General features: G+C 42.4%; 2 protein-coding genes, 1 long non-coding RNA gene and 1 other non-coding gene across 8 annotated transcripts; 1 reads left to right on the top strand and 3 right to left on the bottom strand.

Moving 5' to 3' along the window:
• Nucleotides 1-470: 470 nt before the first annotated feature.
• LOC123574522 (uncharacterized) lies at nucleotides 471-3133 on the bottom strand. Its single transcript, XR_012415789.1, has 3 exons — nucleotides 3044-3133; nucleotides 706-747; nucleotides 471-603 (listed from the first exon to the last, which is right to left on the bottom strand). It is a non-coding gene; the product is annotated as an uncharacterized lncRNA (long non-coding RNA).
• A 5717-nt stretch (nucleotides 3134-8850) lies between these two features.
• On the top strand, nucleotides 8851-50653 carry PYGL (glycogen phosphorylase L). Its single transcript, XM_005561235.4, has 20 exons — nucleotides 8851-9161; nucleotides 16487-16588; nucleotides 19166-19244; nucleotides 22550-22653; nucleotides 29694-29825; nucleotides 32436-32547; nucleotides 32881-32963; nucleotides 38921-39064; nucleotides 39296-39388; nucleotides 40062-40208; nucleotides 40536-40699; nucleotides 41235-41349; nucleotides 42783-42884; nucleotides 43617-43764; nucleotides 43884-43942; nucleotides 44048-44189; nucleotides 45784-45991; nucleotides 46927-47061; nucleotides 47549-47615; nucleotides 50317-50653. The coding sequence occupies exons 1-20, from the start codon at nucleotides 8919-8921 to the stop codon at nucleotides 50479-50481; spliced, it is 2544 nt and encodes an 847-aa protein (XP_005561292.1). The 5' UTR covers nucleotides 8851-8918; the 3' UTR covers nucleotides 50482-50653.
• Nucleotides 50654-50901: 248 nt separating this feature from the next.
• Nucleotides 50902-81529, bottom strand: ABHD12B (abhydrolase domain containing 12B). Of its 5 annotated transcripts, XM_005561233.4 has the most exons (13): nucleotides 81244-81529; nucleotides 75414-75541; nucleotides 74444-74546; nucleotides 72722-72841; nucleotides 69427-69457; nucleotides 65762-65807; nucleotides 65526-65655; nucleotides 64744-64781; nucleotides 62382-62461; nucleotides 54031-54113; nucleotides 52410-52488; nucleotides 51682-51800; nucleotides 50902-51531 (listed from the first exon to the last, which is right to left on the bottom strand). In XM_005561233.4, exons 1-13 carry the CDS (start codon nucleotides 81345-81347, stop codon nucleotides 51504-51506), a joined length of 1089 nt encoding a protein of 362 aa, XP_005561290.3. In that variant the 5' UTR covers nucleotides 81348-81529; the 3' UTR covers nucleotides 50902-51503. The 5 variants fall into 5 exon arrangements, 3 of the variants coding, with proteins under 3 accessions (XP_005561290.3, XP_005561291.3, XP_073853481.1); XR_012415787.1 differs by lacking the exon at nucleotides 62382-62461; XR_012415788.1 differs by lacking the exon at nucleotides 64744-64781.
• A 27023-nt stretch (nucleotides 81530-108552) lies between these two features.
• On the bottom strand, nucleotides 108553-108634 carry LOC123575001 (small nucleolar RNA U83B). Its single transcript, XR_006700172.1, has one exon. It is a non-coding gene; the product is annotated as a small nucleolar RNA U83B (small nucleolar RNA).
• Nucleotides 108635-109164: the final 530 nt, after the last annotated feature.

The following is a 109164-nucleotide window of genomic DNA, read 5'->3' as shown; positions in this document are numbered from 1 at the left end:
CTAATCCTGTAAGCTCGTGGTTCACTGGGAGGCCCAAGTCTCTAGCACATCAAACTTTGAGTGTTCTTTTTTTGTTTGTTTGTTTTGAGATGGAGTCTCGCTCTGTCGCCCAGGCTGGAGTGCAGTGGCCGGATCTCAGCTCACTGCAAGCTCCGCCTCCCGGGTTTACGCCATTCTCCTGCCTCAGCCTCCCGAGTAGCTGGGACTACAGGCGCCCACCACCTTGCCCGGCTATTTTTTTGTATTTTTTAGTAGAGACTGGGTTTCACCGTGTTAGCCAGGATGGTCTCGATCTCCTGACCTCGTGATCCCCCCGTCTTGGCCTCCCAAAGTGCTGGGATTACAGGCTTGAGCCACCGCGCCTGGCTGAGTGTTCTTTAAATCTAAGAATGTTGAAACTCCATACTTCTTTATAATTTTTAAATTTCTCCAATTTATCAGAATAATTTTTTATTTAGATTTCAATGTATGTACATCTGAGATTTTAAAACGGAGAAAATGCCATCTCTTTATGCTCTGTCTAGAGTGATAAAAATAATCCATTTTTATTTATCTTCTTCAGATTATGGCTCATCTTCTCACAGGGTTTTGCTGCATAAATATCTGGAACAAAGAAAGGGAAATGAAGCAGTGATTAAAATTGTAGTCACATCCTGCTGAACCATTCACTAGCCTGTGATGTGTTCAAATGGTGAATTCCTCCACCTGCTGGTATCAGTCCGTCTCTGCAGTTCACACATCGACTCCCTAAAAAACACAAAATGAAAATTCTGAGTGGGGAGAAACTTTACATTTTCATCTTAAGCTGGAAACGTATGATGACTCCAAGACTGAGAAACTATCATTCAATAAGGTGGAGAAGGAAATGGAACTTCTAGGAAGATAGAGAAATGGCTGTTATCATTTGGCTTCTAGACAAATGCAAGACATTCTTTTCTTCCTGTGACCTCAGCTACCATCTAAGATCTGGGCTACTTGTTTTTTCTTTAGCATAGTCTGCCTTGTAACTTCATGCAAATATGATGCCTTGAGCTAGTTTAAAGGTTCTGGGTAAGGCAGATGCCATGAACTGAATTTTTTATACCATTAGCAGCGAGCACAGTACCTTGTATACAGTGAGTACCCATTCAATGATCGCATTGTTGATATTCCAAGTTGGCTAATACCCAGTTCTTCTTTCATGACGCCACAGAAGTCCTATAGTCATGGTTGTAAAAACTGGGTCAGGGTGTAAAACAGCCATTCCCACAGTAAGTATATGGGCTTGTACTTAAAGGTAAGACCAGAAGCAGGAAGATAAAGAGAAGAGGGTGGTTCTCAGAAGATAGGATCCTGGGAAGACAAGGTGTTTTGTTATTCTACAGTCAATTTAGTTCACTGTAAGTGTCCAGCACAATGCTGGACTCATAGTAGGTACTTAACAAATATTTTCCTAATAAATCAATAAATTAGAAACATTGAATTTGAAAAACAGAGGTAGGTTATGCTATGCAAAGCTATGCTCAATGAACTATAATCTATTTAATACAACAAGAACTGCAAAAAGAAAAGCCCTCATTTGTATATGAGATCAGCCTTCAGTATATCATCAGACTCCCAGCGTCCATCCTAGGAAATATTAAGTGAAAGGGAAGTTATTTTCTTCCTGTATTTTTGTATGTTTTAAGCTAACACATGTTATCTTTCACTATCTAAGCACCTTACTAGTTAGAACTTTAACGATGGATAAACAGCTTAGAGAAGTTAAAGTATTTGGCATCTGAGAACTTGGGGTCTGTGATTCCTTAGGTTTACCCCCAAAAGGGAACAAAACTCTAAAAATCAATAATATTTTTATAGAAGTCTATATGTTTTATATACTTAACGCCTGCAATTAATCAATCATGTACAAAGGGCAAGTCAAAATGTGGGCTCAGTGGAGGGTTTGCATGACAAAGGCCCTGAGACAAGGCAGCAAAGAGGCTGTCCGTTGTGCACATCGCATCACGGTTATCTGCTGAAACCCTGTGCTTAGCACACTTTGCACTTCCTTTCCTTGGTCAGGATTTGTTCATATCGCTTTGCAAAATTGTGCAGAATCACTCTCCTCATTTGTTCCCATACAGAGGTGAAAGCTTGGCCAGGCACGGTGGCTCACACCTGTAATCCCAGCACTTTGGGAGGCTGAGTTGGTGGATAATCTGAGGTCAGGACTTCAAGACCAGCCTGGCCAACATGGTGAAACCCCATCTCTACTAAAAATACCAAAATTAGCTGGGTGTGATGGCATGTGCCTGTAATCCCAGCTACTCAGGAGGCTGAGGCAGGAGAATCACTTGAACCCGGGAGGCAGAGGTTGTAGTGAGCGGAGATCGTGCCATTGCACTACAGCCTGGGTGACAACAGCAAAACTCCATCTCAAAAAAAAAAAAAAAAAAAAAAAAAAAAAAAGGTGAAAACTTTTTCTGGAACATGTCTTATTGCATTAGTAATAACTCCAGTGGACAAAGCAAATACAAACAGTGTATAAGCTCAGATGTGCAAGGAATGCAGCTTTATATTTTTTGTATTAGTTTAACTTCTTTTTTGTTTTGTTTTGTTTTGTTTTGAGGCAGAGTCTTGTTCTGTTACCAGGCTAGAGTGACTGCAGTGGCACCATCTCAGCTCACTACAATCTCTGCCTCCCAGATTCAAGCGATTCTCATGCCTCAGCTTCCCAAATAGCTAGGACTACAGGCGTGCACCATAACACCTGGCTAATTTTTGTATTTTTAGTAGAGTTGGGGTTTTGCCATGTTGCCGAGGGTGGTCTCAAACTCCTGGCCTCAAGCAATCCTCCGGCCTCAGCCTCCCAAAGTGCTGGGACTATAGCTGTGAGCCACCTCGCCCTGGCCTGTATCAGTTTCAGTTTAACTTCTAATGTAGGGTCTCATTCCTCCAGGGAAGAAATTTGATCTCAAATTCAGTCAACCAGTCTATTCAACTGAGGACCCCTCAACAGGGGTTCCCTGTGCTAAGGCCCTGGTGGCAGGAGCTGGTGGAGGGAAGCCTCTAGCCTTGATACCTCTCCCTTGGGTGTTCTCTGAATCAGTCTTCTCTGAATCAGTCTTCAGCTCTGGGGATTCGGCCAATAGCTGCCCTGCGCCTCCCTGGGGATGAGGAGCCTTTGTGCACCTTGTCCAAGACCTGACTACCGAGGACCTCCAGGCAGTCACTTCCTCGTTGGGCTCTTCTCAGGAAGCAGAGCAAAGTCCTGCGCACTTCTCGGATACTCAGCCTGCCTGGGATTTCTGCTACCTGATCGAGGAAGCCAGCTCCAGGATCCTGACTCCAAGACCAGTGACGTCTCTACTCCCCACACCTCCGTGTCATCTTCCCATTACTGCTTAATGTGTCTCCTGAATGTTAACTTGGAGTTCAAAACCAGGAAGGCTCACATCTTCCTCAGAGATTATAAGCACCTCAAGTGGGAGGGAGATAGTGAAAAAGTAAACCATCAGGAGAAAATCAAAACACTGGTTAATATGTCAAAACATAATCCTAACCCAGAAGTTTCCATCTTAATAATGCTTTTTCCATTTCCTGGCACTTCTCCACCTTCTCCACTCATATCTTTTTGAGCTTAACCATCTTTTTTTTTTTTTTTTTTTTTTTTGAGACGGAGTCTTACTCTATTGCCTGGGCTGGAGTACAGTGGTGCGATCTCGGCTCACTGCAATCTCCGCCTCCAGGGTTCAAGCGATTCTCCAGCCCCCCGAGTAGCTGGGATTACAGGCACCCACCACTATGCCCAGTGAATTTTTTGTATTTTTAGTAGAGATGGGGTTTCACCATGTTGGCCAGGCTGGTCTCGAACTCCTGACCTCATGATTCGCCTGCTTTGGCCTCCCAAAGTGCTGGGATTACAGGCATGTGCCACAGCACCCAGCCAAGCTTAGCCATTTTACAGAGTGAGAAGGACAGAGAGCTTTGTCCTTACTTTGCAGAAGTTGAAATCAAGGCAGTAAGTGATTCTCCAATCTCAGCATATTCTACAATAGGCATATGAAGGCTGTCAGTGATTTGAGGGAGAAGAAGAAGATAGGCTGGAAGTATTTCAGTTTTCCTGTTCAGGAACTCCCACTGGACTATGCCTAAGAATTCAAACTACTATATCAATGAGCAGATCAAATATGACAGGACCTGAAAGTGTCAGGAACATCCTCTTGTTTTGAGACAAGCCAAATATACTCAGGTAATGAGTAAATGGTCACTGTCATAGCCAATTATAGAGATGGCAATGCAGTCAGCTGCATTTTCTGCAGACACTAAGGGAATTCAAAAGTAAAATAAATCTGGGTTCTCAGTCATCTTTCTAAATATTTGAAACAGTGGAGCCTAGATAACAACCTTGGTTAACAGATTCATACATTAAATATGCTGAGTGCAGTGTACTCAAATTCCCTCGCTGAGCGTAAAGTTCAGCCCATTTTTTACACCACCCCTCTCCAGAGTGTAAGTGACCTCTCCATGGGGCCACTGTGGACCTCTGGCATTTCCCTGGATTGCAGAATGATTAGAAGGTCAAAAACCAATAAACAGTACAAAACAGGCCAGGCACGGTGGCTCACGCCTATAATCCCAGTACTTTGGGAGGCCGAGGCGGGTGAATTACCTGAGGTCAGGAGTTTCAGACCAGCCTGACCAACATGGTGAAACCCCATCTCTACTAAAAATACAAAAAATTAGCCAGACATGGTGGCACATGCCTGTAATCCCAGCTAATCGAGAGGTTGGGGCAGGAGAATCACTTGAACCTGGGAGGCAGAGGTTTACTTAACAGATCACAAATCCTGTTTCAGGGGAGGAGAAACAACATTAAGGGACTTGAAAACCTCTTCCATCACTTACTGAGGTGATCTTGAGCAAGCTACTCACCTTCTCTAAGCCTCGATTTCCTCATCTGTGAAATGGAAAGAAAAACAGAACTTGTCCCACAGAGCTGACGAGAAGATTAAATGAGGTAATGCACATTATGAGCTTTGCCTGAGCCCTTGGAAAATGCTAGTAGCCACTTTGATGAATCTGAAAGTGGTATGCCACCACAATAGGCCCTGCTTTGAAACACAGTGGATATTAACCTATATTTGTTTATCTCATCTCTTTCTGTGGTGGTCACTAGAAAAGACCTCACAGACGCCCCAAGCTTCAGGAAGCATAACCGACCCGGGGCTCCAGATAGCCCTGCAAAGGCCATGCCTCCTGGGGAATGCTCCCACCAGTGACTGAGCAGAGTACCGTGGTCTCCTGACAGCAGATGTGCTCCAGAACTGCCCAGTGACGCTGCTGGATCTTCCTGGGACTACAGGGCTGTCTGAAATATGCCCTTCTACCCTTCCATCTCTCTCCCCTTCACTCTGGGTCACACTTGCATCACAGTCTGATGCTGTCTCTGGCTAGCACTCTCTATTTTTCCCTCCCACAAGCATTTACCCCAATAAAAACTCTAACATGTTTAATCCTGCCTTAGCCTCTGCTTCTCTGAAGACCCAAACTAACACACTACTTTCTCATGTTCTTTTGTATTTCCAACAGTGGGAAACTTACACTTGTCTGTGAGTTCTGGACAGTTTGTTCAGCTATCTACAAATACCACTTTGTTACAGCAGCCATGGGGAAGCAGTGGATGAGAAGCAGGAATAATATAGGCCATTGTGAGTAAGGCTGCTATAAACATGTGAGCCACTGAAATCTGATACGTTTTCAGGGATCCATAGTTTCTGGTTCTTTCTGGTCAAGAGAGGCTAAAGGAAAGGTTTTTAAAGATAGTAATTTTCTTAGTCAAGTAACTTACCCTCTCAAGGCCTCAGTGTCCTAGACTAGCACAGAACAAGCAGATGAAACAAAATTTATATCAGAATGTCAACTGAAAAAGTATCATTTACCATAAATGGAAGATAATTGTATTAAATTCTAGTTAGATGCTAAAACTTTAAGAACGTTTAGAGTCTGGACCTGCATTCTGTTAAAAATATAGATTAAAAAATGCTAACATGTTGACACAAAAGACTTTCCAGAAAGACTTAAAGAAAAGTGAAAGGGGAATAACTGTCTTGCAATGTTATTTATTTATTTATTTATTTATTTATTTATTTGTTTGTTTGTTTGTTTTGAGACGGAGTCTTGCTCAGACGCCCAGGCTGGGGTGCGGTGGCGGGATCTCGGCTCACTGCAAGCTCCGCCTGCCGGGTTCACGCCATTCTCCTGCCTCAGCCTCCCGAGTAGCTGGGACTACAGGGGCCTGCCACCTCGCCTGGCTAATTTTTTTGTATTTTTAGTAGAGACGGGGTTTCACCATGTTCGCCAGGATGGTCTCGATCTCCTGACCTCGTGATTCGCCCCTCTGGGCCTCCCAACGTGCTGGGATTACAGGCGTGAGCCACTGCGCCCGGCCTTGCAATGTAATTTATTGTCATTTAATACCGGGTCTATGGAGCACCCTAAATCACCTGGTTCCATCATGTTCTTTTTAACATGGAGATGTATGGTTCTTCCCCATATTCTATATATTGAGCATTCTACAGTTCATGATTTTTCTGCTTAGAGAAATGTTCAAGTTGGGGGCGCAGGCTCATCGACTGGATAGCGAATCAAGAAAATAATGTGTTCATTAGTTCATCATTACCCTGAGTTTCCAACAAGAATTTAGTACAGGAAAGTAGGCAGTGGAGCTGGGAGCCATCTATTTGAAACTGTCTTAAGCAAAACTATGAAACCGAGTGAGCTTGCTTTTGGTGTCTTTCATCCCTTCTTGTGTGCCCCCTAATTATTCACTCCCCAGTGCACAGACATTATGATGCCTTCTCCTGCTCAGAGACCTTTTTGGGAGGAAGACCTACTCAGACCTGGCATTCTCTCATCCCAGGCGCTACCCTATTTTTTCATCCAGCTGTTAAAGCTGAGTGACTAATTTCACAGCTATGTCCGAATGACCCATAACTGGCTTAATGCTGTGACCTTCTTGGGGGTATTCAAAGCTGATAAACACTTTTTAAAGTTATATAATTATCAAAAAAAACTTATCTTTCTGCTTTATTTCAAATTTTACCCCACAGGCCTTACTTATTTTTAAGATCAATGATTTTGATGGGCCCCCCTTCCCACTCTTAATTCAGGGTATTTCTGGCCCCATCCAGATCCAAACTCTCATGCTCATCTCTTCTATAAATACTTTCCTTTGCAGGTCATCGGTATTGCAAGAGTTGCGCAAGGCCCAATTCAGTCTCTGCCCCAAAGGCTCAAGTCCAAACTTCAGAATCTGGGAAGACAAGGATTCAGGAAATTTTGTCAGACCTATGAGATTTGAACTTTCACTTGTATGGTGAGGGTCACATTTGGTCTGAATCAATTAATCCATCACCCCCTCCCCACCACCATGTATGAATTCAAAATAATCAACTTTGGTTCAATATAAAAAAGCAAAACATATTAATATCGGTATACTAAGATTTTTCTAGAAAACTTGGCCGGGCGCGGTGGCTCACGCCTGTAATCCCAGCGCTTTGGGAGACCGAGACGGGCAGATCACGAGGTCAGGAGATCGAGACCATCCTGGCTAACACGGTGAAACCCCGTTTGTACTAAAAATACAAAAAATTAGCTGGGCGAGGGGGCGGGCGCCTGTGGTCCCAACTACTCGAGAGGCTGAGGCAGGAGAATGGCGTGAACCCGGGAGGCGGAGCTTGCAGTGAGCAGAGATCGATCGCGCCACAGCACTCCAGACTGGGAGAGAGAGGGAGACTCCATCTCAAAAAAAAAAAAAAAAAAAAAAAAAAAAAAAAAAAAAAGAAGAAGAAGAAGAAAAGAAAAGGAAAAGAAAAAAGAAAACTTCATTCTGGCAATGGACTCTTTCTAAAATAATATATTAATACTACTTAATGAGGAAGAAAAAACCTCTGACATCCTAAAATGCCAAGTGTTTGCCTTTGCCAAGGTTTAAACATACATAAACATGCATATTCAAACAAATACCACCCAAACTGGAGGTGCAAAGATCAGCCTGTACAGCACAGTAACACAGACTAGGTTGTTTTTTGTAAACAAGGCAACTAGTCCAGTGAGTAATCCCTTCATTTTCCACACACATACCCTTCTGTTTTCCCCTCCACACCCTCCACTGCGGTTAAAAGATGATTAGAAGAAGCCTAAGGTAAAAGCCCCTGCCGCATAATGAGCCTAGAGCTTCATCTCACCTGCTCTGATTCTTACTAACCTACCTCTAAGGAAGAGCGACAGGGTGCCTACCCGCAGGGTGAACTTGGGTCCAGGAGTCAAGAAACCTGAACCCTGGAGTCCTCAAAAAAATGAATGAAAACAACAGAGGCGCCCTGAGGATCCAAGCTGGGGCGGTGCCAAGGGCTGGCAAGGGAGGTTGGGACAACAGAAGTCAAACGTGCCGTCCTTCTAGATCCCGGCGCTTATGGCGGAAGCCACTCCAGGTGAGAAATCCTAACAGTCATAATGGCATAACAAATAAACATCTGCAAAACAGCAGTCTGCCAACGACGTGCTTCCCTACACAGACGTCTTCCTGTGTCTCCACACTCTAGAAGGGAGAGGCGGGACAAACGCTGCCTCCGCAGATTTTGGAGATCCAGAAGGGAGCCCCCGAACCCAGGTCCCGGGCTGGCAGGGGTCTCGCCGGCGCTTGGACCTCGGCTCCCACCCCCGAGCCCACCCGCGGCGCCAAAGCCCCAGGAGGGGCCGGGCACTTCCTCTGCCCTCCGGCCTGGATCGGGAGCCAGGACGCCAAGGGAGTGCAGCACCGCCCGAGGGGGCGGGCCCCAAACTTTCGTGCGCCTTGAAAGCGGCAGGCGCTGCAGGGCCGACTCCACCCCTGCCCGGCAGTCCCGCGCCTCCGGCCGCACATCCAGCTTTCTGCGCTGCCCGCCGCCCCAGCCATGGCGAAGCCCCTGACTGACCAGGAGAAGCGGCGGCAGATCAGCATCCGCGGCATCGTGGGCGTGGAGAACGTGGCAGAGCTGAAGAAGGGCTTCAACCGGCACCTGCACTTCACGCTGGTCAAGGACCGCAACGTGGCCACCCCCCGCGACTACTACTTCGCGCTGGCGCACACGGTGCGCGACCACCTGGTGGGGCGCTGGATCCGCACGCAGCAGCACTACTACGACAAGTGTCCCAAGGTACCCGGGGGCGGGCGGACGGGCCGGGATCCAGCCCGGACTCGGAGTCTGCGGTCGCGGTCGGGAGCGACGAGGTGGAGGACCCCTCAGAGCGGTCCCTTGCACCCGGTCCTTGCCCGAAAGTCCAGAGGAGACGTGTCTAGGCTGTGGGCGGGCAGCCTGGGGGACAGATTCGGCCTCCCCACCGACGCCGCACTCATGTCCCCGAGGTGCCACCGCCAGCGCCCCGCCCAAACACTGTGCGGTCCGCCCCTAGAAACCGCCAGGTGGGCAGAAGCCCAGGCCCCTCTTGCCTGTCCCTTCACAAACTTTTGGAAGTTTGACTCTCAGCATTTAATCAAGAGGTGACGGGCGCCTCTTGTCCTGTGTGCGGGACACTGTTCTCTGCCCTGCACACTCAGCCCTAAACAAAAGGGACAAAAGTCCTGCCTTGCTGGAGCTTGGTGTTTAGGGAGGGGAGACAAATACCGAACTGGGAAAAGGTCGTAAGTTTCAGGCCTCTCGGAGTGGCTGCTTAAGTGTGGGGCAGAGGAGGGGCAGGGTCCCGCTCCAAGCGCAGAGCTCCGCCCACCCATTCTTGTGAGTCGGGTTCCGAGCTCCCGCACTTCCGTGAGTACTGCGCGAAGAAAGCCCAGGGCCAGGCAGTGCCCTGGACTCGTACTCCCCGAAGACACACACTCCCCCCACCCTTAGCCCCTCCACCCCCGAGGCCTGCCCCCAGAGCTGCTGAGGAAGGCTGGTCAGGGACCACTTCCATCCACGGCGTGGGGACGGGAGCAGAGACCTCCCTAGGGTGATTTTGGACCTACAGAGGGACAAACTCTCTGCCTGACAGTTTGCGAAGAGGGCGAGAGGCAGTTGGGAAGGACTGGGGAGGACATGGCAGGGAAAGGGATTGTGTGCAGGCTGGAGTGAGGGCGGGTGTGAGTCTGTATTGGGAGAGGAAACTGGAGAAGCCAGGTGGAGACATATTGGAAAGAATAAAATATTGGGATACATCCCAGGGGCAGTGAGAAATATATATAAACGTTTATTAGAACTTTTTAAATATGTAAAGGTGTGAAAAAAAATGGACTATAATCCCAATGCCCAAGAAACCCCGTAAGAATTTTTAAGAAAGGAAATGAATGTAAATTCTCATAGTAAGAAATCGCAGCTGTAACAGCTTTCAAATGGAAAGTAACTCTTCTTCACCCCAAAGACCTAGGCCTCCACCAAGGTAGAAACTGCTAAAATGTATCCTTAAAAATTTAAATGCACCTTAGAAAACACTTTATGTATACATATATTTACTGTTTTGTTGTTTTGTTTTGTTTTGTCTTGTTTGAGACAGAGTCTCGCTCTGTCGCTCAGGCTGGAGGGCAGTGACGCCATCTTGGCTCACTGCATCCTTAGCCTCCAGGGTTGAAGCGATTCTCCTGCCTCAGCCTCTTGAGTAGATGGGATTACAGGCCCCTGCCACTACACCTGGCTAAGTTTGTATTTTTAGTAGAGAGGAGGTTTCACCATGTTGGCCAAGCTGCTCTCAAACTCCTGGCTTCAAGTGATCCTCCAGCCTTGGCCTCCCAAAGTGCTGAGATTACAGGTGTGAGCCACCGCACCCAGCCACTATCTTTTAAAAATTTATTTACACAGGCCGGGCGCGGTGGCTCAAGCCTGTAATCTCAGCACTTTGGGAGGCCGAGACGGGCGGATCACGAGGTCAGGAGATTGAGACCATCCTGGCTAACACAGTGAAACTCCGTCTCTACTAAAATATACAAAAAACTAGCCAGGCGCGGTGGCGGGCGCCTGTAGTCCCAGCTACTCGGGAGGCTGAGGCAGGAGAATGGCGTGAACCCGGGAGGCGGAGCTTGCAGTGAGCTGAGATCCGGCCACTGCACTCCAGCCCTGGCGACAGAGCGAGATTCCGTCTCAAAAAAAAAAAAAAATTATTTACACAAAGGGAATGCTACTAAGTACACTATACTGTGCCTCTCATTAAAAATTATTTTTAACAATTTTAAGCGGAAGGGTGGGACACTGAGCATATATTAGAAACACACACTCACGCCTCTGTAGCATTTAGCATCGTAGAGCACCAGAGAGTCTTGTATGTTTTTCCTTCACTGGCTTATGCTGTGCTTTATGGTTTTCCTGGTTCTCTGGCTAGTTTCTTCACTGGGCTCTCCTTTTCTACGTGAGTGCAGATATAAGCCAGGAATTCTGATGTGTATAAACCAGGTATTCTGATAGTGATACACTGGGGATACAACAATGAACATGTTTCATTCCACACGTGTTCATCAAATATCTACTCCATCACAGTCGTCTGTCTAAACAGGATGGTTCCTCCCCTCATAAATTAGAGCCAGTAGGTGTGGGCTCCTTTCCCACCTCCCTTGCACTCTAATAACTGTGCAGATGAATCCCAAATATGGATCCCAAGTTTGAATTCCTTTTCAAACTCTATGCGTACATTTCTAAGTGTTTAGTGAACATACTTAGATATCTTCCTATTTCCTCAAACTCAGCATGTTAAAAACTCAAACCATTATTTCTCCCAATCCTGCCCCATCTTCTGTGTTTTGTTTTGTTTTGTTTTGTTTTGTTTTGTTTTCAGGTGGAGTCTCTCTCTGTCACCGAGGCTGGAGTGCAATGGTGCAATCTCAGCTCACTGCAACCTCCGCCTCTCGGGTTCGAGCGATTCTCGGGCCTCAGCCTCCGAGTAGCTGGGATTACAGGTGTGCGCCACCATGCCCAGCTAATTTTTGTATTTTTAGTAGAGACAGGATTCCAGCATGTTGGCCAGGCTGGTCTCGAATTCCTGACCTCGTGATCTGGCCACCTCGACCTCCCAAAGTGCTGGGATTACAGGCGTGAGCCACCACGCCTGGCCTCTGTGTTTTTTATTTTAATGCCATTGCCATCTTGACAATCCAGACACGAACTTTAGTCTCACTTTTTGGCGTTCAACTGTTTGCCAATTTCTGTTGATTTCTGTAGGTTCCCCTGAATGACCTGCTCTCCTCCCTTCTCTCTTCCTGCCTTGGTGAGGCTCTAGCTACCCATTTGTTGTAGCAGACTTCTACGTGGTTATTTTCCTTTCTAGAAGAGGTAAAACTGGCAGCCTGAGGCTGAATAAGGATAGCAGACATATTTTGTTGGCCAAGACGTTTTTCAGGAGTTTAATTTTTAGCACCTATGGGCAGGACTTGCACACTCCTTTCCTTAGCCCGGTACTCTTCTTTGCTTTATGTGACCTCAGTTACACATTTATTTTCTCTGCCTAGTTCCTGAAGGCATTGGAGTATACCATCCCATCTCATTTTGTGCGTTGTAGTTTGCTTAAGCTTCCTGAAGCAACACATCTTGCCCCCTGCTCAGTTCTCATTGGCTCCTCTTGCCTGCCATAGTCCTTAAGCAAGTATTCAAAAGCCCTTCTCCGTCCAGGTGGGCCTGTTCTTCCCTTGTTATCTTCCATTACCCTCTGTACCCACCTTGCTCTCGCAACAAACCAATCCCCACTGCGGGGCCCCCAACTCACTTGCAGTGTCTTTCCTACCACATTTCTATGTCAACTCTTGCCTGACCTGCAAGTCTCAAGTTTATTGACCGGTGTTCCAGAGGTCTTCCCAGAAGTACCCAGGCCCTCTGACTAATGCTGGGGATAAAAATAAAACATATTTTAAAAATATTTGTTATATCTTCTTTATTTTATTTTACAAGGCTTTTGAAAATACCCACTTTTACATAAAATACTAGTAATCATAGTACATGCTTGTAATTTATAAGGTATATTGGAGATGCTCATATATTTTACTATTAGGCATATGTAACAAATGTTTAGAGACCATTAATTAAGAGGATGGCAAAGATCTATTTTTTAAGGTCTTATGTATTCCCAAATATAAGGAGAGATTACCTCCAAAAAGTTATTTATGAGAAAACAGGGAATCACCGTACATTCCTTCCTTATAAAGCCTGTCATGCAAGGAAGTATTTTCTCATTTGCCTTATTTTGAGCAACCACATATTTCTCAAGAAAGACTTTGAAGTATTTTTAAGAAGACTTAACTTGGTACTAATGTGGAATCATTAAAAGGGAGGCAAAGAAACTTAATACAGATGTAGTCCTTATTCCTGGGGGTATGACCTCACAGTTGCAAGTGTGGAACATATACTATATAAACAAGCTTTTTATAGATTATTTAAAAGAAAAAGGCAAAACATCATGGTTATAGAGATAATGAAAATACACACAGGGAAGGATTTTTTTTAACTGGGTAATATTATGCAAATGGGTATTTGTGGCTTAAAATACTATTTCCTGTGACAGCAGTCATCATGTACTAGAGCACCAGCCATTGCCTATGTCTGCCCCAGAAATGTACTTTCATCCAATCATTTGAAGGCATCTAATAGCTGGTGAGGGTTCTAGTAACAGCATTATAGACATTCAAACAGCTTGGATGAAAACGAAGATGATGTGTTCTGGAAAGCAGTGTTAGATGGCCCGTTAGGACATGGATGTTGACTATTTGTTGTGAAATTTAGAATTCAATTGTTCATAAAAGGAAAATGGGAAAGAATGAAATTTCCAAGTAGACATTTTCAAATAATATTTTGTTTTAAATATTTATGTGTAACTAGTGTGTTAAATATGATAATAGGCCTTTATTATACTGAATTCCGTTCACAATTTTTTTTAATGGGTCAAATTCTTTTTTTTTCTTTTTTTACTTCTTATCTTACAGAAATGGGGCAATCCCTAAAATTTGAGGTAACTATATTGGTGCATTTACAGATTTTTGCCATTTTGTTTTGTGTCTAGTAGAGAAGCAGAGGATAAATGATATGGAGAGTAAGATATTGTAAAAGGAGACGATGAAGTTACTCACTGGTTCTATTTTATTTTTTTAATTAGTAAACTGTGCTTGTATATAAAGAAAGTTTTCAGCAGGTCTGGCCGTTGTACCTCTCACCTTCAAATCTGATGGTATTTGCCTGACTTTTACCATGTCAAAAGCAAATAATGTCTAAGTCAATAGAGAAATTTCCAATTTCAATAAGAACAAACACCAGTAAACCTTAGGGATCTTCTTGTACATAAGGAATTTGCCAGTAAATAGATCTTATAGAAAAATTTGATTCTAAAATTAATTGTAGGCCGGGCGCTTGACTTTCGCCTGTAATCCCAGCACTTTGGGAGGCCGAGGCAGGCAGATTACCTGAGGTCGGGAGTTCAAGACCAGCCTGGCCAGCATGACAAAATCCCATTTCTACTAAAAATACAAAAATTAGCTGGGCATGGTGGCAGCTGCCTGTAGTCCCAGCTACTCAGGAGGCTGAGGCAGGGAGAATTGCTTGAACCTGGGAGAGAGAGGTTGCAGTGAGCCAAGATCATGCCACTGCACTCCAGCCTGGGCAACAGAGGGAGACTCTGTCTAAATAAATAAATAAATAAATAAATAAATAAATAAATAAAATTGTAAAATTTCTTGCAGTAATCAGTCAAGGAGGAATATTTTCTAGCCATGGGGTGTGTGGGAGTTAATCTTTGTGTTTCTTGGATGACTTGAGGTAGTCATGGCCAACCCACCTTACCAGAACCCACTGAGGTGCCCAATAAATATTTTATTAATGAATGGTGAGCTGTGGCAGTCTGACTTCTGTTTGTCCAAAACCTATGCTTTATTCATGAGGCTCATGAACAGGAGGGGGAAAACACAAAACGTTGAATCTAGTTAGTTAGATGAGTTTGCTTTTTTTCTCCCTGAGGGTAAAAGATACTGAATTACTTTGCCAAAAATAGTGCTTTGTCAAAACCTGGTGTCAGTAACACTTTTATTTAGACCTTCATATATCTTTATAGGAGTGTTACCGGAAAGGAGTCACCATCCCAGACCCCAAGAGAGGGTTCTTGTATCTCACACAAGAATTTGAGGCAAATCCATAGAGTAAACTGAAAGCAAGTTTATTAAGAAAGTAAAGGGGCCAGGCACAGTGGCTCACGCCTGTAATCTCAGCACTTAGGGAGGCTGAGGTGGGCGGATCACCTGAGGTAACGAGTTCGAGACCAGCCTGACCAACAGGGAGAAACCCCCATCTCTACTAAAAATATAAAAAATTAGCCGGGCGTGGTGGCACATGCCTGTAATCCTGGCTATTTGGGAGGCTGAGGCAGGAGAATCACTTGAACCTGGGAGGCAGAGGTTGCGGTGAGCTGAGATAGTGCCATTGCACTCCAGCCTGGGTGACAAGAGTGAAACCCTGTCTCAAAAAAAAAAAAAAAATTAAGTAAAGGAATAAAGAATGCCTCTTCCTTAGGCAGGGTAGCCCTGAGGGCTGCTGATTGGCTATTTTTATGGTTATTTATTGTTTATATGCTAAACAAGGGGTGGATTAGTCATAAATTTTCTGGGAAAAGGGTGGGCAATTCCCGGAACTGAGGGTTTCTCCCCCTTTTAGATTGCGTGGGGTAACTTCCTGACGTTGCCTTGGCATTTGTAAACTGTCATGGCACTGGTAGGAGTGTTTTTTTAAGCATGCTAATGCATTATAATTAGTGTATAATGAGTAGTGAGGATAATCAGAGGTCACTATCGTTGCCATCTTGGTTTTGGTGGGTTTTGGCTGTCTTCTTTACCAAGAAAGAAGTCTTTAAGAAAGACTTTGAGGCCGAGTGCTGTGGCTCACGCCTATAATCCCAGCACTTTGGGAGGCCAAGGTGGGCAGATCACGAGGTCAAAGATGGAGACCATCCTGGCCTTAGTAGAAATTCCATCTCTACTAAAAATACAAAAATTAGCCGGGCATGGTGGCGCATGCCTGTAGTCCCAGCTCCTCCGGAGGCTGAGGCAGGAGAATCGCTTGAACCCAGGAGGTGGACGTTGCAGTGAGCCGATATTGGACCATTGAACTTTAGCCTGGTGACAGAGCAAGACTTTGTCTTTAAAAAAGAAAAGAAAATATTTTGAAATATTTTTAAATATCTTAAGTCCATGCTAATTTGGAATCATTAAAAAGGAGGCAAAGAAAACCTTTTATCAGCAAGGTTTTTGTGACCTGTATCTTGTGCGGACCTCCTATTTCATCCTGTGACTTAGAATGTCAGACCTTCTGAGAATGCAGCCCAGTAGGTCTCAGCCTTATTTTACCCAGCTCCTATTCAAAATGGAGTCGCTTTGGCTCAAACACCTCTGACAGGAGTCTCATTTGAACCTGTGGTGACATAGTCCTGCCTATTTGTTTATTATTGGTGACCTAACACATGACCTTGTGTTTTTATGTTAAGTAAGGTTGATCTCTTAGAAGAAACATTATCTTTCTTTTCTTTATTTCAGAGGGTTTATTACCTCTCTCTGGAATTTTACATGGGCCGAACATTACAGAACACCATGATCAACCTCGGTCTGCAAAATGCCTGTGATGAAGCCATTTACCAGGTACATTGTTCCTAGATTTCTCTCATCCTGTCTCTTTAAATTTCATGTGCACTTCAGGAAACTTGGGGACATGAAACAGAAAAATAAAGTGAAATAAGAGTGAAAAATCACCTCTATAGATGTGGCTATTACAAACTTTTAGAAATATACATCACTGGTCATCTCTCATTTAAGAGGAACAACCAGAAAAAGAAGTTAGAGAACTCATTATGACTCATGAGAATTTTCTTTTGCAATCAAAGTCTTTGACAGCATTCCCCACAAATTACATTTCAGAAATTAATGTCTGAACAAGCCTTTTAAAAGTACTTGAGTCTTCTGCTATCAGAATCACAAGCTTTACTTTGGGCTTCTATCTCATTTTTAAGAAATGATCAAACTTTGTTATTCATGTATCAAGGCAATTTGTGAAAATGATCAGCTTTAAAAATTCTGTTGTCATACTTTCTCTGTTGCTTAATGAGAGGTAAAATACACTTCCTCCTTAAAGGAGGAGCTTGAAGTATTAACCCTAGTGTACTAAGTTGTTTTCATGAATATATTTAACTTTTTCTTTCCTGAGCTTCAGGCACCGTCACACCCAAAACAGGTAGTCCTTAACCTTTTTAATGTGGTTGAAAGGAGAAATGTGTATTTGCAAAGACAAATTCTAAATGAGAGACTGTTCAACCTGTTCCTTTCCTTTGCCATAGGATTGTCCCCTCATGTGTCCTTCGCTCAAGAACAAACACATCTAAAACCAGGTCATACCTAACCCACACGTATGTGGTTAGGTGGAGTATTTCCTGGGAAGGAACCCCTGCAGGTCCTCTCCATGTCCCTTCCCTCTCCTTCCCCTAATATCAGCTGAAAATAACATCCCTCCCTTGGAGTAGCCTATAGCCAGGCGGGGTGACGTGATCCATGTCTACTTGCTCAAAATTTGTATCATACTTTTTTTTTTTTTTTTGAGACAGAGTCTCATTCTGTTACGCAGGCTGGAGTGCAGTGGCACAATCTCGGCTTCCTGCAACCTCCACCTCCCAGCCTCAGCCTCCTGAGTAGCTGGGATTACAGGCATGCACAACCATGCCCAGCTCATTTTTGTATTTTTAGTAAAGATGGGGTTTCGCCATTTTGGCCAAGCTGGTCTCGAACTCCTGACCTCAGGTGATCCACCTGCCTTGGCCTCCCAAAATGCTGGAATTACAAGCGTGAGCCACCGTGCCGGCCTGTATCACACTGTAGACTTACATTTTTAGAATTTAAAAATGCTGAGTGTTAGCACCAGCAGTTGGCTTACATGAGGAACCTAGTAAGCTCTAATCTGCAGAGAGCAAATTTGAAAGCCCCTTTAACACTGAACAGAAGCATAACCATGGTTGAACTCGTAAGATACAGTTGTCAAGACCTATGTGAGAAAGTAACTTTTGGTATAAAGGTAGGGATCCAAATAGGTGGCTCCATGGAAACTGGGGCACAACTTCAAGCGTTGGTACATATTCCACATATGTTTTTAAATGTGCAAATTATTTTTCCATTTAAAAAAATAGCCGGTTTCATGGGTTGCCTAACTTTCAGATAAGAACCCAGTTGTTTCACAACAGACCGCCTTTAGCCATGCCTGGGCTAGATTTGCATCTAGTAAGCATAGAACAAGTCATTTGCCTGACCAACAATTCTTTCATTGTAAAATGAGCAATGCAGTGTGATCTCCAGGGCTGCAGAGCTCTGTCCCGAGTGCACAGTGGCGCTGTGGACTCTGCTGTGTGATCCCCAGCACTTTGGGGCAGGGAGCTGGCTGGCAATCAGTCCCATCCATGTCCAAATTCACAGATGCTGCTTGACTTCCCACAGCCTGTTATCTACCCCAGGGAAAAGTAAAGGATTTTACCCCATCCAGCTGGATTGCAGGACTGCAGTTTCCCTGCCTGCTGTCAGGCCCCAGGTCTCCGGGGCAGTGACTCAATAGCTGGTTTTGAGTTAACAACTTTTGACCCTACTGAGTAAATATGCTGTGGTCATGAAAAGATGAACTTTAGTCCATTCAGGAACGTCTGACCTCAGGCCTTTTGGTCATTTTCAAAACCCCTCAGTCCAACTAATATCAGCTTGGTACTGGACTGTTTCTGAGGTTTTAACCCTACTGTACACACACAGAAAAAAAATGTTTTCAATGATAATAGCTAACATTTATTGAGGGATATCTGCCCAAGAATAGTTCCAAATGCTTTGTTTGTATAATGTTATTTAATTCACAGCAATCATCAATGAGGTAGGTACTGTTAGCCTCCACTTTTTTTAAATAGGAAAATTGAGGCATAGAGTTAGTAGCTTGCCCGGGGTCATATAGGAAGTAACAGAGTCAATAATGGACTTTTAGAGCCTACACTCTCCTCCATGCTGCAGCTGCACCGTCTCATACAGTTTGCCTCTGCAGTCAGTATCTGATGCCAGAACAACCTTCAAGGGAGCTGACGCTAGTTTAAGTACACAGCTAAACCTGAAAACCTTTACCCAGAGCTGTAGGAAATGGCTGTCCCTCTGAATGGCCTGAATTTGTATCTGCTTCCAATACTGTTTTCCCTGCATTACCAGCTTGGACTGGATATAGAAGAGTTAGAAGAAATTGAAGAAGATGCTGGACTTGGCAATGGTGGTCTTGGGAGACTTGCTGGTAAGTGACATTGTGAGTGTGTTATATTGTCTGGCCGATTGAAGACATCTAAGATGCCATGCATCACCATGCCTGGAAGAACCAGACAGGCTTCCTAGAAGAAGTGCAAGGTATGACCTGGTTGTAGATGTATTTGTTCTTGAGTTCGCACTTTGGTTTGATCAATTCTACACAAATAGTAGAGACGGGAACTTGAACAAAAGAGACACTGCTTAAAACTCAGTTAACCAGATCCTTCCTATGCACTTAAGGGTATGTTAAATGTTGACAGACTAAAAAATTTATTATGCTAGCATCCACTTTGATCACTACCCCAGTTCTGCACTCCTCCCTATAGGGGGTCCTAGGGAACAGTTTAGTATTTAGAATTCCAGACCTTTTTTTCTACATATTCATGCACATTATATACATTTGTACACACACACACACAAGCATAAACGTCTGGAATATATATCTTCCAGACCTTTTTTCTACATATTTACACACACACACACACACACATATATATATATATTCACAGAAAACATTTAATTTTTAAGAAACATAATCACACTGTATGGCTTTAATACAACGTGATTTCTTTTTTAATTTGGAGATCTATCCAGGAAAGTACATCTAGGTCAAAAGTAGCGCCTTTACTTCACTGTTATTTGTTCAAAGATTCTCAACTCACATCCTTGTGTGGCATGAGCTGAGTTAAGTTGCCGTTGTTTTATTTTATTTTATTTTTTCAGTGGTAGACTCCAGGTCAGAGGCATGACCCCGGTTGGTCAACCATTGTCTTGCCTTGTGCACTTGACTGCTTGATTGACTAGTGGGCAATGATACACTAATATTATTGGTATGGTTTTTAATTAATGTCCTTTTTGAGTATAGATACAATTTGAGTTCTTTGCTTTTTTCAGGGAATAATTTTTCAGCAAATATATAGGAAAGCACTAAAAATATAATACCAGCTCCATTAATTTAGAAAATACCCATCTCTATAACCTAGTACTTCTACTTGATATCTACCCTAAAGAAGAACACATGTAAGAAGACATGTGGGGAAAATAATTGTTACAGTATAGTTTATAAAAGTACTACACCGATTGTCGAAGAACAAAATTGACCTAGATGTACTTTCCTAGATAGATATCCAAATTAAAAGAGAAATCAAATTGCATTAAAGCCATACAGTGTGATACCATTTATGTTTTTTAAAAATTAAATATTTTCTGTGAATGTGTGTGTGTGTGTGTGTGTGTGTGTAAATATGTAGGAAAAATATCTGGAAGATATATATTCCAGACATATATGTGTGTGCATGGGTGTGTATATGTGTGTGTGCACATAGGTATATAATGTGAATATGTAGAATAAAAGGTCTGGAATTCTAAATACTAAACTGTTCCCTATGACCTCCTGTAGGGAGGAGTGCAGAACTGGGATAGGGATCAAAGGGGATGCTGGCATAATAAATTTTTTTGTCTGTAACTTAATATTTTTAAGAAGATGCATTAATGTATTATCTGTGAAATTTAAATGTAATAATAAAAATGTACTACCACACATGTATCAGATTGTATTCTATGAAAAATAATTATCTCCTCTCTTTTAGAAATTGTTCAAAAATCTTCTGATTTTGCATACACTCAAATTACTAGAAATCCATTTGCATCTGTTTCATTTTTTTTCATCCTTAGTACATTAGTCACAGTGTGCTTTAACATTGCCATTAATAATGTGCAAAACAAAATAAAACAATGCCTGTGGGATACTTGCCACCTTCCCGTGAAGTGAATTATCTGACAATTTAGTAGGCTTTCTATGGGGCTGCAGGAAGGCCAGCAGTGCTGATGAAATGCACATCTAAGAATAAGAACCAGCCTGCCTACCTTTTATGTGAAGCCCGAGCCCTCAGTCTTCGTTGGCTAGGTTAACTCTGTGCCCGACATTCATGGCATCGCTCCTTAAGTTGACTGATAAAGTCAGAGTGAAGAGGCTGATGAAGCTGAGAATTCTCATTAGATGATCTCATCTAAGTTGGGACCCCTCTAAGGATAATCTGATCACGACTCAGGAAAAGCTGAAGAGCCACAGCTCAAAGAGAACAGGAATGGGAGCAGAGCCAGGCCGTATGTGAGCATAGGGACTGGCAATGTTAGAAAAAGTTGAAAGCCTAGACCATTTGTGTTTGTGGATCTCTGTTTTAAGGGCTGTACCACCAACCTCATTCAGTCCCTTTCTGTTTGATCTACAGCTTTCAATATTCTTGTCAGTTTTGATTCCTACTGTACACTTCCTCATTCTCTGTACATTTCTCAGCTTAAATTCCTGGGAGGGACAATCTGATTAGTGTAACGCCTTAGTTCTCACCCAACCACAAGACAGATCCTTACCCAGCCTGTTGGTTCACTGTTCTGGATCAGATGCCCTGTCATCAAATAACAGAAAATCCAGCAAAAATGGTTCAGTCAACAAGGACATGTGTTATCACATAACAAGAACTCCAGAGGTTAGGCCATGCCAAGACTGGTTTGTTCAGCAGCAGGAGTACGGCAGGACTCCACATCTCTGGTCCTTTTGTTTTTCCCCTCATGGAAAAAAGATAATGGCAGCAGGGAAAATATTTCCCAGAATTCTATACCCAACAGACTTTCTAGCACCTCTCATCTGATTGAATGTCGTTGTATGCTCATGGAGAAGGAAATACAATTGCTATGATTGGCTTAGTAGATTAGAACAATCGAGCAAGATTCACTTCCTGGTTCAGCCTCCCTGAAGCATATGATTACCTAATATCTGAACAACAGTAGAATTCCATGAGCCCGGAAGAAACAGAGCTGGCCACAGAATATCTTGTCAGTCAGGTGCTGGAAGGGAATGGGACATATGTAAGTTATACTCTCCTGGGACTGTCTTTTCCAATGGGGTGAGTCTTAGGGGAGGATAGAGAGAGCTTCCCTTAGAAAAGGCAGTGTGGGAACAATAATCGACATTATCTCATGCAGGCTGGCTTCCTTATCTGTTCTCAAACAAAATGTACACAGTGATTATTTCTAGATGGTGAGGTTATAGATGACATTTTCTTCTTTATACATTTTTTACATTTTCTAACTTTTGTATGGTATTAATTTTATAATTAGAAATGAGTTATTTTTAAAAAAATCAATACCCATTGTGCAGTAGTATCTCTGCTTTAGAATACAAATGTGGTTCTTCATATAGCAATGTTTTGTGGCTACCATGTGTTTTAGGGAAAGACTGGAAATTTTGACTCAGCTTAGTGACTCTATCTTTTGCCTGTGCTCTGTTGAATGTAGCCTGCTTCTTGGATTCCATGGCAACCCTGGGACTTGCAGCCTATGGATATGGCATTCGGTATGAATACGGGATTTTCAATCAGAAGATCCGAGATGGATGGCAGGTGTGTGAGCTATCTTTTTAAATTTTGTTATTAAGGTACTTCTCTTTCATGGTGTTCTGGATGATTTATAATAAATGGACCTTTAACATAGAGCTGTACTAATTTCTCTGGCATTTGGTTGGTATCAGTGAGTTCTATCTATCCATCTTCCCGCTTCAGGATGTAAGTTTCCCAAGAACAGAGAACCTTCCAGTATCACTCATCACCAGATCCATGGCACCGAGTGCAGTGGCTGACTCACAGGGTGCTCTGAAATATTTATCACTGACTGCCTGAATGTGGACCACTAAAATGTGTGAACTTATGGAGGGCACATCTTTGACTCATGATCTCAGCCAAGAACCCTTGATGGTAGGAAGCACGATGCCATTTTGTAGGTGACAACACTGAGTCTCTGAGGAAGTAAAGTTACTCAGATCACACTGCTGGCAGATACATGTCCATATCCCCAGATTCCCAGGACCACATTCAGTATTCTCTTCTACACTCAGAGTCTTGCCTTCCTTAACATGCCAAGGTTACAAGATACAAGCCAAGTGTCCTGATTTTTTTATAAGATGAAATCAGACAGTGTTGTTAACTGTTATAGCAAATAAATCTGGCACGCATTTAAGATGTATAATTACATTGCTCCATAGAAATTTGTACAAATCTATCCAAATGACACTACTTTTACTTTATATAAGAAAACCAGATTGTTAGGTACTTTTTTTTTTTTTTAATCTCTAGTAATTGTTTGAGTCTACAATTGCCCTAGTGTGGACAGTTTTTGCTGATACTAAGTGTAATTTAGGCTTTCTCTCTCCCTATTTTTGTCTCATATATACACCATTGACAGAAATATATATCTTCAGTTTCCAAAAACCCTGAGCTCTCTGAGCCTTTCCCACACTTATGAGATGAGTCCAACAAGAGAACGCTCAGGGACTGGATGCAGAGACCTAGGCTGATGCCAGGAGAAAGGAAGATGGCCCAATGAGGATGAGTTTAGTGTCACCACTGCCCTCTTTCCCTCCCTCAGTATTTGGATTCTTTGTGAGCCAAGGAAGGGAAGAACTAAAAAATTTGGTTTGATGAGAGAATATGCCAAGGAAAAAGGCTCAGGAGAATACTGGGGATAGAGTAGAAGACAAACTTCCACATTTTGCTAAGGACCATTGCTGTTTATCTTTAGCTACCCGCAAACAAATAAAAGCTGAGAGGCAGCATCTTATAGAAGAGAAGCCTGGGTCCCAATTTCTCATTTGAGACCTAATATCAACTTAGAAGACCTGATTACTTTTATAAGGTATGCTGCCTCAATTAGGTTACCAAACTTCCCTGAACCTCAGTTTTCTCAATGACAAAATGGAGATACAAACTCTACAGAATTATTATAAAAACATGTAAAATATCTGGCACACAATAAAATGCTAATATTAGTAAGCACACAATAAAATGCTAATTTTGCCTAAGAAAAGGAGGACACTTTAATAAATTGTGGTATTCTATAATAAAATATTAGTGAAGCCATTCATATTATAGTTTTGATTAATTTTAACAAAATAGGAAATCATTTGTGTTAGCTATAAGTAGAGGATATAGAGTTGTAAGGGTGATATAACCTCAGCTATCCAGAAGAGGCCAGAAAGATAAAGGAAAAGTGCTAGAAAAAAATACATCAAAGCTTCAACAGAAGTTATCTCTGGAAGACGGGCAACTTCTACTGTCTTCTATGTACTCTTCTACATATCCATTTTCTGTAAGAAATATATGTACTATCTTCTATTTACTCTTCTACATGTTTTATATTCTATAAGTAATGTGTATTTTGTAATCATTAAAAGTTATAAAAATGAAATAAGTTGTTCCTCTCCCCAATGGAGTAACCTAGAGTTCCATGCTGAGAGCCTAGTTTAGCAGGCATTTCCAGGACAACCAAAACTTTGACACAATCTAACCAAACAACACATGGTATCTAATTTTAGCCTTTGAAAAGGATACTGAGTGCTACTCACTATACTCCAGAATCTCCAAGGATCTCATTTCTTATCTCTTAACTACTGTCAGATGGAAGATTTAAAAGAAGCTCAGGAAAGAAATCTCAATATTTTTTTGTCTCAGGTATATTTTCCCCTTACATTTTATGAAGGACCACTATTATCACACCTACCTTTGCTCTTTTTAAATGATCTTTATTCCAGGAAACTATCTTTCTCTCCTATCAGACCAAGAAAGCGTGTATTCCAGTGTTCTTTAAAAAGAAAAATAAAGAAAGACCAAATAGGTTTTGCTCATTCAAAATATTGCAAAGCTGGCCAGGTGCAGTGGCTCACGCCTGTAATCCCAACATTTTGGGAGGCTGAGGTGGGTGGATCATTTGAAGTCAGGAGTTCAAGACCAGCCTGGTCAACATGGTGAAACTCCCGTCTCTACTAAAAATACAAAAATTAACCATGAGATAGTGGCGCACGCCTGTAATCCCAGCTACTTGGGGGCTGAGGCAGGAGACTCGCTTGAGCCTGGGAGGCGGAGGTTGCAGTGAGCTGAGATAGTGCCACTGCACTCCTGTCTGGGCGAGTGAGTGAGACCCTATCTCAAAAAAATAAACAAATAAAATAACATAAAATAAAATCCAAAGCTAATCTTATCAACCATCATTTCTTCTTTCATTATGACTTGAAATTGAATCAGGAGAGTATGTGATTTTACTTAGCACCTCCATTGTTTACTGGAATGGGATTTTAACTGTCAAACATAAAATATATCATACCATAAAAAAGAAATTATTTCCATAAAAAACAAAAAGCATCTGTCAAGAAAGCAGCAGGCCTCTTCAGAGTACAGTCATGCCCCCACTCGTACGTAACACTGTTCTTACAAAGGCAGATTTGAAGAAGACTAATGAAAATTCCACATGCTGGGAAGATTTTTAAAGGTTGATGGGCTTTTAATTTTTGAGTCTCTTCAAGGAAGATTTGCAGTCGTAGAGTGTTCATCATGAACCCCCTGAGGAAAATAATTGTATTGCTAAAATTCTATATTTACCATCTACTCTCATGGGGAGTGCAGTAATAGTCCTCTATGAAAATTGCTGGCCCTGAGGAGGAAGTGGGGAGAAAGACGATTGTAACAACCTCACAGAAGTTTCACAATCACACCAAAGCCCTAGGTGGAAAGGCGCTCACAGTATGTATCTCGGAGCTGGATCCAGGTGGCTTCTGCAGCCCTTCTCTTGCCTCTTAGAACCCACACCTAGTTCGTGATAGCCAGTCATGCACGATTCACGTTACTCAGCAAAGCTTCTAATTATCATTGTGGAATTCTTGGTGTGCCACAGAAACATTTATCAGCTATTTATAACATCAGAAAGCCAAGTTCATGGGCTTTCCTGATGTCTGTTCACTGGTTCTTTGTGGACTCTATATCCCACAGGTGAAGAGCATTTCTTAGAATTCGGTCAACAGAGTCTCCTGGGCTGACCTCTCCATCCCTGCTGGCTGGGACAGGTTCCACTGAGTCATTCCTCTAAAAAAATGCCTAGTCCATCTGCCACCTGCACCCAGGTTGGCTCTTTTACTCCACAGATCCGCACTTGCTTTCTTCAGCCCTGTGCAGCCTCTGCGATGAAACAGCTCTGACAGCTCACTTGGATGTAGATGAAAGTTCTCCCATCTTGGCCCCCCACCTCTACCCCTTCATATGATTAGCATGTTAGTGCATTTTGGGGATCACTGGCTACATGGAAACCTAAATTTACAGATCAATTTGTCAATTCATTGGAAGAAAGCAAGGTAGAGAGAAGGTTTATCACCATATGGCAGCTTCTGTGGATTTAGTGGAGGCAGCAAGGGATAGTTCTCTCCTTCTCCTCAGATCTCCTCAGATCAACTTATTGTTATGAAACATTTGTTTCGCAATCTACCTTATATACAAATCTTATAAAATTGATATAATTATTCACCGATTCTTTACTGAATCAGTGAGAGATTCACAATAAAGAACAGCAAGAAAATAAAGTCTCCAAGTTGTTAGCCCCATAAAGCTAAAACCAATCATTATTTGGCAGGAAAAAAATTCAACCAATATTTGATGGCATTAAGAATGTCATGTGGCCGGGCGCAGTGTCTCACGCCTGCAATCCCAGCACTTTGGGAGGCCGAGACAGGCGGATCACTTGAGGTCAGGAGTTCAAGATCAGCCTGGCCAACATGGTGAAACCCCATCTCTACTAAAAATACAAAAATTAGCTGTGTGTGGTGGTGGGCACCTGTAATCCCAGCTACTTGGGAGGATGAGGCAGGAGAATCACTTGAATCTGGGAGGCAGAGGTTGCAGCGAGCCAAGATTGTGCCACTGGACTCCAGCCTGGGTGACAGAGCAAAACTGTGTCTCAAAAAAATAAAAATAAAAATAAAAATAAAAAGAGTAAATGCAACCTCTGACTTCCACAGGAGTCAAGGAGTGAACCCACAGGAGGAAGTTCAGAGCCCATCCTCTCTTATCTGAGCACTTCAGGCTTCTTGGGGGCAGGACGGTATATGATCCTGCTGCATTTCTCAGCAAAAAAAAAAATGTCATCAGTTCTCCCACGGTCATGAGTTTTCAGAGGAAAGCTGTTTCTGCCTCATCGTCCTCCTATTTCATATAATGCTTTCAGATGGGTTTTACAACAGCCCTGTGTGCTGAAACAAGGTTCTTTCCTGTTACAGGAAGCAGTGTTCACATTGCTCAGTATTTTAAAACCCAAAATTGGCCCTTGCCTAAGTGCAGAACAAAGTATTTTGTAAGTCAGGGTGTTTTGATTCTTTGTTGATGTTATCATTTTACTTATTATAGCGTTTCTAGTTATGAAGCTTGTGCTAATGGACTTTTTTTTTTTTTTGAGATGGAATCTCGCTCTGTAGCCCAGGCTGGAGTGCGGTGGCACAATCTCTGCTCACTGCAACCTCTGCCTCCCGGGTTCAAGTGATTCTCCTGCCTCAGCCTCCTGAGTAGCTAGGATTACAGGTGCCTGCCACCATGTCCAGCTAATTTTTGAATTTTTAGTAGAGACAGGGTTTCACCATGTTGGCCAGGCTGGTCTCAAACTCCTGACCTCATGATGCGCCCACCTTGGCCTCCCAAAGTGCTGCGATTACAGGAGTTGCCACCACACCTGGCCAAGTTAATGGACTCTTTAACAAGCTTCTTGTCAATTGGCAAACCTCAATTGTTTCTTTATTAAAATTTTAAGAAGATGTGACTTTCTGATGAGCTCAGGTCTCTCTCCAGCCTTCCCTAGGCTTCATCTTGCATCTGATACCTCCTCCTTCCTCCAGTGGCTAACTCCTAGCTCTCCTAACTAAAGATGTTGTTGCTATGAGTCCCATTTCCATTCATCATGACGCTGGTAGTTAATATTAGTGGGAAGCTTACCAGCTTTCTTGATAAAAAGTCATTATCAAAGTTTGAATAAGTGAACGTGTATTCATTTGTCTAGCTGTTGACAATAATCTTTAGTGTTTATTTTTGTCTCTTCACACTGTTCCTGAAACAGGCATTACACTCATGTTTAGGTGATCATGAGATGTCCAACATTGTGTTTAATTCTTAAGCAATATCTTTTAAAACTACAGCTGAGTTTTCTAAGAGGTGGATATGAGGAATCAAATAGGTAAAATAACCATCTTGGAGATGATCTCATTGACAAAGCTGCTTTTTTTTTACCCCCTTCTGGCCAGAACACAATTCCATTTTTTAACGTATAGTCATGCACCACATAACGACATTTCAGTCAACAATAGAGCACATATGCAATGGTGGTCCCGTAAGATGGTAATGGAGCTGTCTCCTACAGGTGTACCATTTCTTATGTCTTATACTGAATTTTTACTGTACCATTTCTATGTTTGGATGTGTTTAGATACACAAACACTTACCATCGTGTTACCATTGCCTACAGTATTCAGTACAGTAACGTGCTGTATAGGTTTGTAGTCTAGGAGCAGGAGGCCATACCATATAGCTCAGGTGTGTAGTAGGCAACACCATCTGCGTTTGTATAAGTGCACTCTGTGATGTTTGCACAATGACAACATTGCCTAACAACACATTTTTCAGAATGTATCCCTGTCGTTAAGCAATCCACAACTGTATGTGTAATATTTTAAAGGTTAATAATTTACTTTAAAAATACATCCCCCTCCAATGTGTTTGGTGGTGGTGGTGTTCTTATTTTGATGTGTTTGTTTGTTTGTTGCAAATGAAAATGTATTTGATATCCAGGATATCCTAAATAGAAACCATAGTTTAAAATTGTATATAAGAAATATTTTGTTATACATTGACATAAATACCTAGGAAAATATTGAAATTGTCAATAAAATAAGTTCATTACTTCTTAGAATATGTTATTTTCAAAATAAACTATAATCTATAGTTCATTATCAAATCAAAATTACATAAGGATTAATATAAGCAAAGACTACATAATGCAATAATGTTCTGTACCTGTATCAATAAGCTTGATTAAAAGAGTGTTCTGTAAGTAGCATTTTCTAACTGATTCTGTATATTCGAGCCACAAGAATCTTGACTGAACCCATTGTGTAGGACTCGACAGGCCCAGGTATCCAATGGTAAACATCCCCGGAAGGCCTCTGTCTTTAGCTGAAGCTGGACAATTGGATTCACAGATGTTCAGACACAGGCTGTGGAACACAGAGACCTAAGCGCAGATCTTATCTCTGTCATTTACTGTTTGACCTTGAGATCTTATCTGTACCGTTTACTGTTTGACCTTGAGCAGTTACAATTCCTCATCTTTAAAAGAGGAATCATAGTTCCCTCCTATATGGTTGATATAATGTGAGGATTAAATGCAGTCATACATATAAAATATTTAGAGCTGTATTAACAAGTATTATTATTGTTAATTGTAGGCTGTAAAACAATTATAAAAGAGTACTCAGTATTCATAAGTTGTTTCAGTTAAAGATGTTTTAAACTTAATATAATTGAAGGGCTAGGTTCACATTTCCTCACAAATAAATTCTAAGCAATACTGTATCCTTTTGCAGGTAGAAGAAGCAGATGATTGGCTCAGATATGGAAACCCTTGGGAGAAGTCCCGCCCAGAATTCATGCTGCCTGTGCACTTCTATGGAAAAGTAGAACACACCAATACTGGGACCAAGTGGATTGACACTCAGGTATTCAGAGTGCTCGCATAGCCAGCATTTTGTATAGTATTTAGTTCAGCAGATAATACATTGACTATGTAGCATACAGTGTGATATTGAGTATAGGGCATGTTGTGTATTGAGTAATAGAATATGTTTTTGTAAATAAATCTTCTACTTCTCTTAGTGCAACCCACTCATTTTCGAGACAAGGGAGCTGAGACCAAGAGAGGAGTGACTTTTACAAGGGTCATTTTGCAATCAACTTTGTCAGAAAATCATTGTTTGTTTGTTTGTTTTTTGTTTTTTGGTGGTTTTTTTTTTGGCACCAGAAAATTGTCAGTTCTATAGTAACCAGCGTGCTTACCTCTTTGGTTTTATATTAAGGTGTTGATAGCAAAATTGAATAATTTTAAATGTCATTCCTGGCTGGGCGCAGTGGATCACACCTGTAATCCCAGCACTTCGGGAGGCCGAGGCGGGCAGGTCACCTGAGGTCAGGAGTTCAAGACCAGCCTGGCCAACATGGTGAAACTCTATCTCTACTAAAAATACAAAAATTAGCCAGGCGTGGTGGCCTATGCCTGTAGTCCCAGCTACTTGGGAGGCTGAGGCAGGAGAATCGCTTGAACCCAGGAGGCGGAGGTTGCAGTGAGCCAAGATCATGTCACTGCACTCCAGCCTGGGCGACAAAATGAGACTCCATCTCAAAAAAATAAAATAAAATAAAAATAAAAGTATGCAGTTTACACAATCAATCCTGGAAGCATTTTATTTACACTATGGGTCCCACTGCTGAGCTAACGTGTATTTACAAAGCACCTCTAGATATTTTCATAAAGTATCGAGAAATTCAATTAGAGAGAGTGTGTGTTTCTGGGCCCACAGAGGCAAGGTTAGGGGGCAGAGGTAATATAAGTGAGCTGGCCCAAGTCATGCAACTTAGCTTCATAGATTGAAGTAATCACATGAATTAATCCCAAACTGGTACCCAGTGAGCTCAGAGCATGAGGCCACATGTGCTCTGTGCATGCATGGGATGGCTTCCAATAAAGTCAAATGACACAGTCATGTGTCAGTTTAGGTCCTCTAGGAAACAGACACCAGAGAGAAGAAGTGCAAGTGACATACTGGGGGGAAGGCTATGAAAGATAAAGAGGAGACGGAGCAGGACGAGGAAGTCTTCAGACTGTGACACGGGTGTGCCACCTGTGAAAAGTGAAGTGCAAAGAAAGAGGATTCTCATGGAGAGCCTCAGACCACAGTGCCACTCTGAGCAAGTGGCCAGGCTGATGGAGCCTGAGACTAAAGATTGCCCATTAGAGAAGTCCCGGCCCTAGTGTCCCAGCCACATGGAGCATCCCAGAGAGCACAGCCTTGGTGTGAGCTCTGAGGGAGCAAGTTCTCTTTGAGGTTCTCTGAAAGAAGATCTAAGCTGTGCACTTCCTGGGCTGCCTTAATTATGCTTCAAGGGTCAGAAGGGTCAAACTCTTGTTTGAACCGAGACTCAATCTCAGCCTGCAAATGACTTTCCCTGATTGATTACAACTTGCTTTAAAAGTCCAGAGACTTTATATATTAATGAAAGATATTTAAATGGGGGTAATTTATTACTTTGAGGTCACGGTGATCATGAAAGCATGACTGAATATATGTGATTGATATGGACTAGAATGCTTCATTCATTCACAATTTGGCAGACCAAATTAAAGAGATGTGTGTTTAGGTTTCAATGCTGCCATGACTGTGACCTTGGACAAGTCACTTCTCTCTCAGCTTCAGCTCCCTCATGTCCAAAATAAGTGGGTTGCACTAAATAAGATCCAGCATCCTCCAGTTCAATTATTCTGTCATTCTCCTTCCTTCAAGCTTGACTCTGATGAGGCAGGGAATAAAAATGAATCATTTCTCACATGAATTTTCGATGCACTGTGAAACATACTTCATCTTCCTCTTCTCTATTTCGGTGACTGTCACAAAGATCAAGCTAGATTTTCCAAAACTTACCTCTTAGACTCAACTCAGCTAATTATCAGTTGATTTGGCAGATCACTATAGGAATCACTAAAATAACTCCTTATGCAACTTTAAAAATCTAGCACAGCATTTTAAATATTATATGAGATGTTATAGCTTCATAAATTTCCTATTCCATTGATTTTCATCATATTTGAAATCAGATCACTGAAAAACCTATGCAAAATGTATTCTAAGTGCTATTTTTTGGTGGGTACAGATTCACATTGTCACTTTGTTTGCATATCATATTTTATTATTATTAGAGCAATGGCTTGATATGAAACATGAAAGATAAACTTTTTTGAATACCAATACCATATCATTCCATTCCACTGCATTTATATCAGGGCAAGGACACATGGAGAGTCAACATAGAAACATTATAAAGGACCGTCAGTGTGGATAGTTCCAGTCACTAGATTGTACCAGCTGGGGGAGGAACGACATGTTCCTCTAATACCCTTTGCAGCCCTGGGACCCTCTTCTCCATTTAGGCCTCACACAATTTGAGTTGGTGATGGAGCCAGGAATAGAATTCCATTGCAGTCTCTCAGCCCCATGTTCAACCTATGTCATCACACTTGGGAAACAATGAGCAGCTGTTTCTGTTTAATCCTACAGGTGGTCCTGGCTCTGCCATATGACACCCCGGTGCCCGGCTACATGAACAACACTGTCAACACCATGCGCCTCTGGTCTGCTCGGGCACCGAATGACTTTAACCTCAGGGACTGTGAGTACAGCACAGATCTTGGTTTCTTTATGCGTGTGCTTAATCTTTTTGATTGCTAGTTAGAACCAAATTGAGCTTGAAACAAACAAACAAAAAAGCCTTGAGTTTCTGATCTGAACTTCAGTGACTAAGCAGGTGTTGTATGGAGGAAGTAGGGAGGGCATTTTTCAAGCAATTCTCATGTGAAGTCCAGCATGATGGTGTGTTGAAATCCTTTGGGATTTTTAGGAATTTTAGGAATCCCACATGACACACAGCACAGAGCCAGTGAGATCAAGAGGTTTCCAACAATGGCTGGTTTCTCTATTTATTGTTTCTCTAACTTTCCCCTAGTTAATGTTGGAGACTACATTCAGGCTGTGCTGGACCGAAACCTGGCCGAGAACATCTCCCGGGTCCTCTATCCCAATGACAATGTGAGTGATCAAGGTTGCTTTCTTAGTGGCAACAGGAGCAGCTTATTTCACAAGAGCCTGTTCAGTAACCTATAAAACACATTTAATATCAATGTTTTTCCATGTGCAGAAGAAGCTCCATATTTCTTCCTGAATTGTCTAGATTTCCCCTCCCAACCAAGTAAGGAAAGCAAATCTGTATGGTTCATGAAATCAGAATTTATATTTTGCCCTTGATTAGTGACCCTATCACTAACGGGGAAGTTCTAGAGATGTATTTTGAAACAAAACCTGGATATAAGAGATGAAGTAAATCACTGGTGAAGCACTACTTCCTTTCCAGATAGAAAGTTTATCTGCAAAGTCAGAAGACAGTGAAGATTTCCTGCCTCGCCTCTTCTCTCACTGACTAGGCCCTTTCTGGTCCTCTGCCCTGATGCTGGATGGAGTCAGATACCCTGGGGTAGTCCCATGAACAAACACCTGTTTCTCCTGCCACTGACTTGTATCTTTTTCTTTTGTATCTTTTTCTTGTCGTCAATTCAATTATTCTAATTTTATTATAAATATAGCTTGGTTAAGAAAAAACACTTGGGGCTGGGTGCAATGGCTCATGCCTGTAATCCCAGCACTTTGGGAGACTGAGGCGGGCAGATCATTTGAGGTCAGAAGTTCAAGACCAGCCTGGCCAACATGCAGGAAAATCGCTTGAGCCTAGGAGACAGAGATTGTAGTGAGCCAAGACTGCACCACTGCACTCCGGCCTGGGTGACAGAGTGAAACTCCGTTTCAACACACACACACACACACACACACACACACACACACACACACAACTTGGAACTGGATCTCAGGTAACTGCTATTGATTCTTAGTTGTTTTAAATATACGTAACTCTAAACTTCTCTATGGGTAAAATCCTTTTCAGGAAGCTGTAATGATTTTTTTAAAGTTTTCTCAGAAGCAATAAAATTAGCACTCTGCTTTACAAAGATGGCAGAAAACAAGGATCCTGGGGGGACTAGGACATGAATAGTCCTTAATACCAGATGTCCACCTGCTGTTACATCATAATCCCTCAGAAGGGAAGATGATTACATGGATTTTGCTGAAGCATTTTTAGGAACCTAATGGTATATGTTATTATTCCTTTGTGGAAAACATTGTGGCCTCAGTACATTTCAGAGAAATCTCTAACCCAAAAGCAAAAAGTTATTCTATGTCAGGGTCAAAGTAAGAATTCTTCCAAGTCTGGGACCATACTGCCAACCTAAACCCAGGCTGCAGGGGCTTGAAATTCGTCTTCCTGTCTTCAGTAAGGACCAAAGCTAATTGTACTGGGAAATAATCATCTGCAGTAACTGACAATATATACGAAGTTAGCACGGGGCAAAAAGTTGACTAGATTTGTTGGGTAAAAGGGAGCTCTCAGGATCATGTTTTTGTTTGTTTGTTTTTAAGAGTGAGCTGATAAATCCTTTTGTATTGTGATTACAATAACAAACTCATTCTTCTCAACTTGGCCATAGCCCTAGTCCAAACATTAGTTTCTCTTCCAGGAAGCCTGCACCTTTCTTCACTCTGCAGCTTTGAGATATCTGTTCCCTGCTTAAAACTCTTGAAAGACTTTGGATCACCTATAAGAGAAGGACAGAATCTTAGTCATGTTACCTAAGTTCTTCATTGATGTGGTTACCAGTCCCCTGATGCATCTTCCATGATTTTGCCCCAACCAAAGGCCCTAGCTGTGCAGGACTATTGACCCTGTTCCTTCCCACCTCCATGCCTTGCACGGCATCCGTTGCTTGCAGGGAATATTCTGACCCTGTGTGTCAATTCTGACACATTCCTACTCATCTTTTAGGGCTTAGGTTAAGAATTACCTGATCACCCAGGTTCTCAAAATACTGTATATTTAGCTTAAGTTAATTTTTTTAAAAAAATCATCACATTGTATTTATAGCCTTGTTTATACCCCCCCTTTGCCTACTAATTTGAACTTCTTCAAGTCAAGGACTGTGCATAATTAATCATTTTATTTCTAGGACCTTAAAACTTTCCTGGCTCAATAAATGTTACAGTTTATTAGAGGTGGATTCCATAGTGCTATTTATTATGTTTTAGAATAATGACTTCATAACTTTTACAATGATACATGTCATTAGAAAAAATATACGAGTAACATAAAAAGTACCAAGAATAAAATAAAAGCTGGTTCCTAATTCTACCACCTATAAATTTCCGTTGGTACAGGTTGAGTATGCCTTATCCAAAATGCTTGGGACCAGTAGTGTTTCAGAATTCAGATGTTTTCAGATTTTGGAATATTTGCATATATAATGAGATATCTTGAGGATGAGACCCAAGGATAAACACAAAATCCATTTATGTTTCATATACACATTATACACATTATGCACACAGTCTGAAGCAATTTTGTACAATATTTTTAGTAATTTTGTGCATGAAACAAAGTTTTGACTCTGTGTTGATTATGACCTGTCACATGAGGTCAGGGGTAGAATTTTCCACTTGGCTGTGTCACATGAGTACTCAAAAAGTTTCAGATTTTGGATTTCCAGATTAGAGATGCTCAACCTGTACTATCAATCCAGACAGTTTTCTATTAATGACTTTTAATTTTTAATCCAGACTTCTAATTTTTATCAAAGTTGTATATACACATAATTGATTTTCTGGGTACTTACTTCCATATTTCTGAATAACATGCAGTTATTGCTACTTGTTGATTTTTTTTCTTTTTTACAATTGTTTGTGGACTCCCCACCATTGAAGATGGGAATCTAGCTCACATCCTCACATGTACTCCCACCCTCACCACATGAACACATACTTCCCATCCCCAATTCTCTCAACATGCTTGCATCATAATTTCCACTAACTCCTTAATCAGCATTTACATTATTATGACTATGTAATGCTACAGACAGCTGATCTGTGCATATGTATGTCCTCATATAATGATTACTTTTCCTTTTCTTAAAATGTTTAACTTATCCTGGAATTAATAATTTTAATTTCTTTGCTTGCTTGGTTTTCTGATGAATTTTCCCTAATTTAGCCCATACTATGCCCAGTTATATACATTGCCTCTCAATATGTTCACTTTACTTATTCTATTAACTTAGTCTTTTTTTCTGATAAATACTTTTTAGTTCATTTAAATATCCCCTTTTAATAGCTAAATCCCAGAGGAAAATGCTAATTCTAGGAATGTGTTTAACTGAAAAAGACTCATATTTCCATTTAAGTTTAGGCAATTATTCTTGACAGGAGGTACACTAACTAATGTTGCAATAAAGCCTCCATCAAGTATCTCATACTTAAGCAAAGACCTCAAATCATAGTTTGTAGCTTATTGCAGCCTTCATTCAAAATATGCTTTATGGCCTGGTGCAGTGGCTCACGCCTGTAATCCCAACACTTTAGGAGGCTGACATGGGCAGATTGCTTGAACTCAGGAGTTCGAGGCCAGTCTGGGCAATATGGTGAAACCCCGTCTCTACAAAAAGTACAAAAATTAGCCAGGCATGGTAGCGCATGCCTGTAATCCCAGCTACTTGGGAGGCTGAGGCAGGAGAATCGCTTGAACCCGAGAGGCAGAGGCTGCCGTGAGCTGGAATCAGATCACGCCACTGCACTCCAGCCTGGGCGACAGAGTGAGACTCCATCTCAAAAAAAAAAAAAAAAAAAAATAGCCAGGCATGGTGGTGCATGCCTGTAGTCCCAGCTACTCAGGAAGCTGAAGTAAGAGGATTGCTGGAGACTGGGAGGCAGAGGTTGCAGTGAGCCAACATCACGTCACTGCACTCTAGCTTGGGCAACAGAGCCAGACCCTGTCTCAAAAATATAAATATAAATATAAATATTATATTAATATATATGTTTAATATATTTTAATATAATATTTTTATTATATATACACATATATTTGTTTTATATTATCTGTGATCAAGGAAATCACTGATATATTCCTATCAGACTAAAAAAAGGAAACTGTGACATAGGTCAGTGACATAGAATCACTGGCCTAGGTCAGTGATTATACTTTTAAGTATTAGGGAGTTTAGAGCCCCAGATATTCTATATGCAGACCTCTATGCTCATATTCATTTGTTTTAATAAGACTTTAGTCCAAGGCTTACATTTGGGGGGTGGAGTGCTCATCATTTAAAAAATTTTAATTTTAATAGTTTTAGGGGTACATGTAGTTTTGGTTACATGGATAAGTTATTTAGTGGTAATTTCTGAGATTTTACACACCTGTTACCTGAGCAGTATACACCCAATAAATTGCCTTTTATCCCTCAAGTCCCCAAAGTCCATTACATCATTCTCTTACCTTTGTATCCTCATAGCTTAAGCTCCCACTTACAAGTGAGAACATGCAATATTCGGGTTTCCATTCCTAAGTTACTTTCACTTAGAATAACAGCTTCCAGCTTCATCGAAGTTGCTGCAAAAGACATTATTTTGTTCCTTTTTGTGGCTGAGTAGTATTCCATGGTATATGTGTGTGTGTGTGTATATATGTGTGTGTGTGTATATATATATATATATATCACATATTCTTTATCCACTCATTGGTTGATGGGCACCTAGACTGATTCCATATCTTTGTAACTGCGAATTGTGCTGCCATAAACGTGTGTGCGTGCGTGTGTCTTTTTCATATAATGACTTCTTTTCCTTTGGCTAGATGTCCAGTAGTGGGATTGCTGGATCAAATGGTAGTTCTACTTTTAGTTCTTTGAGGAATCTCCATACTGTTTAACATAGTAGCTGTAGTAATTTACATTCCCACCAGCAGTGTAGAAAGTGTTCCCTTTTCACCACATCCACACCAACACCTATTGTTTTTTGACTTTTTAATTATGGCCGTTCTTGCAGGAGTAAGGTGGTATCTCATTGTGATTTTAATTTGCATCTCCCTGATAATTAGTGATATTGAGCATTTTTTCATATGCCTCTTGGCTGTTTGTATATCTTCTTTTGAGAATTGTCTATTCATGTCCTTTGCCACTTTTTCATGGGATTATTTTTTTTTCTTGCTGATTTGTTTGAATTCCTTGTAGATTTTGGATATTAGTGAAGGCTTACATTTTTAATAGAAGCTACAGTTTTTAATTCTGCGACCAGGTAAAGACAGGGCAGCTCCATGATCTATAAAAATTGAAGGGTAATGGCTCAGGGTTAGGACCGTTTATTGGTGACATTTACACGGTTTTGCTGACTGACAGCAAATTTATGTGGGAGGAACTTGGAAGGTGGCCGCCATCGTGGCCTCTAAGGCCTCCACCCTGCACACCATGGCCTGGCTGCAATCCTGTCTCGCAGTCGTGTAGGGCATTCTCAGCCAGTCGTGGTTCTCCACACGGTCCACGGCTGCCAGTGCTTCCTGATACATTGCCTGCCAGGAATGGGACTGCAGTGAGGAAGGCGGTCATGGACATTGTGCTGGTTGTGTTCAGCTGCAGGAACTGGAGATAAGGTCGGAGGCCAAGTGTCCTTAGGCTGTCATTAACCTTTTCCTTCATCTTCTTCCCTACTTCCGAAAGTACTTGGTACTACCAATTCCTGAGCCTTGAGGGGCTCCAATGTACACACTGAGTTGCCTTTTGGCTTTTCCCCACTACCAGGTCAGGATGTGGCTGTCTTAGGTCTTCTGAATCACTTACCATTCATGCATCTGGTTTTCAGCCTCTAAAAGGTTGTTGCTATTGTCTTTATCCCAACCTCTTTATCTTTTATCTGTATGCCTTTAGAGAATCCTTTTAGTGCCATTTTCATGGGGTCTCAGGAAAGAGCAAAGGCTCACAGTTTGGCATTCAAACCACCACCCCTCAGCAGATGTCCAGTGGGCCTTAGTCCTAAAGTTCCCAGGGCAAGAGACACCAGTCACATTTTGGCCACACCTATAATATGAACCACTTTCATTCTATCTCTCTGGCTTGAAGTTTTTTGAAGGGAAGGAGCTAAGATTGAAGCAGGAATACTTTGTGGTGGCTGCAACCTTGCAAGATATCATCCGCCGTTTCAAAGCTTCCAAGTTTGGCTCCACCCGTGGTGCAGGAACTGTGTTTGATGCCTTCCCGGATCAGGCAAGTATTTAGTCTGTGGATGCAAGTGGGGTCCACTGAGGGACTGACTGGGATTTCCTATCAGATTAATTCCTCTCTCTCAGTGCTAAAAACGTTGAGCAGGAATAGTGTGCATCAAGCATTTCATAGAAGGTGGGCATATCATCCAGTGCTTTCTCTAGATGTGTTAGGACAAGGAAGCCAGACCCTGAGCCATCCGTTGCCTTCACATTGATGTCTTTCCCCACCCAGGTGGCCATCCAGCTGAATGACACTCACCCTGCACTCGCCATCCCTGAGCTGATGAGGATTTTTGTGGATATTGAAAAACTGCCCTGGTCCAAGGTCTGGATAGTTTGGCTTCTTTTTCCTTTAATTAACCAGAATGGCTGCAGGTGAAAGACTGCCAAAAACTCCCTTTTTAGTTTTTCAAAGTAAGTTATTGTTGCTAACTTTCAACAGTTAAAGGTATATTTTCCCTGATGCTGACATTTCTCCATCCTTAGAGTTTTACAGGGAGTAAGACTATAAAATAAATGAGTACATTCCTAATGGGATACAAATCAGTAGCTGTATTAAGGCTTATATTGTTTACCATTTTTGTGTGGAAAAAGATTAAAAATTAAGTTCTCTAACCTCAGAAGACAGCTAATTGAGTATCCCCAATGTTTTAGAAGTCAGCATTTTACATACTTTGTACTTGCTAAGAGCACTGCTTATGGTTTTATCCCTCAGTTTTTGTGTATTTAATAAATGAAAGACATGTAAGGATAGTAGATAGATTGATCGGAATGCTGTCTTAAGTTTCATCAGGTAGCTTTACAAATGACTTCCCCCTCACACCCAGAACATGTTTCCATTATCTGGACTATTCGGGAACTTAGTGGAATTGAGTGTGTCTGACTATGCACACTTGGAATTGTCCTGTTGCAGGCAGGGCAGGGTTGAAGAAGGGTTTGGCCTGTGCAGTGGGGTGCCCGCCTTCAGGGCAAGCAGCTGACTCCTTCCTTTCCCCCAGGCTTGGGAGCTCACCCAGAAGACCTTCGCCTACACCAACCACACAGTGCTCCCAGAAGCCCTGGAGCGCTGGCCCGTGGACCTGGTGGAGAAGCTGCTCCCTCGACATTTGGAAATCATTTATGAGATAAATCAGAAGCATTTAGATGTAAGTCATTTTGAGAGATTTTTTTTCTTTTCATGAGCGTAAGGTCTTAAGGTGTTACAGATGGCTACAGTGTTCCCTCTTACCAAACATCTTTCGATCATTGATACAGCAAAAGTACTTGAGTCCCAGTGGGGCTCCGGCAAAGGCAGCTTTTTGAAAGTGCTGAAATGGAGAGATGGCACCTCCGTAGAACTAACTCACCCCCTCCCCGTGGAAGTGAAATTTATATTGAGTACACCAAAGATGTTGCTTAAGACATGAACAACATTATCCCAATGTTGCTTTAAACCTGAGTGACCAGCAAGGGCTTTCTCTTCCTTTGGCTAGAAAATTGTGGCCTTGTTTCCTAAAGATGTGGACCGTCTGAGAAGGATGTCTCTGATAGAAGAGGAAGGAAGCAAAAGGATCAACATGGCCCATCTCTGCATTGTGGGTTCCCACACTGTGAATGGCGTGGCTAAAATCCACTCAGACATCGTGAAGACTAAAGTGTGAGCCTCCATTACTCTGACAGTGGGTCTGACACTGATCTATTAATGGAATGATGCTACTAAATGCAGGGTTGCACTTAGGGATGAGGAAAGGCCTTGTTCAAATGTTTAAAAGTATTTTCTTCTATACAAAAAAAAAAACAAACAAACTCTTCTCTAAAAAAAAAGAAAAGGAAAGAAAAAAATGCTTTCCTCTCAGAGTCATCTTAATTCTAGACATAGGAGCCAAAACAAATAAACAAACAAAAACAAAAAAATACCAAAAAACTATTCTACTGAAAGTGTGGTATATATGTCAGTGTAAAGAAGTCAGATGGAAGTGACTAGATTTGGAATTTTTCTGGTAATTCTTTTGAGTTGCAAATGAATTTCTATTTAAATGACAGCCATAGCTACTGTCAGCCTGTCCCTCCACCTTTATTTAACCTTTCTAAGCCTGCACTTGGCTTCTTGAATATAATTCCAAACTTTATCCAGTGTGCAGGACCCTTTGCCGTTTCAGCCAAATTCAGTGATGTGTCTACTCTGTCTCCAGATTCAAGGACTTTAGTGAACTAGAACCTGACAAGTTTCAGAATAAAACCAATGGGATCACTCCGAGGCGCTGGCTCCTACTCTGCAACCCAGGACTTGCAGAGCTCATAGCAGAGGTAACTGGGAAGTGCTGAGGGGAAAGGAGGCCTGACTCAAATGCAAGAGGCATGTGACTATACTTGTAACTTGTAAATCCAGTCTGCAGCAGGGCCGGCTTCTTCAGCATGTGGCTTGTGCAGTCATACAGGGCTCCATGCTGGGTTTAATTATCTGCTGTAGTCATCTTGAAATTATTATTATTACCCAGGCTGGAGTGCAGTGGCGCCATCTCGGCTCACTGCAATCTCCGCCTCCTAGGTTCACACCATTCTCCTGCCTCAGCCTCCCAAGTAGCTGGGACTACAGGCGTCCACCACCACGCCTGGCTAATTTTTTGTATTTTTAGTAGAGACGAAGTTTCACCGCCCAGCCAAAGTTATTATTTATTTATTTATTATTATTATTAATATTATTATTGAGACAGAGTTTCACTCTGTCGCCCAGGCTGGAGTACAGTGGTGCAATCTCTGCTCATGGCAACCTCCACCTCCCGAGTTCAAGCGATTCTCCTGCCTCAGCCTCCCAGGTAGCTGGGATTACAGGCACACATCACCATGCCCAGCTAATTTTTGTATTTTTAGTAGAGACGGGGTTTTACCATGTTGGCCAGACTGGTCTCGAACTCCCGACCTCAGGTGATCCGCTCTTCCTTGACCTCCCAAAGTGCTGGGAATACAGGCATGAGCCATCACACCCAGCCGTCATCTTGAAATTCTTAATTTTGGAACAAAAGGTACTGCAAATTATGTAGCTAGTTGCAGCTAACAGTATTCATAGGACACCCCCAAAGAAGATGGTTTTCTCTAGTAAAAGAGGATAATAAAGCTCATATAAATAACTAACAGAACCTGGGTTCCTGGTCACTCTTTTAAGTAGATTTCCTGTTTTTAACACTTTAATACCAGTGAAGCTGGCCGGATGTGATGGCTCATGCATGTAATCCCAGTGCTTTGGGAGGCCTAGGCAGGAGACTCACTTGAGACCAGGAGTTTGAAACTAGCCTGGGCAACATGAGACCCCCCCTCCCACCACCACCCATCTCTACAAAAATAAAAAAATTAGCCAGTTGTGGTGGCATGCACCTGTAATCCTAGCTACTCGGAAGCTGAGGCAAGAGGATTGCTTGAGCCCAGGAGGTCAAGGCTACAGTGAGCTATTATCATGACATTGCACTCCAGTCTGGGTGACACGGTGAGATCCTGTCTCCAAAAAAATGAAATAAAAATAAAAATAATTTTTAAAAACCACTGAAACTACATTTAAGATACTATCAAAAGTGTTCTTCCCACATAGACTTTAGAGCCTCTTCTTTGAGTCAAACTATCCCATGTTCTGTGTGATGCGTGAACCACACTGTGGTAGGTGATGGAGAGAAATACTGACAGAAACTGCCCATGTGGACTTGATTACCATCCCCAAATTGAAGTCACCTTTTCCTTTGAATTGAAAGAAAATTGGAGAAGACTATGTGAAAGACCTGAGCCAGCTGACGAAGCTCCACAGCTTCCTGGGTGATGATATCTTCCTCCGGGAACTCGCCAAAGTGAAGCAGGTGAGCCTTCCAGGTGTGGGTCCCCTCCCAGGTGCTCACTTGGAGAGTTTATCCTGTAGTTTTTGTTTGTTGATTTTTTGAGACAGAGTCTCACTCTGTCGCCCAGGCTGGAGTGCAGTGGTACGACCTCGGCTCACTGCAACCTCCGCCTCCCGGGTTCAAGCCATTCTCCTGCCTCAGCCTCCTGAGCAGGTGGGATGACAGGCGCCCACCACCACGCCTGGCTAATTTTTGTATTTTTAGTAGAGACGGGGTTTCACTATGTTGGCTAGGCTGGTCTCGAACTCCTGACCTCAAATGATCCGCCCGCCTCGGCCTCTTAAAGTGCTGAGATTACAGCCATGAGCCACCATGTCCGGCCTATCCTGTAGTTTTTAAAAACAGACTACCCAGCCAGATGCAGTGGCTCATCCCTGTAACCCTAGCACTTGGGAGGCCAAGGAGGGTAAATCACCTGAGGTCAGGCGTTCAAGACCACTCTGGCCAACATGGTGAAACCCCATCTCTACTAAAAGTACAAAAATTAGCCAGGCAGTAGGGGCGTATACCTGTAATCCCTGACAGGATAGTCGCTTGAATGTGGGAGGTAGAGGCTGCGGTGATCTGAGATCATGCCACTGTACTCCAGCCTGGGCATAAGAGTGAGACTCCATCTCAAAAAAAAAGAAACACCGGACGACCCAATGCTTCTAAACCAAAAGAGCTCTCTGGCACCATGCACTGTCTCAACAGGAGAATAAGCTGAAGTTTTCTCAGTTCCTGGAGAAGGAGTACAAAGTGAAGATCAACCCATCCTCCATGTTTGACGTCCAGGTGAAGAGGATACATGAGTACAAGCGACAGCTCTTGAACTGTCTGCACGTGATCACGATGTACAACCGTGAGTCAGTCCTGTAGCCAACAAGCCCTCTTGCAGGTGGAAGCAGCAGCCTCAGCGTAGGTCTCACTGCCCTGACCATCAGCTGTCTTCCATTCCATCCACTTCTCCATCTTTTTCAGGCATTAAGAAAGACCCTAAGAAGTTATTCGTGCCAAGGACAGTTATCATTGGTGGTAAAGTAAGTTGATTCTATTCAGTGGGGACTTGAGGGCTCTAATCTCTTGCCATTCTTCTACTTCATCATGGCTGCCTTCTGTCAACGCGTTTGACCTTCTTCCCCAAGGCTGCCCCAGGATATCACATGGCCAAAATGATCATAAAGCTGGTCACTTCAGTGGCAGATGTGGTGAACAATGACCCCATGGTTGGAAGCAAGTTGAAAGTCATCTTCTTAGAGAACTACAGAGTATCTCTTGCTGAAAAAGGTACTACCCTCATTGCAAAACATGCAGGGACCAGGGCAAACTCTAGAGATTACATGGTATCAAAGATGGGGCAGCCAACCTCCAGGAACTAGTAACTTAGGATAAAAGGTGTCACTCTTGTGCAGAATAAGGGCCTAAGGTAAGAGGTTTTAAAGTGACCCAAGTCACAATGAAATTGATGTCCTGGAGTCAATATCACAGGATTATACTTGCAAGTACATTTTCTTCCAAGCCAGCGAGAGCTAGGTGCTGGGGGAGGCAGCCCTGAGGTTTTCACGTCATTCAGAACCCACTCTATAAAATAGGGGAAAGGTCTTCAGTTCCCAGCCCCAGTTTTGCAAGAGAACACCAATTCCCCAGTCCTCAGATATTCCTTTGGTCACCCTGTGAGAAGAAGGGCTGTCACTTGCTCTTGTAGCAATAATGAGGGCAGACGTCAGGCTGCCAAAGCACAAGGCTTAGATGTGCCTCACATGGGCACTCCAGCATCAAGCATGATGCTCCCACATGGGGACAGCCAGATGGGCAAGAAGCCAGTGTCCCTTTCTCTTCCACTGGGACCTTTGGTTATTTGGGTCACAAGCTCACAGAGCACCATCCACATGCAAATGCCCAACTGTGTATTCACCCACTTCCCAAACTGAAAAGGTAGAAAGGGAGCTTTTTCTTTCCGTGGTGTTTTTAGGTCCTCTGATGTTACTGTTTAAGAACTGTCTGCGTGAAGAGAAAAGAGCCAGGTTCCTAGGAATGCAAAAGAAGATACATCTAATCCACAAATAAGCTCTCAGAGTAAAGCAGAAAAGTGGTCCTGACCTTTGTAGTCAAAGGAAGTGCTTCAGGCAGCTCAAATCAGTCTGAAAGGTCAGAGGCTTGATGTCTAGCCCCAGGCATACCTCAATTATGTGTGGCTTATTTCCCCGCAGTGAAAGTGGAAGGAAGGAAGTGAGAAGTAGAAGGAATGCAGACAATCCAATCTCCTCAAGTTGCCAAAGAGGAGTCCTGGAGAGACACTCTGAATCAAGAAAGAGACATTCAGTCTGGGCAACATAGGGAGACCCCATACCTACAAAAAATTTTAAAAATTAGCTGGACATGGTGGCGCTTGCCTGTAGTTGCAACTACTCGGGAGGCTAGGGCAGGAAGATTGCTTGAGCCTAGGAGGTCAAGGCTGCAGTGAGCTATAATCACACCACTGCACTCCAGCCTGGGTGACAGAGTGAGACCCTGTACCAAAAAAAAAAGAAAGAAAAAAAGAAAAATTTCGATGTATTTTATAAAGTAGAAGAAATAAAACCATAACAAAAATTGGAAGGAATAAAAGAAGAGGAATGTAGTATCAATGTTTGTAGCAGTCAGTAGATACTCTTCAAAGTTTATAGCTTAAGAAAGAAATATCAACATATAAAATGGACAAAAGTGGTTGCCCGAGTCAAAGGGAAAGAGTGTGATCTGCCTTCTAGACCATTTGAATGTTTATCTTGATGTGCATGTATTACTTTAATTATCAAAACACCCCAACTTAATAAATGCTTCAATACAATATAAGCGGATCTAGAGAGACAAAATTACTAATATTAACTTGCCTTTCTTGCAGTCATTCCAGCCACAGATCTGTCAGAGCAGATTTCCACTGCAGGCACCGAAGCCTCGGGGACAGGCAATATGAAGTTCATGCTAAATGGGGCCCTAACCATCGGGACCATGGATGGGGCCAACGTGGAAATGGCAGAGGAAGCCGGGGAAGAGAACCTGTTCATCTTTGGCATGAGGGTAGATGATGTGGCTGCTTTGGACAAGAAAGGGTGAGAGAATAGCTTCTCTTTGCTGGTCACCTCCCCCGGCCCAAGAAGGTATGTGACCTCAGAGGGCTTCCTGCCCACACAGGTATCCCACTGAGGTTGGATCACATACGAGGTGGCAGCAGAACATCTCCCACGATGAGGCAGGAGAGCCTCCTGGCCACAGATTCATATTATTAAACCCAGCAAGTAAAAGGACAGACACACGGAGGAGTTGCTATTTGTTATTGGCCATTGCAGAGCTGGCCTCAAAGAGCTATTCTTTCCTCCATATGTATGATTTTCACTTTGCTCAAAAGATGAACTAGTTTCTAGTTGGAAGGGTGACCTATAATTTAAATCATGATCTAGTGCTCCTTTAAGATATCAAAGAAATGGACTAAAATGTGATAGAGAATGGATATGGGTGTACGGAAGTACTTGGAAACATTTATTTTCATTTAATATCTGGATGGGTTTATTAACCTGAGTTCAAGCACAAAATAAAGAGTACTGCCCAAAGAATCAACATTTTGGAGGATGTTGAATATAATTCCTGACCCTTGGAAGTCAGTTTCACTCAGTAGCAATAACTTTTGAGAATCTGTGGATCCGAAAAGCAACTGATCCACTTAATACAATGTTCATTTAGAGCCATAAAGTCTGCTTTGAAATGGACCTTGCTGTATTCTACCACATTAGACTCTTGCTCTTTGACTAGAGTTTTCATTATCTATTGTTCTTAGTGTCTTTGGTTACAAGGAATCAAATTTACAAAGAGAAAAACTTACAGATCTAGTTAAAAGTTATATATACTCATGGTGAAATCTATAATGACTTATTTGAATGCTAGTATTTCTGAATGCATTTTTTCACAGTGAATGCAGTGTCTAGTGTGTTGTTAATCATACACAATAACAGAGCCTTTTTCTTATCACCCACCCACCCCTACCCCACAGGTATGAGGCAAAAGAATATTATGAGGCACTTCCAGAGCTGAAGCTGGTCATCGATCAAATTGACAATGGCTTTTTTTCTCCCAAGCAGCCTGACCTCTTCAAAGATATCATCAACATGCTATTTTATCATGACAGGTGAGTTCCCATAAGAAGATGGTGCTATTTGGATCATGAAAGGGGGACAAGAAAATCTTAAGCCAACCAACTCTAAAACCAACAAGAAAATCTTAAACCAATCTTAAACCAACTTAAACCCACTCATGTAGATTAGCATAGATTAGCATGATCTGCTCAGGTAATCTAGGCTTGGGAAAAAAGTTAGATATTCCCCACCAACGATGCCAGTAAGGTTTAAGAATAACACACACAAATCCGGTTCTGTTTTTCTCCTTCCACTGATATTCCCAACTTGCAAATGCATCCAAGTGATGACATTCTCACATGTGAGAAGAACCATAAGAAGGTTGAGGGCTGGTTAAAATTCTTACAAACAGAAATATGAATTTGGTAAACCAGCCATGGCTGATATCAAGCAAAAGATGATTTTACATGGAATCTTAGCGAATATCTGTTAATGAAGCTTTTGACTGTTTTTTTTTCCCTTCCAATCACAATATAAAAGGTTTAAAGTCTTTGCAGACTATGAAGCCTATGTCAAGTGTCAAGATAAAGTGAGTCAGCTGTACATGGTGAGTAAATTGCCAAGATTTATAAAGAAAACCAATTTACTATGATTCATTAAAATGTGTGTTTTTAAATTAAATCTAAATAGCAGGTCCCCATTAAGCAATCAAACAACAACAACAATAAAATAAAATATAATAAAACAACAACAACAACAACAAACCTTGACTTTTCCCAAGTTCAGGCCAAGGTTAAGATTTGACATTTCAGCAGCAGTTGTAATTTTTTTTTTTTTTTTTTTTTTTTTTGAGACAGATCTCGCTCTGTCACCCAGACGGGAGTGCAGTGGCGTGATCTTGACTCACTGCAACCTTCACCTCTCAGCCTCCCAAGTAGCTGGGTTTACAGGCACATGCCACCACACTCAGCTAATTTTTGTATTTTTAGTGGAGATGGGGTTTCACCTTGTTGGCTGGGCTGGTCTAGAACTCCTGACCTCAGGTGATTCACCCATCTCTGCCTCCCAAAGTGCTGGGATTACAGGCGTGAGCCACCATGCCCAGCCAGTTGTAAATTTTTTAATATCCAAGTTTTTAAAAGTCACAAATAATTCAATATTTATTGAGCACCCACTCTGTAGCAGGCATGTCCTGGAAGCTAAGGAAATAAGTCCTCAGAGGGGCATTAGGCGTCTTTTTTATGCCAGGCACTGTGCTGGCACTGAGAACATAGCATGAGCAAAGTCGAGGTCTCTCCCTCCCTCCCCTCACTCAAGGAGCCTGTTTGAACATCGAGGTTCTTAACCAGAGGTACACATCAGAATCACCAAGGTAGCTTCATCATAGTACAGATGCCAGCCCCCGCACTGAGAGATTCTTTCCCAGTAGTGGGTGGGGTCACCATCCATATTTGAAAAACCTGCCATGATGATTCTAAGGCTAAACCATGGTTTATTAAGGTAAGCACTGACCCCTATTCTTTGAAAGTTGTAAAATAAGTACCTCTTCTAGATTTCTCGTGGAGGGGGCTGCATCAACAAAATATAAATGAGTAGAAAGAGAAAGGGGTTCATATTTGAATTTTTAAAAAAAGAAAGGAGAAAAATAAGGAAGACAATACTATACTGAGGAAAGTAAAAAGGGATGGGTACAGCCATGTGAATAAGCCTCCATGCAAAGTTATATGCTTTATCAAACACCTCTGTAGCTATGTTTTGTAAATATGTAAAAAGGTTGATCATCTCTGATAGGAGAGACTTTTAGTGAATTTCAGATACCCCAGAGGAATGGATACAGGAGGGCGCTAGCTCTGTGCCAAGACTCCAGGGTGGGTTTCACTAACATTTCTTTCTATTCCTTTCCCAAGGCAGATAACAGGGTAGTTCCTACAGTCATCCTAAATGTCCCATTGGGGTTTTTAAAAGGATCATTCAAGGCCTGTGTTGCTTTATGGCCCTTATCTTTTAATAGAATAATGGCCAGTCCCCCAATGGCATATAGACCAGAATAAGTTCAAGTTAATGGCTACAAAAAAGCAGGGCAGTGCTAGAGCTAAACTCAGGGGTTCACTACCTGCCTCCTGTACATTGGAGAGAAAAGCCACATACAGGCCCCAACAATGCAAAGACACAGGGAAGAGAATGGCCACCTCAAAATAGAGCAATAAAACAGTGGAGGAAAGAAAAATGTGAACAAGGGCAAGGACAAATGTGAATGTCTCCTCTGTTAAAATTATGGCCCAAATCCAAAGGATGCTCATCTAGAAGCCCAGCATTTGATTCAGTCTTTCTTGTTCATTAGTGCAAATTGCAGCTTTTTACTCTTAACAATTATTGTATTGTTGAGACTTAGTAAACATGACCCGTATGGCTGGGAAGTCTATTCATTATCCATTTAAATAGTTAAAGAAAATGAAGAGAGAAAGCTTTTATCCTCCTCTTATTATAGGAAGTTTCCAAACTCTGAATAAACAAATCTCAGATGCTGTTTTGCTGTACCTTAAGGAATGATGGTAGTTTTAGTATTTCTCATAAGCATCTATAATGCATTGATAACAATTTTGAATAATGTTCTGTTCACTTCCAATACACTTTTAGAGTTCTTTACAAAATTAAGAGGCTATAAAATAAATTCCTCCTTATAATATTCTTTTATATAAAATTTATGAGATGTTGATATATTTTTTAAAGGATAAAGCCTCAATTGACCCTGTTTTGAAGCCCCAGTGGAGTGTTTGGGACTCATTGTAAGCCTACTAGGGTGCATACCTTCCGAAAGAACAAGAAAAGCTAAGTAGGTCAATAAAGCCTCTCATTGAATTGTTTGCCTGCATTGTAGCTAACATTTTAGAGTAATGTTTTTCAAACTCTGTGAGCCACAGGGTAAGTCTCTTGACATGGCATTTAGCAAACAATGAATTCCTTCCCTATAGTTTAAAAGGAAGTATCTTCATTCATAAGAAAGCATGGGGAATACGGCTTACATGCCAAAACATTGTAACCATAGCAGGAATTGCCAACTAGGCAATGTACATCCACGGTTTCTCTTAGAGTGAAAAATACTTTTTTTTCACTCCTAAGAGAAAAATACTCTAAATATGAGAAAAGTGCATTCTATTCTACCTCTCAACAAGAATATTTATAATTTACTATAATTTATTCCTGTCATTTTTCCTCATGAAATGTGTTTAGATGTGCTTGGCTGATGTTTGTTATAAAGCTCGCTTGGCACTGGGACTCTGAGCTGTACATGCATATGTTGTTTACAGAATCCAAAGGCCTGGAACACGATGGTACTCAAAAATATAGCTGCCTCTGGGAAATTCTCCAGTGATCGAACAATTAAAGAATATGCCCAGAACATCTGGAACGTGGAACCTTCAGATCTAAAGATTTCACTATCCAATGAATCTAACAAAGTCAATGGAAATTGAATTCTAAAATGTCTCTAGAAAACATAGCTTCTTACTGAACTTGAACATTTTTACAACATTCACTGGTTTTTGTTTTGTTAGCTAATAATCTATAATAGTTGAGTATCTCTGGGAATGGGGAGGGAAATTATATGTAATAGAGTTTAAAAATAAAGTATCAATTTCCAAGGGATACATGAGTGCCAAAACTTATTTTATAGCAAATCTAGTGATGCTTTGCTACTGCTAGGATTTACCCCAAAACTAGCCATAAAATTATAAAACTCCTTAGAACTTTCAAATACCATTTAAATGAACTAAACTAAAATACAAAAAACGTAACTACATAGAAGCAACTTTCTTACACTGCTATCTGAGTCCAAACCAAACACCAATGTCTTAGTCCCTGTGGGCTGCTACAACAAAATGGCATAAACTGGGTAGCTTATAAACAATAGAAATTTATTTCTCACAGTTTTGGGGGCTGGAAAATCCAAGAGCAAGGCACTGCCAATTCAGTGTCTGATGAGGGCTACTTTATGGTTCACAGATGAAGCCTTCTCACTGTATCTTCAAACGGTAGGAGGAGTGAAGAGCTCTTTTGGTCATAATTTATAAGGGCACTAATCTCATTCATGAGAGCTCAGCCCCACCTCCTATTAACCATCACATTGGTGATTAGGTTTTAACATAATTTAGGGGACAAGCCCAGACATTCGGACCATTGCAACTACCTTATTCACAAATATCCATAGGATGTTTGATAACTACATATTTTTAGATAGGATCTAGATTTTACCAAATTTTGGTTCTCCACAGTGAGATTTCAGCATGTTTTACAAAGTAGATTATGATAAACTAAACAAGAACATTCCATACCGCCTAACATTCGTGATTTCTGTTGTTAAAATGGCAAGTGATTTGTAGAGAAGTCAATGGCTTCAGCTCATCTGACCAGCCCAGTACAATTTTACTTAAAACAATACGCATCACAGGTGGTGTTTGGACGAAGTCTTCATTGAAGATTTCCACTCCTCCCAGACTCATGACCACTGCTTGCTCAGGAAATCTCTGTAGAAAAAGGACCCAGATCAGCTCACACACTTTCCCTACCTAAATAAGCAAAATATTATACATTTTCGTGTTGTGGCCTAAGTAAGCCAGAGCAGCCCTAATTGCCTTGAAGGGCAACATACTCACATTTAGCAAAGCAACTCTTACCTCACGGTTATTAACAGTGTGGGGCTTTTACAAAGCAGGTTGTGTTGGAAGCCAGGAGGAAAGATAACCATCTTGACCCTCTCTTTGTTCCTGTATGCATTGTGTGCAATTTCATAGAGCTGCCAGGAACAGAAAGACAGAGACTCAAAAGCTTGCCATTCAAAGCTGTAGATTTTCTAGTCCAATTTTCCTAAAAGTGTACAGAAACAGCCAACTTGGGGAGTTTGTTCCATTAAGTCAGAGACGCAAGAACTCTCCGTATCCCCAGTTGGCTGTCTCTACAGCTAAAGATCTGAATGCTGCTCAGCTAATATAGACTACTGATAAAACCTCATCCTTCCCTGCTTGAACCCCACTGCAAAATGACAAGCAATTCCTATGGACCCACTCTAGTAGAAGTTTGTTTAAAAGGAAAAAGTCTGCATCTTCCATTTTAGAGCCATTGCAATAGACAACACGGAGGTTCCCATAGCAGCCTGGGATACCCTACACCTGCAGCTCCACACAACCCAGATGAGGAGCCAGGCTCTGCCACAAACACTCCTTCGAGCTAAGGAGCCAAGGACACTGATGCCCATTGTATAAACCTATGGAGGCTATTTAGTGGGGTAGAGAATCTCCTGTAATGTCAGAGACCCTCCTTTCAGCTCTAATCAAAATTTGGCTGAATGAAAAAAATGACGAAATAAGTATAGTATATTTCAGTCAGCATTGAGCTCTTAGTTTACCTTTTTCCCATATTCCAAAGGCACTGTCCTGTCATCCTCTCCATGTAAGATGAGAAGAGGAGAAGAAAGGAATTTAACACTAGGGACAAGTAGAAGAAAAGCATTCAGTTAAAGAATTATACATCGAGATTTTTCCTCTTCTAAGTTAAAGCTTTAGCAAAACACAAGGTCTGTCTAAATTACAAGAAATATCTTTCCTTCCTTCCAAAGAATAACAATATCATACATTTAAAATTTCACATAGTAGCTTTTTTTCTCCATGTAAGTTTCCCTCTCTCTCATTTACTCATGCAATTTAATTGGCTGTTTAATTAATTTACTTCTGCATGATTTTTAGAAATACTAAAAAAAAAAAAACACTGAAAGATTGATTTTGTACAGTGTAAGAAGAACCTTATATTCTTCTTTACTCCACCTTATTTTGTAACATCTGAAATATTTTATTAAAAGACTAAAAAAGAAAACGAAACTCAAAACCTCAATAAAACAAAAATTATGACAGATTCAGAGACCTCTTTGTAGCAACTTGTTTACTTTTCTCCATAAATGTAGAGAATGGACACGCAGTTAACAGGTCTGATTAGCTTCCTGGTCAACCCCCTAGTTTGCTAATTCAAAAGGGCTATGGCATGAAGAATGTCTTGTCTCCCGCTCCAGCTACTTTCTCAAACAATGCTTCCCTGTCCCCCCAAAATCCTGATACCCATCCATCTCTGCCACAGTGACTCACTGACACCCCTGAGAATGTTGGATTTTCTCAAGTGTGTTGACATAGAAAAAAGTATTGACAACAACTGTCTATTTGGAACCTTTCTTAAATTCTCTAACTGTGACAGGCTAACTTGATAAATTCTAGTCATTGGATTTGCTGTCACGTTAGTAAGGTAGATGGTAGATGAGTTTTCGTTATATGGGGAAAAGGGCCTAGAAGTCAGAGATGCCTCAAGAAATGTTAGGCTAGATCCTAGAGGACCTTTAAAAGGTTTTGTTTTGTTTTGTTTTGTTTTGTTTCATTTTGTTTTGTTTTGGGGGGGAGTTGTATGTTGGTTTGTTTACAGGATGTCACTCTGTCACACAGGCTGGAGTACAGTGGCACAATCACAGCTGACTGCAACCTCAACCTCCCAGGTTCAAGTGATCCTTCTGCTTCAGCCCCACATGTAGTTGGGATGACAGGCATGTGCCCCCACACCTGGCTAATTTTTAACTTTTTGGTAGAGATGGTGTCTCCCTATGTTGCCCAGGCTGGTTTCAAACTTCTGGGCTCAAGCTATCCTCTCACCTCAGCCTCCCAGAGTGCTGGAATTATAGGCATACGCTAATACTCTCAGCCCTTTAAAAGGGCTTGATAGGCCATAGATATACAACTTCCTGTATGAATTTAGAGATAGTACTGAATTGGTGAAATCATTGAACTAGACATGAGGAAAATAGCAAATACTAAAAATTGATAGATACTTTACCCAAATCTTAGTGCCCATCTAAGAAGCACAGAACAATATTCTAAGAATAAGAATGATATTCAGGATGTCTCATGTCACCATCCAGTAAGTCACATGATAGCTTCCCCTAGAATCCTTTAGATACAGTAATAATGCACATCTTTTCATCATTAACTTACTTTTCATCGTTAGGAAAGACTATTTTGTCTTTTCTCATGGCATCCATAAATGTACGTAAAAATCCTGGAACGTTCCGGTAAATCTATTTTTAAAAAAGAAAAAAAAATTAATATTTGCCCCATAGCTATGCCATTTGTTATATAGTCTTTCGCTATGAACCAGAGTAACACAGAGAGTAGTGACTCTCTAAATATGATAAACTTAACAAAAAACTTCTACGATTCAAAAAGTAATGCACGTCGGGAATTTGGAAAAAAAGAAAGGAACGTAGAAGAAACACATAATCCTGCCATCATAGATCATCATCGTCAACATTTTGTTTTCACTTCCTACAAATGGCATCACTAACTCTTACTTTTCTATATAGAAGCAGTGGTATGCAAAACCTAAAAATTGCTTCTACTGTGAACGTAACTGGTTTAGTTGGTGGACAGAATATTCTGATTAGTCAAAAATTCTGATGAAAATACACAATACATGGCAAATTGATTTGAGAGAATTTGAACACTATAAACTTTTAAATATGATTTAATTTGCCAATGCCTTAAAAGACATTCTAGGTTTTAACAATGACTGCAGGATTCCAGATACAACAACGCTTATTCTAGACATACTAAATTTGTTGTTTAATAGCAAAATCCAAGAAATAGAATACTAGCTAAAACCACTTTTACAATGTTTTGACTCACATAGTCAACATGTAAGTTAGTTTATATGCCCCAGAAACATCCATTTCATCTGGAAAGAAGGAGTAAAGGATAGAAACCCTGAGCAATATTGCACCTTTCTCACAAACTTTGAATCCTACCTCCAAAACTGTATCCCAAACCCATTCATTTCTCCCCATCCCCACTATCACTTAGCCTAAGCCACCCTTCATCTCTTGCTTATACTAAGCTGCAATCACCCTACCACAATCCAGTTCCCACAGGAAAGCTAGAATGACTATTTTAACGTGCAAATCAGATCATAGTCCTCTTTTGCTTAACACCCTCCAAAGGCAATTGGATTAAACCTGAACATATCACCTTGGCCTCCAAAGCCTTGCAGAATCCGGCAGCTGCCTGCCTCCCTCTCCAGCCTCATCTCCTATCACTAAGGCCCTTCCTGTCTACCTCCTGGCTTCTGCTTCTGGAACATGTCAGGCCTGATCCCACCTCAAGGCCCTTGTCTTTACTTTTACCCCAGCCTGAGATCTCTAGATTTTCCTATCAGCTGGCTTCATCTCAGGCAGGTCTCAGCTCAGATGCTATTTCTTTAGAGCTGTTTTCCATAACCAGCTATCAAACCTTGCCCCCACCACCCAGTCATTCTCCATCACATTATTTTGGTGCTGTCACAGCACTTCTCACTATTGGGTTTTTAAAAATGTATTTATCTTCTATCTATTTCTCCACCAACAATATGAACTTCATAGGCAAATGGACCACAACTCTCTTATTCCCTGTGGTATCCTCAGAAACTAGAAAAGTTCCTGGTACATAATAGATACTTGATAAATATTTGCTAAAGACAAAATGAGTCTATTATGCAAATATCCCTGGTGTACACTTTGTTATTATCTGTCATTTTCATGTTAGAATGATTGAACTTCAGGTATTATTTATTTTATTTATTTGTTTCTTTATTTTGAGACAGGGTCTCACTCTGCTGCCTAGACTGGAGTGGGTGCAGTGGCACAATCATGGCTCACTGCAGCCCTTGAACTCCTAGGTTCAAGCAATCCTCCCACCTCAGCCTCCATAGTAGCTGGGACTACAGGGATGTGCCACCACAGCTGACTAATTTTTTGTAGAGAAGGGGTTTTGCCATGTTGCCTAGACTAATCTTGAACTCCTGGGCTCAAAACCATCTTCTGGTCTTGACCATCCAAAGTGCTGGGATTACAGACATGAGCCACCATGCCTGGCCCAGATTTTAAATCTTTTTTTTTTTTTTTTAAGATAGAGTCTCACTCTGTCACCAAGGCTGGAGTGCAGTGGCGCAATCTTGGCTCCCTGCAACCTCTGCCTCCTGGGTTCAAGCAATTCTCCTGCCTCAGCCACCCAAGTAGCTGGGACTACGGGCATGCACCACCACGCCCAGGTAATTTTTATATTTTTAGTAGAGACGGTGTTTCGCCATATTGGCTAGGCTGGTCTCAAACTCCTGACCTCAAATGATCTGCCTGCCTCGGCCTCCCAAAGTGCTGGGATTACATTTGCAATAAATTTGCAAAGGGGAAAAATAAGCAACGTATTATACATTTTCATGTTGTGCCTGAGAGAGGAGGGGTAGACTGGGTAGTAAATGGGACATGGCCAAGGGAAGGAAATACACATAGAATAGGGAGGTTGACCCCAATAAATACAAACTTCTGCTTCACAAGTTTTTAAAAAGAAAAAGAAATTAAAACTTGCCCCATGGCTATAATGTCATTTGTTAATAGTCTCCTACTATGAACTGTAATAATTGAATAGAGACTTTCTAAATAGAATAAACTTACAATTTTTCTGATTTTAGGAAGTAATTCATGTCATTTTAGGGACTGTGGTAAGGAAATGGGTATAAAATAGGTGAGCCAGTACCACTAAACACAAATTTCTGCTTCATAGTTTTGACTTAGGCCTGCTATTCCCCAGAAATCTCCTTGGTGTTTTGTATAGTTTTGTTTTGTTCTTTTGAGACAGAGTTTCACTCTTGTTGCCCAGGCCAGAGTGCAATGGCACGATCTCGGCTTACCACAACCTTTACCTCCTGGGTTCAAGCGATTCTCCTGCCTCAGTCTCCCAAGTAGCTGGGATTACAGGCACCTGCCACCATGCTCAGCTAATTTTTGTATTTTTAGTACAGACACGGTCTCGCCATGTTGGCCAGGCTGGTCTTGAACTCCTGACCTCAGGTGATCCATCCGCCTCGGCCTCCCAAAGTGCTGGGATTATAGGCATGAGCCACCGCGCCCGGCTGGAATCTCCTTGGTTCTGTGGGATTTGTCTGGCCTGAACTTTTTGGCCTGGTCTCACAGCAACTGAACTGCATTCAGGTGTGCTCTGGACTTCCTGACACTGCCTTTCCTTCTCTTTCTTCTCCCTCCTCTTCCATGCCAAGGGCAAGATTTCTTGTTTTGTTTTCTCTTTTGTCTTCTGGTACTCTCACCCCCTGAACTAAGAATCCCCTGAGGATAATTCAATAAGAGAAGTCCTTCAGCAATTCATCTTAAATTCTGAAAGAGTAGGAAGAAAGCAAACCCAGGTCAATCTACTCTCATTATTCCTCATTCCCTCCCACCCTGGAGTGCCCTTTGAGACTCACAGGTTATACCTTCCCCTCCAGCCTAGATCATGGCAATGGGCTCTCCTAATTGGTCTTCCTACCTTCCTCTCTCTTCTGTAATACCACCAGATAAACATCCTTAAATTACCAGTTATATTAAATCTTCTGTTACAAAGCTTTGGGCATGTCACACTATCTACTGAAAACAACTCCCAGCTAACCTGCAAGCCCATCCACATCTGGTCACAGTCTTTCATTCCAAACCCTGCTCACTTCCAGTCTAACTGCTTGTAATTAGAAGATGTAGGTTTGAGTCTCATTTCTTCTTCTTATAAGACGTGACAATTAGGCAAGCCTCTAAGTCTCCATTTGTCTCATCTCTAAGTGGAAGCAGTGATGACAAACTCACAGAGTTGCCGTGAGGATTTAAAAGAATAACGAGTGTGAAAGGCTTGTGTGGAAGCCCTCTATTAACTCTCAGGCCGTTTATGACATAGAACTGCCCCATTCCTGCCAGGGGTCTGCGTTCACATGCACCTGTTCCTTGCGCTGTTTCCTAACTGCTTTCCCTCACCTTCAAGAAAGCAGCTTAGGTCCAATACGCTGTGAAGTCTTCACTGGCCACACCTGTGAGCAAAGCCTGTAATTCTCCCTATCTTGAATTCTCCCTGTCTTTTCCTGCCATACATAGCACCTTAGCCTAATTTGTAACAGGAAGGGGACAGAAAGGAACAAGTATTTGTCTAGTGCTTACTAGCAGCTGGGAACTTCACATACATTATCTTCCTTAATTCAATCTTCACAACGACCCTGTGCAGTAGGCGTCGTCAACCCCTTAGTAAAAAAATGGGAAAACTTAGAGAGCGAGAAACAACTTACCAAGGTTATAAAGGGTATGTGGCCAAGGACAGATTTGAACCCAAGTCTGAGTGGCTCCACAACCCATGCTCTTTTCCACAACATCATGCTGCCTTTCGATTCTGAGTAACAAAACTGATTCCAAAGAGACCCATAGAAATCCCTGCTGTTACTTTATACCTCCTATTTGTGTCCTGTCTACCCAACTAAACAGAAAGCCTCTTGAGGTTGAGAACACATGCCTTTTACTACATCTGTATGTCTCACTCCATTTACACCTTCTTATTCACTAATGATCAGTTACGGCATTCTACTGAGCATTAAAAAAAAAAAAAAAAAAAAAAAAAAAGCTGACATCCACTGAGGGCTCACTCTCTGCCAGGCACAACTGTAGATGTGTTTCATATATTAATTCACTTAATTTTCACAGCAATCTTGAATAGACTATAATTACCCCATTTTACAGATGAGGTAGTCAAAGCATTAAAAGTAAGTTTACACAGCTATTAAACAACAATCCTGGAAATCAAACCTGGCAAGTCTGACACTAGAGCCATCATTCTTTAAGACTGAAATACACAGGACTGTTATACTTCTAGACCTTAGAGTACCTATTAAACTTCTAGACCTTAGAGTACCTATTAAACTAAAGTTTATGACATTTTAAATTAAATCTCAAATTTGAAAGAATGGGGAAATTTACCTCTTCTAGTAATAGAAGAATTGTTACAGACTAAACCTTTCACCAAAGACAACTAGAAAAATTGGACAAAATATTTCTTTAAAACTCTTCTTGAAGGTGTCAGAGAGCTACCAAGGCAGTGAGACCTGGAAACATTTAGATCCTAGAGAGAAGGGGTGATCAGAGAGGTGAGCCTGATACCATATTTCTCTTTGAGACAGAGCTGCCAAGTCAAAGGAAAGCAAGAAACTAGAGGCAAAAGAACACAGAACAGATGACACAAAAAAGAACATAATAAGAAAGTATATTTGAACCTCAATATATAATGGTTACATAAAATATAAATAGACTAAATACTACAATTAATAAAGTTTATTATGTCAGAAATCAAAACCCTACTATATGGCACTTACAAGAGATATATATTAAATGCAAGAATTTAGAAAAGTTGAGATCAAGTAATAGAAAAACATATATCGTGCAAACACTAATCAAAACAAAGATATACAAATATATCTCGACAAAGTTGACTTTAAGTCAAGAAGCAATATCGATCACAAAAAGAGTGAACATTTTATGATGAAAATGAGAATCCACCTGGAAGATATGAAAACTAAATCATAGGCTGGGCATGGTGGCTATTGCCTGTAATCCCAGCACTTTGGGAAGCTGAGGCAGGTGTATCACCTGAGTCAAGAGTTTAAGACTAGCCTGACCAACATGGTGAAATCCTGTCTCTACTAAAAACACAAAAAATTAACCAGGTGTGGTGGCACATGCCTGTAATCTCAGCTACTTGGGAGGCTGGGGCAGGAGAGTAGCTTGAACTCAGGAGGCAGAGGTTGCTGTGAGCTGAGATCACATCCCTGCACTCCAGTCTGGGCGACAAGAGTGAAACTCCATTTCAAAAAAAAAAACTAAACTAAATCATAATATTATTAGGCATATTTACCTAACGACATAACCTCAAAAAAACTAAAACAAAAATTGACAGTACTAAAATAGGAATAAACAATTCCACAATCAAGATGAGGTATTTTAATAATCCTCTTTGAGTAACTGAAAAAACAAGCAGTCCAAAAAATCAGTAACAATAGACAAAATTTGAACACGATTAATAATCCCGATTTAATTGACATACATAGAACACTGCATGAAAAACAGCAGAACACATTCTTTTCAAGCATATGGAAAATTTGCCAAAATTGACCGTACATTAGTACATAAAGCGAGTCTCAACAAATTTCAAAAGACTAAAATCATTCACAGAATATTCTTGGATCTTGAGATAATTAAGGTAAAAATCACTAAAAAAATAATCAAATGCCCAAATGCATAGAAGTTATAAATCATACTTCTAAATAATCCATATAGTCAAGGAGGAAATCACAATAATATTATAAAGTATTTGGAACTTAATGATAATTAGAACACACTTCAAAATTTGGATGCAGCTGAAGTGTGGTTTAGGTGAAGTGTGCCTTAGTGCATAAATTAGAAAAAAATAGTAAAAATAAATTATTAGATGGTATTAAGTACTATCTGAAGAAATTTTTAAATAATAACAAATTAAATCCAAAGAACATATGAGAAAGGGAATAATACAGGTAAAACCAGAAATTAAAAATATAGAAACCACATAACACAGAAGATGAACAAAGTCAAAGTTGGTTCTTTGAAAAGACTGACAAAATTAATAAACTTCTGCTGTGAGTGTTGCCTGCTTCTCCTTATTCTTAGATAACAGAAGCCATCACTCCTAAAAGGTTACGCCATCCTCCTGCCCCTCCTCCACTGCCTACCCTAGGGGATGGCAGAAACAGCAGGCCCTTTACCTCAAAGCTTAGCACCCCGCCTGAATCAGGCCAAAGCTAGACTTTGCTTGAGGTCACGTCCTTGTTCTGCTCTTCCCCTTTCCAGTGCTACTACCCTCATTCCCTTTGGGATTCTTTTCCTGAAGAACATTTCCTCAATAAATCAAACACACCAAATCTCTGTCTCAGGCTTTGCTTCTAGGAGAATATGACCTAAAACTGAAACTAAACAAAACCTAGATGAGAAATAAATGTAAAATTAAATAAATAAATAATAAATAAAATACAATACTCATGAATTTGAAGACTCAATATTAGAAGGATACCAAGTCCACCAAATTGATCTCAAGTCCCCCAAATAGATCCAATGCAATCCCAAAGTCCCAGCAAGTTTTCTGTAGAACATAAGTGTATTTCAAAATGTATACAGAAATGGAAAGGGTTAAGAATAGCCAAGACAATCTTGAATAAGAAGACCAAGCTGAGGAACTTATACAACCAGATATCAAGACATATTATAAGACTTTCTCTCTCTCTCTCTCCCCCTCTCTCATTTGCTAACATTTATATGGATGTACAACTATAAACAATTGAGCATTAGATATAGAATAAGATTATAAAATTAGGGTAGTCTACAAAACAGATTTTTTTTTTCTTTGAAACAAAGTCTCGCTCTGTCACCAGGCTGGAGTGTAGTGGTGTGATCTCAGCTCACTGCAGCCTCCACCTCCCAGGTTCAAGCGACTCTCCTGCCTCAGCCTCCTGAGTAGCTGGGACTACAGGTGTGTGCCACCACGTCCAACTAATTTTTGTATTTTTAGCAGAGACAGGGTTTCACCATGTTGTCCAGGATGGTCTCAATCTCTTGACCTCATGATCTGCCCGCCTCGGCCTCCCAAAGTGCTGGGATTACAGGCGTGAGCCACCTCACCCAGCCAACAATAGATATTTTTAAACTGCATCTTGTGTCTTGTGGCCCAATTCTTTGTACTTTTTTTTTTTTTTTTTTAAGATGGAGTCTCACTCTGTGGCCAGGCTGGAGTGCAATGGCATCATCTGGGCTCACTGCAACCTCCGCCTCCCGGGTTCAAGTGATTCTCCTGCCTCAGCCTCTCGAGCAGCTGGGACTACAGGCACGCACCACCATGCCCAGCTAATTATTGTATTTTTAGTAGAGATAGGGTTTCACCATGTTGGCCAGGATGGTCTCGATCTCTTGACCTTGTGATCTGCCCGCCTCAGCCTCCCAAATTGCTGGGATTACAGGCGGGAGCCACCATGCCCAGCCTTTGTACTTATTTTCTTAGAAAGTTTGTTCTCTTTATCTGGGATACTGTGTAAAAGTATTTGGCAGCTTCCTTAAATTCTCTAGAAAGTTTCTTACGATAAAGTTATGAAAGATATATAAGTGACATTCATAGGGCTCAAAAATGATGCATGAAATGTTTGCTTTCACTTTTAAGAAGAAAATAAAAATAAAGAATAAACTTAAGGCAAGTCTATCTACTACAAAATTATAAAAGAGATATCGTTAGAAGAAAATAAAAGAAATATCAAACCCGAAAGCCATGGGTTCCCTTCTGTGGTAACTGGTTAATAAACTGTCTCAGATTAGAATGACTTAAAAACATATAAAACTACTTAAGAAAAGGAAGACTGTTAATAAACATAGACATGTAGAAATAGCCTACACTGTATCAAAATAGCCTGTTTGATCCCTTGTAAAGATGAACCAGAGTCTCACCTTTAACAAAGGATAATTGATACTTGCAACCCACATGTTGGTAAATGGAGCTTCCAAGACAATAGCATCAACTGGGCATCCTTGAAAATTAAAGAAAGAAAGAAAGAAAGGAATCAGTACCTCCCCTATTCAAATACCATCTTTCCTAGATAAGGGGTCTTCAAGATCTTGTACATGAGCTACGTGCACCAAAATTATTTGTGAAGGTTATTAATAATGCAAATTCCTGGACCCCACCTCATATTTATGAGTCAGATTCTCCAGGATGAGGGCTGAGAATGTGCATTTTAACACGCTTCCACCCTCCCCTCCCCAACAGGTTTCTGTGCACATGATGATAATTGAAAACCACTACCTTCTTCTATGAACACAACCAGGTCATCGTGGCTTGGATAACTAATGAAAGAAAGGCCGGGCGCAGTGGCTAACGCTTGTAATTCCAGCACTTTGGGAGGCCGAGGAGAGCAGATCACGAGGTCAAGAGATTGAGACCATCCTGGACAACATGATGAAACCCCATCTCTACTAAAAATACAAAAATTAGTTGGACGTGGTGGCGCACACCTGTAGTCCCAGCTACTCAGGAGGCTGAGGCAGGAGAGTTGCTTGAACCCGGGAGGCGGAGGTTGCAGTGAGCCGAGATTGCGTCACTGCATTCTAGCCTGGCAACAGAGCAAGACTCCGTCAAAGGAAGAAAGAAAAAAAGGAAGGAAGGAAGGAAGGAAGGAAGGAAGGAAGGAAGGAAGGAAGGAAGGAAGGAAGGAAGGAAGGAAGGAGGGAGGGAGGGAGGGAGGGAGGGAGGGAGGGAGGGAGGGAGGGAGGGAAAGAAAGAAAAGAAAGAAAGAGAAAAGAAAGAAAGAAAGAAAAGTACTACAGGAAGACAGTGTTCTGCAGTCCATTGCTAAGAATGTGCCAGAGGTTGACTGGGTTGTTTTGGTCAACACTGCCTCTGAGAACAATTAGAAAAGGTATGGTTGGTTAAGGTATGTATACATATATGTTTGAATGGATATTAGAGTTACTGATCAGTGAGAAACTACAGAACCAATACTAAAAGAGAGAAGTCCAGAGAGTTTCAGCTGCCTTTTCCCTCAACTCAGTTGAAAGTAATAATTGTGGCTGAGAGGATCAGAAACAAGACAAAACTTTCAGCATTCTCACAAAATCCAAACGACAGAAATTAGAGTTCAGGATCTGACAAGAAGGAGGACCTCAGTACATTTCTCAGGTTTTTGGTTATGATCTCAAAGAACTACACTCTAGGAGTAATGTGAACTAGAAATAGACCTGCCATCATAAAGACTGAAGACCAGCTTCAGATCAGCTCAATCTCTAATTAGATTGAGGTGATCTGTCCCTACCATAACTGCCTTTCAGGGGAAGAGTAAATTATATCTGGAAGAAGATAATATCACTTCAAGCCTCAAATCATTTCTATGATTTTCCATAAACCATGTGTAGCACTTAATCAAAAATAGCCATACAAAGATGAGGAAAACACACACACACAAAAGCAGATAATTGTAATGTAAATATTTAAACTGTATGGCATTAGGGTAATGAATATTTGCATTTATATAGCATCTCTATATATGGAGTAAATTCTAATTTTAATTTTTTAAAAATGACTTGACTCTGTTCACAGAGATTCTAATTCTTCAAATCAGCTATGGTCGAAGATTCTGATACAAACAGTTAGATCACTTTGAGAAACCCTGACATAAATATTACTAGGAAGGACTGCAGAAAGCCAGTTCTGTGTATCATTTAATGATACAGTATTTTTTATCCTGTAATTTAAATTAATATCATATCACCAGGAGGACTCTTTTTTTTTTTTTTTTTTTTGAGACAGATTCTTGCTAGAATGCAGTGGCAATCTCGGCTCACTGCAACTTCTGCCTCCTGGGTTCAAGCAATTCTCCTGCCTCAACCTCCCGAGTAGCTGGGATAACAGGCACCCACCACTGTGCCCAGCAAATTTTTGTATTTTTAGTAGAGACAGGGTTTCACCATCTTGGCCAGGCTGGGCTCGATCTCCTGACCTCGTGATCCGTCCGCCTCAGTCTCCCAAAGTTCTGGGATTACAGGCATGAGCCACCACACTGGCCAAGGAGTACTCTTTCAAAGGTGATTTTAACTTGTTCCTTCATATTTATTTTTAACTGCAGAACCTGAAAACACAGCTATTATTTTATATTAAATGGAGATAAAAAAGAAAGTCCATTGCACTGCCAGAAACCATCTAAAGTTGGGATGCTTTTGGTGTCTGTATGTTCAAAGTGTACACAATAGTCTCTTGACTGTTTTTACTTTCCCATCTTCAGATAGGAAATTATACCACTTAAGCATTTTATATTACCTTTTTCTTCTAACACTTTTGCAGCATTTGTTGCAACTCTGTAAAGCAATGAGAATTAGGACATTATGTTAAGCAATAACTTAACAGTACAAATGCAACTTCCGGTATGAGCATCTGATAAAAGCTCTGGGCTCTCTGGTTAGAAAAATGCATATAGATACAAAATTTGCACACTATGTCAAAGGGTTCCACAGGCCCTATATTAAAGGTCATTTTCTTTCTTTCTTTTTTTTGGGGGGGGAGACAGTCTCACTCTGTCACCCCGGCTGGAGTGAAGTGGTATAATCTCAGCTCACTGCAACCTCCACCTCCCTGGGCTCAACTGATTCTCCTGCCTCAGCTTCCTGAGTAGCTGGGATTACAGGCATGTACCATCAAGCCCAGCTAATTCTTGGTACTTTTAGTAGAGACGGGGTTTGGCCATGTTGGCCAGGCTGGTCTTGAACTCCTGGCCTCAAGTGATCGGCCCACCTCAGCCTCCCAAAGTGCTAGAATTACAGGTGTGAGCCACCCCGTCTGGCCAAGGATCCTTTTCTTTAAAACCCTCAGAAAGACTTGGACTTCAATGTAATAGATAACCATACAGCTGAAGGGACCTTCTGTTGTTTTACAAACAGCGTGGTGAGGTGGCAAGATCTTCAGCCACTTCTAGAGTGTGAAAGTGATCAGCAAAGAGTCCCTGTCTTCTGGCTCAGTGCTCCTTCCACTACTGGCTGCTGCCTTTGATAGGACACTAAAGCCTCCAGGACCTGCCTCAGGACACATTTGCAGATCTCACTTACCCTGTACCCAGAGAGTGGCCCCAGAGACACACGGGAGTGATGCCACTTCTTGCCTTGGTCCACTCATAGACACGAATGGCATCCGTAGTCAGTCCCTCCTCTGTGGGCTTACCCGTAGAGTCCCCAAATCCTGGCAGCAAGAAAAGGCAAACACAGTATCACTGCCTTCAAAATGAGGGGTCATCAGAGGCCCCCCACTTATTGAAAAATCTTTGTACACTGTTCTTAACACATACCTCTGTAGTCAACAGACAAGACATGAAAGCCACCATCACTCAGCACCTAGGTAACAAAGGAGCTGTTATCACTTCAATTAGAAGATGTAAACAGAAAAGGTTTCTCCTCCCTATATCCATCCATATCACATCACAAGGAGGGCTCTTTCAAAGGTAATTTTAACTTGTTCATTAGTATTTATTTTTTAACTGCAGAACCTAGAGAAACAGCTAGTATTTTATATTAGATGAAGATTAAAAAGAAAGTTTGTTGCACTGTCAGAAACTCTCTAAAGTTAGGATGCTCTAGGTATCTGTACATTCAAAGCATATACACTAGTTTAACAGGTGGGGAAAGATGTATTTTTGAAGTCTGGTGTTTAACTTCCAACTTGAGAAGCCAAGGCTCAGTGGGAGAGATGTAGAGCAGGAAGGCTGAGCAGGGTCAGACACGCAGGGTCTCACGCTGGCTCTGCCGCTTACCTGCTGTGTGACCTTGGCCAAGTTATTTAACATTTACATATGTAAATATTGTTCTGAAAACTGAGAAACAATAATAGTGGCCTTTAGGTCTACGAATGTCTTTTTTTTAAAAATTCCTTGAGAATAAGAACTCTACACAGAGTTGTAGTAGAGGCAATCAAAAAGTGGAAGCTATTTATATTAAATACGAAAAAAGAGTTAATTTCAATAAAAAAATAAAGAGATCACTCTAATATATGAGACCACTGCCAAGCTTTTAGTAGGTAAAGAAGGAGATACTATGAAAACATAATTTGTCATGAAATGAAATACAATGATTGTTGGGTATGGTGGTGCAGGCCTGTAATCCCAGATACCAGGGAGGCTGAGGCAGGAGAATCACTTGAACCTAGGAGGCTAAGGTTGCAGTGAGCAACCAAGATCGCACCACTGCATGCCAGCCTGGGCGACAGAGACTCCGTCTCAAAAAACAATAAATAAATAAATAAATAAGAAGAAATACAATGATAAAGAAAAGAGAGATAAAAAAGGACAAAATTTTACTGTGCCGACACTTTTGAAACTTTATTTAATCTTCACAACTGTACTGTAAAGTAGACATTATCCCCATTTTACAGATAAACTGCGTCTTGTGGAGTTTAAGTAACTTATTTAAGATCGTCCAATTCGCTAGAATTAAAACCAAGATTCACTCCTGGGTCTTCCTCTGTCCAAATACTATGCTTCTCCTACTGCATCTTAGATCCGGTGGCAAAACCTCATTAGGAACTTGTAAACACAAATTGAACTAATAATGAGGAGCTAAATGTAGCTTTTACATATCTGTTACATTCCCTCCAAAAAAGTTAGCCAAGGCACATGGCGGCTAAGCATCCAGGAAAATGGGAATATCCATGTGTGTTGCAGCACGTGTTGAAGGACCACTAGGCAACACAACCCAAGAACAATACCAGCAGCACACCCTACTCCTAAGAATTCATCTCTAGAAAAAGACGCGAAAGAAGAAAAAGCTAGGTGCTTAGAGTTTTCTGAAACAATACTAGTTAGGAAGAAAAAAAATCTTATATACAACAGCAGTGGAATAGTTAAGTAAACAATTGCTTATAAATATAACTGAGAATGATATAGCCTTTAAACTGGATAACTATCATGACTGTGAAAACACGGAAGAATGTCTACAAAATAGTTTGAAGTAAAAGAGCACAACATAAAAGTGCATATAGATGCAATCATAGTAACAAAAACTTTTTATAAAGAGACATAAAAACTAGGTGGGAATGCAAATAAATGAAAACAGCTGTATTAGTCTGTTGCCATGATGAATACATGAATGAATGAAAATTTAATAATGAAAATTTATTTTTTTTTAATCTCCTCTCCAGAGGAGAGAAGGAAGGGCTAAGGAAGTTTGGTCCTGTTGGGGAATGATGACAGTGGCATTTGCTACCCACAATCTGCCTGAGGGCAAAGTCCTGCCATACCAGCCGTTCTCCTCCCCCACCCATCCTAACTACCACAAGGATCACCGGTCTGCATTTCACACCCACAGCTCTTCTCCTTTCTGGGAACATTGAGACAGCTCTGAGTGGGAGGGGAAAAGCACGCACATTCTCATGTGCATCAGCTTTACCGCGTTCCATGTGGGGAATGCAAAGGGCAAGGTGCAGAGGGGAAAGCAAAACTAAAAATGAATAAACATGGTCCTCCTGGGTAACGCTGCACCCAGACCCCTGCTGCTCCACAAGGGGATGAGGGGAGGGGACAGGAGAGGAGCTTCCTGTCTGCACAGGGGAGGGAGGATGAAGAAAGCACTGGAGATACTGGTACTGCCAGGATTCTGGGCCCCACTAATATCGTTTGACCAGGAAAGAACTCCGAGATGGGAGCCAGCATGTGGGAGGAGAGACCAAGTCCCTGTGGTCAACAGCCGGTCACCTGCAGCGGAGATGACCTAACCAGAGGGTGGAAGAGGATAAACAGGCAGCTTGCTCAACCAGTTCTGAGGCAGATATGGCTAAGTGGAAAGCCTGCCATCTTCTGCATGCCTGGAAACACAGGGGCTGTCCCAACAAGCCAGAGTCATGCAGCAGGGAGTGAGGAGAGCAAGTGTGGCCACGATGCTACTCTACAAAGCCTTACATGGGCTGAAGCCAGGGTTTCAATGACTTCTTTTTTGAGTCAGGGTCTCTTCACTCTGTCGTTCAGGCTGCAGCGTGGTGGCACAATCCTAGCTTATTGCAGGCTCAAACTCCCAGTCTCGAGTAATCCTCTCGCCTCAGCCTCCTGAGTAGCTGGAATTGCAGGCAAGTACCACCACATCCGGTGAATTTTAAATTTTTTTGTAGAGACAGGGTCTCATGAAGTTGAGACCTTGGTCTTGAACTCCCGGTCTCAGCCTCCCAAAGTGTTGGGATTATAGGCGTGAACCACTGCACCCAGCCTTGAATGACTTTTAAGAGCAGACATTCTGTGTCTTTAGCCTATAACCACTAGAAACTAAAAAGGTTGCTTCTTTTAAAAGGAGTGACCATTGTGCACCTTAATAATACTCTCTCAACCCAACCCCCAGCCCTCGGAGAAAGCAAATAAAAATGTCAGCCGGGTGAGGTGGCTCATGCCTATAATCCCAGCACTTTGGGAGGCCGAGGTGGGTGGATCACCTGAGGTCACGAGTTCGAGCCCAGCCTGGCCAACATGGTGAAACCCTGTCTCTACTAAAAAATACAAAATTAGCCGGACGTGGTGGTTGGCGCCTGTAATCCCAGCTACTCTGGAGGCTGAGGCAGGAGAATCATTTGAGCCTGGGAGGCGGAGGTTGCAGTAAGTGGAGATTGCGCCACTGTACTCCAGCCTGGGCAACAGAATCTCAAAAACAACAGCAACAACAACAAAGCTCTCTCAACCCATCCCCCAGCCCTCAGAGAAAGCAAATAAAAATGCCTTCGCCTCCATTTGGCAAAGAGATTATTAAGTTCACGAAGGTACTTAGGGACCTAGAGAAGCTCAGTTCTGTTTTGATCAGTGTAGGAGCAGAAGTCCACCGGTGGGACTTTGAGCCCCAGACACCACAACCCACCCTGACCAGTACCCTGGAGACCTCTCAAAAGACAACCACACGGAGGGCCTGAGGACAATCTTATGACTATCGAACAGCATTCATGAGGACTTATGAAATGGGTGCTTTGAGGCCGCTTCAGACATACCTTTACTAGCTTCAGTCTGTGAGAAGCTGCCCTGTGAAGGAAGTTTAAAAAAAAAGCAAGAATTAGGAATGATGTTGACAAGTTCAATAACAATCACTGTCTGCTGCTGGTATCTGAGCTCACGCCTTTCTCTTTCAGGTTGGAGGAATAAATAACTAGGAGAAGGGGGAATGCTTTCTGGTGTCAGAGCCAGCTCAGATGTGTCAGGGTGAATGATCAATGGCTCCCCACTGGGCCGGCGTTCCTCTCGGTGAGGTCTGGCCAGATCTTTGTAGCGCTTCTCAATACAAGCATTTGATGAAGCGCTGATAATCCACCTTTTTTCACTTCTACACAGTAAAACTTATTTCTAAGAATACTCTTAGAAGCTAAAGGAAAATAGTTTCCAGAAAGTGACTTTCAGAACAAGGGATGATGTCGTCAGGCTGCACTAGACTAAGATTTGCCTATACCCTGTCCACTCTGCCATTTAAGTGCAAGACGAAGTGAAGGGGAGAGGCTCACAGCCCTGTAGGCACCAAAATTATTTTTCCCCAAAAATAGTCTGCTTTATGTTAACCACATTAATAAGCAAGCATCAAAGATCATTCAAAAGACAAAGACTTTTATTATGTCACCATACTAATGCAACCACAAATTCGATTTTATTTATTTTATTTTATTTTATTTTCTTGAGACAGAGTCTCACTGTCACCCAGGCTGGAGTGCAGTGGCATGATCTCGGCTCACTGCAACCTCTGCCTCCCAGGTTCAAGCGATTCTCCTGCCTCAGCCTCCCGAGTAGCTGAGATTACAGGTGCCTGCCACCATGCCCGGCTAATTTCTGTATTTTTAGTAGAGATGGGGTTTCACCATCTTGGCCAGGTTGGTCTTGAACTGCTGACCTCGTAATCCACTCACCTCGGCCTCCCAAAGTGCTGGGATTACAGGCATCAGCCACCATGCCCGGCTCACAAATTCAATTTTATTATGATGAAGTACAAGGTTCTTTCCAGAATTTTTAAATTTAATTGTATTGTAGATGTTATTTTAAGTTTGTGAATAAGAAGTTAGTAGTTGTAATCTTTATTGTGACTGAGATTTCTGTGTAACATTTGTCAGAATAAGATTGGACCTGTATTTTCAGGAAGAAGCCTGATGGTCTTTGTGACCTGTTTATTTTTTTTAGAAATTAATAAAATTTATTTTTAAAACAGTTTTAGGTTCACCACAAAATTGAACACAAAATGCAGAGTTCCCATATAACCCCTGTCCTCACTCACACACAACCTTCTCTCCCTATAAACATCCGAAGCACCACAGTGGTACACTTGTTCCAATCAATTAACCTACATGGATACATTATTATCATCCAAATTACCTGGTTTACATTGGGGTTCACTCTTGGTGTTGGATATTCTATGGATTTTGACCAATGTATAACAACATGTATCCACCATTGTAATGTCATCCAGAAGATTTCCACTGCCCTAGAAATCCTCTGTGCTCTGCCTATTCCTTCCTCCCTAACCCGCCAAGCCCTGGCAACTACTCATCAAAAGGCAGAGAATTCTTAAAAGTCATTTATTTGAGTTCTATCTTAGAGCCATTACATTGGCTAAGATAGAATGTATGTATATGTATGTATATGTAATGTATGTGTGTATATGTATGTATATGTAATGTATGTATGTATATGTAATGGAGCCTTTTGAACTTCTAGTTAAGGCTATGAACCCATTTCCCAGGAAAAAATGTACCCATACTTCAAATTTTATGTACAATTGTGGAGAGGAGTTCATGGGCCTTCTGGGGCTTCCACAGATCTCAAGTCTAGAGCCACTGCTTTTGATGCCTCGACAGGTTCCCTGTAATCTCCCATTTGAGGAGAGTACTGTCTGGTACTCATTACTTGCAGCTCAGGACTGCTGATAGAAAGCTGAACTTCTGGACAGAGAACAAAAGCAAGCTGCGTCTGATCCCAGAGCCAGGAAATCTGGGCTCATTGAGGGCACTTATGGATTTACACAGAGGGGCAGAAATGCTGTGTGATCCACAAGGTCCTTTAAATAAATACATTGTAACATCATGCCCAAGTTTACAAAATCAATACAAAGTTAAACTATGTAAAAATGCTGGGTTTCGGGCCTGGCACGGTGACTCACACCTGTAATCCCAGCACTTTGGGAGTCCGAGGCGGGCGGATCACGAGGTCAGGAGATCGAGACCATCCTGGCTAACACAGTGAAACCCCATCTCTACTAAAAATACAAAAAAATTAGCCCAGCATGGTGGCAGGCACCTCCAGCGTAGTCTCAGCCACTTAGGAGGCTGAGGTAGGAGAATGGTGTGAACCCGGGAAGCGGAGCTTGCTATGAGCCAAGATTGCACCACTGCACTCCAGCCTGGGTGACAGAGTGAGACTCTGTCTCAAAAAAAAAAAAAATGCTGGGTTTCACAGGAAATTTCAGTAAATGTGGCTCTAAAATGTACACATCAAGAAAGTCTCTTGAGAAAAGGCGAGTCTTGAGAAAGGCGAGTCACCTGCCAGAAAAAGACGAGGAGGAAGGGAGTCACAAGCAGGTGCTCCTCCCCACGTGGAGGAGATCTGTGGGTTTCCGAGGTACATCGCACCTGCCCCAAGCTGAAGGGGCACAGTCACAGCGGGTGATCACCACCCAGCATAATTACACAGGCCCAGAAGGGCTCTGACAGCACATCAAAGGGGAGCCAGACTGCTGGGAGATGTTCTTTATTACAAAGCGAGGTTGGGACTACAGAGAATGGGCTGAGGTATGGCTATTCTAGATTAGAATTATTTAGACGGTCCCCAGTACCTGTGGTCAGAATTCCATGTGACCTCTCTTGAGGAGTCATATTTTCAGCTAGTAACATTAAAGTTAAATAAAGGACTCTCCCCTGTAGTGTTCTGAAAAATCTCTCATCTGGAAATGGCTCTTCCTCTCCCCCATAATGCGTGCCTATTCCCTTTCCCGTCATTCATGGGTTAAATCCATCATTTCAGACACTCTTAGGGAGCGAAAGAATCATCACTTTCTTTAAAATCAACATCCAACTTTTGGAAGAGTTATTCTTTTCTCCTTCTTAATTAGGGATCCACATTATTCTATATATAGAATAATCTTTTCAAGCGAAGCTTATTGCCAGAACACCCTCAGATTTCAACAAAGGAAAAGAAATATGTGAAGGCATGCCTACAGAGTTAAAAACAGAGCCCTGTCCTTCTTCATTCCCTCGTGGGGCTGAAATGTGCTCAATCTCTTGAAAAAAAAAACACGTAAGCAGAGCCACTGACCTGTGTTCTGCACTGCCATGAAGATAAACAACGATTGGGTTCCCATCGCGAAGGGCTGCTTCGTACCAGCAACGGTCCTTCCCTTTGGCTTCCTCCTCCCGGCAGCTGGGGACTGTGTGCCTGAAGAGCAAGGGAGGTTTAAACAAATGTAGAAAGAGGAATTATCTATCCTTGCCAAAGGCTGAAGCTCTCCTTATGATATATATACATATATTTTAATTTTTTATCTGAGTAATATATGCACATGGTAAAAATAAAAATCTAACACCACAAAATGTCTTATGATGAGAACCACTATGGCCCTACCCCATGTCCCCATGCACAGAGACGCCTTTTAATGACTTACTGTTTTAGTTCTTCTGACTTCTGCACCTGCTAATTTTCCAAGACTGCTGTTCTTAGGTACATTGAAATTGTTTTTTAAAAAAGGGAAACAAGTAAAAGATAATAGATATTTACCATCTGCCGTGAATTTGGCTGAAGAGACAAGTAGGAAATAATTTAAAAAGAAACCCGTTTATGTAAGAGAAAAGAACTAAAACACTAAACCATTTTGCTCCAGAAACCAAGTAACCTTGTGATTTTAAATGTCTGCGTGAGTTCCATTTTCTCCACTTTGTTAAACCAACAAATGCTGCAAATGTGAACACTGCCATATGACATGTCACCATGGGATGTGGGGAACTGGCTAAGGGTGACAAATTTTCTGTCCTCTCCATCATTTAAGGGCAGAAAGTCTGCCATCATCCCCAGGGCCTCTGTACTCAGAATACAGGCACTGCTGCCTGCTGGATGAGCTGATCTTGACGAGGTAGCTGACTCACCAAACCAAGGACCAGTGGGGCAAAAGCAAAGAATAAAAAGATTTCTAAATTCCAGCACTATTGGATGAACTGTACCCTGCAGAATAGGAAGAAGTTACGTGTTGGTTCCTAAACATTTTATGATCAAAGGTTTGAACTCAGGGAGATGAAATAGAAAACAGATCACTGGAAACTTGGCAGCCAAGAATGAGTATTACAACTAAACAGAAGAAATGTTAAGGTTAGCATTGTAAGACAATAGAATGTTCATGACCTCATCTGACATATTTACTGAATGTCCTTTATGTGCCAAGCATTGTGCTAAGCAATGAAAACCCACCAACAAAGTCTATCACCTGCTGAAGTTATAGTCTTGTAAGGAAGACAAATATTAACCAAATCATCACACAAACATTTATTTCATGACAATGGGAATAATTGTCAAAAGGGACAAGCATGGGTGGCCATGGCAGCACATACCTAAAATGGGCAGTGAGGAAAGGCTTTCCTGAAAATTACCAACTGAAGTAAGATCCAATAGATGAGTAGACAGTTAGCAAGGCAAGAAGAGGGAAGGCAGGGAGCTGAGAAATAGAAGGAAGCCTTGAGGGCAGAGCGTGTCCTGGAAAGGCAGTGTGTCCGGACTTGAAGGCATGAAGGCAAAGGTGGTATGGAATAAGGCAGAAGGGGTGGGTGAGGCCAGAAGCCAAGGCAACACTTAAAAGTCTATACTCCAAAGCAAAATTCTTAGAAAGCAAAATCAAGCAAATCAACAGAAGAGGAAGGTATAGAAAACAGCCTCCAGGTACCTCCAGGAGCACTGACCTCTCCATGGGCGGGGAACACAGCACTGCTCCTCTGCGTCCTAACAGGAAAACCTGTCCCATCAAGCAACCCAGTGTCTCATCCGTGCACTCACCAGATCCCTAGCATCACCCCAGGTTCAACTCTCAGGTAGAAGTTCACTGTGTGAGGAATCTTTAACTCTGGTTTCTTTAAATCCACAAGAAATGGGGCTTTGACTGGAAAGTAAAAATCATTATCAACTCCAAGAATCAAATTCCATGCCTTTTAATCACAATCAAAGAAAGGAATTAGCTTACATAGGTTAACAGCCTTCTAAGTTGCAAGCTACTACACTAAACTCCTAGCAGAGTATTTTACTTTATCAACTAGGACTAGCCTGCAGAAGAGGGGAAAAAACAAAAACCCAAAAGCTAGATTTTAAAATAGCATCAGTGTGGTAGCTCATAATACAGAAACAGAGTGATTCAATCCTTATCCTTGTCTCTGGCTAAAAGCAGAGGAGACCATTCTCCTAAGAAGGTAAAAAGGCCTAGAAGAAAATAATAAGTATTCTGATACTTCAGTGAAACCTAGTCATCAGTCAACAGGCAAGAAATGTCCAGAATTCACACACACCAGGAGGCAAGCAGGTAAGAACTAGAAGGACTGTGTTAAATTGACTAACACATAGCTCAGCAGGAAAAAAAAAAAAAAAAAAAAAAAACAGAGGAAAAATAGATTCCTTACATCAGCACCATTCTCTCTCTCTCTCATCTTTAAGGGATGCAGATAAGAAAAGGAAGGGGAAAGGCAGAGAATACAGTAAGCAGTTAGGTATCCATATTAACAATGAATTAATTTGAAGTCAGCTCTTGAATGGAACCCTCACCCACAAGGCCATGCATCTCTCTTTACTTCCAACAGTTTGCAGGGATTCCTGCTAGACTTCAAAGTCAATATTAAATAAGTTTCAGACCATTTCAGTCTAGCCACAATTTTACAGCTGACATGTCTTTTCACTACGTCACAACTTTAAGGATAGTGAGGTCTTTATTTGGGGAAAAAAAAATATATAGGCAAATTTATGGAAGGTCCATACTTACAAAAATTAAAATAAATTAACATGTCTATCAGAGGAGGGAAAACATGTTCTTTTAAGGATTTACTAGTAAAACTGTCATACAGAGCAGCAATTTTTCGTCCGAGCGTTGAACAGGAGTGTGGAAAAGATCTGCAAGATATTGGGAAACACACAAGGTTTTCGAAATTAATCCATTCGTCTTGGTTTTTTCTTTTTCTTTCTCTTTCTTTTTTTTTTTTTTTTTTTCTTTTTTTGGACAGAGTTTTGCTCTTGTTGCCCAGGCTGGAGTGCAATGGCATGATCTCAGCTCACTGCAACCTCTGCCTCCTGGGTTCAAGCAATTCTCCTGCCTGAGCCTCCCGAGTAGCTGGCATTACAGGCACCCGCCATCAGGCCTGGCTAATTGTTGTAGTAGAGGCAGGGTATCACCATGTTGGCCAGGCTGGTCTCGAACTCCTGACCTCAGGTGATCTGCCCCCAAATTTCAGAGACTAACAGTGGGAATTCCAGGTCAGTTGGTATTTAAGCAAAATCTTTTTACACAATGACATGGAATTATCTATACGGCATGTCAAGACTGGGACTAAGGGGAAACCAGGTAAGAAGAGCAATAAGGCAGGGCCCCAACCAGCAGCTGAAAAAGCCAGGACACGGCAGGGACAGGAGGGGAAGGGAAATGTTTGCACCACAGCCAGGTTTGGTCCCTTACTGTAGCCCCATAGAAGGCTGAGGCTGGACCCCAAAGTCACCAGTAAACAGGATTCAGACAGTTTAACAGCTGCCACAGTTTTTAATTATATCACAATTCTGCACTATATGTGTTAGCTATTCTTATCATTAGTCTCAGGCAGTGAGGGAATAATCCTTAGATCCTCTATATTCTGGCCGCATCTTAGGAGAAATGAACCAGTGTTAGAAGACCCCACTTCTGAGATGAGATCCCTGGAAGAGAGGGACCCATGAGGCACAGGGCTGGAGCTTGGTCAGGGAGTGGGATGGGCGCGTGCACATCTTGCCTACACTATTGTTCCCTGTGACACAAACCACCCAATCAGGAGCTGTCAGCACACAAGTGACGATTTGTCCATGAGGGGTCACTAAGGACACCTCTGTCTCAAGCCACCTCTCTTGTGAGGGTCTTAGAGAAATGAGGGATACAGGAGGTCAATGTCATCACCTCCTGCTTCCAGTTTTTGCCCACATTAGCCATTAAATAAGTCCCTTTCCATGTCGTGAGAGGTCATTGTTAAGACTGTTTAACATAATCAAATGGTAAGGTCGAGAGGCTAGAAAGCCTTTTTGATAAATTGTCTCCCCCTGCCCTGATTTCTCTGCCAGACCAGAGGTATTTTTGGAAGATAATTATTACCTTTGCTTTGCAAATGAGACTGGAAAGTTAACTAATCTTTCCAAGGTCGCAAGCCAATGAATGGCAGAGCCGCACATACCCAAGTCTGTCTGATCCCATAGTCCTGTAAGGATCTCCAGGATGTCACAGTCCTGGTGACATCCATGTAAGCAGAAATGAACCCCAGGAACAAGGCTGACCTCTGGCAAAATTCTGCTGGTAGACAATCTTGTTTTAAGATCTCTTTCTGCCCCTTAGCCCTCCCAGGGTCCGGTCCTTTCTTCTTTCCTCCTTCCTGCTCCTGTATTCTCAGGAGCCCTCTGATAACAAAGTCATCAAAGAAAGACCTCTAAAAAACTTAACTCCCCCAAAGTGTTAATGAATTAAAAATCAGAGCACTTATATGTGTTTGGAAGAGACACAAAGAGAGAAGATAATGAATCTCTGATGAATTTCCAGCAGTTCTGCAAGAAGTGGAAAAGATATGTGGGCTAAGGGTAATGGATAGATTTTTCAAATACATCATACACAGGCAATTGCCTACTCATAAAATCAGAAAGAAAGAAATGAAAATGATTGTTTCATAATACCTTAAAATAGCACCCCACCACCCCCGCCATGAAGGCGGCAGGAAGGAGAGGACATTGTTGTTCTGATTTTAGAGATAAGAAATCAAAACCCAGAGAAGCCACTTTGAGCCACAGATCAAGCCCAAATGGACAGAATTGAACCTGAGGCTGAACTGTGCCTCCTTCCAGCCGCTGGCTCCTGCTGGCTTCCCTCTAAGCTCCCCTCACTCACCTCCACCCTGCCTGTTAGTCTCCCACTAAGCTGTCTTTTGAAGGTAGGCAGGGTAGTCTCCCGCTAAGTTATGTTTTGAAAGTCTGCTTGGGAAGCAGAGGCAGTAGAGGGAAATGTGTGTCTGTTTTTAAGGAATAATTCATACAGAATTCTTCTCTCAAATAGCTCGAGGCACTTCTCTGAGATGCACTGCAGGAAGAGAACAGAGTGACCAGATCCTCCGAGCATCAATAATGCAAAGCAGCTTCTTTTAACTAAGGGGTTGTCAATTTGACTTCCCCTAGATCAGTAGGGGATCAAAAGTCACCAGTGGCTAATAGACCTTATTTGAGCAGAGGATGCAGTTTCAGCCCAATCCCCACTAACGGCCAGCCACATCAAACGGCCACCTTGGTGCTTTGGTGTTCTTTTGCTTGCCCTTTGATCAGCTGCAGCTGTAACTGCACAGCATCCCGCAGGGGCCTCAGAACCTCACTGTATGATTCTTACTGGTGGAAGCTGGTGGAGTCTGAGCTGCTACAGGGTGAATCACTCATGCTCAGAGGTTTCTGCAAACCAACTTTGGGAAGCCCAAATCTAACTACATTTACTATTTCAAATATTAAGACATGTACCTTCAACCTATGTGCCAATTCATTCAGTCGACATTTGTTTGTCACCAACCACCAGGAGACACCCTCCCAACCAAATACCCTCTTCCTTCATGGCCACGGAAGTATCTCTTTCTTGTCAAAGTCTCCTGGAGACATCATCCTATGGTGACCTCTCCTCTCTTGTCTTTCCTCTCACAAATAATAACGGGGCCTCAGCTGGCCTTGAATTGTTCTCTGATGGCTTTCCCATTATTAGCCCTATCTTCCCCACTCTATCAGGCCACAGACAACAAGAACAACATGGCATAGAATGCTTCCTTTACACTTCACTCTGTCCAGCCCAGGGCTGAGCTCAGCAAATATTTGTTGACGCGTAGGTTGAAAATGGAAAGAAAGTGCATTTTATTTTGTGAGGGAAATGGAGACAACATTTATTGGTAGCTTTGGAGGAAAGAGCAAGGACTTCATTTTCTTTTTTTTTTTTACTTAGAATTGCAAATGAATCAATGTAAGCTCCACAGAGCAAGGACTTTTGTCTGTTTTATTTACTGCTGTGTGACCAAGACTAGAATAGTGTCCAATAGATCATAAAGAACCAACCCTGTGGAAAGAATGAATAGATTTATCAGCCTACTCATGGACATTTCCTGAGCACTATCTAGGATTGTAATGACTTGGGGTGGAATAGGGGGAAATGAGGAGGAAAATAAACCTTTGGTTTCCCCCAGCTTCCTTCTGGAGCACTTTTTCCACTTTTGTTTTTATTATTATTGTTATTATTTTTTTTTTTTTGAGATGGAGTCTCACTCTGTCACCCAGGCTGGAGTGCAGTGGTATGATCTTGGCTCACTCCAACCTCCGCCTCCCAGGTTCAAGCAATTCTCCTGCCTCCAGAGTAGCTGGGACTACAGGTGTGTTCCACCACGCCTGGCTAATTTTTTGTATTTTTAGTAGAGACGGGGTTTCCCTGTGTTAGCCAGGATGGTCTCGATCTCCTGACCTCGTGATCTGCCCACGTTGGCCTCCAAAAGTTCTGGGATTACAAGCATGAGCCACCACACCTGGCCCCATTTTTCTAATTTAAAGAAAACCAGTTGTAAGGTGGAGACTTACTCTCCTTGGCCCATCCACCTTAAGCAGCAAATGGATTTGATAAAAAAATTTATAATATAAATAACTAGATTCCCAAGGCATTAAAAAAATGGCCATTGAAAAAATCATATGAAAAAATGTTCTTCTTAGGTCTCACAACACGTCCCACTAGTTCCCGGGCCATGATCAGGGCCAGGGGCATGACAAGCCCTCCATGAAGGTTTGCTCATCTAAACGAACCCGGCTCCAAGAATCAAAGAGGACTTGGGATGGTGGAAATGGGTGTGGGCCTCAGCCTCAGCACATCTTACATTAGACCGATAATCTTCTGCTCAGATGAAGACATGCGCTAGTATTTTATTCAGGAAGTGTCTCTTGAGACTTTTTTCACCAGTTAGTAAGGCAAGTAATAGATAGTCCCCAACTCCCCATCTCCCACTCCATTATCAACAAAGTGGGTTACTCTCTATGAATGTGAAGTGCAACTTTGATTCTCTGCCTAATAAATGCCATTTACTGCCAAATAAATGTTAAATAATCGGCCATCAATTCCACAGAGATCGTCAAAGTGAGAAACATTAGATGTCAACTTTCCCAGAATCCCCACCTCTGGGAGAGAAGTCCTGTTAATATGCAGTTGACAAGTGCAATCAGGACATTCTGCCAGGTGTTCAGATCCAACACAGAGCTGGAAGGCATGGGTTCTAGGTGACTGGGCCCCTGCAGAGCTGCCAGCACTCTGTTGTCTGCAACAAGAATAAAAAAGAATAGAAGAGAAAAGAGGCCAGGTGCAGTGGTTCACACCTGTAATCCCAACACTTTGGGGTGCCAAGGCAGGTGGAACCTGTGAGCTCCAGGAGTTTGAGACCAACCTGGGCAATGCAGTGAAAACCCATATCTACAAAAAATACAAAAATTAGCTCGGTGTGGTGGCAGGCACCTGTAGTCCCAGCTACTGGGGAGGCTGACCTGGGAGGATCACTTGAGCCCTGGGAATGAGCCAAGATTGTGCCACTGCACTCCAGCCTGGGCAACAGAGTGAAACCCTCAAAAAAAAAAAAAGAGAGAGAGAGAGAGAGAGAGAGAAAAGATCCCTGTTTGTCCTCATCACTCTGTCTGGGCACTCCAAAGTGAGGTCTCCTGTGTCTGGATATTATTTTTGGATATTTTATAATCAGCACAAATTAAACAAAAGGAATAGAAAGAGGGAAGTGAAAATGCCAATACCTTCCCACACCAACAAAACTAAATGAAATACCCACATATCCTGGGTCCAGGATCCCCAACCAATACTTGGCTTCATTGCGAACAAGATTGGCAATATGTTGCTGGTGGATTCCGGTAATTTAAGATTACCGTTTAAACCGAGGATCCATGAGAGAAACAAAACGGAAACAAAAACCAAAACACCCACTGATACATTTCAGATTTAAACAACGTAAGAACTTGGTACAGGTAATACCAAGTTATGGTTTCAACACACTGTATACGTCTTTAGCATACTGGAGGTGTGTTCTTTAAATACGTGCCAGGGAGTTCACACTCAGGGAACTAGGTAGGGATTTTCTCATCCTTTTCCACCTACACAGATAGGCCCTTGACCTAAGAGAACCCCGTCCAAGATTACAACATATATTACTATTGTCACTATTACTAGTGTCATTCAGATCCATCTTGTATGTTAGCTAAATGGTCAGATAATAGAGATTGGTATAGGAATCCAGCCATCTCCCTGACATCTGTATTTCAGACGCCCCCAAAAGTTATAACTTCCTGAAATACCAAACCTGAGAGTATCGCTGGTCCAGGTTGGGACTGAGGCTGAGGATACTGAGGGCAATCAAAGAGCCCTAGAGTTCGCAGGTGGCCGCCGAGGTCCCCCGGGAGCCACAGTGCCGGGCCTTGGGCCCGGGCCGGCAGAGGGGATTAGGCCTCGGCCGCACCCTCGCCCCCTGCCCCATTCCCGCGCAGCCCGAGCCGTCGGGGCACGGCCAGAGGTGGACCTGGCGCGTACTCACCGCAGGTTGCGGTCGACCATGTCCCACCAGGCGGCCACGCAGCCATGGGCTGGGGGCCCGGGCGGCTCGAGCGTCGCGGCAGCCTGGCAGTCCTGCGCGTCCATCCCGTGCAGTGTCCAGAGCCGCCGCCACCGCCGCGGGAGCTGCAGCCCGGAGCAGCCGCCCGCGACCTTCCAGCCCCGGCGGCGTCGCGCCCGCCCTCCTCCCACGCGCGGTCAGGCCGGCTGGTGCGACGCCAGAGACGCAGCCCCAGGGTGCGCTCCGCCCGGATCCGCCCGCTGTTCGCGTCCACACACACACACACACACACACACACACACACACACACACAGAGAGAGAGAGAGAGAGAGAGAGAGAGAGAGAGAGAGAGAGAGAGAGAGAGATCCTACGCTTATAGCTAGCTATGCAACATTTTATTTTAGATTGATTTCCATCATACATCTGTGTGTGCGCGCGGGCGGGAGGCGCGCACAACCCAGTAAAATATGTTTTCACCATGGTACTAACACAAAAGTTTGACAGCCACAGCTTTTGATTTTCACGAAGACTATAAGCTTTCCCCTACTTAGATCCCACTTTTTTCTTTTTCTCTTTTTCTGAAGCCTCCCTGTCTCCAATTCCCCATCCACCCCCAACATCCTCACAGCCTCCACCCTGTCACCCTTACTATAGAAATAATTTCTTTGGCTCCCTTTAACTAATGATGTGTCTGTCCATGTGGGGTTATGAACACAATTATTCTATGTAGCAAAAAATTAAGACCTTTTTGGTATTTTGTTTACGTACCAGCATGTAACAAAACCTCACCATTGTACCAAGGAGTTCACACCTTGAAACTTTGACCTTGGTACAGGTTTACATCTTGGTGCATGTTTACAATGTGCAGCTGTCTCCTGGGAGCAGGAACTGTCTACCACAGCTGCTCTAGGGAAGCCACGGCACGCACGTGTGGAAACAAAGGAGGAAGAAAGAGAATGAGGTTTTATTTGGATACATTCGGATGCCAGCATCAAGGCTTCATCTTGGAGGCAAGGTGCAAATCTTAAGAGGTGGAATGGGTTTTTTGTAGTGTCTGTGTTCAGAGGGCACAGCAGGGGGCTGTCAGCGCCAGAGAGTGCGTGGAAACCCATCTGCTTGAAGACAGTAGGATGGTCTGGGGGAAAATACCCACGCTTCTCACGAAAGGGCAGTTTTCCTTGAGGACTAGTTCATTTCATGGAACTGTCAGGGCAAAGAGGGATTTTGTTCACTGCCTGTTATACTCTTATACTTGCTCTGGGAATGTTTATTTTCTCTTTCTTTCTTTCTCTCCTTCCTTCCTTCCTTCCTTCCTCCTTCCTTCCTTTCTTTCTTTCTTTCTTTCTTTCTTTCTTTCTTTCTTTCTTTCTTTCTTTCTTTCTTTCTTTCTTTCTTTCTGTCAGGGTCTTACCCTGTCACTGAGGCTGGAGTACAGTGGTGCAATCATAGCTCACTGTACTTGAACTCGCTTCAACTCCTGGGCTCACACAATCCTTCCACTCCAGCCTCCCAAGTAGCTGGGACTACAAGCATGCACCACAATGCCTGGCGTGCACGCACGTGTGTGTGCATGTGTGTGTGTGTGCATGCACGGGTGGAGGCACATGTGTGTATAGAGATGAGATCTCACTATGTTGCCCAGGCTGTCAAACTCCTGGCCTCAAACAATTCCCCCACTTCAGCCTCCCAAAGTGCTGGGATTACAGGTCTGTGTCACCACACCTGGCTGGAATGCTCAGTTTCTGATTCACACACATCAAGATAGAAGAGGAATTAGCTCAGGAAGGACCAGTAGGATCCAAGCCTGACTGATGAGCCAGCAACAGGTGGGTTTTCACAGAGCCACACCCTGCATGATGAGAAAGCTTCAAGCAGATGTCGATTCTACCCCTGGAGTTCTTCATAAGCTTGGTCTGGAATCTCACAGAACTTGTTCAGGGAAGCTCTGAATGCGACTCTGGGGCCATGCCATGTGGAGATGGAGGGATCAAAGATGGGGAGGAGAGGTAGGAGGAGAGAAGAACAGCTGCACATGGTCCCAGGGTCTATTTCCATCTACTTGCTCAGGTTGAGAGAGGATATTTCCATCTACGTGCTAGACGAACAAAGAAAGTTGTAAGCCCCAAGTCTAAGGATGTGTTTGAAATGCTCAGCAAAAATCTCTGAAGTCAGAAATCACTATGGCCCATTTTTTGAAAGGTTGCATAAGACTTTAAAAGAAGGCCTTTCCCAACATAAATAGCCCCTTTCAAATGACACATCCTGGAAATCAGAGAACGAAGTCTCCAATATGATTTGATAGAACCTGAAAAACAAAATATTCGTTCATTTATCCAGCACTCATTTACTGAGCACCTTTTAGGTGCCAGGTACCACATTGGGCACTGTAGGGATACAAACCAGGATCCCAGCTGGTAGAGATTCATCTCAGGATGAACCATGAGAACACAGAACAGGAAATGAAAAGTGTCTTAAGGGTACAGATTAGATAAGGGGATGGCAGAGACTGGAGATGGGGAGAGAAGGTTGACTACAAAGGGGTGTGAAGAGACATTTTAGAGTGATGGGAATAGTCAACATCTCAAGTGTGGTGGTGGTTACTATAAATATCCACCAAAACGCATATAACTCACAGGTGAATTTAACTGAATAACCTCAACAAACCTGACTTTTAGAAAAGTGACCTAAGAAATGTACAGATAAACTGTATAAATGAACATGTCCTATGTCATGTTGTATACATGTTAAGACAAAGCTGATGGTACAAATACATCAGAAACCAACAGTTGAATGTTATTTGCACTAGCAGAAAAATAAGTCTTGATTGGAGATAGATTAATTTGACCACCTAAAATTATTCTGGAAAAACAGGGAATGGGGAATAAGACTGACCACCTCTCAGCTGCTGCATAGCTGTGAATGTAAACTGCTGGTAATAAGGCAGTTGGGTGTTGAAGAACTAGATATCTTGAAAAGAAAGTATGCATCGCCCTTGTGTTTTCTTTTATTTTAAATAAAGCGTTATTGAGACATATAATTCACACACTATAAATTCACCATTTTAAAGTATACAACTCAGTAATTTTAGTATATTCACAGAGTTGTGCATCTATCACTACTATTTACAATAACTTTAGAACATTTTTATCACCACCCCCCAAAAGAAATCCTATACCTATTAGCAATCACCATTCTTCCCTACACCTGCCCTAAGCAATCACTACTGTACTTTCCGGCTCTATATATTTGCCTATTCTGGACATTTCATATAAATGAATCAAACAATATGTTGCATTTTGTGTCTGGCTTCTTTAACTCAGTATAATGTTTTCAAGGTTCATCCATGTGCTATCTCAATGGATACTTCATTTTGGTGGCTGAATAATATTCCTTTGTATGGATATACCACATTGTGCTTATCCACTCATCAGTTGATGGACATTTGGGTTGTTTCTACCTTTTGTCTATTGTAAATAATGCTGTTATAAATATTTGCATACAAGTTTTTGTGTGGACATATGTTTCCATATCTCTTTATTGTACAGCTAGGAGTGAAATTGCTAGGTCATATAGGTAACTCTATGTTTAATTTTTTGAGGAACTGCCAAATTGTTTTCCAAAGTGGCTACCCCATTATACAATCCCACCAGCATAAGCATCATATACCTTTTTCACCCTTTCTCACTTTCCAAGCACAGGTAGGAATTTTTTTTAATCTAATATTGTTGAGATTGAAATAAACTATTAAAGGGAAGTTTGAGTCTAGTCCCAGATGATAGTGAAAGAATGATGTAACTCACTCACTCAGAATATTTATTTTTCTATGTTGTTAAAGTTTTGGATTGTCTTCCTCTATATTAGATCTAATTTAAAACAATTCATTATAGCATCAAGAGAAGCTGTTGGATTATTCTCATGTGCTTAAAATTGAGAGTGTTAATATGGGTTTCCTTTTAGCTAAAGGAGTGGTTTCTTTGAGAAGAGAAAGTGATAATGTCATGGGCCCCTTTCAGTCGAAACTGGAAGTGCTTGAGTACATTGGGTACACTATTTCTTCCAAAGAGGTCTCCACATTCCTAGACATGGCTCATAGGGTCCTTGCGGTTCTACAGTAAGACATGAGACTTGGTTTTCCTAACGTCTATGGAATAACTGAGCTGGGATTACACCCCAGCAGTTACAACTCCCTCCTACCTCTCTGGGTATTCCTTTCCAAATTCCTCCAGCCACTCCTCAAAAGTTAGCTGTTCTCAGGGTTCCTTCCTAGCTCTGCTTCTCTTCTTGTGTTGTATACACCAGCATTTCCAAAATCCACTGGGAAAGAGGCCAGGCACAGTGGCTCACACCCGTAATCCCAGCATTTCCAGAGGCTGAGGCGGCGGATCACTTGAGGTCAGGGGTTCAAGACCAGCCTGGTCAACATGGCAAAACTCCATCTCTACTAAAAATAAAAAAATTGGCCAGGCATGGTGGCACATGCCTGTAATCCCAGCTACTCAGGAGGCTGAGGTGGGAGAATTGCCAGAACCCAGGAGGCGGAGGTTGCAGTGAGTCGAGATTATGCCACTGTACTCTAGCCTGGGTGTCAGAGCAAGACTCTGTCTCAATAAAAAATAAAAATAAAAAATTTTAAAACTATTGGGAAATAAAGGAAACTTTTTATCTGAGAAGTGTGAGCCCCTTTGAATTATCAGGCCCAGTGAGGCATTGAAATGTGACAGCAATCACCTCTCACTCCTCCCTTTAGCTAAGTAATCTCTTTTTGCTATGTGGGCTCTACACTGAGTGATGTCAAGTAGCCATAAATTAACCTAACAATCCCACATGCTGGACACCGTAACTCCTACCCTAGAGTTCAACAATGTATAGCTAATCACAAATCAATGAGAATTGCCGGCAAACAACTTTTATAACTGCCCCCTCTCCTTATTCGTCCTTTGCACTTCCTTTGTTTCCCAGGCTGCACTCCTCAACCTTGGCCCAAATAAACTCGCCACCTATATTAATTTTGCCTCAGTTTCTTTCTTTAGATCAACACTGTGTTTAATCATTTGGGAAGCTCTGGGCTAAACACAGTAATAATATGTTCATTTGGCCAAGATTTCATATCTCAAAATCTTTTCTTGTTTAATGATCTTTGAGAGTCTCCCAGAAAAAGGTATAGAATGTGGCACTTCACTAAAGTCTTGTGCTCTCCTTCTTTCTCCAGACCTGTACCACTTGCAGAATTTCCTATCTTGAAGAACAGAATCATCATACACCAAATTTCCCTAACCACAAACTTGACATTTATCTTGATTCTTCTGTTTTCTGAAGCCCAGTATTCCCTCTAGAAAACATTAAGATTAAGCCTTTGGGTGATATGTCTTTATTTGTATATTTTATATAGTATCTGGCTTTGGAAGCCTACACTCTAATTGCAAGGGAAGGACCTACATATATGAAAAGCTAAATAACAACCTGAGGGGTACCACCAGATAATAAGAAGGCCCAGTGAGAAACACCCGTGTGGGCTGAAGAGGTCAGGCAAGGATTCCAGGGAAGTACTATTGTGTTGCTTAGAAACAGCCTTGGAGATAGGAGGTAATTAAAAATGGCTATCCAGAGAGTCCCATAGAATGTTAAAGCTAGAAGATACATAAGCTTTCATTTGCTAATAATCTCACTTTACATAGAGGAAACTGAGACTGAAACAGACCAAATGATGAGTGATAAGCTGCATTCATTCAGTATTTATTGAGTACCAACTGCGTGCAATGCACAGAATGGGCTACACTTATACAAAAGAGCAGGCAAGGTGAGACTATCAAATAGCACTGGTACTTGGCAAGAAACTAAAACTATCACAGCATCCCAAGGGGCAGGTCTTTGAGGCAAAGGTGGTCATGCCAACTGGTAGTTATAAACTGGGTTACTAGTTCTTCCACTTACCCTTAAAAATAGTAGAATTCAAATAGTTACTCAAAGGTTAGGTAGGCACTAATTATTTCTGCTTCATGAGTAATCAGGGTGGAAGAATTTACCACCACCTACAGTGTCCAGTCACCTCATATCTGGATATACAGACATCCAGGCAGAAAATTCTGAAGCAATCTTTACAGTGGACACAAGCCTGAATGTTTGTGATGTGGTAACACAGCAGCTGGTTTAGGATTATGGAGACAGAGAGGCAGAGAGTGGCTCCCAATCACGGATTATTTATTTTCTTGACTTCTCCTTATTTTTTTAAATGCCCCTCTAATAAATTCAGAGTAAGGGCGTTTCCAAGATGTGCAGTTCTTCAGCCTTAGGATAAATAATGACACTGAATTTTTAGCCTATTGAAGTTCGACAGGAGAAGCTATTATACAAGATCAGCAAGATGATGTAAAAATATCTTCCTGTTAATAGAAGCGCACATGAAGAAATTGTGAAGACAGGAAAAAAGTCACAGCTGTAGATAAAGTAAACAGGAACTGGCTTTCAGTCCTAAAAGATGACGGGCCTGTAATTCTGGGCTTTCTGAATCCCTGCCATCAGTTTGAATTAATCTGTTCCTCATCATTTAGAGAATCTCCGAAGATGGTCCTGAAAGCAGCTTCATTTCCTCAGTTCCCCTGCTCAAGTCCGAGTGTATATGTGCTCCCAGCACAGCTTGAAATTAGTGTACTTTTTCATCTTGGCCTTTAGTTTTTAAACAAGCAGGCAAAGACCCCAGGAGACTTGGACAGGCTGGCCTGATGGTACGAATGGTGTCCGGTAGCCCGAGGCGGGACTTCATTATCTTCACATGGCCTGACTTAGCATGCAAGGAACAACCTGCCCCTAGAGAGGAGTTTTAAAATAATCATATGTAGTGTGAGATGAGATCATAGATATGAAAGCTCTTCTTTGAAGTTAAAAAAAATTTCAGCCTACAAATGCACAGTATTGGTATTATTTATTAATGAATGTATTTGATACTCTCTTTGTCAGGCTCCTGGGCGTATTTGCATGCATTCATTTACAAAGACACTCATCAACATTATGGCTTATAGACCAATATAGAAGTTTAATTACTAATAAATACGAATAGATACACAAATATACCTAGGAGTCCATGCAGTTATCCTGTTCTACTTCACCGCCTACCAAAAGCAATTAAAAATTGATACCAGGAGGAGACTCATACCCTTCCTTGCAGAGCAAGAGACAAAGGAGTGTGTGAGAGTGGGGGTGGATAATGTTCTTCCTTCTCCTGCCTGCTAAGTGTCAAAGAGGATGGGAACTCCCAAAGGAGTCCTCCCAACCCGGTAATCACAAGTCACTTAGCAAATATCAGCTCATTAATCCGGAGGTGAGTGTCAGGTAGCTTTGCGAGGTGACCACTTAAACAATTTTTCAGCAGAAGGGCTACAGTGTTTCACATGCAATTCGATAGTCTTGCACTATCTAAATCAGGAATCCTTTTTGTCTTTGGTGTTGCTTGTTAAGTTTGGAACAAAATTTCACACATACAGGCTGTGTGTATCTCCAGCGCGGAGCATAATGTGTGGTACAAAGCAGGTACTCAATACATATTTTGTAAATAATTGAAAAACTTCAATCTGTACTGCAGCCAGTCCACGAAACTCCATCACATACATTCTCCATAGGCCACTCTGGCATTCTCTAGTTTGCACCTATACAATTCTGAACTGCGGGATGCCGGGAAAGAAAGCAGGAAGGGCTGAAAGGTGCACTAAGCTGGCCTGGTCTGGGATCTGCTGCCCTGTTCTCACCTCCCCCACCCAGAGGCAAGTTCTGTGCTTAGCATAGTCATCATGTCATGTGTAAAGGTGCGATTCTACCCCACCCCACCCCTGACCCATCTAGAGATTAGACAGGTAGTCCTTCTCTTGTGCAATCCCCACTCAGCAAGCATTCATCAAATGCCAGCTGTCCATATTCCATCATATGAAGCCTTGTAGAGGAAAGGGAAAAGTCGTGGCCCCTGATCTCAGGAACTAATATTATCATTAGAAAGACTATTTATTATTGCTCATTTATTCTACAAACATATATTGAGCACATGTGCTAAATACTCTTCTAAGTGTTGGAGATTCAAAGTTGACCAAGACAAATAATTTTCCTCCTCTCATTATGCTGATGTTTTAGAGGGGGAGACAAAAAGCAACGATGCAAATAAATAAATAATAGAAATTCAGATTAGTGCTACCAAAACCAAATCATATAATAGAGAAACTACTTCATCTGAGATCTTAATGGCAAGACTTAAGAGTGAGGTTCCAGCCAGATGTGGTGGCTCGCACCTATAATCCCAGCACTTTGGGAGGCCGAGGTGGGCAGATCATGAGATCAGAAGATCAAAACCATTCTGGCCAATACGATGAAACCCCGTCTCTACTAAAATACAAAAATTAGCTGGGCACGGTGGGGTGTGCCTGTAATCCCAGCTGCTCAGGAGGCTGAGGCAGGAGAATCGCTTGAACCCGGGAAACAGAGGTTGCAGTGGGCTAAGATTGAGCCACCGCACTCCAGCCTGGGCGAAAGAGCTAGACTCCATCAAAAAAAAAAAAAAAAAAGAAAAAGAAAAAAAGAATGGGGTTCCAGCCAGAAGTAATAGCAAGTTCAAGGACTCCCAGGTAGGGTACAAGCTGGAAGTAATCAAGACCCATCAAGAAAGCTGGTGTGGCTGAAGCATTGGGACTGACAGGGGGAGCAAAAGGAGACAAGGTTGCAGATATAGCCAGGAGCCAGATCATGCAAGATCATGTCCCTTGCTACTCAAAGTATGGTCCTTGGATCAGCTGCATCAGCATCACCTGAGACTTTGTTTAAATTACCCCAACATTCATTTCCCTTCTTTTACAGCCATAGGACTATCAAATTTCAGGTGGCAAACACCTGTCTCCAATAAAGGCCACTTCTCCAACTCTCTCTTGCAAATAGTTGTAGCCATGTGACATAAAGGAAGTGATATATATGGCTTCTCAGAAGTCTCCCTGAAGGTACATCCTTCCCTCCTTCCTGCAGTCTGGAACACAAATTTAAAGCCTCCTTCTCTGGCAAGTTATCTTGTCCCGGGAGATATCTTTGAGTATGGAAGCTACTCAATGCAAAACAATAAGACAGAGGAGCTGTGTCTTTGACCCTGTGGATGACCACACCAGCCCTCTCAAACTTGTCAGTATGAAAAAAATAGAAATGTCCATTTTCTTAAGCCACTGTTACTTTGGATTTTTCTGTTACTTATAGCCGAATTTAATCCCAACAAATTCACACTCTATGATATATTGTCATTTCTTTTAACAAAAGTGTACATGTTACTAAGCTTTGAGTAAAACCAACAATCCAAGAAGATGTGCTATATTTATTCTATAGCTTCAATAACTCCCACTAGGTCCTCACTCACCTCTACTCCTCTACAGACACACATACAGCAATTTAGTAGCATGGTCCCGACTGGATGGTGGTCAGGAGAATGGACATGGCAGAGGTCAGTGGCAAAGGCAAAGACATAAGGTTAAGGCAGACTTGGACTCCAGGACCTCTGCTTCTTCCCTCCTGAGAGTACTTAGGGAAGGGGGCCCCTCCAGGCTGAACTGACAAGCCTGAAAACTTGCAGGCATTGCAGGCGTCTCCCTACTCTGAGATTTCTAAAACTCTTACACAACCATGGATCCTCTGGTCTGTTGAACAGACTTCAACCTAGGCTGAATAAACGCTTCACACCATGTTTCTATGCTTAGAATGAGTCTATTGATTGAAAAACTGAAAGAATGACCAACTGAATTCTCTTCAATGACAGTTCCAATGAGCAGCTCCAATAGCGACCCTCAGAGCAGCCCGTAATAAATACACAATTGAAAAGAGTGTGCTTGAATGCAAATGCAAACTCAAGGGATTCTCTCCAGCCCTGTCATCCAATCAGTCACCTCAGCACTCCTCCTATGTAGAAATTCTCAAGTCCCTGCTGCCAAGGTTGTCAGCTACCTTTCCAGACATTGACAGGCACCTTGCCTCTTAGGGTTAAATGTCTGTAGATGTGCAGAACCTGGAATGTTACTAGAAATACACTTTGTCAGAGCAATGCCAATAGCCAAGAAATACTGGACTGTATCTCATTCTGTGACCCATAGTCTCTGCCTTACCTTCCAGAGTGATAAAGCTGGTCTTAACCTAGTTCACAGGAACCTCACACAGATGACTGAAAGAATTCCAAGACAGGATGAACATTCTACCAAGTGGTGTTCTTACAGTAACATCGGCTGCCCATTCAGACCATGCCCTTCACAGCTTTCCTTTGGGAGTAGACTTGGGGTTGGATCTAAGAGAATCTGCCCCCATAGGTCCTATGTGGGCACTGACTTTAACCAGACTTGTTCGATTGCTTTGGTAGGAGATAAAGCCTCAGCCCTCTCTTCCAGAGGTATTTCTGGATTGAACAGTGAAAGATCATTAAGATCCGTAAATGGCACTCGGGTTTTAGTGGATGACTTTGGGAAGTCTCACTAAAGTATAGGAAGATTCTGGTGTGAGTATTGGGAACAAGTGGCCATTTCTTCCATGTAGGTAATGTTGAAGAGGAGACTGTGTCATCTCTGCATAAAGGAGCAGGCCCCCCGATCTATCCAGGATGGAAAGCACTTTCCAAATTCCATCTAGAGCAGCATGATATTCTGTGTGGTCCCAGTTTTTATAAAGCAAAAAGTGACTCAGATAAACTACATAGATGAGCAAGAAATAGGAAAAATTGGTGCTCAGTAGAAATCACAGAGGCAGCCTAGTTTCACATCAAAACAGTGATCCAATCTGCTCACCACAGACAAAGGTGCCAGGTGAACACAAAGAGGCTGCCCTTTGGTGAATGTCTGAGCCTTGTGTCAGAAATTCTCTCACATCACAGACTCTTTGTGATTGAAAGCAAACTTTCATCCTAAATACAGGGTTTTTATTTAATGTTATAAAACAAACTCTAATTCGGGTCAATAAGTAACTCATGTGGTTTCTCAGGAAGAGCATAGCATTAATAAGACGTCACTAATATAATCATAACCACTCCCTCTAAGAATTAAATTTATCCCTTCACCAAAGGCTCAATGAATTGGGGAAAAAAAAAAAAAAAGAAAGAAAGAAAAAAAATTGAGTAATCTAATGATATCTTCTGGAATGAAAGACTTGTTGAAAATTCACCTGGGTTATGCAGCTGTCACTAACAAGCCAAAACATTGCTTTCATTCTATACCGTTTGTTGTCATGGGAGCTAATAGGTTGGGGGCGGGGAGGGGAGATGGGACTTTTCTCCATTTATTTGCAAAGCATAAAATTGAGAACGAGCTCTGTGTTGTGATTTTTAGATCAGACACGCGGGGGCAGCAGTGAGCTGATGAGGGGCACAAACAATGGTGACACCTTGGAGCCAGAAAGTTTGAATCTAGAGATTGAGATACCGGCTAGCTCTGCTTTAAAATCATTTACACCAAAAAGATACACATTTTTAAAACCTTTAAAATTAAATACTAGAGGAATTCCTTCTAGCAGATGTTTCCTGCTCCTCATTAGTGCTTCATGTTCTAATTTCCCTGATGTTTTTGGTTTTTCTATTGACAATTTTTTTTTTCAATCCGTTGAGGAATTTGATCATTTTGAAGCTGAGAAACTTTCTCCTGACCAGCCCGAGTTGAAACCCGGGGGGCACAGGCGGGATATTCCCACCCCACAGGCTCAGAAAACGAGCTCTGTGCGGTGCGGAGGGTAAAAGGACTGCTTTTGTGGGCAGCCCACTTTGGCCTGGAGCTGACAACACTGTGAGAGCAAATCGGTTCTAAGGGCTCCTTTTTATAAAACGGGGAAACAGAGCGGCACTCCTTCGTCCTTCCCAAAGACGGATGTGTTTCATCCCTGCCTATCTGGAGCTGCTGTTCTAGCATGGCACAGGCGGATCGCCCATCTGGGAAGAGCAAGATGGGCCGGTACCCGGTTTCAGTTTCACTGCAGACAGGACAGTCTGTACACAAAGGTACCTCAGCCGATCCACCTTTTTTTTTTTTTTTTTTTTTGAGACGGCGTCTCGCTATGTCGCTGAGGCTGGAGTTCAGTGGTGCGGCCGATCCCTCTTTAAACCCCAGCTGAGGCGGCTTGTTCACTGAGGACAGGCCGGTCCACCTGAAGAGGCTGTTGGAGAATGACACCCCAGAGGCAGAAAGGGAGGGACTCCCCACGTGGCCCCAGAACAGCCTCACAAGGGCGGCCAGGACAGCCCCTCTTGCTGCGCCTGACAAGAGGCCCTTTGTCAGGCTGTCAGGCCGGGTTTTATTTTTAGACTCAGCCAGGGCTGCCCTCCTGCCCGGAGCTTTTCCCTCGCACAGCTGTTGCCTCTGCTTTCCAAAGCCCTAGCCTACAGGTGCTGGGCTTCACTTGGCCTTGGTGTGGCTTGACAAGTTGGAAGAATGATGGTGGCTTTAAAGAGAAGGGCTGGGGAGGGGTGAGCTCCCGGGCAGGCTTCTGGGCCCTTCCTGCTCAGCCCTGGGACAGCTTGCTTCCACCCATCCCAGCATGCAATTCCAACTCAGGCATTTTAAAACCAAACAATCCAGGGCCCCCTGGAGGGGCGGCCCCATTGCATTGGGTGGTTGGTTACCCCTCTGTCTGGGTGTGGGACACTTTACCTGGCACTGACCTGTTGAGTAGCCAGTGAGAAAGCTCAGAGCCAGGAGTCAAACTGCACAGCCACTCCTGAACCTCAGCCCCTTCCTGATCAAAGGAGTTACTTGTATGTATTATATTCTAGATGGCTTATTTCTTCCACTACAAAAGAAATGTGCATTTATTGTAGCATTTCCATCCAGCTCAACTCTCTAGACAAATCTAGGCATAATTTTACGTTTCTGATGCCATACTGAATATGTAACTTTGACCCTCCATATGTGTATTTAAAATCCACACTGAGACAGGGACTATCACTGGGTACTAGGATCAGGGAAATGAGGCATTTTTGCTTTTTCTTTTCGGCCCTTTTGTATTGTTTAATCTTTTCCCAAGAAATAAATTTATTGTGTTTATTTCTTTAATTTTGTATCTTTTATTTCTTTTAAGATGGGGGTCTCTGTTGCCCAGGCTGAAGTGCAGTGGTGCAGTCATAGCTCTTTGTCACTTAGAATTCCTGGGCTCAACTGATCCTTCTGCCTTGGCCTCCCCAGTAGCTGGGACTACAGGTGTAAGCCACCATGCCAGGCTAGAAATGAATTATTTTGTAATGTAAAAAATAAAGGAAAGAGAACAGCTCTAACTGAAGTCAGGACCATTGCTATGTTGGACATGCCTCAGCCAGGACTCGACACAGCAAGTGGGTTTTCTCTGTTCTTAAAAATATACTTAAGTTGGGCCGGGCACGGTGGCTCAGACCTGTAATCCCAGCACTTTGGGAGGCCAAGGCGGATGGATCAGGAGGTCAGGAGATCAAGACCATCCTGGCTAACACTGTGAAACTCCATTTCTACTAAAAATACAAAAAATTAGCTGGGCATGGTGGCACACGCCTGTAGTCCCAGTTCCTGGGGAGGCTGAAGCAGGAGAATTGCTTGAACCCAGGAGATGGAGGTTGCAGTGAGCTGAGATCGTGCCACTGCACTCCAGCCTGGGCAACAGAGTGAGACTGTGTCTCAAAAAATAAAATAAAATAATATATATATGTGTGTGTGTGTGTGTATGTGTGTGTGTGTATATATGTGTGTGTGTGTGTGTTTATGTGTGTTTGTGTGTATATATGTGTGTGTGTGTGTGTGTGTGTATATATATATATATATATATATATATATAAGTTCTTGCTCCCACTGCTGTGGTCCCTTTAGCTAAAAGAGTTTGAAGCGGCTATAGTGTCCCTAAAGACCTACTTTTGAGGAGCAGGCTGAGAGTTTCCTTCCTCTGCCCATCCCCCCTCCCCCATGACTTTTTTCCCTCTCTTTTTCAGAAGGCTGATGCTATCAGGCCCAAGAATTGGCCAGGAAAGGACTCACTACAGACAGGACCACTCAGAGAAACAGTAAGATAAGTCCATGTATTTACAATACTCTGAAAAGCAAATTGTCCAGAGAGGGGAAGAGAACTAGTTGTTCTTTATTTTCGTTAGCACTTTTGTCCTTTGATTTGTATTCTTTCTGAATGGAAATTCAGCCTCTGCTATAGTCTGAGTGTTTGTGTCTCCCCAAAATTCACATGCTGAAAGCCTAACCCCAGAGGTGATGGTATTAGAAGGTGATCAGGTCCCTCATGAATGGGGTTAATGCCCTTATAAAAGAGGCAGGAGGAAGCTCGTTGGCCCCTTCCATCCCGTGAGGACACAGAGAGAAGCTCCATCTATGAGAAAGCGGGCCCTCACCAGGCACATCTGCCAGAACCTTGATCTTGGACTTCCCAATCTCCAAAACTGTGAGAAGTAAATTTCTGGCTCTAGGCGGCATCTGGGTTATGAATGAGGGTACCACATTCCCTGCCTGGAGGATGACATGTTCAACTCGGGACACAGGTAAGTGACGAGTCTGTAGTGAGTTGGGCAGGTGAGCAATGAAGTCCAGAGCAGCCAGCCCAGCTCAGCCCAGCCCAGGTCAGAGAAGGTTCTCAGGATGGGGAGATGCCTGCATCTTAAAGGACTCATTAGGTGAGCAGAGACCAGGAAAAGGCTATTTCTCCAGGGAAACAGGAACTCATAGCAAGGCCCCTGTGCTGAGCTTTTCTATACATCACGGCCCTGCCCTGCACGGTTCTCATGTGGTATGTCACTGAATCCCCACAGCCCTGTGTGGCCAGTGCTCTCATAACTCCCATGCTGAAGCTGAGGTCCCCGAGGCACAGAGGAGCCGAGGGACGTTACCAAGGCCATCAAGTGACTGATGGAGCTGGGATTTGAACTGAGGCACGCTGGCTCTCGAGCCCCCACTTTTAACCCCTCGATCATCCTGCAGTTTGGATAACTTAAGAAAGGAGGAATGGCTGGAACACAGAGTTGCAGGAGCTGGGTTGGAAAGGTGGACAGAAAGCCATGCCACACTGAGGAGCCTGAATTTCATCCCGAAGACAGCCAGGAGGATGAAAACAGCCATGCAACCTGATCCAATCTGGGTTCTAGATAGGTCTGTACCTTTGCAAGAAGGATTGGTGAGGCCGGGCGAGGATAGCAGTGTGGAGGCTGGTGTAGTCATAACGAAGAAGGCAGGCACTGGAGGTGGGTGGAGAGGGTGGCAAACCTGAGCTCCATTGAGGAGTCAGGGCTCCATCCAAACAGGATGTGAAGAGGGAAGCCTGATGCTCAGTTTCTGGTGTAGATGAGTGGGTGGCGGCAGCTCCTCTCGGGTATACAGGGAACAGTGGAATGACAGCAGGCTTAGGAGAAAGGGGAGGACTCAGTTTGGGTGGCTGTGGTGAGTCCACATGGAGATGGGACTCTAATTAGGTCAGTGGCAGGAGGAATGGAAAAGGGGAGGTGATTGCCAGCGATCACTTTAAAACAGGTGTTCTTCACCTGGCCAGAGCTCAGGGGTCTGTACACTTGTGTAGGAAAAGCATTGTATCTTTATTTTCATTTCCTTCCTACTAAAGTTTATCATCTTCTTCAATTACTAATGTAAAGACATGACTATAGTAATGTTAGCAATATCTATGACTTTGTCTTCAATAGAAATCACATATTTTTCACATCATATTTTCACCTCACATTTCAGTTGTTGCAGATATTTTCAGGTATCATTTATGTTCATCACTACTAGGTGTGGCGGCTCACACCTGTAATCCCAGCATTTTGGGAGGCCAAGGCAGGAGATTGTTTGAGCCCAAGAACTCAGGACTAGCCTGGGCAACACAGCAAGATGATGCCTCTACAAAAAAATTTAAAAATTAACCAGGCATAGTAGCACATACCTGTAGTCCCAGCTTGCAACTTCACACACAGACCTTCTTGCTGCTTGTAGAAATGCTATAATTCTATTTCACATGATTCCCATTAAGAAAGAAAAAATGGGCCAGGCGTGGTGGCTCGTGCCTATAATCCCAGCACTTTGGGAAGCCGAGGCAGGCAGATCACTTGAGATCAGGAGTTCGAGACCAGCCTGGCCAACATGGTGAAACCTGGTCTCTACCAAAACTACAAAAAAATAGCTGGGCGTAGTGGCAGGCACCTGTAATCCCAGCTACTCATGAGGCTGAGGCAGGAGAATTACTTGAACCCGGGAGGCGGAGGAGGTTGTAGTGAGTTCAGATCATGCCACTGCACTCTAGCCTGGGCAACAAGAGCAAGACTCCATCTCAAAAAAAAAAAAAAAAAAAGAAAGAAAGAAAGAAAGAAAGGAAGGAAAAAGAAAAGGAAGAAAGAATGTATGTGTGTCTTAGCTTAGGCTGCTATAGCAAAATACCATACACTGGGTGGCTTAAGCAACAGATGTTTATTTCCCACAGTTTTAAAGACTTGAAAGTTCAAGATCAGGGTGGAGTTCTGGTGAGGGCCCCATTCCTGGCTTGTAGACAGACACCTTCTTGCTTATATCTTCACATGGAAGGGAGAGAGAGAGTAGGCTCCCTGATTTCTTTCCACATGAGGACCCATCGCTCATGGCCTCATCTAAACAGAGTCACCTCCCAAAAGCCTTGTCTCCAAACACCATCACACTGGGGGTTCCGGCTTCAACATACGAAGCGGGGGTTGGGGGAAGAGCAAAAACATTTAGCCCATAACCATGCATTTATAGTCATAAATTCTGCTTTCTCTAATATGTTCCTGAGAGGGAAAGACCATCTGCTTTGACTGTGACCTGAGAGCCAAATCCTCCTATTGATTATTTTTTGTTTTCAATTTTCTTTTTAGCTATAGCGTCTCACTCTGTCACCTAGCCTATAATGCAGTGGCACAATAATGGCTCGCTGCATCCTCAAACTCTCGGGCTCAAGTCAGCCTCCTGAGTAGCTAAAACTGTAGGTGCAGGCCACCATGACTGGCTAATTTTTAATGTTTTTGTAGAGACAGGATCTTGCTATGTTGCTCAGGCTGCTCTTGAATTCCTGACCTCAAGCAATCCACCTGTCTTGGCCTCCCAAAATGCTAGGATTATAGGAGTGAGCCACCATGCCCAGCCCACTTACAATTTTGTATGCCAGAGAATTATCAGAGTTTTCCAAAGACTAACTTCTTGCTCTGCACATTTGGAGCCTGGTTTTCCTGTCTACCCACATGCCTCTGCTGCGAGGCTCTGTGGGACACGTTACCATCACCATGTCCTGCCTTGCAGCACAGTGGACACGGGAGTCCTGGGGGCTGTTTCAACACCAGCATGACCAGCTGTAGCCGAAATCGGCAGGGAAGTGAACAAACCACACAGACATTCCCACACTAAACCCAAACTAAGTGTCTCCAACTCAACTTCCTCTTAGCTGGATCCCCAAATGCCCATGGCCACCTCAATGCCACTAACATAAGGAAACAGATGACATCTTAACAATTTGTGGTTAAAATATCTTACTTTTGCAAACTTGACTAAAGCACCACATGAACACAGTGTGAGGGCCCCTGTCAGAGACCTGGAAGGGGCCTGGCACGTGAGGGGCTCTACCTTCACAGTGAGTCCACCTCTGCCTCTAGGACACCAGTTATGGATGTGTTGGCCACGGTGAAACCACGGCTTAAAATAAGGTAGCTGACAGTTACATAGCACCTACCAAGGGAAATGCTTTGTATGTTATCAAGTTATTTAATCCTTATAACAACCTTAAGATGTTGGTGTTATGATAATCGTCATTTTATAGATAGAGAAGGCCAGCTGACTTGCCCAGGGTCACACATGTAGTAAGTGTTGGACCTGGAATTTGAACCCAGGCAGCCTGGCTTAAGCTAGCATCTCATACACTTTCCACAGCAGCCCCACAGCCTCCACCACCATTCCAGGACTCTACAGTCTCACCTATCACCTTCTAACATAGCACACATCTTACTGATTTGCCCATTATCGACCCCTTGTTACTAAAATATAGACTATGAGGACAGAGCTGTTTGTTTTGCTCACTGCTGAATCACCAGCACCTGAACAGTGCTTGGCACATCATAGGTATGTAGTAAATCTTTTGTGATTCTCTCTTCCTCGCTCCTCTTCATCCTCCTTCTCCTCCTCTTCCTCCTCCTCCTCCTTCTTTGAGACAGGGTCTCACTCTGTCACCCAGACTGGAGTCCAGTGGTACCATCAGGGCTCACTGCAGCCTCTGCCTCCCTGGGCTCTGGTGATCCTCCCACCTCAGCCTCCCAAGAAGGCACGCCACCATGTCTGGCTATATATACATAGAGAGAGAGAGCGCGGGGGTGGGGTGGTTTCACCATGTTGCCCAGGCTGGTCTCAAACTCCTGGGCTCAATCCATCCGCCCACCTCAACCTCCCAAAGTGCTGGGATTAGAAGGATGAGCCACCGCACCCAGCTGTGATTCCCTTAAATGCTTTACTTCTCCTCCCAGAAAGTAACCTATTTACTTCCTGAAAACTGCAAAAGAAAATAAAAATAAGAGGGGTAAAACACACACCAAAAAATGTGAACAGTCTGGTTCACATGAAATCCAGGGAGAAAATACTTTTTAAGAAGGTAGTTAGCTCAGTCCTAAGTGTCAGTGATTCATAGTCCCACGTATTTCAGATCAGGCAAGTTGTACAGAAAGCCAACTAAGGATAATCAAAAACTTTCAGATGATCTTGGCTGTTCAGTTGAGGTTCGAAATTAAAAATCTATATGAGCACCTGACTGTATAAGTAGGTGATTTTTTTTCCAGTAATATAAAGAGCCAAGGAAAACAGGTGGGTAGGTGGATCCAAGATTGAGGATTTGTTGGTGGGCTGTGCCAGCAAATCAAACAAGTGTCCTTCAAGCCAAGAGCTCTGGAGGTCATTCAATGGGAAGGCTGAAGGTCAGATGCTTTGTTAAGACTGAAGCTTGGTCGGGCACAGTAGCTCACACTTGTAATCCCAGCACTTTGGGAGGCCGAGGCAGGTAGATCACTTGAGATCAGGAGTTCGAGACCAGCCTGACCAATATGGAGAAACCCAGTCTCTACTAAAAATACAAAATTTAGCTGAGCATGGTAGCGGGCACCTGCAATCCCAGCTACTTGGGAGGCCGAGGCGTGAGAATTGCTTGGACCCAGGAGGCAGAAGTTGCAGTGAGCTGAGATCACATCACTGCACTCCAGCCTGGGCAACAGAGCGAGACTCTGTCTCAAAAAAAAAAAAATACTGAAGGTTGGTAGGATGAAGGTGTAGGGGAGGGAAAGGGTGTGGGGTTGAGGACAGAGTGGAATTTCAAAGTTCAAGATTTCAGAGGAGAAGCAATTATAGGTGATGACCAGGTCTTGTAACAGGATAGGAGATATTGATGACAAGTGAGTAGAGCTCTAAGATGAGTCACAGGACATGAGAACATTTGATATTATGTGGAATAGGCACTAATGTGTACATTTATGAGCTGGAGCCATGATTTGTAAAACCTACAAACCGTAACGCCAGCTTTAAATGTCACCTTCTCCAACAATCTGCTTTTGATTGAAAATACTCTGTTTATAGTAATTCTAGGCAGGACATAGTGGCTCACACCTGTAATCACAGCACTTTGGGAGACCAAGGCGGGTGGATCACTTGAGGTCAGGAGTTTGAGACCAGCCTGGACAACATGGTGAAACCCCGTCTCTACTAAAAAATACAAAAATTAGCTGCGCTTGGTGGTGGTCACCTGTAATCCCAGCTACTCAAGAGGCTGAGGCAGGAGAATCATTTGAACCTGGGAGGTGGAGGTTGCAGTGAGCTGAGATTGTGCCACCGGACTCCAGCCTGAGCGACAGAGTGAAAAAAGAGAAAAGAAAAGAAAAGAAAATATTCTAAATAGTAATCCTCCTAAAAGTAACAAACCAGGATAGTAACATCACCTCAGTTTGGTAGGTTCATAAAGTTGGAGATTGTGAGTTAGGCTTGTTAAAGGTTGATTCTCTTCAAAGAATCATCTGCAATTCAACACATACCAAAAAAGTGTGAATTTTATAGCTCCAGATTAAAGTCCCTTTTGAGATAATACTGAAGAATCCATATATCTTATTCAGTGCTGCATACATCATAGAAGATCTTTAGTCTCCAGAAGTTCACATTGCAAGGCTACAAGACACTCAATAAATACATAAACATAATGGTAAACAACAGTAGGGTGGAAAAAAGCACTTAAATCTCCCAGACACCTGATCCATTGAGCTCCAATTAGATACAACCAGCTGATTTTCAGAGAAACAAAAAACATCAGTGGTTTTTTGTTCTCTGGTCACTTAAAAAAAAAAAAACATAATAGGAGGTTGAAATTACATGCAATATGTAGTGAGAAGCAAAATTTCAATTTTTTTCACTGTCAAGTATAGCTGGGATAGGGAGAGAAATTATTTTTCATATTTTAAAAAATCCAGTACTTAGATTGAAACATTGAAGAAAGAGATCATAAATCCCAAATCAACTGCAAGTAAATTGATTATATTCTCCTTTGAGGAAATTCGTAACAAAAGAACCAATATGTGCATTTCATTAAATTCACCTGCAGTGATAAGAAGCCTTACTGAACTCTTTCGAAGTAGTGGCTGGGTAAAAGGCTTTCTATCCTGTGGACTTTCCAACCAGGAAACAACTAAGCAATATCCCCTGTCCCTGCTTTGGAAGGCACAAGCGCCTGGAGCCAATGCATCTCGTTTGGCAGGTTGACAGGCACCTGGGTAGTGCTGTGGACGTTGGAAGTGAAGGAATCCATGCACTAGAGCTTACATATGAAATAATTTTCAGAAATTTTATGAAACAAGGGAAACAATTTTGCCCTTTCCATTTTTCCTCTACTGAGTTTTCCATATCTCTGAGACAGATGGAGCACATGTAACAAAACCAACCCAATGCAGAGGATGCAATCTGGGATATTAAAAATAAAATCTTTTCCAAATCTTCATAAGCTCCTTTAAAAACACTTCCACCCAAGTGTTAAAGCCTCTAACAGAGGTATCTAAAAATGGAAGGAAGAAGAAGAGATGCCCCAAGGGCTCTTATTTCAAAACCAGTCAGAATTAATATTTACTTCTTCACACAATCAGCAAATATGACCACATTTAGTCATATGTGAACTAGAAAATGAGTATATCCCAGAGGAACCTCCATTAAGAATCTTAAAATATAAAAATGCTGAATTAAATACAGAAATAAGACAAATCAGCAAATGCAACTAATGCTCACATATTGTTAATATATTACTGGACTCCAAATAAACACTCTGTACCATTAAGTTTTTCAAAAAAACTAGTAAGTGTGTATGTATACAATGCCATATATACAATTGTATATTATCATTGTATACATACATACTTGATGATGTATATATATAGAGAGCTAGATTTTGACATTGTATTCTCTACCCTTACTAACTATAAGTTCTTTATTATAGAAACATTGTAGTTTACATTTTCATAATATTTAATTTTATATTTTCATAGTATTTTAACATAGGAACCTATCCATAGTGGCTCCTGGGTTTTATATTTTCTATGAAAAACTAATTTATTTTGAGCCATATGTAATTTCAGGTTTTCTAGGGGTAGATTAACCTCACAAAATTATGTTCAAATATCACTATTCTATTCGCACAATCCAAAGAATGCATCAAAATTCAATTACATGTCAATAAAATTATTTTTTCTCCTTTATCTCTTTTCCACTGGGACATGTAAGTAACCTGCTTGAAATCTATTACTGATGGAAATTAAATGTAAATTGCTATTTCTTTTTTTTTTTGTTTTTTCCGAGACGGAGTATCTTCCTGTTGCCCAGGCTGGAGTGCGGTCGCACAATCTTGGCTCACTGCAACCTCCACCTTCCGGGTTCAAGCGATTCTTCTGCCTCAGCCTCCTGAGTAGCTAGGAATACAGGTGCCTGCCACCACGCCCAGCTAATTTTTTGTATTTTCAGTAGAGACAGGGTTTCATTGTTTTAGCCAGGATGGTCTCGGTCTCTTGACCTCGTGATCCCCCCGCCTCGGCCTCCCAAAGTGCTGGAATTACAGCATGAGCCACTACACCCGGCCTTTTTTTCTTTTTTCTCCAGACAGACTCTTGCTTTGTTGGCCAGGCTGGAGTGCAGTGGTGCAGTCTCGGCTCACTGCAACCTCCACCTCCCAGGTTCAAGTGATTCTTGTGCCTCAGCCTCCTGAGTAGCTAGGATTACAGGCATGTGCCACCACACCTGGTTAATTTTTGTATTTTGTTTTTAGTAGAAATGGGGTTTCACCATGTTGGCCAGGCTGGTCTCGAACTCCTGACCTCAGGTAATCCACCCACCTTGGCCTCCCAAAGTGCTGGCATTACAGGTGTGAACCACTACACCCGGCCTAAATTACTTATTCTTAATTTATGAAGCATCTATGCATTTGGGAACTTTTCTAGGTGATGGGTATAGCCACGAATCAGGCAAACAAAGGCTATTTAGTCAAATAGAGAAGACTGTAAGCAAACTCATAAACAAGCAAATGAACAAAGACAATTTCAGATAGTGATGAGTGCTATGAAGAAAACAAAATCTGCCAGTGGGATGGATAGAGGCCGAGAGAGAGTTGTGGGGAGAAAGGGAACAAGGTGGTCAGGAAATTGGAAAAGGTGGTATCTGGATCAAGACCAGAGTGGGGGAAGAAGCTAGCCTTGCAAAGAGCTGAGAGTGGTGTGGGGGATGCGCGGACAGAGTATTCCAGGCAAAAGAAGGACCAGAGAACACAGAGACCCTAAAGCAGGAAGGAGCTTGGGACTACAGTGTAGGGAAAAGGCAGGAGTGGGGCTAGTGAGAGATGAGATCAAGGAGTGAGGCAGGGCCAGATTATGTAGCAAAGAATTAGGGTTTTATTTTAAGGAGAAGAAGCCACAAGAACTGAGTGCATTTTTAAAAGATCACTCTGTCTACCATGAGGCAAATGGAAGAGGCAGTGTACATAATAAAAATACATATATTTGATCCAGGCATGGTGGCACATGCCCGTAGTCCCAGCTACTCATGAGGCTGAGAGGGAGGATCACTTGAGCCCAGAAGTCCAGCCTGAGTCACAGAGCAAGACCTCAGCTCTACAAAATAAATAAATAAATAATAATATATGTACACACACATGCACACACACACACTTTCTGCTTTCAGTTCCTGGTACAGAGCTTCTAAAACCCTTGTAATTTCCTGACACAGCGTTCCTAATCCCTTGGATCCCTTGGAATTTCCTGGGTAACAGGACAGTCTTTTGTTCTAATGAAGTGACTCTTGCTGGCCTCTGCATGAGGGCTGGTCACTGGAAGGTCTAAGCCATGATTAGATGCTTGCAACTTTCAGCCCTACCCTTCAGACTCTAGGAAAGGGAGAAGGGATGGAGATTGACTTAATAATCTATCATGCCTTCGTGATGAATCCTCCATAAAAATCCTTGAACTAGGAGGTTGGGCAAGTTTCCAGGTGGGTGAACCCATCCGCTTGCTGAGAAGGTAACGCACCCCAGCTCCACAGGGACAGAAGCTCCTGCACCCAGGACGCTTCTGAACTTTGCCCATGTAAGTCTTCGTCTGGTTGCTCATTTTATCCTTTAAAATATCCTTTGTAATAAATAGGCAATAGTAAGTAAGCTGTTTTCCTGGGTTCTATGAGCTGCTCTTACAAATTATTGAACCCAAGAAGGGGGTCATAGGGACCTCTGATTTGCAGCCAAGCTGGGCAGAAGTTGTGGGGAACGTGGCAACCTATGACTTGCAATTGGCATCTGAAGTGGGGGCAGTCCTGTGGATTTGTGCCATGAACTTGGAGATCTGCGCTAACTCCAGTTAGCAGCAGAATTGAACTGAATTGTAGGACACTCAGCTGCTATTGGAGAATTGGTTGTTGGTGGGGAAAAATTCACACATCATTGTGACCAGAAGTGTTCTGTGTTGAGTTTGAGTAGAGAAAAAACAGTTTGACTTTTTGCCGTAAAGGAAGGGACAAGAATGGAAGCAGGGAGACCAGTTAGGAGACTAACACAGGAGTCTAAGGAGACACTATGGTGACTGTAAGGTAGTCACTTAGGTAAGGTGCTGGCAGTGCTCACCGTGGAGATAGTGAAAAGTGTTCAGATATAAAATATATTTTAGAGATACAACCTATATGACTTGCTGGTAGATCGTTTCATTTTGCCTAAATATTATCCCTCTTGAGCTACATTTTCAAATCTTTTGCAAAACAACTTTAGATCCAAGCCCCTTGCCCTTACTTCCCTACTCATATGTACATCCACATACCCATCTTGTGCCTCAGAAAAATTCCCCTCACCCTTTTTTTTTTTTTTTTTTTTTTTTTTTTTGACACGGAGTCTTACTCTGTCGCCCAGGCTGGAGTGCAGTGGCACGATCTCGGCTCATTGCAACCTCCATCTCCTGGATTCAAGCGATTCTCCTGCCTCAGACTCCCGAGTAGCTGGGACTACAGGTGCATTTCACCATGCCCACCTAATTTTTGCTTTTTTTTTTTTTTTTTTTTTTTTGATATGGAGGCTCATCCTGTCACCCAGGCTACAGTGCAATGGCGCAATCTTGACTCACTGCAACCTCCCGGGTTCAAGCGAGTCTCCTGCCTCAGCATCCTGAGTAGCTGGGATTATAGGAGTACAACACAACAGCCAGCTAATTTTTTTTTTTTTTTTTTTTTTTTTGAGACGGAATCTCGCTCTGTTGCCCAGACTGGAGTGCAGTGGCATGATCTCAGCTCACTGCAAGCTCTGCCTTCCAGGTTCACGCCATTCTCCTGCCTCAGCCTCCTGAGTAGCTGGGACTACAGGTGCCCACCACCATGCCTGGCTAATCTTTTTTTTTGTATTTTTAGTAGAGACGGGGTTTCACCATGTTAGCCAGGATGGTCTCAGTCTCCTGACCTCATGATCTGCTTGCCTCGGCCTCCCAAAGTGCTGGGATTATAGGCATGAGCCACGGCACCCAGACAATTTTTTGTATTTTCAGTAGAGAAGGGGTTTCGTCATGTTGGCCAGGCTGGTTTTGAACTCCTGACCTTGTGATCCAACTGCCTTGGCCTCCCAAAGGGCTGGAACTACAGCCGTGAGCCATCGCGCCTGGCTTACTCTTCTTAAATCATGATTGGTCCAAATGGCTTACCCAGTCATCCATTCCAGGGCACCAAGTGCATCTCAGTCACTGCTGTGTCTGCAAAGCCCAGAAGTAACTCTCTAGCTAACTGTTCCCAGGCCTTACGGTTCATACCCTCCTACAGGCTCCTAGAGAAATTATTTTCAAACTTGTGCATGACTCTTTGCATGCCCAAGACTTCTGCACCTCTGAGGGTCTACTCTATAAACCTCCAGCAGCCCCAGTGACATGCAGTCGATGGTTATCAGGGCCCAGCTCAATAGTAGGACTTTTACATGATTCATTTACTTAACTCTTCACCACTCTCAGAGAACAGAGCCTATGGCTGAGGAAAACAGTTCATAGACATGTTTTGCAAATTGTGAGACAACACCCAGGTAGCATTTAAGTCAGGTGGAGCTCAATGTGACTGTTAACTTCTGGCCCCTCTGAGAACTGCTTCTCCAAGAACTGCTGCCCCAGGAACAACTCTCTCCCTGCTTAGTTAATCATCAGAGTTAAAACACAACTCTGGAGCCAAATTGCCTGGAATGGAATCCGAGTGTCACTACATTTTAGTTGCATTACCTTGGGCAAGGTATTTAATATCTCTGCACCTCTGTTTCCTCATCCATAAAAGAGAGATAATCATAATGCCAGCCTCGTTATAGGTGAGGACTAAGGGAATTACTATATACAACGTGTTTAGAATAAAACCTGGTATACAACAAGCTAATATTTATATAAAATATTAGCTATCATATCTCATCATCATCACTCCCCTGTCCCAACCACTGACGCATCACCCTCATTTTATATTCGTGCAACAGAATTTCAGCTACGTGATCACGAGCCATTACCAAAAGCCCCTAGGTAGGTGTCTGTTGAGTAGGTTGTTAAGGTAATGCATAGAAAGGTCATTACAAAAAAAAAAAGTTGGTGGGGCGCAGTGATGAGGTGACTGTCAGAGATACGAAAGAGACACTTAATAAGTTGTGATTAATTTACTCTGAATAATGCATTGAAGTGAAGACATTTTCAAAGCATTATTTGGATTAAATTACTTACTGTTCCAAGGCTCATTTCACTAACCAGGAAGTGTATGGGGTGGGTAGAGATGAGTCTGTCCTTTCCAATATCTGTTTAGTCATTGACATATACTGCTCCCAATCAGTTTCCTGGCAACTCAGGGTTAAGGCCCTGCATCTCAAGCTCTTGCCTTCACTTCATTGTTTTTAGTACTACAGCTTTCGGGATGTCTACTAGTCAATATAGACTGCATTTATCTGTGATAACAAGAACAACACATTGAAGCAGCAACAATGATCAAGTTTATTTCTTGTCTATTCCACATGTCCGTTGTGGGAGGGACAAGAAGGCCCTGCTTATTATAGTCATTGAGAAACAAGGCTGAAGGAGGCTCCACCTCAGCATGCTTCCCTGATCACAGGGCCAGGGGAAAGGAAGCATGTCAAACCACATATTGACTTTTGAAACTTTTACCTGGAAATATCCCATCACACTGCTCATGTTTTATTGGTCAGAACAAGTCACATGGCCAAGCCTGGGCTTAAAAGGGAGAGCATGTACAATCTTCCTGCAAGGAAGTGCCCCAAATATTTGGAGACAATAATACAGGTTTCTGTAGGAAAGATTTGTCTGAAAGCAAAAACACCATCTAAAAGTGGCTTAAATAATTGAGGGGTTATTTTCTGACACAACAAAAAGTCTGGAGGTGGATCAAGGCCCAAGGAGGTAAATTTGGCATCTCAAAGATGCCTTCAGGGATGCACTTTACTTCCATCTTTCTACTTTACCATCCTTAAGATGGCAGCAATATCTCCCTTCATAGTTACAAGATGGCTGCAGCAGTGCCGGGCATCATGGGTAGACCAGTGATATCCAGAGAAGGGTAGCAGTGTTTCCTGCATTAGTCTCATATTGTTTTGTTTTTTGTTTTTAATTTAAAAAATTAGCCAGGAGTATTGGTTCATGCCCATAACTCCAGCACTTTGGGAGACGGAGGTGAGAAGACGGCTGGAGCCTAGGATTCCAGGCTGCAGTGAGCTGTGATAGGGCCACTGCACTGCAGTCTGGGCAACAGAGTAAGACCCAGTCTCTAAAATAAATAAAAAATAATAAATAAATAAATAAATCAATAAATAGTAAAAGTAAAATAAATTAGTATTTCCACAGTCTGGTTCAAGCACTGTGCCCAGCACTTATTCCACGGCCTCATCCCAAAACTCATCACAGTTAATCACGTGGCTCATCACAAAACTACTCCTGCAGTTTTGAGAAAATCCTTCTCAGAACCCCAGCTTACTTCCTTTTGGGTCCCATTAGCCACAATGAAATTGTATGTTCATGACTTAGCCAGTCGTTGGCAAAAGGAATAAGACTACCTTGACTACCTTCTGGGGTAAGAAAAGACCTATATTCCCTTTGTAGGAGCAACTCTGTTTTCTGTAAGAGATGTAGCGCTGAGCATAAGAATCAGGTAAATGTAACCTTATTTCACCAATTTTGGGAAGGTCCTTTTTGCAGAGTGTAAATAAAGAGGGACCACAATGTCCATTAGTGAAAAGCCTTCATTTGTGCTTACGTAATTAATTTACAGTGGAACAACTATGGGCAAATAAAGCAGTCAAAACAGGCATTTAATAGGGAAGGATCATTTACCAAAGGGTCAGGGAAATAAGAAACTACTTTGGGTTGATATTACATCCGTCTCAAAAGAGTTGACCAAAAGAATTCACCACTCCCTTCTCTGTGGCCCC

The sequence above is a fragment of the Macaca fascicularis genome, chromosome 7, assembly GCF_037993035.2.
Source record: "Macaca fascicularis isolate 582-1 chromosome 7, T2T-MFA8v1.1".
Classification (NCBI taxonomy): domain Eukaryota; kingdom Metazoa; phylum Chordata; class Mammalia; order Primates; family Cercopithecidae; genus Macaca; species Macaca fascicularis.
Note: the sequence above shows the minus strand (reverse complement) of the source record. Positions and strands in the feature narration are given on the sequence as shown.

Excerpts from the sequence above, each read along its gene's own strand:
- PYGL (XM_005561235.4), top strand. The coding sequence starts at position 8,919 with ATGGCGAAGCCCCTGACTGACCAGGAGAAGCGGCGGCAGATCAGCATC. Across the intron at positions 39,065-39,295 it reads TTGATGCCTTCCCGGATCAG|GTGGCCATCCAGCTGAATGA; the intron begins GCAAGTATTTAG and ends TTCCCCACCCAG. Across the intron at positions 47,616-50,316 it reads AAGTGAGTCAGCTGTACATG|AATCCAAAGGCCTGGAACAC; the intron begins GTGAGTAAATTG and ends TGTTGTTTACAG.
- ABHD12B (XM_005561233.4), bottom strand. The coding sequence starts at position 81,347 with ATGGACGCGCAGGACTGCCAGGCTGCCGCGACGCTCGAGCCGCCCGGG. Across the intron at positions 65,808-69,426 it reads ACAGACTGAAGCTAGTAAAG|GTGCTGAGTGATGGTGGCTT; the intron begins GTATGTCTGAAG and ends TTTGTTACCTAG. Across the intron at positions 62,462-64,743 it reads AAAAGTGTTAGAAGAAAAAG|GATGCCCAGTTGATGCTATT; the intron begins GTAATATAAAAT and ends TTAATTTTCAAG.